At 43.3% G+C, this 142,297-nt stretch overlaps 6 protein-coding genes and 1 pseudogene across 18 annotated transcripts in view; 2 read left to right on the forward strand and 5 right to left on the reverse strand.

The window, feature by feature from the left end:
• Ubl4a (ubiquitin like 4A) overlaps positions 1-2,670 on the reverse strand; it is a 2,860-nt gene extending 190 nt beyond the window's left edge. Inside the window, exons 1-4 of the mRNA XM_038317443.1 lie at positions 2,516-2,670; positions 2,248-2,353; positions 1,797-2,005; positions 1-1,681 (exon numbers count right to left, since the gene is read on the reverse strand). The exon at positions 1-1,681 is cut by the window's left edge and continues 190 nt beyond it. Coding sequence (XP_038173371.1) covers positions 1,571-1,681; positions 1,797-2,005; positions 2,248-2,353; positions 2,516-2,563 — 474 coding nt within the window. The 5' untranslated portion in view covers positions 2,564-2,670 and the 3' untranslated portion in view covers positions 1-1,570. The remainder of the gene's footprint in view (positions 1,682-1,796; positions 2,006-2,247; positions 2,354-2,515) is intronic.
• A 135-nt stretch (positions 2,671-2,805) lies between these two features.
• Slc10a3 (solute carrier family 10 member 3) lies at positions 2,806-7,618 on the reverse strand. 3 transcript variants are annotated; one of them, XM_038316231.1, is made up of 2 exons: positions 7,604-7,618; positions 2,806-5,121 (listed from the first exon to the last, which is right to left on the reverse strand). In XM_038316231.1, the coding sequence occupies exon 2, from the start codon at positions 4,988-4,990 to the stop codon at positions 3,557-3,559; it is 1,434 nt and encodes a 477-aa protein (XP_038172159.1). In that variant the 5' UTR covers positions 4,991-5,121; positions 7,604-7,618; the 3' UTR covers positions 2,806-3,556. The 3 variants fall into 3 exon arrangements, with proteins under 3 accessions (XP_038172159.1, XP_038172157.1, XP_038172158.1); XM_038316229.1 differs by lacking the exon at positions 7,604-7,618 and adding an exon at positions 7,448-7,532; XM_038316230.1 differs by lacking the exon at positions 7,604-7,618 and adding an exon at positions 7,244-7,517.
• Positions 7,619-13,306: 5,688 nt separating this feature from the next.
• Fam3a (FAM3 metabolism regulating signaling molecule A) lies at positions 13,307-22,590 on the reverse strand. Its single transcript, XM_038316214.1, has 9 exons — positions 22,018-22,590; positions 20,050-20,163; positions 19,526-19,549; positions 16,176-16,299; positions 15,992-16,050; positions 15,556-15,606; positions 15,163-15,247; positions 14,953-15,079; positions 13,307-14,022 (listed from the first exon to the last, which is right to left on the reverse strand). Exons 1-9 carry the CDS (start codon positions 22,028-22,030, stop codon positions 13,927-13,929), a joined length of 693 nt encoding a protein of 230 aa, XP_038172142.1. The 5' UTR covers positions 22,031-22,590; the 3' UTR covers positions 13,307-13,926.
• A 69-nt stretch (positions 22,591-22,659) lies between these two features.
• Positions 22,660-108,317, forward strand: Ikbkg (inhibitor of nuclear factor kappa B kinase regulatory subunit gamma). 11 transcript variants are annotated; one of them, XM_042054375.1, is made up of 11 exons: positions 22,660-22,932; positions 85,222-85,423; positions 86,384-86,595; positions 89,297-89,415; positions 92,356-92,508; positions 93,263-93,338; positions 98,074-98,217; positions 98,519-98,661; positions 101,432-101,493; positions 101,811-101,964; positions 108,209-108,317. In XM_042054375.1, exons 2-10 carry the CDS (start codon positions 85,237-85,239, stop codon positions 101,951-101,953), a joined length of 1,239 nt encoding a protein of 412 aa, XP_041910309.1. In that variant the 5' UTR covers positions 22,660-22,932; positions 85,222-85,236; the 3' UTR covers positions 101,954-101,964; positions 108,209-108,317. The 11 variants fall into 11 exon arrangements, with proteins under 11 accessions (XP_041910309.1, XP_038172133.1, XP_038172129.1 ...); XM_038316205.2 differs by lacking the exon at positions 108,209-108,317 and adding an exon at positions 61,307-61,368 and having other exon boundaries at positions 101,811-105,767; XM_038316201.2 differs by lacking the exon at positions 108,209-108,317 and having other exon boundaries at positions 101,811-105,767.
• On the reverse strand, positions 61,373-79,975 carry G6pd (glucose-6-phosphate dehydrogenase). Its single transcript, XM_038316199.2, has 13 exons — positions 79,836-79,975; positions 79,111-79,237; positions 67,171-67,208; positions 66,966-67,074; positions 66,080-66,297; positions 64,271-64,429; positions 63,935-64,060; positions 63,580-63,673; positions 63,250-63,436; positions 62,684-62,919; positions 62,508-62,584; positions 62,311-62,403; positions 61,373-62,211 (listed from the first exon to the last, which is right to left on the reverse strand). The coding sequence occupies exons 2-13, from the start codon at positions 79,228-79,230 to the stop codon at positions 62,121-62,123; spliced, it is 1,548 nt and encodes a 515-aa protein (XP_038172127.1). The 5' UTR covers positions 79,231-79,237; positions 79,836-79,975; the 3' UTR covers positions 61,373-62,120.
• A 9,745-nt stretch (positions 108,318-118,062) lies between the features above and the next one.
• On the reverse strand, positions 118,063-119,189 carry LOC119804954 (EKC/KEOPS complex subunit LAGE3-like). Its single transcript, XM_038316730.1, has 3 exons — positions 118,852-119,189; positions 118,385-118,513; positions 118,063-118,207 (listed from the first exon to the last, which is right to left on the reverse strand). The coding sequence occupies exons 1-3, from the start codon at positions 119,187-119,189 to the stop codon at positions 118,063-118,065; spliced, it is 612 nt and encodes a 203-aa protein (XP_038172658.1).
• A 5,362-nt stretch (positions 119,190-124,551) lies between these two features.
• LOC119804517 lies at positions 124,552-126,680 on the forward strand (annotated as a pseudogene).
• Positions 126,681-142,297: the final 15,617 nt, after the last annotated feature.

Consider the following 142,297-nt stretch of genomic DNA (forward strand, 5'->3'; position numbering starts at 1 on the left):
AGGAAAAAAGCTGGTGAAATTGTTCATCCACTGCCAGTACTCCTGGGCTTTTTCAGTTTTATAAGCCAGCATGTTTCCTGTGTTGTTAAACCAATTATTGGAAACCAAAAACAGCCTAGTTTATTAATAGAGTTCATTTTGGTGAAAAGTCTCACATGCACCTTTAGTGTTAATTTTCCAAATACGTTCCCTGACTCAAAGTGAACAAGGACATTGGTAAGCTTATTATCTGAGCTGCCAGTCCATATATGTGCTCACAAGCAGGTCCCTGATGTGATATCCCAAGTCTTAGGGAGGACCAGGGTCTATCAGCTGCTCATTCCCTCAGGCCTCACTTTAGTTTATCATTCCATTATGGGGACTCAAGATTTGTCCCAGGAGGTCCTTGGGCAAGAAAGGCAAGTGTAGCCCCGACAACATTCAGAGTGGCTTCCTTGGCAAGAGTGGAGGGGCAGTAGTGTCCTGAAGGTGGCTATCTTCCAGCCTCAACTGCTCCCAGGGGATCCTCCTCAAAGGAGCTAGTACTTACAAGACCTTTAGCACCCAAGCATAGGTACAGTGAAAAGAAGAATCACTGTCTTCAGCTTACATCTCTATTTCCTCCTCAGCACCCTGAGTTTCTTCTTAAATAATGAAGGTGTGCAAAGTAAAAGCCCCTGTACACAGGTGGCAGAGGAAGCATCCGTCTCATGTTGTGAGCGAGGGCTGGGTGAGGAGACCAAGGCAGAGTCCTAGTTGTGACAATGCCTTGCTGAGTCACCTGCTGTCCCTCATGGATGAGACCCACTTCCAGGAGGAGCCAGGAGATAGGGTGGCCCCAAGAAGAGCTATGTCACGGAGGCCCAGGATACTCCATCTGTGGCCCATGTTTGGCTTCAGTTTGCTTACTGAACACAAGGTGGAACTGCAGGTGATGAGAGCAGAGACTCCTACCTTGAGCTGGCAAAGGGGGAAGGAAACTTATTCAGGTCAGATGAGTGGCCATCATTGAACAGATTCAATGGTTGGGGACCAAAGTGGCACAGAAACTTGACTCAAGTCATACAACGGAGCTGGGGAATCTTTCTGATCCTCCAGCCCCTAACCGTGTCATACATCAAGAGCACACTGGCTGCTGCAGCAGAGGGGCCCTGGATGGCTACCACTTGGCTTCCTATGGAGATTTGCCAAGGGCTATGCCAGATACACTAGAGGGCAAGTGATAGGGACTAGTGGCTTCCTGAGGGAGTTATTTGAGGGTGTATGCTGAGTGGGCTAAATGGGAATGGTAAGGCCCATCCCTCAAAACAGCACACTCATTCTCCTACAGAGGCACTTCTAAGACTGTCTAGACTTGGACTCTGGCTGTCCCAAGCAATTGCTAGGTGTCTCTACAGTGCAGCCTCAACTGTCCTGTGGGAGGCAGAAGAGAATTCAGGCCAAGTACTTTGAGTAGTGCCTAGCACCTAGCAAGAGCTGGGTACATACCAGCTATTATTATCACTATGAGCCAAACTGCGACATGAGAACACATTTAATGCAACATGCAGCTGTGGCCTGACCTGGAATTTCTCCCCCCAATCCCAGAATGCTATTTGGAGAACCCTTTTTCCATAGCCTCAGTTACTTCAGGGTGTAGAAAGCGGCTGGCCAAACGTTCGATGTCATCCAGTGTTAGGCGGCTCAGGGACCTGTCATAATCCTGAGAAGAAAAGAGCAGGTGGGTTCAGGGAGCGCCAGTTGGAAGGAGTATGCTAGAACAGGAGGGGCTGGGGCTAGAAGCATTAAGGTTGGAGGTCCAGCATTACTCTCCTCACCCTCTGTAGTTGTTCCAGGACCCTGCTGGCATCTGCTACACTGAAGTGACGGGCCAGGACTTTGGAGATCAGCTGCCAGAGGGGTGGGGGTGGGGAGTCGACCAGTCTGTGGGCAGACCCTTCTTCTAGTAGCACCTTCTCCAAAGGTTTAACGACTAGGTTGAGCTTAGAATTGGGCCCGATGTTGTAATCTGACAGTCGTTTCTCATCTGCCAAAGAGAGATTGGTGGGGTTCCTTCCTCACTGCTGTGGGGGTGGCCAGAGAGCAAGCTTGCCACAGCCAGCCAGAGTGAAGCACTGCAGCATCTGGCTATGGGGTGGTGGGGGCTCAATTACTTTTCTGAGGTCCAATGGCAGCCAGTGCCCTAATTCATTACACTGGCTTGTACATCCCGTCTCCCAGTTTCCAACTTCCTGTGGGGGTCCCTGGATGGTTTCTTTCCCTAGTTACCTGCTAGGGCCTTGCCCTTGAACAGCAGACGTTGCTGGCGTACAGGGACGTTCAGCTTATCCGAGACCAGGTGCTTCAGTGTAGACACTAGCTCGTCCTCCGGCACCTGACCGGGCCGAGGTGGAGAGGCAAGGGTTTAGCCCGAATTCCCTGGGTGACGAAGCCCTTGTGCCCCCTCCTGAGGTCAGCTCTCCCGACCTCCCCCGCCCGCCATTGGCCCCCAGCGGCAAGAGTGTGTGAGTGCAACAGCCTGCAGGGGTGACCTTACCTGTAGGCTACACTCCCGGCCCTGGAGCGCCTTCACGGTCAGCTGCATGGTGTCCACAGCCGCGTCCACTAGGGCCAATGCAAACCCCAACGGTTCCCTGCCGCGCGCCGCCGCCCCGGGCGCGCGCCGGAACCGCCCGCCGGAAGCCGTGAAAGGGGCGCGCCCGCCGCGTGGCTCCCGCCCATGTTCTTCAGTCCCGCCTCCGGGCCTTCGCGCCTGCCGGATCCTGGGGTAGAGTCTGCCTCCCTGCCCCCCACCTCAGCCTACAAGCCTTCCGTGGCTTTGGTGCGGAGAAGTAGGGGTATCCCGCCCCCCTGGGATCGAAGCGAGGAACCTACAGGGTCAGGCTTGCTTCTCTTGGAAGCTGTAACTAGAAGGACCAGGATGTCAGCTTCAGGCAAGGCCTGGGCTGTGCTAATTCCTTCGCTGCTGGTGGACCAAGTCAGTGCAGACTTGTGATGTATCTCAGATACAGAAATGATCCAGTCCTACCTGCCATAGTCCGAGGCTTTCTACTTCTTCCTTTCTAGTCTGGCTGCAAAAATATCCTGACTGAGGCCATGAAGTAGTGAACCCAGGCCTTTTATCTCCTCACTCATTATGGAACAGAGAGGTCTGCCCTGTTGGAGAGGGCTAATAGAGAAAAGCTTTTGTAGATCTGGGGATACAGCTCAAAGGTACAACACTTGTCTACCATGTGCAAAATAGGGAGCGAGGAGAGAGTAGGCTCTGCAGGATCACCAAGCCTGTTCACCATCCTGACCCATACCAGCCCAGACACACTTCTTATCCCCATTCATAGGCTCCAAGGGACAAAGACTGGAATGGACCCAAGCTTGCTTTTGTCTTTTATTGAAATATATTTCTAACTCAGCATGGCCTCTTTGGCACTGAAAGCTGAAAAAAAAAGTAACAAGAAAAATAAGCCTGGATTTGTCTGAATGCATAGAGCATGAGAACTAAAGGCCTTTGGTACACAAGAACTGTGGGGAGAGTGGATGGAGTATGGGAACTGGGGTTAGAAAATTTCAGCCTGGGTCCTCAGGGAACAGGAAACAAGCTGCTGTAGATGAACTGGCCAATAACCAAAGCCAGCATCTCGGAGGTACCACTCAGTGCTACAATAAAGGGGGCCTGAGAAGCATAGTCTGCTTGAAGGCGGCGCAGAGACAGCTGCAGCATGGCTAAGGCTAGCAGGCTGTTTTGCACCCCTACCTCAATGCTGACTGTACGCCTTTGGGCCACTGGCAGCTTCAGGCACATGGCCAGGCTGTAGCCCACCAAGAGGCCAACCAGGGGCACTGTGAAGCCCACCAGTACGATGGGTAACCTGACTCCCACTAAGATGAAGACCCCCATGTGGTAGGCCAGGAATAGGCCACCTAGGAGAAGTACAAAGCTGAAGGGCTTGATGACCTGTAGCAGCAGCTCTGAGAACTTGGGGAGCTTTGACTTGATCACCACACCTGCTGCTATGGGGATGGCGATGAACAGGAGGGTCCCCAGTATCTTGGAGATGGGCACGTGGAGTGTTTCATGGATGCTGAGAAGACGGCTGTAGACAGCTGATGAGAGTGGCAGGAAACCCGTGGCAGCTACTGTTGAGATGAAAGTCATGGAGATGGCCAGGGTGACATCTCCTCCAAGGAGGAGACTGAAAAGATAACTCCCCCCACCACCAGGTGATGAGCAGGTAATGATGAGGCCCAGAGCCAAGGCCTTGGGTAGCATGAAGACTTTGGCCATCAGGAAAGCATAGAAGGGCATGACCAGAAACTGGCCCAAGAGGCCCAACAGCATGGGTTGGGGGCTCTGTAGAAGCTCCTTCAAAACTTCAAGTTCCACTTTGCACCCAAATGAACACTTGTTGACAAAGATAAGAGGCAGGAGCAGGTACAGAATTGGGTTCTCTGAGAAGTGGCCCAAGTTGGGGTTGAGGGTAGAAGGGATATCTTCAGCAGGTGACACCCTGATGCAGAAATCTTTTCGTTCTTCAATCAGCAAGGGTGGGGCCTCATGGAAGTCCATGAGCTGGAGGTGGAGTGGGGCCAGCCCAGCCAGACCTGAGTGGATGCTCACCACAAAGCCACCCCCACTGCCCCAAGTTATGGCACTCACATTCTTGATGGTTAGTATCTCTGTGTCCAGGGATATAACCCTCAGTGTGGGGCTGAGGCCTGTCCCATTGGCATGTCCCGAGTATTGGCTAGAGATCACAATGATACCCTCACTCTTTTCAGGGAACTCAAACTCTGTCACTGAGCCATCCCCAATGCTCAAATAATGACCACCGGTCAGTGGCACAGTGTGGCCCAGAGCAGTGCTGAGGTTGGCATTGGCCATCACTTGGGCCCCCCATGGCAGGCTGATGAGCAGCAGGGCAGCTCCGAGCATACCTACGAGACTTGTACAACCACCCTGTCCTCCCAGGCTAGGCAACTGTTGGGAGCTACCTCTGCTTCTCCTGACCACCATGGCACTTCTCAAAGGATCGTGGCTCCTTTTGTCTTAGAGGAACACTCTTGCTTGTGCTATTGGAATATCCTGAGAAGGGTCCATGGGAAGGTCCTGGTCCTTTGTGGTCTTCTCTGATATCACCGCTTTCTCTGAAAAGAGAAGGGGCGAAAAAAAAAAATGGCTTATGAGAGGAGAAACTGCAAGCTCAGGAGCATGGGGCTCTCAGAGAACCTTTTACTTCTAGTTTGGGGATAGTACTGGTCCTTGCAGCCATCTCCTCCAGCACAGCTGCCTCAAGCTTCTCAGCCCTCAAGAGAGGTCACCTACATATAGAAAACCCCACTCAGTCTGCCAATTCTCTGGACTTGCCTACTATGGTGACCTTTTAGAGATGTTCTAGTATTGAGGGTTTTAGGAGAGCAATCTCTAACCCTGTCACCACTAGTCTACTCCACACTATCAAGATGCCATAATAGCACTGTACGAATGAACTAAACTGCTTCCTAGAGGGGCTAGGTACTGTGGCTCACTGCTGTCATCCTAGCACTTGGGAAGTGGAGGCAAGACAATCAGTTCAAGATCACCTTTCAGTTACAGAGCCAGTTCCAGGGCAGCTTGGAGGACTTGATACTCCGTTTCCAAACAAAGCAAATCAAATAAAAAAAATGGCTTCCTGGAGAACAAAACGTGCCAATGGGAGATGGGCATGGTGGTTTACACCTTTAATCCCAGCACTCAGGAGGCAGAGGCAGGCAGATCTCTGTGAGTTTGAGGCCAACCTGGTCTACAATCGACTCTCAGGATTACACAGAGAAACCCTGTCTCCAAAAATGAAGAAAAAAAAGGGTGCTGATGGGAACATTGCCTTGTACCAGATCCAGGTTCTAAAATAGAATAGAGGAATCTGAATGTCATTTGCCAGCTACAAAGTGGTGACAAAGTGACATGGGCAGTATGTGACTTACTGAACCAATGTCTGCAGGGGGTGATGTTTGCTACTGACATGGAGTTGGGTAAACCATTGCTGTGGCTACATGTCCTGTCCTACCTGCCCTCCTATGCTAATGAGATGGGAGTCCTTGTGAGAAGCACATCTCTACTTCTCAAGGAAGTTACAGTAGTACTGGGTTAGATATTCTCAAGGTAACCTCTTGTTAAAGCTCCCCAGATTCAGAATTTGAACTCTCATAGCTACTTCTATATCCGAAAAACCTCTGCTCAGAGACTTCTGGCATACATTTCCCTTCCAGGGTCTCTATATGTAGTCCTGGTTGGCCTGCAACTCACTATGTACACTAGGCTGGCCTTAAACACACAGAGATCTGCCTGTCTCTGTCTCTAAGTGCTGGAATTAAAAGGTGTAGGTTACCACATTCAGCTCTACCATATACTTTGAATTCACCATGTAGAGTGGGCTGGAAGTCAAAGATCTAACTGCCTCTGCGTCCCAAAATGATGTATGCTATGACTATGTCTTATTACCATTGATTAATAAAGAAGCTACTTTGGCCTATGGCAGGACAGAATATAGCCAGGCTGGGAGAATATAGAGAGTTTCTATGTGATTATTTGGGTCTGAGTGGCTGGGAAACGAAAAGAGCAGTCTCTGATTACACCCAAATGTTGGGATAAAAGTGTGAGCCACCTACTAGAAATTTAAACTTACAGTGGAACCTGAGTATTTCTAAAGGTTGAGTAACTTGGGGTGAATGGAGGGGTCTGCCTCTTTCCATTTCTCAACTAGATAGTTATCACCCTAGTATTACCTGCTAGAACTGGGGCAACTAGATGGCAGTGGACACAGCAGGTTTTACATTATGGCTTGCCAGGTGCCTTTAAGTTCTCTGGATCCTGATCAGTCTTTGGCCCCAGACCTCCATCTATATGGCCTTTGCTGAGTATGGCTCACTTACCCTGGGGGCACTGGTTCAGCCCTGTGTCTCACCGATGAAGAGGGAGGCAAAAAACCAGAGTAGGGTAACAAGTCAAGTGGAGAGGAAAAGATGTAGGCATCAGAGTGGTGTGAACCAGTTAAGGGAGAGGTTAAGGGCCATCCACCCATATCCCATCCTTCCAGTAGGAATGGTGGACCTGAGTCACTGCAAGAGGGATTTGGCCCCTATCCTACACCTCTGCTGATGGAGGGGATGGATGAGTTAGGGTAAATACACTCCAAAGCTGAGGAAGCAATCCTGTCCGGAAGCTTTTTCCACAGCAGCCAAGTGTTGGGGGTTAGGATATCTGGCAGTGATGACCAGGCCTCCTCCGCACCTGGGAGTCCGAGGGTTGTCAGGTGGTTGGAGAAGTTAGGAAGGGCTCACAACCCCGCAGTCAGTCTTGGGTTCAGGAGAGCCTTCACGTCACTCCGGCGCCCGCAAGGCCTCACGCTGGGCCTGGCCCGAGCAGGTGATCACGGACTGCGGTCGGAGCCATAAGCCACCTCCCGTCATCCCCTTCCCGGTAGAAGTCTCTCACCTGCTTCCGCGGCCACAGAGCTCCGCACAAGCGGCGTCTGGGCCAGCAGATGCGGGAGAGAGCGGCCCGCCCGGACCTCGGCCCGCCCCCACAGGCTCCGCCCCAGAGAGGCTCCACCCGCGTGCTAGGACTCCGCCCTTCTACAGAAGCCCTCACCTCCGGAAGGCGCTGGTCGGGTTCCCACAGGATGTGACGTTTCTGGGAGCGACGAACAGGCCCTACCACGTGAGACCTGACTTCCTAAGTTCGCGCTGTTCGGCGTGCCGTGCAATAGTTACATTGTGTAGTTACGTCCTGGGGGGGAAAAGTGGGTGGTGTGGTAAGGTGTAGAAAGGATGTCAGAAGATAGTAAGCAAATATTGAATTAAAGGTGATGTGGGGGTTGAAGCGATGGCTCGGTGGTTAGGAGCACTTACAACTTTTGTAGAGGACTCTTGTTCGATTCTTCATCACCCACTTAGCTCACAACCACCTGTAACTACAGTTTCGGGGATTTGATACCCGCTTCTGGCCTCTGCCCATCAATCATGCAGGTAAACAAAATTCATACACATAAAATAAAAATAAAATCTTAAAAAAGGTGATTTGTATGCAGGTGGTTCTGTTAACTGCCGTCCCAGCAAGAGCAGTCCCATATTGTGTGTTTTATAAAATTCAAATTAGTACATATATATTACAAGTTTCTATATATGTTAGGGGGTATACATGCTCTAAGGCAGCGGTTCTCAACCTGTAGGTTGCAAACCCTTTGGGGGTCAGATGATCCTTTCACAGGGGTCACCTAAGATCATCTGCATATCAGATATTTACATAACAGCAACAAAAATACAGTTATGAAGTAGCAATGAAATAACTATGGTTGAGAGTCGCCATGACATGAGGAATTGTATTAAGAGGTTGCATGCCTTGAATTTCAGCACTCGGGAGACAGAGACAGGTGGATCTCTGTGAGTTCTAAGCCAGCCTGCTCTACAGAGTGAGATCCAGGACAGTCAGGGATACACAGAGAAACATTGTCTCAGAAAAAAAAATAGTTTGCAGCATTAGGAAGGTTGAGAACTACTGCTCTAAGGGTTTGATGTGTGAATGATTACAAACAGTTGCAGCTGGGAATGGGCGCTCACACTTGTAATTCTAGCACAGAGGGAGGAGCTGAGGTATGGAGGATCAGCTTGAGGTCAGCTTAAAAAACTGGAGGCTAGTGAGATGGTTCACTGGGTAGGAGCACTTTCTATATAGTCAGGACATAAAATTTAATCCCAGTACTCTTGTAAAAATCCAAATTGCTGCATGTGCTTTTAACCCCAGTGTTGCTGTGGATGGAGACAGATGGGTTCCAGTCAGCCTAGCTAAAATGTTTTAAAGGAATAATGCAGAGAATGATAGAGGAATAGACCTCATGTTCCCCCTACCTCTCTCGCCTTAACATGGCATACACACACACACACACACACACACACACACACACACACACACACGACACATGGCTGAGGTGCCTATTCAACACATCAAAGCATAAGTGGCTCAAGGTTCCCTCTGCATCTCCCAGTCCCTGCCTGTTACAGGGCCCTCCTGGCTGGCATAACCCAACCCCTACCCTGAACTTCTCCAGCCTAAGGGGCTAGGCTGTTCTTCACTATATAATCCAACCATTTTGGTTGCCAGTTCTCTTTGTACATAAGGGCCTCCTAGCTGCCGCACCTGGTCCCTTCCCCTTTCTCTTCCCCTCCCCCTCTCTCCACATGGCACAATTCAGTCTGGACTCTCCCAGATGTCCCTGTTCCTGCTTCTGAGATACCAAATATACACACAGTGGTGTGCTTACTGATCCTCTGAGGATAAACAACCTAGCATTAGGGCTTCGAAAAAATATGACTGCTCCTAAGTATGGTAGAGGATAAGCTTTATTATTTTTTAATCTCTCTCTCTCTCTCTCTCTCTCTCACACACACACACACACACACAAATAAAAAAATAAAAAACAAAATAAAACTAATATTTTGAAGCCCTAATGCTAGGTTGTTTATCCTCAGAGGATCAGTAAGCACACCATTGCATGTATATTTGCTATCTCAGAATGTCTCAAGTGGGTTTGAGAGGTACTGCTGGAAGAAGTCAGTATTAAAGTCAGGACATGTGAGAGGGCTGGGTTTGTCATACTCTTGGGCTGAAGATCCAGTTTGGAAGGGGCAATGCGTCCATCTGAAGATGAAGTAAGTTGGCCACAGAGAGAGATGGATCAGCTGAAAGAAGCCGGGACAGAAATTTTAAGAGTTGTGTCCTTGGTGGAAATCATGTTGTTGAGTGGAACTCACCTGGGCCTGGCCACCTGAAAGCCACCAATTATTGCTATGTGCTGGAATCAGGGGAGAAAATTTGGTAAGAAGACTGGTCAGAAGATTTCTCCTTGTTATCATTAGCCATTTCAGCCTTCTCTGCAAAGCCAGAGGGAGTGTTGGGATGTCTAATATGAAGAATTTGGCAGCCTTGTTTGCAGGAAAGGGGGCAGAGAGGCAAGAAAATATTTGAAGTTTGCTGTGGGAATTAATAATTTATCTCAGAAGAGAATAAGGAAGAGCTATTTATATTAGGTAAGAACATCAAGTTCCAAAAGAGAAGTCATCTGGATCAGAGAACAGATAGAAAAAACAATAGTAAGAGTTGGGACAACATCAGTTGGGAGACCTTCTGAAATGTGCAACAGGACCACAGTAGTGACCCTGAGAGGCAGCTTATATTCCATTCTCCAGTCAGATAAGGAAGGCATCTACACAGATGTGAAAGGTGCATCCAATACTTGTAGGAAATATAATAACAACAGTTGTTTGGTTCAGCTAGCATTAGCTTGCAACACCTTGTTTTAGCTGCATCAACTGTCCCACCAACATTCTTAGAACACATGGGAGACCCTAATACAGACTTCTAGGGTAGGTACATGCTCTGATGTATATAGCCAGTTAGGTTGGTGGTAGGACAAACCCATGACCCAATCTCAACTAAGGAGAGTTAGCCTTCAAAGGTGTCCTGAAACTTTTGGGAAGTAATTTATGCAGTGCTCCCCACTATCAGCTTCCTAGCCTGTATTGGGTAAAATGGGAGATAAATTGTGTTGCCCTATCTGTGGCTCTCTTCCTATTGTGCAGCAGTGACTGCTGAACACAGGCACTTAGTTAATATTTATAAAACAACTGGGCAGAGATTGGGCCTGGAGGATAGTTAAGTTGATAAAACGCTTCCAAGCATGCGGACCTAAATTCAATCTACAAAACATGGTGGTAATGCTTGTAATTCCAATGCTGGGGAAATAAAGACAGAAGGATCCCTGTGGCTCACTGGCAAGCCAGTCTAGCTTACTTGGTGAGTTGCAGGCCAATGAGAGACTGTCTTAGAAAACAAGGTGGAGGCCAGTGGAGTGGCTCAGTGGATAAAACCACTAAGCCTGATGACCTGAGTTTGATCCCTGGGAGGACCCATATGGTAGAAGGACAGAACCCATTTTCATAAGTTGTCCTCTTGCCAATAAATACCTTCACACACGGTGACAGACACACAGACTCACAGATAAACACATACAAACAAAAAGACAATTGTCCAATTGTCTGGGAGGCACAGGAAATTCTCTGTCCTTCCAGCATCATAGTAAGCACATTCAGTGAGATTCTACTTCACCTGGGAGTAAGCTGTTAACCTAGGGAGCCTACTCATCTGGTTCCTAACCTCTAGGTGACCTTTATCTTTTTTGTACATTGACAATAATGACCAGACTTCCTAGTGTTGTGTGAGCCATGTAAGTAAGTTGTTTAAAACTATTTTTTTAATTTCTTTTTTTTTTGAGATGAGGTTTCTCTATCTTTGGCTGTCCTGGAACTCCCTCTGTAGACCAGGCTGGTCTTGAACCCACAGAGAGCCACCTGCCTATGCCTCCTCAGCATTGGGATTAAAGGCGTGCACCTACACTGCTCAGTTTATGAATAAGCTGAAACGTTCTTGATCTCCACTGGGAGCCTTTTAAGTGTAGCTGAGGCAATACTGGCTACATTGTGGAAGCAAGCGAAAGGTGTACCGGATTTTTATTATTCTTTATTCTTTGAGATTTTTGAAACTTTCCATAATAGAAGATTCAAGAGACAAATATTTTGGTGTGGGGGCGGTACTGGGGAGGCAGATATAGGTGGATAAATGGAGCTTACTGGCTAGTCTGCCGTACCTAATTCTGAGTTCCAGGCCATTTGAACAAACCAACAAATAAAAGCAGTAGAATGTGGTGGCACATGCCTTTCATCCCAGGACTTGGGGGACAGAAACAAGCAAATCATTGTGAGATCATTGCCAGGGCCACATAGTGAGACCCTTCTCAAAACAACAAAACAAGTAACTAATGCTAGGCCTGGTGGCTTCTGCTTTCAATCTCAACAGAGAAACAGACAGAGACAGAGTTTGGTACAGACTTAGAGGGCTGGGTGTTAACTGTTCTCATCACTATATCTGAGATAAGGAGCTGAGCCCTGCTGACTTTCTTGCTTGCCCCTTTTAGTCTTGGATACACAACTCTCTCTTTCCTGGCATGCCTCTCCTCCTTGGCATTCCATACTTCTAAACTAGCATATGCCTGCTACTGAATACTTTCATTCCTTTTCCTTTATCTCTCTTCACATTTACTTATTTAGTGTATGTGCATGTATGTGCCTACACATGGGTAGAGGACAACTTGCAGGAGTTGGTTCTCTCCTTCTACCATGGGTTCTGGGGAATCACCAGGTTTGGCAGCAAGTGCCTTTATCTAATTGAGCTCCTCTAGCCCCCACCCCTTTTTTTGGATGCAGTACCTCATACATGTAATCCAGGCTGTCCTGGAATTTGCTAAGTAGCCATGGTTTAATTTTAACTTTTGAACCTCCTACCGCATTCCACTTCCTAAGTGTTAGAATAGCATACTACTATACCCAGCCCTACTCTCCTTTCTTAAGGCCTGTCTGCTCTTACCATTTTTCTTGAGACACAGTACTTAACACTGATGGGATGAAGGCTTGGAAAGCAGGTTGCCACAGTAGGACTTCTAAGTTTATCACCTCTGGCATGGCCACTTCAGGGATTCCTTATGGGGTCCTCAAATTACTATGTCTTGATGTCTCCCATCTAGGAAGTTCAAGTTGTGTTTTCTCCATTTTGGAACCAGGTTGCTTCTGCACTCCTGGAGTTGATATTTTAGTGCCTGTACCAGTTTTAATTCCCATCTTTCTTCCTATAGGCTCACACTGGGCTAGTGAGAGTTGGTGAGTTTCCTTGGTTTCCAGAGTACAGAACCATCTCTCTAATCAAGGCAATGGGTGATGCCATTCTGCCTCCTATTTGAGTCACTTCTGAGCTGCAGGCTGTCGGTCCAAGCTCCAAGAGCAATATATTAGTTGATCCTCTGGGACTCAATCTGTCCCCTCCATACACAAAGGAAAACACCACCTTTTTAAAAAATATTTATTTATTTATTATGTATACAATATTCTGTCTGTGTGTATACCTGCAGGCCAGAAGAGGGCACCAGACCTCATTACAGATGGTTGTGAGCCACCATGTGGTTGCCGGGAATTGAACTCAGGACCTTTGGAAGAGCAGGCAGTGCTCTTAACCTCTGAGCCATCTCTCCAGCCCCCCCTTTTTAAAAAAAATTATTTATTATGTATACAATATTCTGTCTGTGTGTATGCCTGCAGGCCAGAAGAGGGCACCAGACCCCATTACAGATGGTTGTGAGCCACCATGTGGTTGCTGGGAATTGAACTCACGACCTTTGGAAGAGCAGGCAATGCTCTTAACCTCTGAGCCATCTTTCCAGCCCCCACAACACCACCTTTGACTCTGCACTGAGGACAACATCTGAATGCATTTTATTCCACTGAAATTGATTAGTTTATTAACAAACAGGTCATTTAGAAGATGAGCTCTCTGACAATCTGCATATTACCATATACTTTATGAGGAACTTTGATTGGACTCCAGCTACTTAGGCACGAAAAGCCAGTCATCCATTCAGGTTTGCAGAAGTGATCTGATTAAACTCTGATATGGCTTACTTAAAAAGGATCACACTGAAAACAGGGTTGGATGGCAGGGCAGTGCCTCTGGGAGGGAGAGGTTCTGGAAGATGTCCTAACCTCCCAACTGGTTGCTCCAGTGAAAGGAGCAAGCACTGAAGACCCTTGCCTCTGGGGGCACTCAAGAAATAGAAGATGACACAGGAGGGGCAGAGGAAGGGGCTGGGTGGAACTGAGTGTGGGATCAGCTTTAGGAAAACAAGGACACAGCTACCTAAGCTCCGTGACAAAGTGAAATGGCCCAGCCCTGCAGCTCTCATCACCTTGAAGTCACTTTTGAGCCCTGATGTGTTGGGGCGGGGGAGCCTCATGCCTGGGCATGGGGCAAGGCTCCCACCCTATACTGGTGCCATGCTGCCTCCTTCAGTCTGGTCCCAGGGCTCTGCTGTGCTAGCCCGCCATGCTCCTTCGAGGGATACAGCCTTCCATCTCCAGGGCCTCTGGCCAGCCCTCATATTTGTTGGTGTGCTTACTGTTCTTCACATGCTGTAGGGGTTAACAGGAAGTTATGACCTAGCCCTAAGGGGCCAATCACCAGGGTACTCTTCAATCTTGTGTCTTTCCCTTCAGGGAAAATGGGATGGCTGCAGTGGTTTATTCTCTCACAAGTGAACTGGGGATGGACCATGGGCCTGACATACACCAGGACTATGAGCTTTGTGGACTGGAGGGAGTCCATGTGGCCCTGGCTTCAGGGAAATGCTGGAAACTGCTGCCGAGTTTGTGGTGAAGGGTCTTGGAGGGCATGAGCTTGAAGTTTTTTTTTTTTTTTGTCATCCACAGCTATGGAGAAATTTGTATTTGTTGAGAGCAGGACTTGGGGGGCTACATAAGACTTTTTGCTGGGAGCCCTGTTAGGTAAGGATGATACCAGGGGCCCTCCCCTCTTTAGCAGCCCCTAGCACAACATATAACTGGTTTAGCCTAAGAGTGAACCCATGGAAGATTGAGAAAGAAGGGTGTAACATAAATTGGGAAACCAGGTTGTGACAAAGCTAGGATGGTAATGAACATCTTTTTTTTTCTTTAAATCTGAAACAGTATCTCATGTAGCCCAGGCTGGCCTCAAATTCACTATATGACCAAGGATAATCTTGAACTTCTGATTCTTTTGCATTTACCTCCACAGTGCTGGTATTACAGGTGTGTCCCCATGCCCAGTTTTATACAATGCTAAGTACTGAATGCAGGGCCTCATGTATGCTGTTCAAACACCTACCATAAATGAGCTACATCCCTGAACTGAGCATCCTGATAACATCTGTGAAAAAGATTTCTTAGTTATAATCAATGGGCATTCTGACTTTTAAAGACTCTTTAGGTTGAAATATGTATTCAGGGAAGCTTTGGTGTAAAGAGAAGGGGTGGCAAGGTTACCAGGGCTAGGGGGCAGAAGTGCCAGGTTATCTGCTGTACCTGCTCAAAGGGGCTCTTGTTTTGTACACCTTTGGCTCCCACAAACACCCAGCTGTCACGGAAGGCTAGTTCCTTGGCGTTCCTGCTGCCCAGTTCAGAAAAAAGTTTCCTGGTCTCTTCATTCATCCTGTCACACAGTAAGAAGAAATATGAACTTGGGACTGTAGCTGTACTGGGACAACACTGAAGCTAAACTTGACAGTTACTTACTTGGTAGCTGGATCATCATAGGATGCCACAAACACTAGGGTACCTTCATGCAATGGCCGGATGAACTTCAAGAGATCATTGACATCTGTTGGAGATGGGCCCACAGACAATGGAGCTTTAGGTTCCACAGAGCAGCCCTTCCCCACCAAACAATATTCTAATGAGGAAAACAATATAGGGACTGGGCAAGGGCTATTCCACATTAAGGGCTACCAGTATGAGCACAGACAAACTGGTAAAGGAGCTACGGCCATCTGGTCACAAAACATAGCCTCCAGACAGAGATCCCCTATCTCCTATATTTTGTGAACCCAAAGCTATAAGAACGCAAAGATACAGAGGGCAGGGCTTCAGGTAGAAAATATATAATAGGATGCTGTGGTGGCTACTCACCTCCAGCCCACATGTCAAAGGCTCTGGCTTCCAGGAGCTCACCACTGACCCCTGTTGCAAGAAGAGGAAGACCTGTTAAGCAAACTGTCTGGGACATGCTTACTGCTTCAGCCCCTCGCCCGGGCTCAAACATGGAAGGTGGTAGCTTTTCCAGAAGCTTCAAACTTGCCCTGTCATCCTTTCAGTCACAGAGCTACAGCCCATGGAGCCTCTGGCATGAGGCTCTATGCATCCACCACTACTGGTTATTCATTGGGTAACTTCCTTTGTAGAGCTTTTAGGTGGCATAGATTTTTTTTTTTTTACCCCAAGCCTCCCTGGGAGTACCCAGAAGCCACCTGCACCTGCATAGGGAGTGATGGAGTGGAGGGGGCAGGCCATAGCATGAATCTGCTTCTATGGTCTGAACGCTGACCCCACAACATGGAGGACTTACCATTCACCAGGGCAATGTTCAGCCCACGGCCCACATTGTCCTTGACGCTGCTCATGAGCCTAGCAGGGGGGCAGAAGATCTCTTGTGGTCATATCAGATATCTCTTCCTCATATAGCCCTTAGCCCTTGGCCCTTGCAGACCTGGCCTCAAGTTCCCCTCCCACTTCCCAGCCCATATGCTCACATCTTGTCCTCGAGGCAGATCTTGGGCCCGATGACATTGGCAGCCCCGCTGACTATGCGAAAGGCCAGGTGCTCCTCAGGACATGGCTGGGGCAGGCCGCACTTGTACTTCCTGGCCCTTGGTTCTGAGTAATGATAGCAGATGTGACCCATGTGCCTGGCCCTGGTGTCACCTAAGATCTGAGGGTGGAGGTCAGGACAAGCCATAGGGCTGAAGGAGCAGCCATAGTGCATGGAACTGGGGAAGGAGGTGGGTGGGGCTCACACCCTAAGCTGGGGATGCTTCCAAGTAGTAAGTTGGCAAGGGTGTAGGAACACCAAGAATAAAGCTTTTTTGCTACTGGTAGGAAAAGTGAATGGGGGTTGAGAGTTGGCTTGGAACCCTTATACAGCCAGAAAAAAAGCAGAGGTCCAGAAAGTCAGGGTGGAAGTTCCATGGATGAGGTACACAGTCAGACCAAAGTAGATGAGCTGAGGTAGGTGGGTGGAGCATGGGGGCTCTGCTAGCCTCTGGATTTCTTCAGGATGTGGGTGGGGATGATCTCTATAATGGCTTGAATTATGACCCTATAAAATATTCTGGAGTCTGAATTCCTAGTTACTCAGAATGTTGTCTTGCTTGGAAACAGTCTTTAAGACGGGTAAGTTATGTTCTGGTCATACTGGATTATGTTGAATCCTTAATGCAGTGTGACTGGTATCCTTAGAAGAGATAAAACCACACAGAAAGAAATGCTGTGAGATAGTACAGGCAAAAGTAAGAGTGGTGCCAGCTACAAGATGAGGCACATAGAAGGCTTCTAGGATCTGCAGAGGCACAGAAAGACCCTTACCTGGAGCTTTTAGTGGGAGCACAGCCCTACTGATACTTTCATTCCTACTCTTGGCTTCCAGAATTGTAACAAAGTAAATTTTGGTTTGTTTAAGGTGCTACTTTTCTTAGGGAAGCTTTAGGAAACTAATATACGTTTTGGTGCCAGGAATTGGAGGGTTTATATAAACAAATAACACAAATACCCAAGAATGTGGAAATGGATTTGCCACTGGGTTGAGTGGACAAAGGATGAAGAGTTTTGAGGTATAGAGTAGAAAGAGCCTATACTGCTTAAAAAAAGGAAAACAACCTGCTAATAGGAATACAGAGTGAAGCCAGATATGCTATTGCATATCTTTAATCCCACCACTGGGAAGGCTGAGGTAGGAGAATCATGATTTCAAGGCTATTCTGGGCTACATAGTAAGTCTTTGTATTAAAACAGATTTAGCAAAATGGGTAGTACACACAGTTTTGGTGCAAGCTTGGAAAAAAAGAGCAATAGAGAAAGATTCTTCTGTTGAATCTTTCACTTGCATCATCCTAAACAAAGTGTTGATAGGAACATGAATATTACAGCTCTTTTGGTGAGATCTTAGAAGGAAGTTGAAGAAGCCATTAACTGGGCGTGGGAGGAAAGGTCATTCTTGTTATAAAGTGTCAATTGTTCTGTATATTTAGCAGAGGAGACTCTCAAACAGTGGTAAAGGTATTATCTCTATAATGGGGATTTTTTTTGCTTGCTGCAGTTCATTGTAAAATGAGAGCAGACAGAAGGAGCTAGAACATGAAGATTGAAAACAAATTCTAGCACTTGGGAGATGGAGGCAGGAAGATCAAGAATTTAAGGTTACTATTGAATATATAGTGAATTTAATGATAGTCTGGGATTCATTAAGCCCTGTCACAAAAAAAGAAGGGAAGAAAGAAAATGTTAGCCTAATTATAGTCTAAAAACCGAGAAAGCGGGGCTGGAGAGATGGCTCAGAGGTTAAGAGCACTGGCTGCTCTTCCAAAGGTCCTGAGTTCAATTCCCAGCAACCACATGGTGGCTCACAACCATCTGTAATGGGGTCTGGTGCCCTCTTCTGGCCTTCAGGCATATACACAGACAGAATATTGTATACTAAATACATAACTTTAAAAAAAAAACCGAGAAAGCAGTCCAAACCTGTAATTCCAGCATTTGATAGGGTAACACAGGAGGATCACTGAGAGTTTGAGAGCTACATAGTTAAGTTCAAGTCCAGTCTGTGCTATAGAGTGAAACTCTATCCAAAAAAAATCTGAGATATTTTATGGGCTAGGAAAATAGCTCAGTGTAGAGTTCAATTTCTAGCATCATATTTTTTTTTTAAAAAAGCATCCTTTAGAGAGAACACAAAGAGGATGGCTGGCTTAGGATTTGCTAAGGAGGGGCTGAGAGATGGCTCAGAGGTTAAGAGCACTGACTGTTCTTCTGGAGGTCCTGAGTTCAAGTCCCAGCAACCACATGGTGGCTCACAACCATCTATGATGGGATCTGATGCCCTCTTCTGGCCTGCAGGAATACATGCAGGCAAATGCTGTATATATAATTAATAATTTTTTAAATATTTATTTATTTATTATGTATACAATATTCTGTCAGTGTGTATTCCTGCTGGCCAGAAGTGGGCACCAGACTTCATTACAAATGGTTGTGAGCCACCATGTGGTTGCTGGGAATTGAACTCAGGACCTTTGGAAGAGCAGGCAATGCTCTTAACCTCTGAGCCATCTCTCCAGCCCCCTAATTAATAATTTTTTAAAGGATTTGCTAAGGAAATGAAATGTGTAAGTGTGGATGTGCTCCCTCCTCTCAGAAGCCTGGATTTGAAATGGGATGATTCTCTTGTCTTAAATAACCTGGGCTCTCATGAATCCCATGAGAGGCCAGCAAACTTTGTTAGAAGTTTATACAAACAGAAACACTATCAGTCTATGAAAAGGACAGAGACAAGAAGAATATAAGGATGGAAGCAAGAAAGTAAGGAAACATGGAAGGAAAGAAAGAAGGAAGGGAGGGAGGAAGGAAAGAAAGAAGGAAGGGAGATTCTGAATATAGAGCCAGGAATGAAGAGGCCAAAGAGGGTTCAAGCCAAGAGGGTGACACTATCTCCCATTCCAAAGGATGGGGTCACTTTAGTGGATCTAGAAGCAGAGTATTTGAACACAGACATTTCTTTTTAGAACTTGAAATCTAGAAAAATTGCCTTGCCCTGCTATGTTTGGGATTTGCTTAGAACCATGAGTGCCCTACTTCCTTTCTCCAGTGTCATCCATTTAGAATGGGAGTGTTTTTTTTTTTCTTTTTTACTATGCCTGCTTCTCTAGCCTTCTGATGGTGGATAGCTTATTTACTAGGTTCACAGAACAGAAAGCTATGACAGCTAGTGGCTAGAGGGTCAGATGGACAACAGAAGGCCTGGTGGGCAGGTGGCGCAGGCAGGGGGTGTCACAAAAGGCAGTATGATATGCAGGCACAGGAGGGGACAGGGAAGGGACAGGAAGCTTACCTGCTGTAACTGAGTTCTCTGGGCCTGTGGATACAGAGGGTTGTTTCTGTTAGCATGGAGGCCTCCAGGAGCCTATATAGCAGAGCAGCCAGGATCACGGACTTGGGGCCAAATCAGGCTACACTTGGCATGTTCCCCGCTCAAGTCTCAATGATGCCCTGATGTAAAACTGCCTGCTCCAGGAAAAGGATGAATTGGAATTATAAGTAGTGCTTAGTTGACTTGGTACTAAGATGCAGAATCCCTTGTGTATGTCAGAGCCCAGCAGAAAGTCCAAGATGATCAATGTTTAGTGGAGGGCTTTCCACTCCTTACTCTCACTCTATCAATTTCTACTCAATATTGGATTGCAATTAGGGGGTGTTGCTCTCTAGGTCAGTTGGTAGGGACAACAAGGCTGCATTTGTGTTAGAAGATAGGCTGAGGGCAGCAAAAAGAAGCTATTTAAGAAGGGGATGGACAACCCAACCATCACACCCCATATTTTAACCTGTTTAGTGAGGCAAGAGGGTTCCCACACTCACTGGTAAAGAACTGCTGAATTCGAGGAAGGCCACCACCAGGACCACCCAGGAGGATGGTGACTAGGATCCAGGTGAGACCCATAGTGATGATTAGGGCCACGATGCGCAGGGGGCCTGTAGGCAGGGTAGACACAGGGCAGGTCCATCTCAGATACCAGTGAACAAACACAGCAATGACCCACTGCCTTACATGACCAGATCTCCCCTTCTACTTGGGAACAAGTTATGGCAGGATTAGAAGGTGGGGAACCCATTGCTACCCACTAGACCCAAGAAGGAGACTTGAACTCCCTTCCTCCTTGTGGAGGGAAGAAAGTGAGTTCAAATGCTGAGGTTGCTCTGTTTGGTTCTCCCCAGCAGGTTGGGAGGAACCTTTTAGAACTCAAGCTCTGAATAGGTTCCTTATCACCAAGTTCAGCATCTTGCCTCTGAAACTGTCTGTATTTCCAACTCAACCATCTGCCTCTCCTTTCCTCTTGTTCTGATGGAGGATCTATATTCCTTTTAAAGACCAGTTCTCAGGCCTGGAGAGATGGTTCAGCAGTTAAAGCACTTGACTGCTCTTCCAGAGGTTCTGAGTTCAAATCCCAGCAACCATATGATGGCTCACAACCATCTGAAATGAGATCTGGTGCCCTCTTCTGGCCTGCAGGCATACATGCAGGCAGAACACTATACATCATAAATAAATAAATAAATATTAAAAAATAAAAACCAGTTCTTCTACTTGCTTCAAGATCCATTAAGTTCTCTCCTGTCTTAGGTATGCTGTGCTAAGGCTCCTTCCTTCTTTCTATCTCACTTTCAGATTATTAAAAGGTCCTAACTTAATAAGATAAAGATGAAACAGAGCTCCTGCAAGAAAAATCTCATTTTCTGACTCCTCACCTTCCACTTCCCCACCAAATTCTTTAAAACTTTATACTCTGGCTGGGGATATAGCTATGTGATGGAGCTTTTGTCCAGTATGCATGTGACCCTGGGTTCCACCCCCAGCATACACATAAAAAGTCATCTACATTGTGATTTCTATTATCTCACCCCTCACTCTCTCCCAAAATTCTACCAATCTGGTCTTGCCACCACAACAACAAACAAATGACCTTCCAAACCAGACCATCCATGACTTTCATGTCACATTTCTGATTGCCTGTCTGCTCTTTTTCGACATCTCAGTGGGCTGCCCTAGCCATCCTGATGCAAACACTTCACTGCTAGCTTCTTGGACACCACAGTCTCTTGACCTGATTCTTTGAGACTTCTTCTTTTTTTGGTTAGGCCATCTTTGATTATTTTCTCCTTAAAAGCTATTCTTTTTCAGACTGCCTTCTCTTGTCTGCATATTCTGTTTATGAGAGATTTCATCTACCACAGTTATCAAGTTAAACACCATGTGACAATGACACTTATTTTCTGGCTCTAGTCTTGATCTGTCTTGAACCCACATCCTCCCAGTCAGTTCCTTACTACCCTTACCAGGATTTATCCATGAAGTTGCTACCTTGCCAGTTCTCAAATTCTACTCTTACCCCAGTCAGTCCCCTCCACAAACCATTTTCATCCCCACAAGGCATCTTCATCTTAGTTTTCCAGCTGACAGCAGGGCAGCCACTTGGATCATATCCAACCTCACAGGCACCTATGTCAATTCTCTTCTAAGTCCATATCTCTTTGCTTCTACTCTCCACCCCTCCCGACCCAGTCACTAGATTCTCTGGAACCTTTTCCTCACAAGTCATTTTCCAAAAAGCATCTGGTCTGTTATTTGAGTTGGGTCAATTGACTAAATATCAATCCTTGACTTATAGTTTGGGAAGCTGAAATCCTTAGAGGTGAAAGAATTTGCTCATAAAATAAGTGCTTGTGCACAGCCATCCATTAGTAACAAACCAGTGACTACCTGGGCCCGTCCAGACACAGCCACTAGGACACCTGGACTCTCTTCCGTTCGCTGTGTAAGCCACCCACCTGCCAACCTCATGTCCACTTCTCCCGCTGGGTTGGGACCTCCGGCAGGTGCACTGTTTGGGGACCGTGGGATCTGGGAGGAATGAAGCAGGAGAGTAGGTTTGGGTGGTGGGGAAGGGGCAAGTCTGTGCTGGGCGCGATCGGTGCTACAACTTGTTCCTCCAGACACCAGATTAGGCTCAGTTCTTCATGAGCGCTGGGAGAAGCACCACTGCCTAGCCAGCAGGGCCTTGGGAACCCGTCAGGGCTCACAGTCTGGCTAACAGAAGCCTCCAGGACTGGAACGTAGCAATTGTTCTCCCAGACCCGGGCCCCTCCCGTGCTAGGCCCGGGGCTCGGATCCGTCCTCTCGAGGCTGGTGACAGAGACCCGGCGGCCAAGGACGTTGCCTGGGTGAAGGGAGACGCAGACCGGATCAGGGAATTTCCCAGTGATCTCGTTCGGCCGGCGAGGTGAAGCAAACGAGTCACGTAGACAAGCTTAACAGGCGCGACAATGGCGGCCCAGGGAGGGCCACAGCCGATAGGCGCCGCTTCGCCATAGGCCCGTAGGCTGTGCTGTGGGGCCTCAGGTCCTCACGTATGCTCCACCTCCAGATCCGCCTCCTCCCTCTTCACCAGAGGCTAGGTGGGAGGTGCCTGGAGAAGCTGTTTCTCTGCTGCTTGAGCTCGGCTGAGTCTCCTAGCTTCCTAGAAAGAGCCTGAGTCATTGCTGCCAGATGAATCTCCTTCTACACTTTTTTAAAAAAATAAATTGGTACCATACCCTATAGTTCATGCTGGGGTTATAGGTGCAAACCACCATACCCAGCTCCCCGGCTGCCTCCACACATTCTCTTCGGTGGGAGATCTTCCATTTCTACATTTGGTGAGCTGAAACTCTGCTTGTGTCTTGAGATTGGAGCTCTCATGGCTGGTAAGAGGATGGACCTGGGGACACAGATAATGATGTAAGGTTGACATGTGTTCTTTAAAAACATGGGAAGTCCAGAAAGCACATATGGAGGTAAAACAAAGCCTAAATCCTAGAGGGTGAGCTGTTGGTTGCTGTCTTTCTGCTTTGTGTGTATGTGTGTATTTTTTCCCAGAGAGTGTTCTTTCTGTTTTATGTATCACTCAGTGAGGGGCTGTCTGGAACGTTACCATCCATCTTCATGCTTGAGCTTTTTGTCTCTACCATCTAGAGTGGCAGGGCAGCTGAGACAGTCCTTTCAGCTGGATTAATCTGTCTTCTCAGGCAGCAGCTGGACACAAGTAAAACAACATTCCTGTCCTTTGACCCAGTGATTTACAGGAACTCTACCCCACTTAGGTAATGCTCCAAAATATAGAAAAAGTTTACAGAAGCACTGTTTTGGTTAAACATAGCATTTTCAGCTTGGATACTGTAATCTCAGCTCTTGGGAGGTGGAGGCAGGAGGATCAAGAGTTTAAGGCATTCTCAGCCATTTATCAAGTTCGAGGTCAGCCTGAACTTCATTAGACCTTGTCTGGGAATGGAGCCAGGTGTGCTAGCTCACACCTTTAATACCAGCATTTGGAAAGTAGAGGCAGGAAGATCAGGAATTCAAGGACAGTATCAGCTAGGAGTTTGTAATCAGCCTGAACTGCATGAAAACCTATCTTCAAAAAAATTGTTGGATGGTGGTGATGGTGCACGCCTTTAATCCCAGTACTAGGGAGGCAGAGGCAGTCGGACCTCTGTGAATTCGAGGCCAGACTGGTTTATAGAGCTAGTTCCAGGACAGTCAGGGCCATACAGAGAAACCCTGTCTTGAACCCCCCACTCCAAAAAAAAGCGTCAGTGGTTAAGACTATTTTGTTCTTATTTTCAGAGGACTCAGGTTCATTTTTTTTTGTTTTTGTTTTTGTTTTTTTTTCGAGACAGGGTTTCTCTGCAGCTTTTTTAGAGCCTGTCCTGGAACTAGCTCTTGTAGACCAGGCTGGCCTCGAACTCACAGAGATCCGCCTGCCTCTGCCTCCCGAGTGCTGGGATTAAAGGTGTGCGCCACCACCGCCCGGCCCAGGTTCATTTTTACACTACCCACATAACCATCTGTAACTTCAGTTCCAGGGGATCTGATGACTTAATCTGACCTCCTCAGGCATTAGGCTTGCGTGTGGTGCACAGATGGCTCAGTGGTTAAGAGCACATAACTATTCTTACAGAATACCAGAGTTTGATTCTCAACACTCACATCAGGCTGCTCACAACTGTCTGTAACGCTAGCTTCAGGGGATCTGACACTTCTCTGACTTCCTCCTACACACACACGCACACACACACACACACACACACACACACAATAATTACAATTTTTAAAAGAAAACATTGAGTAAAGAAAAAAATAAGATAGTAATAATAACAAAATGAATATAAAACAAACCAAAAAAGAATCTAGAAAGAATATAGTAGTTTCCATATTGGCTGACAATCCTTCATAGGCACTCTCCTTACCATGGTCAAGGCCATCTGTTTTAGCAGCCTTCTGCTGTAGTCAGGGGATTGTGTTTGCTTTTGTCACTGAGTTTGGTGGCCTCATGTACTTCTGGCATCAAACCTTGGGCACAATGCCCTCCTCAGTAGGGCTCAGTAGAAGCTGCCAGCTACTAATATCCTAAAAACTGATAGGTCACCCACGTATCTACTAGATTAGTGGTGCTTAGAAAACAAGGCTTGTACCTTGCTTAGAGCAGGCAGAGGAAGTTTAAATCTCCTTGTAGGTCTAGGGTCAATTTCCTACCCTGCAGAGTCACACAAAAAGGAGCCTGTCCTGGAACTCACTCTGTAGACCAGGCTGGCCTCAAACTCCCAGAGATCTGCCTGCCTCTGCCTCCCAAGTGCTGGAACTAAAGGTGTGTGTCACCACCACCCAGTCATATATATACTTATATGTGTGTGTGTGTGTGTGTATGTATGCCAATAGAAACATGAAGAGTTTTTAAAGATTTATTTATTATGTATATAATGTTCTGCCTGCATGTATGCCTGCGTGCCAGAGGGCACCAGATCTCATTATAGATGGTTGTGAGCCATCATGTGGTTACTGGAAATTGAACTCAGGACCTCTGAAAGAGCAGCCAGTGCTCTTAACTTCTGAGCCATCTCTCCAGCCCTTGTTTTGTTTTTTGTTTTTGCAAGACAGGGTTTCTCAGCCAGGCAGTGGTGGTGCATGCCTTTAACCCCAGTACTTGGGAGGCAGAGGCAGGCAGATCTCTGTGAGTTTGAGGCTAGCCTGGTCTACAAGAGCTAGTTCCAGGACAGGCTCCAAAGCTACAGAGAAACCCTGTCTCGAAAAAAAAACCCAGAAAATGAGAGACAGGGTTTCTCTGTGTAACAGTCCTGGCTGTCCTGGAACTCGTTCAGTAGACCAGACTGGCCTCGAACTCACTGAGATCTGCCTGCCTCTGCCTCCCAAATGCTGGGATTAAAGGCGTGCACCACCATCGCTATTTTTTAAGATAGGATCTTACTCTGTAGTCCTGGCTGACCTGGAACCTGCTTTGTAGACTAAGCTGGATTTGAATCATATAGATCCACCTGTCTCTGCCTCTAAAGTGCTAGGAGTAAAGGTGAGTTCCATCAGATCAGCTTCAAGGCTGTTCTTTTTATTTGTTTAATTTTTGAGGCAAGACTTATGTGTGTAGCCCTGGCTGCCCCGAAACCCGCTATATAGACCAGGCTGGCTTTGAACAGAGATATCTGCCTGACTCTGCTTCCTGAGACCTGGGATTAAAGGCATGCGCCACCACCACCACTCAACCTCCAGGGTATTCTTGAACTGCTGATTCTCCTGCTCTACGTTCCATGTCTTGGAATTAAATCCATGACAACATACCCTGTAAGATTTTAAAATTTATTATAATGTTCTAATTCTCTTTTTTATTGTGTGTATGTATGTATGTATATATGTATGTATGTATGTATGTATGTGTGTATTTGTGTCCATGTTCTTATATGTTGAGTGTAGACATATATGTACCAGTATACATGTGTAGAGATCAAAGGACAACCTTGGGTGTTGGTCCTCAACTTCCCCCTTGTTTGAGACAGTGTCACTTTTTATTGCTGTGTATGCCTCCATAGAAGGCACAAGAGCTTCTAATCTCTGTCTCCCATCTCCCCACTGGAGTGCTGGAATTACAGGCAGGTGCTACTCTGTCCTGCTTCACATGGATTCTGGGGATAAGAACAGCATAGGAGCCCTGCAGAGGCAGGTGGATCTAGTGAATTCAAATCCACTCTGTTCTACATAGTGAGTTCCAGGACAGCCAGAGCTACATAGAGAAACCCTATCTCAAACAAAACAAAACAAAAACCTAGCAAACAAACAACCCCTCCTCCCCCTCAAAGAATGTAAGTCCTCCTGTTTGCATGACAAGTATTTTAGCCACTAAACCATCTCCCTGACCCTCTTTCTCTTCTTTCTTTTTATTTTTTATTTTTTAAATATTTTTATGGTTTATTTAACTTTTATTTTATGTGCATTGGTGTGAAGGTGTCAGATCCCCTGCAACTGGATCTTCAGACAGTTGTGAGCTGCCATGTGGATGCTGGGAATTGAATTCAGGTCCTCTGGAAGAGCAGTCAGTGCTCTTAACCACTGAGCCATTTCTCCAGCCCCCCTTCTTTCTTTTTAAAAGACAGGATCTTACTACATAGCCCAAGCTGGTCTTGAACTTGCTGCATGCCAAGGATGATTTTGAACTTTTGATCTTTCTGCCTTTACCTCCCAAGTACTGGTATTTCAAGTCTGTACCACCATGCCTGACTTATGTAGTACTCACTGGGGATGGAATCTAGGGCATCATGCATGCCAGTTAAGCACTCTACCATCTGATCTATGTAAACTGAGGTTTCTCTGCCCCCTCCACATCCTGAAGCTGCTTCTAAATAATCACTCACAGGCTCAATATTAATTACAAACTGTTTGGTCTATAGTTCAGGCTTATTACTAACTAGTTCTTACATTTAAATTAACCCATTTCTATTAATCTTTGTATTGCTACATGGCTGTGGGTTACTGGTTCTCTGACATCTTGTTTCTTGGGTGTCTGGCTTGCAATTCCCTCAGCTCTGCCCTTCTTTCTCCCTGTATTCAGTCTGGCTTCCCTGCCTAGCTATATTCCATCTTACTATAAGCCAAAGCAGCTTTTATTATGAACCAATGAGAGCAGAATATATTCATAGGGTACAGAATGGTTATCTCACATCAGAACTACATCTCTAGTCTAAATTTTACGAATTTTAAAAGTAGATTTTATTTTTTTAAACAACTGTCCTGACTCATTTTGTTGTCCACTTGACACACCTGGGAAGAAGAAACATCAATTGGTGAATTGTCTGGGTGGGATTCACATGTGAGAATGTCTGTGGAGGTATTTTATTGATTGCTGATTGATGCAGGAATACATTGTTGGCAGTGCCATCCCTGGGCAGCTAGACCTAGTTGAACTGTAGAAAAAAGGTACCTGAATGTGAGCCTGAAAACAAACTGGCAAATATCATTCCTCCATGTCCTCTGCTTCAGTTTCTGCCTTCAGATTCTTGCTTTAAGTTCCTGCCCTGACTTCTCCTTAGTGATGCATTATGATCTAGGAATTATAAAATGAAATAAGCTCTTTTATTCCCTAAGTTGCTTTTGATTATAATGTTTATCATGGTAATAGAAAATCAAACTAGAATAAGAACAATTGCAGATTAACAGCAAATTTGAGCAATAATATATGTGATTTCCCCTGTATACACATGGCCATGCATTTTTATGTCATGAATGTGCCATATATTTCCTATTGTAATTTGTAAGATACAAAGAGGAATCTAGTGATGTAGATTTTATGAGTGCCACCCATTTAGTGGTAGGACTTTTCCATGATGCATCTGTCGGAGGGTCAACCATGTTTCTGTAATAGGCACAATAAAGTCATTGGGGCAAAAAAAAGATGGTAGGAAGAATATAGAATGATCGCAGGTAGGCACTGAGGGGCTCAGTGGTAGAGTACATATAGCATGGCTAAGACTCTGGGTCCATTCCTTTGGCACCTGAACAATAAAAGGAAGGAAAAAAAAGAGTGGTTAGAAGATCCCCTAGAGCTACCTGTCCATATTTCCTGCATCCTACTTCTCTTTGTTGTTCCCCGATGACCACTGATCTGTGTTCCTCCTTAAACAGCTCTCATCACTTTGCTGATCCAGATGCTAACCCAATGAGGAAAACTGGAATTTCTGTGCTAATGGGATCCTTTTTTGTTTCTCATTTATTCTAGCTGGGACAGTACTGCACATATTTCCAGGTGGTATATTTATCAATGTGTCCGGTTGCACCGTGTAGTGTGGGTTGGTTGAAGAAAGAAGGCACTCCCAAATTTTAAGGCCTATGTGACAGCAGGAATGTCCAGCCTCTTCTGATGGACTGAATCCTGAACAGCCATACACAGGTGTTTTTATTGATCTTTACACAAAGTATTTCCTCATACCAAGATCCCCAATGTCTTTTTTTTTTGAGACAGGGTTTCTGTAGCTTTGGAGCCTGTCCTGGCACTCTCTGTAGACCAATTGGCCTCAAACTCACAGAGTTCTGCCTGCCTCTGCCTCTTCAGTGCTGGGATTAAAGGTGTGTGCAGCACCACACTCAGCATAATCTCCTAGGTGTTTTTTTTTTTTACTCCAAATACATTGACAATCAGTTTTAACCACCAGAGTCCAGTGTGGTGAGTCAAGCTTATAGATCCAGAACTCAGAAGGCTGAGATGGGGCATCACTGTGAATTCAGGCCAACCTGGGTGTGTTGGATAGTTTATGTCACTTGACACAAGCTAAAGCCATCTGAAATGAGGGAGCTTCAATTAAGAAAATTTCCTCCATAAGATTGGATTATAGGCAGGCCTATAAAGCATTTTCTTTTTTTTTTTTTTTAGATAGTTTTTTTAAAATATTTATTTATTTATTATGTATACAATATTCTGTCTGTGTGTATGCCTGTAGGCCAGAAGAGGGCACCAGACCCCATTACAGATGGTTGTGAGCCACCATGTGGTTGCTGGGAATTGAACTCAGGACCTCTGGAAGAGCAGGCAATGCTCTTAACCTCTGAGCCATCTCTCCAGCCCAAAGCATTTTCTTAAATACTTTGATGTCTGAGGGCCTGCCTAGCCCATTGTAGGTGGTTCCATCCCTGGGCTGGTGTCCCTGGTTTCTATAAGAAAGCAGGCTGAGCAAGCCAGTCAGCAGCACTCTTCTGTGACCTCTGCATCATTTCCTGCCTTGCTTGTGTTCCTGTTCTGACTTCCTTTGATGATGGACTATGATGTGGAAGTGTAAGCCAAATAAACCCTTCTCTTTCCAACTTGCTTTTTGGTCATTGTGTTTCACTGCAGTAACAGAAACCCTAAGACACTGGGCTATAGTTGCAACTTATCACAAAGAAAAACTAACAAACAAAAAGATTAACCATCAAAGGTTCCCTTAAACCTTATTTACAACACAGGTATAGTTTGCTTTATACTTTTATATACTGAATATTCATTTAGTTTAGTTTTTTTTAGTTATTGAACTCAGTGCCTTGTGCATGCTAGACAAGTATTCTACCATTGAGTATTTCTGCAGTCTTATTGATGGATTTTATTTGTAGACAGTACCACTGAGCTTCATCCTCACTCCTGTAGTAATGAGAGCGGTGGGCCGCTTCCCGCCATCCGGCTAGCTTTACCCAAAATAATTACACAGAAACTGTATTCTTTTAAACACTTCCTGGCCCATTAGTTTCAGCCTCTTATTGGCTAATCATATCTTGCTTTAACCCATATTTAGTAATCTGTGTAGCACCACGAGGTGGTGGCTTACTGGGAAAGATTCAGCATGTCTGACCTGGTGGCTGGCTTCATGGCGACTGACCCAGAGAGGAGAGGCATGGCGATCGACTAACTTCCCTTCTTCCCAGCATTCTGTTCTGTCTACTCCACCTATCTAAATTCTGCCCTATCAAAAAGCCAAGGCAGTTTCTTTATTAACCAATGAGAGTCCTCCATCATACTCCTCTTTTTACTTTTTATTTTGAGACAGTTTTACTAAGTTGCCCAGACTCTATAGGCTAGGCTGGTATTGAATTTGTAGTCATCCTTCTTAGATTGAAGGCATCTGTCACTGTGCCAAGATTCATTTAGATTTAGTCATATATTTACCATACTATTTTTCCACAGATATAAATTTTCTTCTATGCAAGATATGTATTTAAAAACTTATATTAAGCTTGGTGTGGTGGTGCATGCCTTTAATCCCAGCATTCTAGAGGCAGATGCAGTTGGATCTCTGTGTGTTTGGGGCTGACCTGGTCTACAAACAAGTACCAGGACAGCCAGGGATGTTACACAGAGTAACCCTGTCTTAAACCCCTGCAAAAGCCCCAACAATCCCCCCAAATAATATTAATTTGGTGTGTGTAAACATGCCCATAAGACATGTGAGGAGGCCAAAGGACAACTTTCAAGAGTTAGTTCTTTTCTTCCATTATGTGGGTACAGTGGATCAAACCCAGGTTATTAAGTTGCTTTGTTGTAAAATAATCTTTTTGTGCACTGTGAAGATGTGTCACTATGATTGATTTAATAAAAAGCTGAACGGCCAACAGCAAGGCAAGATTTTCAGGGCAGAGAGAATGCTAGGAAGAAGTCAGAGATGCCATTAGACACAGAGTGAACAGGATGGGCACTATAGAGATGAGGTAATAAAGCCATGAGTCAGAAAGTAAATTAATAGAAATGGGTTAATTTAAGTTGTAAGAGCTAGTTAGAAATAAGCCTAATCTATCAGCTGAGCTTTGATAATTAATAGTAAGTCTCCATGTCATTACTGGGGAGTCAACAGTCCTGACAAAGAGTCTGATTACACACCTTTACACACTACACCATATATATATATATATATATATATTAATATTTTGAGACAGTGTTTCTCTGTGTAACAGCCCTGTCTGTTCTGGAACTCACTCCATAGACCAGGCTGGCCTTGAACTCACAGAGATCTACCTGCCTCTGCCTTCTGAATTCTGGGGTTAAAGGTGTGTGCCACCATCACCTGGAGACACTAAGCCATCTTGCTGGCCACAAAATGCATTTTTTGTGATGACATGCTTGTAGGAAAATTGCTATCTTTATTTGCACTATACTCCATGTTTGAAAGATATTTTAAGAGTCCTGGAAAGTTGTCTCAGTGGTTAAGAGCACTTTATGTTCTTTCAGAGGATCCCAGTTTAGTTTCCAGCTTCTACATGATAGCTTGCAACCAACTATAACTCTAGTTCTAGAGGATCCAATGCCTTCTTCCCCTGTGGTCACTAGGTATGAACATGTACATATAAAATAAAAATAGATAATATCTTTAGGAAAAAGAAAGATATTTTAAAGATGGGTGTGGGCATACGTACACCTGATTTTTGACAAAGAAGCAAAAAATATAAAATGGTAAAATGAAAGCATATTTAACAAATGGTGCTGGCATAACTGGATATGAACATGTAGAAGAATGAAAATAGATCCATATCTTTCACCATGCACAAAACTCAAGTCCAAATGGATTAAAGCCCTCAACATAAAGCCAGCCACACTGAACCTCAAAAACGATAAAGTGGGAAATACACTTGGATGCATTGGCACAGACACTGAGAGAAACAATAAATAGGACCTTCTGAAATTGAGAAGCTCTGTAAAGCAAATGACATGGTCAACAAGACAAAATGGCAACCTATAGAATGGGAAAAGATATTCACCAACCCCACATTGGATAGAGGGCTGATCTCCAAAATATACAAAGAACTCAAGAAATTGGTCATCAAAAGAACAAATAATCTATTCATAGCAGCATTATTTGTCATAGCCAGAACCAGGAAACAACCTATATGCCCCTCAACTGAAGAATGGATAAGGAAAATGTGGTACATTTACACAATGGAGTACTGCATAGGAGAAAAAATAATGACATCTTGAAATTTGCAGGCAAATGGATCTAGAAAACATCATATTAAGTGAGGTAGCCCAGACCCAGAAAAGCAAATACCATATGTACTCACTCATAAGTGGCTTTTAGATATAAAGCAAAGAAAACCAGCCTATAATTCACAATCCCAGAGAACCTAGACAACAATGAGGACCCTAAGGGAGACGTACATGGATCTAATCTACATGGGAAGTATAAAAAGACAAGATCTCTTGAGTAAATTGGGAGCATGGGGACCATGGGAGAGGGTAGAAGAGGAGAGGGAAGAAAGGGAAGGGAACAAAGAAAAATATATAGCTCAATAAAAACAGTTAAAAAGTAAAAAAAAAAAGAAAAAAAACTCTAACCATAAAGATGTGATCCTTCTCCCATGGAATGACATAATTGTTATAAGGACTCATTACTCCCCAATGTAATCCACACATTTAGTGTAACTCTGTTCAAATTCCAGTGGAAACTTTGGGAGGCTCAAGTATTTCACCTCAAATTTATAATAAAAATGACAAAAAAGAACATCCTGCTTCACAGAAAAGTCTGTTGGATATGCTAGATCTGTAGGCCAAAGATGGATGCCCCAGCTTTGCAGATGAACGTTGGGTGACTCTCCAGACAGCCAGCTGTTTCTGTCATTTCCCACATTTTTGGAAGTCATTTGTTTGCAATTCCTGCTTACTCAGTAAATACTAACTCCTTGGTTCTCTGAAGTAGTTGAAAACTGGATAGTTATAGTTTTCCTTGTTTATGAGACTCAAAGAAACTCACTTAAGAAATGTAAAGTATATAAGGTTGATAGACATAAAAAGATAAATTAGAATAGAAAGTGAATTAGGCACAAGACTTTGGACTCACCAATATAGGATACATAATGGAGTATTTTCTCTGAATTTGTCAAATGCAAATGAACTAGACATTGTGGTGTATTTATTACCTGTATATAGTGTATATAGTTACTGTGCTTACTGTATATAATTTTCCTACTATTACTTATAGTCTTTTTTATTTTAGACAAAAAGGGGAAATGTAGGGATATTGTATTTGTGTTTTAAGAAATAAAGCTCCCCCCCAAATAAAAGGCCGGGCGGTGGTGGCACACGCCTTTAATCCCAGCACTTGGGAGGCAGAGGCAGGCAGATCTCTGAGTTCGAGGCCAGCCTGGTCTACAAGAGCTAGTTCCAGGACAGGCTCTAGAAACTACAGGGAAACCCTGTCTCGAAAAAACCAAAAAAAAAAAAAAAAAGAAAGAAAGAAAGCTTGCCTGAAGATCAGAGTGCAAAGCTAAGCCACTAGAGGCCAGGCAGTGGTGGCTCACACCTTTAATCCTAATACTTGCCTTTAATCCCAAGGGAAGTGGAGACAGGAAGGGATATGATTGGGTGGAGAGAGGAATCTAAAGTAGGAGGATATAGAGCTCTGATGCAGTCTGAGGGTGTGTGTGGAAACAGTTGCAGTCCAAGGTTGCAGCCTGAGGTGCCGTCTGAAGCAGTCTGAGTAGGCAGTCTGAGGACAGGATCACCCCTTTGGTCTGAGCATTGGTAGAGGTAAAAGGTCTCTCTAGTGTCTGGCTGCACTTTTTCTCTGATCTTTCAGCTTTTACCCCCTAATATCTGACTCTGGGTTTTTATTATTAAGACCAATTAGAATTCATGCTAGATGAAACCCTGTGTAACTCTCCTGCCTAGGTTTCCCCAACGCTGTGATTATAAGATTTAACATGAAGGCATTGCTTGTTTTTCTTTTTAGATTTTTTAAAAATTTTGTGTGTATATATGAGTGCCTACATGTATGTATGTCACATGCATGCCTAGTTCCTTAGAACATCATAAGAGGAAATTAGATCCCTAGAACTGGAATTATGAGTGATTATGGGCTACATGTATATGCAAGGAACCAAACCCTAGTCCTCTGAAAGAGCAGTATGTGCTCTTGTCCTCTGGTCCTTCTCTCCAGCCCTCTGATTAGATTTGGAGTCATAATCTTACTATGTATCTCAGGCTGCTGGCATGGGACTTACATTACTCTATACCTCAGGAGGGCCCCAGACTTGCAGCCTTCCTCCTACCTTAGCCTCCCAAGTGCACATAAACTACACCCAGGTTGTACTGTCAGCTTAAAAAGGTCCCAAACTAGGAAATATTACAGTCTTTTAGAACAATACACAGAGCATATTTTTGAAATTCCAAATATAATATTTAGGGCTAAGGATGTAGTTCAGTTGGGAGAATGTTTGCCTAGCATTCATGAATCCCTAGATTATAAAACTGAATGTAGTGGCACATGACTGTTGGGGAATATTACTTTAACTAGGCAAAGATGTGTTACATTTGTTTATGCCGCATTTGTTTAATTATGTAAACATATGTAGCTGCTTTACCTTGCCTGCCTAAGGTACCTGATTAGTCTAACAAAAAGCTGAATGGCCAATAGCTAGGTAGTAGAGACATAGGTGTGTCTGGGCTGGCAGGCAGAGAAAATAAGTAGGAGGTGGAATCTAGGCTGGAGAGAGAAGAGAGAATGAGGGAGAGAGAGAGAGAGAGAGAGAGAGAGAGAGAGAGAGAGAGAGAGAGAGAGAGAGAGAGAGAGAGAGAGAGAGACCAGGAACCAGCCAGTTAGGCAGCTGCCAGCCACCAGCAAGCGAGACATGGAGTAGGACATACAGAAAGAAAGAAAGATAAAAAGCTCTGAGGCAAAACATAGATAAAGAGAAGCAGGTTAAGTTAAGTTATAAGAGCTAGTGGAACGAGCAAGATAAGGCCAAGCATTCATAACTAATAAGAAGTCTCTGTTATGATTTGAGGGCTGGTAGTCCGAGAAAGCCTGATACCCATGACTGTGACCCCAGCATGTGTAAGGTAGACACAGAATATTCAAAAGTTCAAAGCAGAGTGGAAGAGGAGAGGTAGGAAGGAAGAAGAAAGCTAGCTACAGATTTTCAATGTTCCTTACAAAACACATGCACACACAAAAATTCTGTTCAAATTGTTTTTAATGTTACAAACATGAAATCTTATTTTGACAAAGATGAGTTTTTAGAAAATGTCAATGCTATATAATACTACAGCACTAGCTAACTTTCCTATATCCCACCCTGTTCACTCTGGACAACATACAGCAGTTTTCTAAATCCATATGCAGAACCTCACACACATTTTTGTTTCCCTAGCCAACATCTCAACAAAAGTGAAATATTTAGAGGTTGGGTCTAGAGAGATGGCTCAATGGATAAGAGCACTAACTGCTCTTCCAGAGGACCCAGGCTCAGTTCCTAGCACCCACATGGCAGCTCACAACTGTAATTCCAGTTCCAGGGAATCTGTGGTGGTTCAAATAGTTATAGCCCTCAAACTCATGTGTTTGAATGATTGCCTATAAGGAGTGACACTATTTGGAAGGATGGCCTTGTTTGAGGAAGTGTGTCACTGTGGAGGTGGTCTTTGAGGTGCCATATACTCAAGCTAAGACCAGTGTGGGGGATAGTTCACTTCCTGTTTCTTGCATAACAAGATGTAGAACTCTCACCAGGCATGGTGGTGCACGCCTTTAATCCCAGCCTTCAGGAGACAGATGCAGGCAGATCTCGTGAGTTTGAGGCCAGTCTGGTCTACACAGTGAGTTCAGAAGAGCCAGAGCTGTTACACAGAGAACACTGTCTCATAAAACCCCAAAACAAACAAACAAAAAGCTGGGGTGGGGTATAAGAGCCAAAGAGCTCCCTCAGCTAATAAAGTGCTTGTCACACAAACATGAAAACATGAGTTCAGTGCCCAGCACCCATGCACAAGTCAGGACAGTGACCATGTGTAATCTGAGTGCTGGGGATGTAAAGATAGGAGGATCCCTATAGTTCACTGACCAGCCAACCTAAGCAAATTGGCAAATCTCAGATTCAGTGAGAGACCTCATCTCAAAATATAAAATGGAGAGCTAGCAAGGTGCCTCAGCAGGTAAGAACCCAAGAATCCACATAAAGATTGAGAGAATTGGTTCTTCAAAGTTCTCTGTCTTCTACATGTTCACACATACACAAAGTTTCTTAAATTAAAATAGTGATTGAGAAAGCTACTCAAGAATTCATAGGCCCTTAGTGCAATTTTTGTTTGTTTTAAGACAGGGTCTCTTGTAACCCAAGGTCTAAAACTTGTTGTGTAGCTAAGGCAGACCTTGAACTTGCAATCCTCCTAACTCAAAGTCTCTCAAGTTCTGGGATTACAAAGGTATACCCCACATCCATCTTTTTTGATACTTTTATTTTTTATATTTATTTACTTGTTTATTATGTATACAATATTCCGTCTGTGTGTATGTCTGCAGGCCAGAAGCGGGTACCAGAACTCATTACAGATGGTTGTGAGCCATCATGTGGTTGCTGGGAATTGAACTCAGGACCTTTGGAAGAGCAGGCAATGCTCTTAACCACTGAGCCATCTCTCCAGCCCCTACTTTTATTATTTTTAAATTGTTTTTATTGAGCTATATATTTTTCTCTACTTCCCTCCCTTCCTCTCCCACCCCCTTCTACCCTCTCCTATGGTCCCCATGCTCCCAATTTACTCAGGAGATCTTGTCTTTTTTCTACTTCCCATGTAAATTAGATCCATGTATGTCTCTCTTAGGGTACTCTTTGTTGTCTATGGATTGTGAATTATAGGCTGGTTTTCTTTGCTTTATGTCTAAAAGCCACGTATGAGTGAGTACATATATTTGCCTTTCTGGGTCTGGGTTACCTCATTCAATATGATGTTCTCTAGATCCATCCACTTGCCTGCAAATTTCAAGATGTCATTTTTTTTTCTGCTGTGTAGTACTCCATTGTGTCTATGTACCACATTTTTCTTATCAATTCTTCAGTTGAGGGGCATGTAGGTTGTTTCCAGGTTCTGGCTATGACAAATAATGCTGCTATGAACATTATTATGACAAGGTTGAGCATCCTTTGGATATATACCCAAAGGTGGTATTGCTGGGTCTTGAGGAAGGTTGTTTCCTAATTTTCTGTGAAATCACCATACTGATATCCAAAGTGGCTGTACCAGCTTGCACTCCCACCAGCAATTGGAGGAGTGTTCCTTTACCCCACATCCCCTCCAGTATAAGCTGTCATCATTGTTTTTGATCTTGGCCATTCTTATAGGTGTAGGATGGAATCTCAGAGTTGTTTTGATTTGCGTTTCTCTGATGGCTAAGGATGCTGAACATTTCCTTAAAGTGTCTTTCAGTCATTTTAGAATCCCCTGTTGCGAGTTCTCTGTTTAAGTCTGTACCCCATTTTTATTGGATTATTTGTTCTTTTGATGACTGGTTTCTTGAGTTCTTTGTATATTTTGGAGTTCAGCCCTCTGTCCAATATGGGGTTGGTGAATATCTTTTCCCATTCTATAGGCTGCCATTTTGTCTTGTTGACTGTGCCCTTTGCTTTACAGAAGCTTCTCAATTTCAGGAGGTCCCATTTATTAATTGTTTCAGTGTCTGTGATACTGGGGTTATATTTAGGAAGTGGTCTCCTGTGCCAATGCATTCAAGTGTACTTCCCACTTTCTCTTCTGAAAGGTTCAGTGTGGCTGGCTTTATGTTGAGGTCTTTGATCCATTTGGACTTGAGTTTTATGAATGGTGAAAGATATGGATCTATTTTCATTCTTCTACATGTTGATATCCAGTTATGCCAGCACTATTTGTTGAATATGCTTTCTTTTTTTTCCACTTCATATTTTTTCCTTCTTTGTCAGGTGTTTGTAGCTGTGTGGACTAACATCCGGGTCTTCAGTTTGGTTCCCTTGGTCCTCCTGTCTGCTTTTGTGCCAATATCAGGCTGTTTCAGTACCTTAGCTTTGTAGTAGACTTTGAAGTCAGGGGTTGTGATGCCTCCAGATGTATCTTTCTTGTTTTGGCTATCCTGGGTTTTTTGCTTTTCCATATGAAGTTGAGTATTGTTCTCTCGAGGTCTGTGAAGAATTTTGCTGGACATTGCATTGAATCTTTAGATTGCTTTTGGTAAGATTGCCATTTTTACTATGTTAATTCTACCTACACAAGAGCATGGGAGATCCTTCCATTTTCTGGTGTCTTCTGCAATTTCTTTCTTTAAAGTTCTTGTTATACATGTCTTCCATTTGTTTTGTTAGAGTTATTACAATATATTTTAGAATCAGGATATTCTGAAGGGCTATCCTAGCTTGTCTTGGGAAAGTTTGGTATTCACTTTCTTTTCTGTCCTGTTTGTCCAATTTGGACAGTATACTGTCAGCAGTCAAGACAAGAGGATTTTCTTGCCCAGTGGATACCTTTTGCCACAAAGAAAGTAAATTCCATATGGAGTTTCTTTGATGTCCATCTTCTTCTCTGAAGTAGATTGATGTTGCCAGGAGCAGACATGTCTCATTATTATAAAAAGAGAAAAGAGCCTATGTTATTAAAACATCTTAAATGCCATATTCTGTAGATCTGGGAAGTATTTGAAGACAACCTGTCTATTTAAAATATATCTCTGTTTGACCTTGAAAACATACCTAATATGACTACAAGTTTGATTGTAATGATTACTATCATTTCTTTATATCCTAATTAGTTGGTAATAATAATTTTCAAGGACTAGAAATTTGTGTTACATTATTAAATGAGCTGTATAGGTACCATACCTTGAACAAGATTAGAAATGTATGTACAGTATGTTCTAACAGAAATAATCTTAAATTTGTATCAACATACAACAATCCATATCAATGTAAAATATTTAAAACTTGTAGTTGCTTTTTAAAAGTAGACTCAATAATCTACTTTTTATTTTATCATATTTATATCCTCCCTTTTTCCTTTTCAGAGTAGATTCAATAATTTACCCTTTTATTCTATTATATCTAATCCCTCTTTTTCTTTTCAAAACAAGAACCTTGAATCTAGTCTCCTTTGTTTAGCTTTTTTTCCTGACCATTACCAATAACAACCTGTAACTAATACCCATAAACAATGACAAATATCCATAACCCAATGAATGACTAAAACCCACCCACCCTACCTCTTGGAAATTGGGCATCATGTTCTTAAATTTACTTCCTTCTGTCTAGGGGGCAATGACATCTTTAGGGGATCCTGAAAAGAAAAATTTGGGTTGTCAAGTCCTGGGAGAGGGGGCTGGAGAGATGGCTCAGTGGTTAAGAGCACTGCCTGCTCTTCTAAAGGTCCTGAGTTCAATTCCCAGCAACCACATGGTGGCTCACAACCATCTGTAATGAGATTTGGTGCCCCCTTCTGGCCTGCATGCAGACAGAATACTGAGAATACTGTATACATAATACATAAATACTGTATATATAATAAATACATAAATGTATACATAGTAAATAAATCTTTAAAAAAAGTCCTGGGAGAGGTAGCTGTGTTATTTGTTGTTCAGTCTCTGTGTAATGGGAAAGTACAGGGCTTGTCTCAAGTCCTGGCTAGAGTAGTCTGCAAGGCTGGATCATCTCATCTAGCCAAGTTGAAATTTTTCTGAGCAGTTTGTAGTTCAAAGCTGATCTTTAGGTGGTGGTTTTCATCTTAGCAGTGTTATCTTTGTCCTGATGAAATGTTGTTGTGCTGTCCCATTCTCCTTTTGGAAACTTCACAGGTCATTGTTAGGCGTGGTCATGGTTCACTGTAGAAAACAATAGGCCTGTTGGAGGAAGGCTGCTTGTTGGTTCCCAGCTGCTCAGCCCCAAAATAATCACACAGAAACTATATTATTTAAGTCACTGCTTGGCCCATTAGCTCTAGCTTCTTATTGGCTAACTCTTACATATTAATTTAACCCATCTCCATTAATCTGTGCATCACCATGAGGTTGTGACCTACCAGCAAAGTTTCAGCGTGTCTCTCTCTGGCAGAGACTACATGGCTTCTCTCTATTCCTCCTTCTCCCAGCATTCAGTTTAGTTTTCCTCACCTACCTAAGTTCTGCCATATCAACAGGCCAAGGCAGTTTCTTTGTGTAGGAGGTCCTTCTTTCTATGTATTGCTTGTATTGGTTAATGAATAAAGAAACTGCCTTGGCCTAATAGGGCAGAACTTAGGTAGGCAGAGAAGACAGAACTGAATTCTGGGAGGAAGAAATCAGAGTCAGGAGAAATGCTATGGATCCTCTGCCTGAGATGGATGCCAGTTAGAACTTTACCTGGTAAGCCACTGCCACATGGTGATGCACAGATTACTAGAAATTGGTAAAATCAAGATATGAGATATGAGCCAATAAGAGGCTAGAGCTTATGGGCCAAGAAGTGATTTAATTAATACAATTTCTGTGTGGTTACTTAGGGTGTAAGCTAGCTAGGTGGTAGGGACGATCTAGCAGGAACTACTGCCCCATACAACAGTTTCTTTATTCATCAATGGTATTCACAGCATACAGAGGGGAATATCACATCATAGGCCAGTTTACTCTTGGCAGTTTTTTTCTGGATGATTTGTCCTTTTTCTTCATGTGTCTCATTTGCCCAGTGGTCTTCAGATTTCTTAGCTGGGTGCTATTTATTCTCCTGAAAAGACAGAAGCAAAACCCTTCCCCAACCCTAATTTTGGGGAGATTCCCTTTGGCAAGTTATATCTGATCAAATGAAAAGCATTTGTTAGTTTTATAGGTTAGTTTAGATTAAATGTCCATGCTGTTTGATGAACTATCATCTCTTCTAATTAAGAGGTGTTTCTTGTTCAAATGGAATTTTTATCAATTTTTATGGTATCCATAGCTTTTCTTCTCCCGTGGAAACAAAAGCAAAACCCCTTCTCCAAGATAACACATGTCCTAGTTTCCATTCTGAGATCAGTACATCTTTAAAGTATACAGGCTGATTTAATTCAGAAGTTTTTTTTCCTATCATTCAATGTCTCTCTGCAGCTGTCATTCCTTTCTCATTAGCATTTAGAGAATTAAAAGTTGGGGCTGGAGAGATGGCTCAGAGGTAAAGAAAGCTGACTGCTGTTCCAGAGGTCCTGAGTTCAGTTCCCAGCAGCCACATGATGGCTCACACCCATCTATAATGAGATCTGGTGCCCAGAACACTATATACATAATAAATAAATTAAAAAAAAGAAAACTCAAAGTTAATAAAGTATTATGCAATCTATTTCTGGGGGGTCTTTATTATCCTTTTCTGTTTATTTACCATATCCTTTAGAGTTCAATTTGGTCTTCCTATAACTGCGTGGCCTGTAGGATTGTGTGGTATACTTATAATATGCTTTATATTATAATAAGCAAAAAACTGTTTCATTTTCTTAGAGACATATGCTGGAACATTGTCAATCTTAATTTGGGTAGGTATTTCCATAATGGCCATGACTTCCAACAAACATGTGATTACTGAATCAGTCTTTTCCCAAACTCAAGGCAGTTGTACATTGAAAAGGTAAATAAGTATTATTGGTGTGGTGTACATATTTTAGTTTTCCAAATTCTACAAAATGGAACACATCCATCTGCCAGATTTCACTCCTTTGAGTATCCTTTGGGTTACTTCCTTTAGGTAGTGTGTTTGGTTGTATAAAGAACAAGTAGGACATTTTCCTTATAATTTCCTTGGCTTGTTGCCATGTAACTGAAAAGTCTTTTTTAAACCTTTGCTATTGTCATGATGTTTTTTATGAACTGAGGCCCCCAGCACATTTCTAATCAATAATTGATTGCTTTCTGCACTACCTTGAGGTATCTGTATCATCTGGTATAATTTAGCATTTTCAATATGCAAAACAACTCTTTTGGAATATTGCAAATCAGTAACTATGTTGAGAGGTTCCTTAAAATCTATTAGTACCATGAGAATATCATATAAGTATGACTTTTGAACAAAATCATAAGGGCTTAGATTCACTTTACTTAAATTTTCTGATTTTTAACTTGCGTTTCCTTATTTATTTGCATCAGTATAGAATGTAGGGGCTAGATATTGGTGTGTCCCGCACAATGTGAGGAAGGATCCAGTTAGTTCTATTTATAAGTTGAATTTTCTTGATTTTGGGATATTTGTTGTTAATCTCTCCAAAAATTACTGCAAGCTCTTTGCCAGGGTTTACTTTCTCCTATAATTTGTCAATTTCATCATTATTAAAAGGTACTATAATTTCTGTTGGGTCTATTCCTCCTAATTGATGAAGTCTCAATTTTCCATTTAGAATTAACTTAGAGACCTTTTCTACATACATATTAAAGACATCTTTATTTTTTAACTCTGTTTATATGGTTAAAAAGATCCATTCTAAGATAATATCTTCCCTCTGCATTAAAATTCCTGTGGGAGAATACTTAGAGGGTAATATGACCAGAATGCAGTTAAGATTCAGATCCACATGATCCACATGTGCCTTCTGTAATTTCTCTTCCAACAAAGCCAATTCTCTCTCAGCTTCAGCTGATAATTCCTTGGGGCTATGTAAGTCCTTGTCACTATCTAAGGTTATGAACAAATTTCTCAGTTCATCAGGTTTTATCCCAATAAGGGGCTGTAGATAGGAAATGTCTCCTAGCAATCTTTGAAAGTCATTGATAATGCAGACTCTAGCTCTCATAATTTGTACCTTTTGGGGTCTAAGTGTTTTGTAAACCTATTTTATTCCCTAAATAATTAATAGAATCTCCTCTTTGTATTTTTTCAGGAGCAATTTGTAATTTCCAATAAGGCAAAATTTTCTTCTCCAAATATTCTTTCTCAAGTATCTACATTTGAAACAGATGGTAAAATGTCATCATGTAATGGTAAACTCTAGATTCAGGAAATTGCTTACATTTCATTTTTAATGACTGATATATAAAATATTGGCACAGGGTGGGGCTATTTAACATTCCCTGTGGGAGATATTCTATTGATATCTCTTAGCAGGCTGAGAATTAGTGTAAGGCATTGTGAAGGCATTTTTTTCTCTGTCTTTTTCTTGTAAAGATATGGTGAAGAAACAACCCTTTAAATCAACAACTATAAGAGGCCATCCTTTAGGCAATAGAGAAGACAAAGGAATGCCAGACTGTAGAAAGCCCATTGGCTGAATCACCTTATTAACAGCTCTTAGATCTATTACCATTTTCCATTTTCTAGATTTCTTTTAACAACAAATACAGGAGAATTCCAAGGGCTGGTTGACTTTTCAATATGCTGAGCATCTAGTTGCTCCTGTACCAGCTGTTCTGAAGTCATTATTGTCACATCTGCACTCATGTCTGTAAGACCTTCAGTGACAATGTCATTTATTTGTATTTTTAATTTTGGTCTTTCTTCATTTATAGAAATTTGCCAAAATATTCACTTTATGATTTTTCCTGAATTTTTTGTTCTCTCTTCTCTAGCTATTCTGTCATGCAGAACAGTATGGTTTCTTACAATAGGCACTAGTGTAGAAAGAAGCGGCGGACTGTGTCCCGCCACCCGGCTAACTTTACCCAAAATAATTACACGGAAACTGTATTCTTTTAAAACACTGCCTGGCCCATAGTTTCAGCCTCTTATTGGCTAATTCTCACATCTTCCTTTAACCCATATTTAGTAATCCGTGTAGCACCACGAGGTGTGGCTTACCAGGAGAGATCTTAACCTGCGTCCATCTCAGAGAGGAGAATCATGGCGACTGCATATGGCAACTGCCTGAAGCGTCTCCCCACTCCTGCTACCCAGCATTCTGTTCTGTCTACTCCGCCTACCTAATTTTCTGTTCTCTTAAAGGACCAAGGCAGTATCTTTATTAAAAATGAAAGTAACACATAGACACTCCTCCATCATTTCCCCTTTTTCTGTTTAAACAGAAAAGGCTTTAACTTTAACATAGTAAAATTACATATAACAAAACAGTTATCATGCAAGAATTACACTTACAATATTTAAATCTATTTTATCTTTTATCATAACTAAGGAAAGCTATAACTATTGAACCATTCTTCAACTCCATCAAAGACTCCAGAAGGATATAAGACTACCTAAGTAAACAAGAAATATGCAACTTTCAAACTGTAGAAATGACAGAGACAACTCGCTGCCTGGACAGTCACCCAAAGTTCCTCTGTACCATAGGGGCATCATCTTCGGCCTTCAGGCCCATAGTATTTAGCAGACATTTCCATGAAGCAGGAAATTCCAAAGACAGTTCAGTCACTTTCTGCTGTGTCCTGCAGAATGTCTCGCAGACTCTTTCATGAATCAGGAACCCAGAAGGAACATCTCACCTTTAGGCAAGTTAAGCAGTCCTCTCTCTGTGGGTTCTTTATGTCCAGTTTATGCAACAGTCCAGGCAAGAGCAGTTTCTTGCCCAAATGGCTAACAAACTCCATAAGTAGCTTCTTCGATGCCCATCTTCCTCTCAAAGTAGATTGGTGCTGCCAGGAGCAGATGTGTCTCATTGTCATGAAAAACCCTAAGTTATTAAAACATTAAATGCCATATTCTGCAGTCTTTGAAAGATATGAAGAATGCCTATCTGAAATATATCTATGCACATCTAGAAAATCTAACTAACATGACTACAAGCTTGACTATTATCGATGATTATCCATTAACAACCTATATTTCCTAATTATACATTACATTTTTAAATGAACTACACAATTACAATACCTTAATCAAGATCAGAAATACATATACATATAACAAATTGACCTTAAAATCCATACCAATGCAAATTATTTATATCTATCATCTCTCCCTTTAAATGTAAAAGAACATTTATAAACAATATTCGGGAAAATGGGCACAGTTATTTCTCTCCAAACTGCTTCCTGCTGAATGGGGGCGCTGTTAATCAGATCTTTTATGATGTAACCTGTGTGCCAGGTTCCTCTCAGTCGGCAGTTGAGTGAAGTAATTTTTTGAGGGTGTTCACAGCAACCTTTCAGGAGGGCGTGGTCTATCATACCATATTGGAATAGAAGCAATCCACAGAGTCTCATCCTCTGTGAAAACAAAAGAAGAAACTCTTTTCCAAAGCATCATGTTCTTAGATCCAAATTCTGAAGTCATACCATTAAGATGTCCATTCTGGTCTAACCTGGCAGCCCATATAATGAAATGTCTCTCTGTATTTAGCTCCTTTACAGTCAAAAATTTGAAAGAAAACACAATAAAATACATAATCCAGACTCTGTGAATTTTCCATTTTTACGTGGCTTATTTTTACTCTATCACTTTACTTCTTTTAATCTATAACTATCTGTACTCTGTCTCTTTAAAGACTTTACGCTTTTTTAAGGCATTAACTTTATTTTTTATATTTTTTTCTTCTCTCTCTCAAGCATACATATGTTCATCCAACATTGTGACTCATTTAAAAGTCTTTTATGTATGAATCTGTCCTATTGTGAATCTGTAATTTTTTTACTGTCCAGACATATTTGATTTGCGCCTTTACATCGCTAAGCACTTAAGACTCTAAGCTGTGACATTCCTGGATCAAAAACAGGTACTGTGAGCTTTCCCCACCCAATCCAACATGGCGGAGCCGCTTGTGACTCTTAATCGGTTGTACCTCTGAGCTGCAGAGCCGCTGGGCTATTCTGGATGTTGGCTCCACCTCTCTCCAATTTCAAAAAGGAGGATGTACCATTTTCTGCTAGCTCTGGGGCCTCCAGGTAGGAGCCACACTCAGCACTTTAATTCTGAGACTGAGTGTGCGGCACAGAAACTCTTTTCATCCAAGTTACAGCCAAATCTGACGCGCAGAGCACCGCACAGCCTGGAAACATGGGCAGAAATCCGCCATGCTCTCCCGCTCGCCTAAGCCTGATTCTGCCATCTGCCCAGGTGCAGGCGGGGAGCAGTGAGCCATTGGCATGGTCTCAGAGCACTTTCTTTCCGATCCCAAGCAGGCACACAAACATCCAGTCCATAAAAGCCACTGAAATGCTTTAAAGCCAGAGTTTGCACTGGCGGCACAGCACCAGGAAGCCGCGTTTTAAAATGACTCAGCTTTTTCTCTGCCACTATTGCCGAAACAGGAAATCTCTCTACAGCACGTCCAGGCAAACAGCAAAAAGCTGTGTTAAACTCTCTCTCTCCTTTATTTAAAGCCCTCTCAGGTTTTTAAGTGGATTTAGTCACCACGTTGGAGCGCCAATCTGTAGAAAGAAGCGGAGGACTGTGTCTACACACTAGGTTCTTTAATTTCCCTGAGAAGGAGTTTCCTCTATGATGACAGGAATCAACTGAACCAGATTTGGCATAGGGGCTGTGAGAGGCCCCTCAAGGTGTTACCCAATGGCAAAGGATCACCTTGAATGTCCCTTTTTGATCTATATTCATTATTCCAATACCTGCCTTTCTTCTGCATAATCCTGAAGGGAGGGACATTCTGAATGGATCATTCTTAGAAAAACATTGTTTCTAGGAACACCCTGTCTACAATCCCTTTTAACACTTGACATTTCAATTTTTCCCCAAAGCTCTGAAAATCTCCTCTCCTATACAAGCATCATCATAGTAATGAGATTCAGTATTGATGCCTAATTATTTTTTTTGCATTGAGAATTAGCATTTTCAAAGGCCAGAGATGCAATTATTACTTTTCTAGCTTCTGAATTTGGTATCATTCCATTTACTACTGGTGTCAATCTTTGTATGATATCAGTGAAGGTTTCTTTTGGGCCCTGTATGACTTTAGTAAATGATTCGATCTTCTTTCCTACTTCTTCAATTCTGTCCCAAGCATTCAAAGCTGCTGCACAGCATAAAGCCAGGATGTGACCATCATATAGGGATTGCATTTTTATAGTTGCATAAGTTGGTCTTGGGAGATTTTCACACCTCTATCTCTACTCTGTTTTTCAATGGTCTTAGCTTCTTCCCACCAAGTCTTCCATTGTAATTGTGGACCAGGCTCCAAGCCTGCTGTAACCAAGTCTCTACAGTCTTGAGGGGTAATCCTATTATAAGTTGACCGTGAGTTTAACATCTGCATTTACAAAAGGTGAATGTATGCCATATGAGACTATCACTTCGTCAAATCTCCTTAAATCTAACATTGCCACAGGACTCCATTCAGCTCTCACAGAGTCTTGGGGATATCTATCATTTGGCAATTCCTATAAGGTTACTGGATATATTAACATTGTTTTTTTGAAAACCTTAGGCTGTTTCTCTTTATTCTTATAATGTAACACTAAAATTGCTTCTCCTTTAACTTCCTCTGTCTGGTTTTGAATATGTCTATGATCTGTTTTAATAAGTTTTCTAAGGCCTATAACTTGGCACTCATACCAAACACCTTTTTAAGTGATAAACCAAAAATTATCAAAATGACAAGGATTATCAAAAAGATACTTAACAGTATGTCAATTTTGGTTAAGTTGATTATCCCTTCATTTAATTGTTCCATTTTTAAATCATGTATTACATGATCATACAGAGACCTAACTTTCTCTATTGTAATTGTGTTTCCCATTTTTTTAATATCAGAAAAAAACTCTCTTTTAACTAATTCTCCCTTTAAGAATTCCTTTAAAAAAAAACCAAATCTGCTGCCAATGATGAAGATGTGAGGCTGACAGGGTGTGGTGGTTTGAATAGGAATGGCTGCATAGACTCATGTGTTTGAATGCTTGGCCCATATTGGGGGGTGGGGGGTGGGATGGCACTATCAGGAGGTGTGGCTTTGTTAGAGTAGGTGTGGCCTTATTGGAGAAAGTGTGTCACCATGGGGGTATGTTGATGGGGTTTCTGTCCTGCTCGGTTCCTGCAGTCTTTAAGTCCCAAAGAAATCATGCAGAGGTATACATTAGTTATAAACTGATTGTCCCATTAGCTCAGCCTTCTTATTAACTCTTATAACTCACATTAGCCCATTATTCTAGTATATGTTAGCCACATGGCTCAGTACCCTTTTTAGCAAGGCAGTCACATCTTGCTTCTTATGTGGTGGCCTCACAACTGCAGAGAAATGGGCTTCCTCCTTCCCAGAATTCTCCTGTTCTCATTGACCCGCCTCTACTTCCTGTCTGGTTGTCCCACCTATACTTCCTGCCTGGCTACTGGCCAATCAGTGTTTATTTAAAATATAATTGACAGAATACAGACCATTCTCCCACACCAGGGGCAGGCTTTGAGGTTTCATATATACTCAAGTTATGCCTAGTGTGGCTTAGTCTCCTGCTGCCTGCAGATCAAGATGTAGAACTTACATCTCCTTCTCTAGCACCATGTCTGCCTGCATGCCATCATGTTCCCACCATAATGATAATGGACTAAACCTCTAAAACTGTAAGCTAGCATTAATTAAATGTTTTTCTTTATAAGAGTCGCTATGGTCATGGTGTCTCATCACAGCAATAAAACCCTAACTAATATACAGGGATTCTGAAGAGAGGAGTCAGGGCCCTTTAGGTAGAGTCAAGGTCCTTTCTTATAGGTCTCTAAGAAAGAGAGGTAGTTTATAGCACTAACTGGCAGCTAGGCTCTCTGGTTTCCAGGCAGAAGTCAGCGAAGGAGGTGGGGAACAGGATGTGTGGTACACCTGGAAATATGTTAGAGATTAATAGAAAATGTCTTCATTAAGTGGCCTGTCAGTATCTGCGAGGAGGGGAAGGGCTACCACAGGGATTGGTCTGAGTTCTAACATTGCATTCTTACATCAACACCATAGTGAATTATTTTTGCTTTGTTTATATTTTTTAATTTTGTTTGTTTGAGACAGGCTCTCTCCTGTTTCTCTGTTAGCCTTAAATGTGCTATGTAGTTGAAGCTGCCCTTCAACTCATTATTCGTATTGTCAGGACTTACGAAGTGCTGAACTCACAGGCATGTGCCATACATGGCTTTCAGAGAGAGAACCCTGGTGGCTCTGTCAGAACAGGAGGGATGGCTGTTCTGGAGGTGTGACAGGTTGTCAGTTATATGCGCAGATGTGAATGCAGGGAGCTGAACTGTATGTGCCTAGGGTTAAGTCTGAAGGGTGAGATCAGATATGATGTTTTTATCCATCTTAGTAATTTTCAGGTATGGAGTAGGAGGCTAAAAACTTTGAGCACTATGCCCATGGCAGGGGACACAGAAAAGGTCTATTCAGCCTTTGCCCATCTCATGTTTGGTAAAGCCATAAGAGATAAGCTGTTAATGAGTCTCCTTAGACATAAAAAAGCAGGAGCTAAAGAGAAAAGGAGTCTTGAAGTCTTTCTACATCCCTGAACTGGTTGACAGTGGTCAGGGAGGTGGATAGAGCAGCTGACTAGGGTATATCTGGGTCGGTGGGCAAGGGTATGAATTTGGGCCAGTTGCTGGCTTGGTCCACTGCTCCTGAGAGCTCCAGAACACCAGTGAGGACTATTTGTTCAGGGAGCCTACAGGGTTCTGGTACCCTGCATAGTCATCCAAGACAGTGTGCTTAAGACTATATACTTGATGTGATATCTTGCTGTCATCAGCTTAAAATTACTAATGAATGCAGCTTGTGATCTTAGATACATAAAGTTGGATGGGACAAATTTGTAGTAATGCAGTAAGCAAGGGAAATGTTGAATCTGGGTATATCTTATATTCTGCTGAATCTGGGTATATCTTATATTCTAGGGACTCCTTCTGAATGTGGGGTTACAGGTGGCAGTGTCCCATGAATTTAGAATTTCTCAGACCCTAGGATGTACAAGTTACCTCTACAGCAGAATAAGTGGGCATTGATGCCCCTGCAGAGGCCTCAATCACATAAAGATTGCCTACTTCTGTCTCCCTAATATTAGGATAAAAGATATGTGCCACCAGGCCTGGCACCCTTTTAAAATTTTATGTGTATATTGTTTTGCCTGTGTTTATGTCTGTGTATCATGTGGGTGCAGTACCCACAGTGGCCAAAAGAGGGTGTCAGATCCCCTGGAGCTGAAGTTAATAGACAGTTGTGAGCCACCTTGAGGGTACTGAGAATTGAAACCCAACCCTTTAGAAGATCAGCCAATGTTCTTAACCAATTAAGTCATTTCTCCAGCCCCAAATTTTCATTTTTGAGGAGGGCAGAAATTTAGCCTTTTCCTTTGCAAACAATAGCTTTATTAAATATTCCATTAATATTTCATGAAATTTTCCCTTTTAAAGTGTAGAATTTGTGGTATTTGCGACATTTATGTGTTGTGAAACCACCATCTAGATCTAATTCCAGAGTATTTTCATCATCTGAAACAGAAGTTATATGCTTATTATCTCTCTGTCTCTATCAAAATATAGTTCTGGCAATGCCTTGATTTGCTTTCTGTATCTGTGACATTAAATAAACAAATAATAATTAGTTGAGTGTGGTGGTGCATGCCTTTAATCCCAGCACTCAGAAGGCAGAGGCAGATAGATCTCTGTGAATCTGAGAATGGGTTGATCTACAGAGTTCCAGGACAACAGAGAAACCGTCTCAAAAAAACAATAACAAAAGCCGGGCGGTGGTGGCGCACACCTTTAATCCCAGCACTCGGGAGGCAGAGGCAGGCGGATCTCTGTGAGTTCGAGGCCAGCCTGGTCTACAAGAGCTAGTTCCAGGACAGGCTCTAAAAAAAGCTGCAGAGAAACCCTGTCTCGAGAAACCAAAAAAAAAAAAAACAATAACAAAATAATAATAATACCATTCCAAGTGAAGAGAGAGATTGTGCACAAAAATATCTCTCTCTCATGTTTTGAGACAGTGCCTTGTGTAAGTTAGTCTAGCTTTAGAACTTGCTATGTCGTTAAGGATCACACACCCCTATCAAACTTGCTTCTCAGTTCTTCCAGGTCTTCCATTATCCTTGTGATCTCCTGTTGTAAAATATTATTTTAAGGTATGTTACATTTGTTTATGCTATGGAACATTTGTTCAATGATGCAAAGATATGTTGCATCTTTTATGTTGCATTTGTTTAACTCTGTGAAGCTGTGTTACTTTGCCTGTCTAAAGCACCTGATTGGTCTAAAAAAGAGCTGAATGGCTAATAACAAGGCAGGAGAAAGGATAGGTGGGGCTGGCAAGCAGAGAGAATAAACAGGAGAAAGAGAGAATAGGAATCAAGGCATGGGAGAAGGAGCAAGAGAACAATGAGAAGAGGATGCTAGTCACCCCCCCCCACACACACACCATACAGCCAGTCATAGGGTAAGAGTGAAAGTAAGACAAACAGAAGTGAGAAAATGAAAAAGCCTAGAGAATTTAAGTAGAGGAAAGCTGGCTAGGAACAAGTGTCAGGGACCAACCTCGACAAAAATACTTCTTGCCAGGTTAAGGTGTGGGGATTTAGAAATATAGTAAAGCATATGAAGATGTGAATGAAAATAATAAAATGGAGAAATATATAGGATAGTATTGGGAGGGAATTTTTTTCAGTGAGTACTAAAAATTCTCCCGTGTTTAATTTCTAACTGCTCAAAATACCCCTGACCCCAAAAGGTAGGAGTAAAACAAAAGACTGCATTAACATGGTACAAGGAAATGAACAGGCCAATTGAAAGTCAGGGGCTACATTCATAGTTGAACATTCTGTTGCTAGAACAAAATAAGTCACCAGGTCACGCTCATGCCCTAGACCAAAACACTCTGTAGGCAAACCACTCCCTGTGTGGAATCCCAAGTTATTTCCATAAAGGGAACTGGAACTTAGTTGGATTCTTAGACTTTTATTTGAGGTAGGAACAGATCTACTTCTTTATTCTTGGAGCATAAGGGCTGGCTGTTAGCCACAGGTGTTGACAATAACCGTGAGAGAGCAGAACTCTCAGGTCAACAGCTTGGTGGGGCCTTTGAGGTAGAAGCACAATAACCTTGTATGTTCCCACTCTCTGACCTTTGGTCAGCATGGAAATAGGCTCATACTTTCGGCCCTCCACAAATAAGCCAAGCTAAGGTCTGGCATTCTTAAGAAAGAATAACACTCTGTGTGTATTTATTTGGGAACTGGGTGATGCCCCCTCCCCAAGAACAAAAGAATAAACAGTAAAAGAACAACAACAGCCCTCTGTGGCAGCATATACCACAGACATCAACAAACAGGTCTTGGGTATCAGCTAAGGCCATTCACATCAATATGGTCTCTGGCAGCAACATGACTGACAGATACCAACATGACTTTAGGTGGCAGCATAGGCTACAGATATCTGCATGGCCTTTGGTGGTAACATGGGCCATGAGTATCAACATGGCTCCCAACTGCAGCAGGACCACGTACTCAGCATGGCTCACGGCATGCACCTGCTTAAAAACATATTTTATTATATTTTATCTACCTATCATCTATCTTGTGATGTGTGTGTGTGTGTGATGTGTGATGTATGTGTGTGTGTATGTGTGTGTGTGTGTGTGTGTGTGTATGCACTTGAGTGCCACCACACTCATGTGGAGGTCTGAGGGCAACATGTAGGAGTTAGTTCTTTCTAACATGTAAGGCTCATAAATTGAATTCAGGTCCTCAAACTTGGCAGTAGGCACATCTTTATCTGCTGAGCCCTTTCACTGGCTCTGTTCTTGTTTTTGTAACAGGTTCTCACTATAGCCCTGGCTGGCCTAGAACTCTCTGTGTAGACCAGGCTAGTTTCAAACTTGCATTAATTCTCCTGCTTTGACCCCCAGAGTGATGGAATTACGGGTGTGCCTGGTACTTTAAAAAATAATTATTTTTAATTTATGTGCATTGGTTTTAGTGATTTATTTTATGTACATTGGTGTTTTGACTGCATGTGTGTCTGTGTGAGGTTATCAGACCCCCTGGAAGTGGAGCTACACAGTTGTGAGCTGTCATATGGATGCTGGGAACTGAACCTGGTCATCTGGAAGAACATCAGTGCGCTTAACTGCTGAACCATCTCTCCAGTCCCACCTGGTACTCTTCTTAGTTTTAGAAACAATCTTTTCTAGCCAGGCTTATAATAATAGCTACTTAGGTGGCTAAGGTGGGAGGATAACAAGTTTAGTGCCAGCCTGGGCAATTTAATGAGATCATGTGTAGAAGAAAAAAGTAAGGAGGGGGCTGGATATGGTGGCACAATTCTTTAATCCCAGCACTTGAGAGGCAGAGGCCAGGTGAATTTCTGTGAATTTCAGGACAGTTGGAGCTATATAGCAAAACACAAAATAAAAAGGGCTAAGCATGTTATCCTTGGTTCAATAGACAGTCCAACAAACAACAGGCACCAAAACCATTATTTTTTCTATGTTTAATGACATTTCACCTCTATTTAAAAACATTTTTTTGAGACAAGGTTGGCCTGGAATTTGCTATGTAGACCAGGCTGTCCTTGAACTGACAGAGATCTGTGTGACTTTGGTTCTTTAGTGCTGGGATTAAAGGCATTAAAGACCAAACCCAGGTCTCACTAATTTTGTTTGTTTTTTGAGACAGGGTTTCTCTGTGTAACCTTGGCTGTTCTGGAACTATGTAGACCAGGTTGGTCTCAAACTCACATAGATTTGCCTGTCTCTGCCTCCCAAGTGTGGGGATTAAAGGTATAAACCACCACCACCCTCTCTTGATTTTTTAACCAGAGGGCTAGCCTTTTATTTTTTTCAGTGCCAGGGATCTAACCCAGAGTCATTGGCATGCTAGGTAAATTTTAGTTAAGTTCTAAGCCACTCTTAGTTTTTTAAAATTCTTTTTGAATTTTATTTTATGAATTGATTTGTTGTGTGGGTGTGTACAGGCCTGCACATGCCAGAGTGCATGCAGAGATTAGAGGGAGTTGTTTTTTTCCCCTTCCATCTGGGTTTCAGAGATCAAATTTGGGTTATTGGTCTTGGCAAGATGTACCTATAGCCACTGAGCCATCTTACTGGCTCTGTCCTCAGTGTTTTGAGACAAGGTCTTGAATGTAGTTCAGGCTGACCTTGTCCTGTTGATCTTGTTGTCTCTGCCTCCGTAGTGCCAAGATTACTGGTTTAAAACACTGCACTCAGATGGTTATTTTGTTCATTTCTTTTTGTTTTCAGATAGGTTGTTTCTCTACTGTAGCCTAGGTTAATTTAGAATTTACTATGTAATCTAGGCTGGACTAGAACTTTGTTAATCCCCAGAAATCAGTCTCCTGAGTGATGAGATTGCAGGTCTGAGTCACCATGGCTGATTCTTCAGCTGGGCACTTAAAAATTTTTATTGTGTGCATGTATGATATGTGTATATGTGGGTGTTTGTGTGTTATAATATACATGTGAAGGTAAGAATACAACTTTTGTGGAATCAGTGGTTTCCTTCTGTTTTTCATGATGAGTTCCAGATATTGAAATCAGGTAACTGTGCTTGTGCTGTGCTCTCAGGCCTGCATTTGATTCAAGTGACTTTACCTGATGAGCCAGCTAATTTTACTTTGTATGAGATTCTGAAACGTTTATACCCTGGCTAGGAACTGTTGCTTATCTTATTTTAGAAGTTCTTGGGGGGACATTCTGATAGGATTGAAGGCCATGAATAACAGACTCCTCCAGTGCAGGCTCCTTGGCCCTCTACTTATGTTCTCAGTACCACATATCCACATTTACACAGAATGAAGGAAACAAGCTACTTACAAGCCCTTGTACTTTTTTTTATTGTTTTGAGACTGGGTTTCATGAAGCCCGAGTCCTCCCAACCAAAACAACCAACCAACCAACCAACCAACCAAAACCCTCCAAAAAAAAAACAAACAAGAAAAACCTGGGCATGGTACCACACTCAAGAGCAATTAGTTCTCAACCTTTCTAATGCTGTGACCCTTCAATACAGTTGCTCATGTTGTGGTGACCTCCAACCATAAAGTTATTTTTGTTACTACTTTGTAACTATAATTTTGTGTATATATATGTTGTGACCCACATGTCCAGAACCATAGCTCAAGCCTGGTAGGGGGATCAGAGAAGTTCAAGGACATCTTCTATTACAAAGCAAGTTTGAGGCCAGCCTGGCTATATGAAATCCTGTTTCAAAAATAACTACAACAAAATAAAACAAACTACACTGAGAATATGCAGTTAAAAAACCAAACAATCATTAAATAAAAGCCTCTACTATGTTTTTCAAGAAACATTTTTTTTCTAGTCTTGGGTGTCCTGGCACTCACTCTGTAGACCAGACTGGCCTTAAACTCACAGAGATCTGCCTGCCTCTGCTTCCTGAGTGCTGAGATTAAAGGTGTGTGGCACCACTGCCTGGCTACTTTTATTTATTTATTTAAAATGAAATTTTTTCAATACATGGTTTCTCCATGTACCTTTGGAGCCTGGTTTGGAGCCTGGCCTGGAACTAGCTCTGTAGTCCAGGCTGACCTTGAATTCATTGAGATCATTCTCTCCAGTATAGGGACCAGGACCTTGAATTTCACTTGAATGTCATCATTTGGACCTTAATTTCTGATTTGTGTGTCTACATGGAGCTGAGGTGGCCTTTGCTGTCTGCTGAGTTTCACTGTCATGCCCCTGAAGTAGAATAAGTTAGAAAAGACAAATTATTAGATATTGATTTATTTAGCGATTTACTTAAAGCACTTCTTGTAATGCCTATTTGCCAAACATGACTTCACTTGCTACCTGGAAGAGAATGACCTGGATAAATAGCTGAAACCAATGTGTCATTGCCCTTAACAAACTGCTGACTGCCACAAAGGCTTCTGTAAATTCTGCTTGCTTGCCTATCCCACCTTGTGGTTTTAGAGTATAAAACGAGAATATAAATTAGACCCAGCATTGAAGCCTTTCAGGAGCTATCCTGGCTTTATTCTACTGATATCTCTCTTCTACTCTCATTGGTGACAGTGTGCTTATTCCAGAAAAATTCCTGCAACACCCTCATCGTACCTCTCATTTCTGGAGTGCTGTTGGCCTATTGTGTGTTTGTTCCTCAGTAGAGACTCGCATCTGCATGATTAGCTGAATGTCCTCATCTCTCTCTTGTGCCTCTCTGTGTTAGGACCCAGGAGCCTAGGTGAAAGGCAACTAACTACATCTGGGCCTTCATGCACTACCGTAGTCTGCTCGTCCAGAGACAGACAGTGTTGTAGCCCCCTATTCTAGTGCAGCTACAAACACCTAAGGTGACAGTTGACTGTCCCACCTAGAAGGCATACAGAGATTCTATGTTAGTTGAACTCCCCAGATTAGGCCATGAATTTCAGCACCAATGCTGGCATCAGAACTAAGGTAATATACTGGAAAAATTGCTTAGTGTTTAGGTGTGCTTGCTGATTTTGCAAAGGACCTGAGTTTGGTTCTCAGCAACCATATCAGGCAGCTCATAGCTCCAGGGCATTTGACACCCTCTTCTGACCTCCATGTGCACATACAGATACATACACATAAATAAAAAAAATATATATTTAAAAATAACTAAGGTGATGGATGACTCTCTTCAGCATATCTGTCATTTTTCCTATGTAGGCTTCCATAGCTGAGATGACCCTAAATTCATGGGAATCTCAAACCTCCCATCAATGGACTGTGCTCACTTGGTCCCTCATGATTGTGCTTCCGTGTAGACATTCAGAGGTGAAGTGACCTGTGAATATGTTTACTGAGGATCACATGGCTCTTACCCATTGTAGGTTCATGGAGCTTACAGCTGAATGTTCTCATCAGGACTCTCATCTCTGTCCCTCATATAATACCAAGAGGTAAGGTAACAGCAGAGTGTCCTCACTAGAGCAGCCTTGGCTTCTGTTCCAATGCGTGCGTGCATGTGTGCGTGCGTGCGTGTGTGATCTGATTGGTCTCCTCAGTCCTTCCTCCTGCTCACTCACAGTCACTTTCATGTCCCTTCTGTACTTTAGACTCCCTGTGCTGCCCCTTTATAGGAACCTCTGCTTCAGAGATGCTATGCCAGCAGATTCCGTACATCTCTTGCAGTCTGCTCTGCTACATCTCTGCAGTCTATAAAAGTTGGAGTGCAATCTAAGGGTTTGCAACAGTACTTCTAAGCACAAAGGGCCTCTGGATGGTCAGGACCATCTTCTTGTGTCATTGTCTGCTTTCCCTTTCCCCAAGCTTTAATACCATCCTCAGGCAAACATTAGGCAAAACCCAGCACTACCCATCAAAGTGGTTGAGGATTTAAAGCGCTCTTTCCCAGGAGCAGGCATGGGGCTGGTGCCCTTTGGTGTTATGTGGAGGAAGGTGTAGGGGAATCTTTAGGGAAATCTGGGCAAGATTCTGCCATTTTGGGGTTGACAGACTTTATTTACATCACCACTAGCCTTTTGTAAATCCTTGTCCACTCATTGTAGTCACATGGCTGCTGTACCAGGAGTCAAGAGAAAGCTTCTCTGTATCATGGGGTTAAAGAGAAACTGTGGTTCTTTGTCTAAGCATGGTGGTCAGAATGATAATCATGAGAGTCATAGAAATGACTGGAGGTGGTATTGAGGTTTCACTTGCACTTTGTGCCCTGTCTCCAAGAAGGTATTCTTGCTATATCTACTTGCTTTCTCATGGGCTGTGTAGTAAAAGTGGTGAGGCTAGGCTGGAAAGCCTCTATAGCTCAGCTTATCTTGCAGCTTTGAGCCTCTAAGGACAATGGGGGCAGCTTTGACTTGCTGGTAGACACATTTGCACTGTATGTACTGTTGCTCTCAGACCCAACCTCAATGGCACCATCAGCTCACCCATCTCAGCCTTTGCTGTGATTTCTGTTCCAGAAGACCATAGGCACCAGAAGGATGTAGGATGGAAGCCCTCCCTGTGCTAAAGTCTGGCCTCTAGCCCTGTCCATGTAGTCCTGCTGCCTGCTCTGGAGGATCTTGGCTAGAAGTGTAACTGTCATACCTGCAAAGAATGAAAATATTCTATAGGCTAACCATGTGCACACCCTTAATCCCAGCACTTTGAAGCAGAGGCAGGTGGATCTCTGTGAGTTTGAGGCCAGCCTGGTCTATATAGCAAGTTTCAGGATAGCGACGGCTACACCATGAGACCTCCCCCGTCACGTGTGTGTGTGTGTGTGTGTGAGAGAGAGAGACAGAGACAGAGAGAGACAGAGAGAGAGATTCTAAAGAGACATTTGTGTCCCCTCTTTTGGCTACTAGACTGAAACAAGGCACCCAGGGAATAGGAATTTCCCCCAGGAATCTCATGCTGGGAAAAAAAGGGTAAATTCCAGTGTCAGCCAGCGGGAGATCTTGTCTCCAGAGAAAGCTTGTCAGACAACCTTGCAGGATGAGACTGAAACCCAGACAATGATGATGCATCAGTAATGAGTGGAATCACACCTTGGCCGAGATTGCTTATGTGTGCCTTCAATTTAAACATTAACCTCATGTCAGGACCCTAAATATGGACTTTGCAAGGAGGTCACTAGATCTGTTTGTCCCTCTTTTCAGTGTGGCCACATTGAATAAACCTTTTTCATTATTAACTTGGCTTTTTAAATTGACTTACTGAGATGGATGCTTGAGCCTGTCTTATTAGGGCTGCCAGGGGCACAGGCTCTGACTCTAAGGTAAATAACAAGAAGGACTTTTAAGAGTTTGTGATTTGTTGCTGGATAATGGTGACATATGTCTTTAATCCCAGCATTCAGGAGGGCAGAGGCAGGAGGATCTCTGTTGTAATATGGAGCTGTGGGCCGGCTTCCCACCGCCCGGCTCTCAGCTGCCGGCTAGCTTACCCAAAATAATTACACGGACACTGTATTCTTTTAAACATTGCCTGGCCCATAGTTTCCAACCTCTTACTCACATCTTGACTAACCCATACCTAATAATCTGTGTAACACCACGAGTGGTGTCTTACCGGGAAATATTCAGCATGTCTGACCTGGTGGCTGGCTTCATCGCATCTAGCTCAGAGAGGAGAGGTATGGCATCTGCCTCACTTAGGAGAGGCGTGACATCTGACTGAGCCATCTACCTCACTTCCTTCTTCCTGTTCTGTCTACTCCACTCACCTAAGGGCTGGCCAAGGCAGTTTATTAGCCAATGAGAGTCCTCCATCACTCTGTGAGTTTGAGGCTAGCCTGGTCTACAAAGTGAGTTCCAGGACAGCCAGGGCTGTTACACAGAGGAACCCTGTCTCAAAAAACCAAAGGAAAAAAAGTCTGATTTGTCTCTCCTATCAAGTATCTTTCCCCACTATTTGGTGTGTAGGTGAAGCTTCTCCTCTCACAATTTGGAGGTACCATTTTTACTTAAAGCAGGGAATGCAATTAACACTCCAGTGTGGGGGTAGGTAGAGGTGCTGCTGTGACAAACTTAGAAGGGCCCACATCTCCTTTGCCTTTGTGTGAATTAGCCTATCATGTCAGATTGTGATGTTGAACTCCCAGCAATGGGATGAGATGTGGTCACTGCCTATATCAGGGTTAAAAGACAGAGGACATGTGTGTTCTCTAGTCCAACTTGGGTTCTGCCACACTCTTTTTTCAAAAAGAAATTATTTGTTGAGATTGTACGGCACCAAGATTACTCATCTCAACAGTGCCATATGCCACCCTAGTGAACAGGCAAGAACAAACTTGCCAATGTTCAAGTTTCTCTTGCCTTTATCTATTTTTTTTTCTTGCAGGCTTCTTGGAAGGGGCCTCAGCTCATCCTTTAGGTCTGAGGCCCTGCCTGCCATCCTCACCCTAACCCTAACTGTATTATCATCCTGGATAGGAAAGCAGGGTATCTAGTTCTCAAAAGCAGGCTAGTGAGAGGTCTTGAAGGTTCAAACAAGCAGCTCTGGATAGCTGGCGATAGAGACACATGCCTGTAGTCTCAGCTACTTGGGAAGCTGAGGCAGGATTGCTTGAGCTCAGACTGCTTAATATAGCAAGAACTCTGTCTGAAAACAAAGTTGCCTTTCCAATTGGGGGACAGAGGGGTCAAGCCCAAGTTGTCTTTTTTTCTTTTTAATTAGCCTCCTTCTGCGTGCTTGAGGGCCTCCTAGTCCTGAAACAGTAGGTCTTGCATGGCCTAGATGTTTTTAGCTCTCTGCCAGGATAACCTGTACCTCAACTGCCCATTTTCTGGGCCACTGGTTTGTTTACTGTATAGATCCTCTGCCCTCTGATAATTGGTCCTGTCACCCTTATTAGAACTAAGGCCATGAGTATAAGGGTAATGGTGGTGGTGCTTCCTACTATATCCCCAGGACTCAACTTAGAGCAGGGCTCAACATGTTGCCATGCTCAGGGCCATTGTCTTTGTTGGGAGCATAGGTGGTATGTTGAACCAAATTGCTGCTTACCAGACAAAAGGGTACCTGTAGGTGTAGTTAGCTGATATCATACCAGAGTAAGATGGGCATACATCCTAATGTGACACATACCCTAAGAGGCAAAAGCTAGACAGTCACAAACCAGGAATTTCTGGAATCCTCTGAAGTTGATAAATAGAAGGGTCTTCCCTAGAGCCTCCCAAGGGAGCACTGCCTCATACTTTGATTTTGGGTTTCTGGCATCCAGCAGGGTGACACTGAACTTCCACTTTTGGAAGCACCTTATGGTTATTGGAGGAAGGTAACTGGCAGATCAGACAAGCTCAGATTTCTGGTTCTTTAGCTGCTGCTTAGGTCAGAAGACTGGGTAGAGTAACACTTCTATTCCCTTTTCCTTTCTTTCAATGTCACTCATAAAACTTATAAATTCATCAACTCTCTTTCCTAAATATTGGGTGTGGCAGGGACAGGGTGTGGGTAAAGCTAGCTATTTTGCTGATATACATGAATGATAAAGTGGGAGAGGTATTTATGTAGAAGGTAAAAAGCAAGGGTGATTTGCCCTTGTACTTCAGGCTAGTCTCAATGAGAAACACCCATGGAGTGGTACCAAGTGATGGAAGGAAACATATATAAGGGAGAAGTTAGAAAGACTGAAGGTCAGACCCAGGCTCCTGCCTGAACCACTATGGGACACCTCAGAAGTAATGATGACGAGAGGCAGAAAAGGAGGGGAAGCATGGAGCAGGTGTTGGGGTAGAAATTCAGAGGGTAACATGGTGTGATTGCCTAATCTTGGTCATCAACTCGACTACATCTGTAATGAACTAAATCCAAGAAGTTGGGTATATTGCTGAGAGATTTTTCTTGGTTAGATTATTTGAGGTGGAAGACCCACTCAAAATCTAGATCATTTGTGGTCAGAAAACCCACCCTAAATCTGGTCATATCTCCTGGTGGCACTCCACATAGAAGGACATGGACAAAGGAAACTTGATTTTTGCCTGCCTGCCCTCACTCTTGCTGGCAAGTTAATCTTTCTTATTTACAAGCCACTTCTTTGCTGGTTTTAGAACCCACTTCTTTAGGATTCCAACCTAGACTGAAAACTGGGACTCCAGCATGAGATTGGGGCTGTTGAGATATCCAGTCTCACAGACTGAACAGCTATGGGATCCTTGGCCTTTCTATCAGAAAACAGCATTGTTGGACTACTTGGACTGCAACTTGTAAGCAACTCAAATACATCTATTTTAATCGGTTCTGTTCCTTTATAGAACCCTAATGAGTCTATCCTTCATGGTCCTGGATGGTGGAGCAGAAATGACAAAGGGGACAGGTAAAACTGTTTGAGGATTTAATGGCAAGGTTGGGGTAGGGAAATCCTAGCTGCTACTTCTGCCTTCCTTTGGTGAGAAGGCTGCCTGTGGGTGGGATGAGGACGACCATGGGGTATGGAGTTGGTTAGGGGATATCTAGGGCCCCGAAATATTGCTAGGCAGTATGAGGTCTCTTCCAGCTGTTAAGGAGGAATGTTAAGTGGCACTGAAGCTGATGCGACCATGGGCAGATCCTCTCACACGGGTATTCTTGACCACTTCCTTCGAGTTTTGAGGAGTTTGCCCATAGACACTAGGGAGTGTGGTATTGTCATTATCCCTCTGAGGCTCAAGGGTCTTCCCCCATTGTTCCTAACTCCTATCTTGAGGAGTCTAGGAACAGACTGATAGACTGTTCTTCCTTTTGCAGGGGCTGAAGTAAGGGGAGGAGGTGATTTAGGTCTTGTGGAGAGACACGTGGCTCAGATAGGGCCAATGGTGGCCCTGAAAGCATTACAGTGAGTTTTGAACACTTGGTAGTTGAGGAATGTAGCTGGGCTCGGTGGTGGTGGCAGTGGCAGCAGCAGTGATGGCGGTGGCAGGGGCAGCAGCAACATAGGATAGAGAGTGGTGGCCTGAGCCCAGGGACTGGAATGTTTGGCTAAGGTCTATGGTCCCAAAGTCCTTCCAGTATAGGGCTAGGTGATAGGAAGGACAGACACAGAGGGGTGGTCAAAAGGGGCAGAGTGCGGATGGTGTACGTTCCCAAGGCTCAGAGCTTATGAGGGTTCACCCACTTGTAGGTGCCCTCATACTGGAAGCCCACTCTCTTCATCAGCTCATCTGCCTCTGTGGGGCCGCGGCTGGGAGGCAAAGGGAAACATGAGTGACCCTTGTCCTTGCTAATTCCCACTGTCCTGCTTCATTTGGCTTGGCTCCTTTAGCTCCCATCCTTCCCTTACCTGCCATAAACATAGGGAATGGGCTGGGGCTTCTCTCGATCAATCTTGTGCAGCAGTGGTGTGAAGATACGCCAGGCTTCCCTGAGTTCATCACTGAAGGGATACAGTGTATGATGGAGCAGAGACACATAGGGAGGGAGGGAGAAGTCCACCTCTCTTGCCTGAGTGTATTAGTCTTTGGGGATGGGTTTCCTCACCTGCGGACAAAGTGCATCTGACTCCCACAGAAGACATCCAGGATGAGGCGTTCATAGGCATCAGGGAGCTTCACATTCTGCAGGGTTGGGGAAGGGGGAATGTTGCTGATGCCACTGTATTTGGCCACCCATGGCCTCCCTTAGGGCCTTGCCCAGATGGTCCTCCCTGTGGGAACCTTGTATCTGTTGCCATAGGTCAAGTCCAGCTCTGATTCCTCAGGGTTGAAGAACATGCCAGGCTTCTTGGTCATCATCTTGGTGTATACAGCCTCATTGGGCTGCACACGGATCACCAGCTCGTTACGCTTGCACTGCTGGTGGAAGATGTCGCCTGCCACATCGCGGAACTGCAGTCTCACCTCAGCCTTACGCTCATTCAGAGCTTTGCCACAGCGCAGGATGAAGGGTACCCCTACAGGGCAGGGCTGGCCTCAGGGACTGGCTTTCCTACAGTCTTGTGCTGTGCTGTGTGTGTGTGTGTGTGTGTGTGTGTGTGTGTGTGTATGAGGGGGGGGAGAGAGAGAGAGGGGGAGAGAGAGGGAGAGGGGCAGATCACTGTGCCTGTGCACATGTGTGAATATGTATATGAGGGATAAGTATGACTAGGGTAGTGTTCCACTTGTGCCAGCCCTCCTCTCCAGCATCCCTTACCACTTATCACCATGTATCTGACCATGCTAGTAAGTGTATCTTTGAGGGTATATCAAGCCCCACTTTTCTGGGTCCTAGAGGTGTCACCTACCATCCCACCGCTCGTTCTCCACATAGAGGACAGCTGCTGCAAAGGTGGCAGTGGTGGACCCACGGGGTACTGTGGGATCATCTAAGTACCCATTGGTCGCTTCTCCTTCTCCATTGGGGTTCCCCACATACTGGCCAAGGACAACATTGTTGGTCTCCACCTCTGAGATACATTTCAACACTTTGACCTGGGGGACAAACCAATGCAGAATGGGCCCCTCAGTTACAGGGAGGGTGTAGGGAAACGGACATGAGCCCAGTTCCTTGTCATAGAGTGGCTTGCCATGGGATATAGCTGCTGGGGACCTGGTGGACATGCCTCTCTACCTACCTTCTCATCACGGACATCATCAGAATCTGTGGAGGCAGGCTTTTCCATGGCTACCAGACACAACATCTGTAGGAGGTGGTTCTGCATAACATCCCTAGTATCAGAAGAAGCAGATACTCTGGTCAAGTGCCACTTCCAGCATGGGAACAAACAGATGACCAAGTTCTAGCGGCACTAGGGTTACTAAACAAGGCTTTCTAGTGAAAAGCTGGGAAACCTTGCTTCTTTATCTGTAGTGTCTTCCATGTCTAAGGCAAGGAAGTAGACACTGACCTTGAGGTTTAGCTGACTGGGTTGAATACTAGCCCTTAGGGTATGAGGTTTAACTGAGTTAGGGTGGGATATGGGTTCTTACCTGATGATCCCAAATTCATCAAAGTAGCCTCCACGACCCTCAGTACCAAAGGGCTCTTTAAATGTGAGTATCACACAGGCAATGTTGTCTCGGTTCCAGATAGGACCAAAGATCCTGTTGGCAAATCTGTAGGAGGTACAGGAGAAAGGCTAGCATGGGAGACATTATGGAAGAGCCCATCTACCCTTGGGATTCTACAGTATAGTAGTTGCATCTGAGCCAAGCTAGAGTCTAGTACCCTGGCCGGCATCTTCGAAGAATCTGTTTTTGGGGCAGGTGGGGTTCCTCACATTGCCACCCTTGCCCTGGTCCTTTTCCACCCTGTCCCCTTTGCACCTCAGCACCATGAGGTTCTGGACCATCTCCTTGCCCAGGTAGTGGTCAATGCGGTAGATCTGGTCCTCACGGAACAGAGAGGAGATGTGGTTCGACAGCTGGTTGGAGCTCTGCAGGTCTCTCCCGAAGGGCTTCTCCACTATGATGCGGTTCCAGCCTCTGCCAGGAGCCCCCAGTCATGTTATTTCCCAAACTTTCCCCCAGGAATGGGTCCAGGGCCATGTCACTCTGACCCTTACCCCAGGGAGCAGGGCTTTCATCCACATTGTATTCTCAGGTGACCCAGGGAAGCTCTGCTGACTGCTACTGATTCTTACCCTGCACAGACAGTGTCTTAGAAGCCTTCCTGCCAACATGCTGAGGACTGGGTCAGTTTATGGGTTACCTTGGTGCTAGTGTAGCACAACTGGCACATTCTTGGGTGGCTTTGTTTCTACTCTTTCTCCATGTTAGATCCTCAGGGGGTCAGATGTAGCCCAGCAGCCAACAGAAAAGTAGGCAGGTAGGACATCAAGGACACAGCTTCCTTACTAGTTTTACTTTAATTAGTTTGGGATAGGATCTCATGTATCTAAGGTTAGCTGAGAACTTGCTATGAAGTCAAGGATGACCTTAGACTCCTGATTCTCCTGCCTCCATTTACTAAGAGCTGGGATCACAGGCATGTGCCATTATGTCTGGCTGCCCTCATTGGTCTTATTTATTTATTTATTTATTTATTTATTTTCTGTATACAAGTACTCTGTCTTCATGTACTATCTGCAAGCCAGAAGAGGGCATCAGATCTCATTACAGATGTAGGCCACCACATGGCTGCTGGGAATTGAACTCAGGATCTCTGAAAGAGCAATCAGTGCTTTTAACCACTGAGTCTCTTTCTAGCCACTGGTTTTATATTCTTGAGATGAAGTCATGCAGTGTTACTTATGTTGGCTTGACTCTTGGGTAGTCCTGCATCATCCCTTGAGTACCTGGGACTACAGTCATGGCTCAGTGCAACTGACTTCTATTGGTTTTATTTGTTTTTTAAAGTAACTTTTTTTTCTTTTTGAGACAGGCTCTTGCTATAAAGACTAGGCTAACTTTAAATTCACTATGTAATTCATGCCAGCCTTGACTACATAGTGATCCTCCTGTATCCTGACTACTTGGATTACAAGTGTGCACCAGTATACCTTCTTTAAATTTTTGTGTTGTTCTTTGAGACAGTCTCACTCCAAATTTCAGGTTAGTCTTGAACAACAAGTACTCCTCTTGCCTAAGTCTCCACAGTGCTGGGATTATAATGTGTGAGTCACCTTGCCCAGATTTTCATTGATTTTAAAAGAACAGGTTCTTTTCTTTGCAGCTCATAACAGAGCACTAAAGTTGTTTTCTAAATTCAAAATCAGGAGCAAGAGAAAGACGGTATTCAGTTTGCAGTGGTCTGTTGGGGATTCTGAAACACACACACACACACACACACACACACACACACACACACACACACACACACACACGGGGGGGGGGGGGAGAGGGGGAGAAATGCCTCATAGTAGCTGTTCTGTGGAGCAACACTGTCATCTAGTGGTCATGGTGGGAACTGTTGCTAGAAGCTGCTCAGTTATAAGTATATGTGGTAATAAAAGGCTGTTAGAAAAATCCAGTACTTATAGTTTGTTCCTTTTTTTGGAATGCTAATCCATCTAAACAACAAACAGGAGGCATTCAGCTTTTCAGCTTGCCTAGACTGGCTTGACCTGGGGACTGTTCAGAGTAGCAGAAGCAAAAGCAAACAGACAGAAACAGGGAGAGAAAGATAGGCCTTACGTCTGACTCATGCAGGTCTCTTGAATGTTCTTGGTGACAGCTTCATAGACTGTGGGGGGCAAGGCCAGGTAGAATAAGCGGTTGGCCTGCATCCCCTGGGGCAGGGCATTCATATGGCTATTGAGGTGCTTGTAGGAGGCTGGATCATCATACTGGCCAGCCACATAAGAGTTACGGGAAAAGAACTCCTCCAGCTTGGATTTTTCCTCTGGGGTGGCCTGGGAGAGATAGACAGACAAATGTCAGCTCTGCTTCTCTCAGAGTCTACACTTGTTCTGCCCTAAAGGAGTGAAGCATCTCATTTTTCTACAATGTCTTACTCCACAGCTAAGTTGGGTTTCCCTTGAGTCATCTGTCCTGACTCCACAAGTACAAGAGTTTCCTTCATCCATCTTGCTAACTTTGTACACCCATGGGGAAGAGGTTGAGGCATACAGCAGGAATACTACTGTATGCTGGTGGTACAAATCACTGGTATAGTTTACATATCCTCAGGGTCCTCATGCCTAGAACTGAAATCTGATTTCAGGAAACTATGACCTGAGAGAAAAGAATGTTGGAAGGATGTCTCTTCAAAATCATCAACAGCAAACCATAGGTGCTGAGAAAATGCCAACATGGCACATTTACAAGGGGGAAGAGGTACTTGGAAGAGTCCTACAGCTGCTGGCATGACCCAGTGTGGCAGCAGAGGACAGCAGGATGGGTCATAGTGGAACTGGGAAACAGATCTTGAGTGTTCTGGGTGGCCCTGTTTCTCAGTCAGTCAAGTGAGAAGTGGGAAAGGAAGTTTTGCTTATGATGGGAATGGGACATGTCTCCTCACGGGCTGCCTTGAGCTAGTCTTGCTGTGGGTTAGGCTCTGGTATACTCCAATGTCACTCACTTTAAAGAAGGGCTCACTCTGCTTGCGGATGTCATCCACTGTGAGATGGGAGCGGGCATAGCCCACAATGAAGGTGTTTTCGGGTAGAAGGCCATCCCGGAACAGCCACCTGAGGGTACAACAAGATTGTTATCAGGCTGGGTAGGGAAGGGCAAGGCCTGTCTCTAGTAGATGTTTTTTGGGCATAGTATAGAGATATACCTACCAGATGGTGGGATAGATCTTCTTCTTGGCCAGGTCACCCTGCAGCAGAGGAAACGTGGTCAGAAAGAGCTGACATGACCTTGATCATTCCGTACCACTGATGATCTGGGTCCTCATTTAGGGTTACCACTCAGCTACAAATATATTTACTATGCCCCCATATATCATCAGAGGGACTCAGAGAGTCAAGCCTGCCCCAGCCTTGCAGCAATACAGGTGAATAGATGAGTCTGCTGGTTTCAAAATGAAAACCCAGACATTGAGTTCATTAGAACTTAAGGATGATAAAGGCAGCACATTCAACAAAAATAAAACCTGTGAGATATGACAGAAGTCACATTAGCATAAAAGAGGCTACAAAGTAATTAGATGAAAAGTTAGAAAAATGACAGCAAGCCGGGCTTGATGATGCAGTGAGGTCTTCTCAATATAAAGGCCAGATTTGATGGCATACAACTTTCCAACATATAGGGAGAAATTGTTCCAAAAGTCCTCCTCCAAATCAGAATTTTAAAACAATAAAAAAATTTATAAGGAGAGCTGTGAATGAAAACATCACAGCAGCTGTGGTTGCTTGTACAATATTTGTACAAGATCAAGCCAGTCATCATGCCAATATGGAGTGTGTGTGTGTGTGTGTGTGTGTGTGTGTGTGTGTGTGTGTGGTGGGGAGGGTTCATAAGCTCCTGCCCCTAGGTTAGGATCTACTGGCAGCTGATGGTTGCTGGGGAGTTTAATTTTTCTTCATGGGTGTGGCTTCTGGTTGCTTAAGGAGTGGATGATGAAGCACTAATTGCATTTAGTGGGTTATAAAAAAAGAAAAGTTGGGAGGGTGAGGAGGAAGGGGGTCCAGAAGGAGTTAGAGGGAGAATGGAGGGTGGATATGCTTTAAATATTTTGTATACATGTATGAAATTCTCAAAAAATAAGTTAAGAACTATTAAAAAACCAAACCAAAGTAAAACCAATTTCCCCAAACACCAAATCAAACAACAACAAACACAAAACAAACAAACAAAAAAGAAAAAACTGGGCTTGGTGGCATAGGTCTGTAATCCTGGTACTTGTGTGGTTGGAGCAGGAGGATCAGGACTTCAAAGCTAGCCTGAGGTATATACCGTAAGACCCTATCCCTGTCTCAAAAAACAAAAACCAAAACAACAACACAACCAACAAAAATACAAACCAAACCACCACAATAAAACCAACCAAAACCTTATAATTTAGAATGATAGAGAATTATTGTTATTGTTATTATTAATTTTGGTTTTTCGAGACAGGGTTTCTCTGTGTAACAACCCGGGCTGTCCTGGAACTTACTCTGTAGACCAGGCTGACCTTAAACTCACAGTGTCACCACTGCCCGACTTTATTATTTTTTGAGACAGGGTTTTACCCAGGTAGTTCTTCCCCCAAATCAGGGTTTCTTTGTGTAGCCCTGGCTGTCCTGTAGACCAGGCTGGCCTTGGATTCAGAAATTTCCCAGTGCTGGGATTAAAGATAGGTGCCACCTTGCCCTGTCCTATTGGTCTTAAATTTAGTATGTAGTCCTGGCTAGCCTCAAACTCCAGACAATCCTCTTGTTTCAGCCTTTTTTGTACTGGGATTACAAACATGTGCCACCATGCTCAGCAAGAGGGAGAAATGGGGTGCTGGAGAGATGGCTCAGTGGTTAAAAGCACTGCCTGCTCTCTTCCAAAGGTCCTGAGATCAATTCCCATCAACCACATGGTGGGTGGTTCACAACCACCTGTAATGAGATCTGGTGCCCTCTTCTGGCCTGCAGGCATGCATGCAGGGCAGACCACTGTATACTTAATAAATAAATTTTAAAAAAAGAGGGAGAAATGTCTGGAAAAAAATTCAACCTACCATATAATGGAGAAAAGGCAATGATTACAAAGACAACCCCTGACCTGGATATCATTGCCAGTGGCTTCTATCAGAATCAAGGAAGTGAGAATTTGAGTCTGAGGCAAATTTCCCGAGGACAAAAGAAACGGGGAGTATTCCTAAAGCTAAGTTGAGAACCTTAGTTCTACAACTTGATGACAAAGTCAGATTTTTTTTTGAGACAGGGTCTCTCTACATAGCCCTGGCTGTCCTGGAACTCACTATGTAGACTAGGACTCAAGTAAATCTGGATCCCTAGAACCTATGTGAAAAGCTGGGCAGGGAAGTGCACATCTGTGACCCTAGAGCTGAGGGGTGGGGACAGCAGATTCTTGAAGCTTATTTGCCAGATAGCCAAGCAGATATTTGAGTTTGAGGCCAGCCTGATCTACAGAGTGAGTTCCAGGACAGCCAGAGCTATTACACAGAGAAACTCTGTTTCACACAAACAAACAAACAAACAAACAACCCCACCCCAAAACCCCCAAACCAAAGCAAACAACAAAAAGCCCCCCCCCCCCGAAAGAAATTAAATGAAAAATTGTAAAAAGTCATTGTGTGTTCATGTGTGTGTTTGTAGTGCTGGTAATTAAACTCAGGGACTCAATCATGCTAGACAAGTACTCAACTACTGAGTTATAGTCCCTATCTTGGCTAGTTTTTATGTCAACGACACAAGCTAGAGTCATTAGAAAAGAGGGAGCAGGGAACCTTAATTGAGAACATGCCTCCATAAGATCAGTCTATAGGTAAGCCTGTGGGACATTTTCTTTGTGATTGATGTAAAGGGCCCAGCCCATTGTGGGTAGGGCCACCTCTGGGCTAGTGGTTCGGAGATCAGGCAGAGCAAGCCAGTAAGCAGCACCCCATTCATAGCCTCTGTATCAGTTCCTGCCTCCAGGTTTCTATCCTGTGTGAGCTCCTGTCCTGACTTCCTTCAGTGATGGACTATGATATGGAAGTGTAAATAAACCCTTTCCTCCCCAGCTTGCTTTTGGTCATGGTGGTTTATCACAGCAATAGTAACTCTAACTAGGATAGTCCTAGATCTTCAATTTTTTTTTTTTGAGATAGGCTTCTACTGCTTAGCCCTGGTTGACCTTGCTATGTAGAACAGGCTGGCCTCAATTTCACAGAAATTTACCTGCCTCTACCTCCAGGGCGTAAAGGCATGTACCACCATGCCTGCCTAAAATATTTCTTGAGACAAGGTCTCAATAACTTACTCAGGTTGGCCTGGAAGTTACTCTGTAGTCCATGTTGGATTTGAATGCCATCTCAGAGTTCTGAGTAGCTGGGATTTGAGGTCTGTACAATTAGGCCTTCGGAGAAATCTTTACCTATTTTTGTGTATTGATTTTTAAACTATAGCAACTCTGTTAAGTTCAACAAATGCAGATAAAGGGGTCTAGAAAAAATTCTATTTAAAATATATTTTTATCAAAGAGGGAAGGGGATCGCTTTAATCTGATTTTGGAAATCTATCAAACACCCTAAGAACACCATACACGATGGGGTATTGGTTACTTTTCTTGTTGGTCTGACAAAATATATGACAGAAAGTAACGAGGGATAAAGAGTTCATTCAGGCTCACAGTTTGAGGGTCCAGTCAGTCTGTCATGTCAGGGAAGACATGGTGATGGGGTGTGAAGTACTTTGTGTCAATAGTCAAGAAAGAAGCAAAGAGATGAATCTGGACAGTCGCTCACCTTCCCTTGTTTTCCTTTTCAGTCAGGGATACCAACCAATAGGGTGCGCCATGAACATTCATGGTAGGTCTCCCTTCCTCAGTTAAATCTTTCTGTAAACATGATTATCTGGGTGTCTATAAGGAGAATCTAAATGCCTGATATTGCTTCTTCAGTTAGTCTCTAACTAGAAGCCCTTGCTAGTATCATAAGACAAGTAAATGAAAATGGCATAAGGTTTGGAAAAAAGACAAAAACCTGTCATTATTAGATGATAGCTATTTACTTAAAAATACCTCAAATCAACCTACAGTGTAATTATTAGAGCTAATGAGGGTTTAGCCAAGTTGCTAGATTAAAAAAAGTGATAGGAGTAGGTAGTGATTTCTTAGGATATAAAGTAATAATCATAAGCCAGCATTGTACTGCAGCCTATAATCATAGTGGAGGTAGGAGGAGGATAAGGACTTCAGATTTATCCTTAGATACTTGCGCTCAAGGTTTGCACATAGAGAAGGGAGAGATGAGAGGAGAGAGTGATGAAAATATGAAGGGCATGTGTAAAATTCTAGGTTCAGTCTCCAGTATTATAAAACAAAAAAAAAAGAAGGAAGAAAGAGAAATAGGTAGGCAAGCCTGGCATTACAGCCTCAGTGGTAGGGCATGTGTTTAGCATGTGCAGGGCCCAGAGTATAATCCCTAGCACCAAAAAGACAAGATGCAGCCTTAGAGATAGTATTTAATGAACTTATCTGTATTCAGAATATCTAAATAGCTCCTATGACACACTATAAAACAATCTAACTAAAATGGGTAAAAGGTTTGGCCAGATATTTCACCAGAAAGAAAATAAATGGCCACTAAATAATACATGGAAAGTGTTCAAGATCATCAGGTGACGGTGACAGAAAATAGAAATTGAACAAGACACCTCTTCATACTCATTAGAATGGTTGTAATCCAAATGATAATAGTTGGATACGTTGGTACATACTTACAAGAGTCAGGAGGAACTTCATGAGTAAAAGGCTAGCCCGGGCAACATAGTTCCAGGCAAACCTGAGCTACATGGGACCCTCGTGTCAAATAGAACTCCCTCCCCTGCAAAACCAAACTGTTGGTATGGAACTCACAGACTGTGGGTAGAAATGTGTAATAGTTCAATTTAAAACATTTTGGCAGCCTATTATCAAGTGAAGCACCTACACCTATCTTATGACCCACCATTACTCTACTAAGTGTTACTCTAGAGAAAAAAGCAGGCAGCCAGACACCCAAAGATCTGTGCATGAATGGTCATGGCAACTTTAATTTAAAATAGCCTGGACCCAGGTGGTGGTGGTGCACACCTTTAATCCCAGCACTCGAAAGACAAAGGCAGGTGAATCTCTATGAGTTTGAGGCCATCCCGGTCTACAGATTGAGTTCCAGTACAGCCAGTGTTACACAGAGAAACCCTGTCTCAAACAACAACAACAAAGGAGTCCAGAGATGCTCAAATCAACCAGCACACAGTTGGAAAAAACTGTATATCTGTATTCAGCTACTCAGGAATGAGCTACCATTCCAAACAGTGTTGGTAAATCTCAAATACATTATGCTAGACCACAGAATCTAGACAAAAAAAACTAGCTAGCAAGGGTACCCAAGAATTGTGTGGGGAGACAGAAATGTTCTAGATTAGGCCATTACCAGCACAGCTACCATTTATGCATTATAATGTGTACTCAGAAAAGAGGGTGAAAATTGAGCAATGACTACAAAGTGGGGAATTTGGGAGACTTCTTGGGTACAGATTTTTACTGAAGGTTTTGAAACAGGATCTGGCTATGTAATCTTAATTTGGGACTTGCTAAGTGGCCCAGACTGGCCTTAAACACAAAGCAATCCTTTTGTCTCAGTCTCCTAAGTGCTGTGATTACAGGTGAGTGCCAGTACACCTGGCTTTATTTACTTAAAATTGATTGTTGTTGAGAATGGGTTTCATGTATCCTAGGCTAGCCTGAAACTCATTATGTAGCCAAGGCTGGCCTTGAACTCCTAGTCCTCCTGCTTTCACCTCTCTAGAATTATAGGAGTATACCACCATATGTTTTATATTGTTTTAAGCAAGAGCTTTGTTATGTAGCTCAGGCTAGTCTTGAACATCTTCCTTGAAGTGAATCTCCTGCTTCAGCCTCCTAAGTGGTAGGACTTCAGATGATAATTCTGTTTCTTTTTAAATTTAAATAATTACTTTATTTTTATTCTGTGCATGTGTGGTGGCATGTGCACATTAGTACAGGCACTTATAGAAGGCAGAAGAGGGCACAGGATCCCCTGGACTGGGAATTATAGGGAGTTGTTAACTGCCTGTTGTGGGTGCTAGGAACCAAACTTGGGTTTGAGCAAAAGAAGCAAGTACACTTAACCAATGAGCTATCTTTGCAGCCTATTTCTTAATGTGGGAGAAATTTACAAGGGTGTGCCAAGTTTGTGAAATGTTGCCCAGCTGCACCCTTAAGGTCTGTGTTCTTTTGGTTGTATATTTTAATAAATATTACAATCATCTTGGGGTAAAAATAGAGTTCAGTGGTAAAGTATTTAGCAAGCATGAGGTAGTGGGTTTGATCCCTAGCACTGCAAAACTAACAAATCAAACAGCACCCCACAAAAAACCACTATAAATTTTAATAGATACAAGTTAACTCCTTTTATTTACTAACATTAAGCAGCTGGCACAATAAGCAATTTAAAGCAATACCATTGCAGAAGTTAATATTATAAAGAACCTAGAAATAAGTTCAATAGAATACATGTGTGGGTTTACAGAGAAAATGATCCAATTGTATTAAAGATGACTTATTTAAGACCCCATGTTCCTCTCTAAGTCAACATGCACACCCAGTTCAATCTCCTATCATAAACAGCCCAACATGCTTTCATTTTGTACCCTGCCAAACAAGGTATAAAAAGGAAGGGCTGAAATGGATACCAAGCTCTTGAAGAATAGAGTAGGGCATCTGCCCTTTCATCTCAAACCCTATAATTAGGAACATGGGATGTGTGCAAACCCACACTACACAGGGTACTGCTACTACACTTGGAGAGGTGAGTAAGTGGCACCAGGAGTGATGCACTGGTCCCATCTGTATCCCAACTCACTCTACAGAAAAAGCAACACTGAGTGTTAAGGACCTGAATATTTATGCAGAAGTAATTTGTTGAAACTTTTATTACAGTTTATTATTATTTTATTTATCCAATTAAAATTTCAAAACACCACTCTATCTAACAAGGTATCTTGGCGCTAATTTCCCAGATGTTTGGTATGAGTTTCAGATGGAGTTGGTCTAAGTTTAAACAAGCTATTGCAGAATGCAGCCAGAACAATACTCCTTATCTGGGCCCACTGTTACCTGGAAAGATGCGGGGCTCCATGGACCAGGGACCTTCAGAAAGTGAAGTGAACTGCTGACCCCTTTAGTACAATAACCAATAGGAAAGTTCCTGCCAACACAAGTGAACTAGTATACTGCAGAGCCCATGCTGACTAGTTTTTTAAGATGAAGAGGTAGGGCTGGAGAGGTGGCTTGGTAGTTAAAAGCACTGGCTATGCTTTCAGAGGATCCTGGTTTGATTTCTAGGACCCATATGGTGGCTCACAACCATCTGTCACTCCAGTTTCAGGGGATCTCATGCCCTCTTTTGACCTCTGACTGCACCAGGCATGCAAGTTGTACAGACATACATGCAGGCAATATACCCATATACATAAAATAAATAACATAAAATCAAAACATTAAAGAGGTAATACAACTTTAGATACAAACTTCAAAAATGACTGAGCCAGATATAGTAGTATATACCTGTAATCCCAGTATTTGGGAGGAGAATAACTGAGACAGGAGAATAACAAGTTCAAGGCCAGCCTGGGAAACTCAGTGAGCCTGTTTTAAAAAATGGGGGCAGAGGCTTGTGGGAGAGGCTGAGGCTGAGTGGTAGACTTGCTTAGCATGAAAGAAGCCTTGAGGTATTTCCCGAGTAATGTATTAACAAACAAGAGATTGAGCCATGTGGCTGCATTGATGAATTCATTTCTATAGGAAATTGCAATTCTGGATAGGAATGGTTAATGTTTGTCTTTAGAGGTTTGCTGAGTGACAGGTCTATGGAAGCGAGTGTGTGCAGGTCATTTCCAGGTTCTACTGGGTTCCCAAAACTTCCACAAGGGGCGGTTACCAAACTTTGGCAACCTGTATTGGCCTGAGGGAGCAATTCCCTCCACTTAGTGCCCACATCTCCTAAGTGCTCAGGATTAAAGTCCTGAGCACTGTGGAGTGGGTTCATATGATACCTGCTATCTTTCCTATGAACTTCTGGGAGTCAGAGCCCAGTGGCCACCTTCTAGCCCTATGCTCTACGATGACTATCTTTAGGAAAATGTCTAAGACTTGTTGCCAGCTGGGCTCATACTGCTCTAGAGACTCCTCATCTGTCATTCCCTCATGTGATACCTAGCCTGGCCACCTGAATGTCCTACTTACTGTCCCCCAAGTCACTTTGCTGGACAAAGCTTTTACCCTGTTGTGCTAGATGGCTGCTCTTACAGGTCCCACAAAGGTCAGCTTAGACAAGCCTCATTCTGGGCCAGGATCTCCCCTGAGGATGGTTCTTGGTTCCTTAGAGTACCCTCAATGCCTGCCCCTGGCATCTCCCATCAGTGGGATGTAGGTTACTGCTCATGTTCAGAGGACTTTGTCCTGGCCTCACACACTCCAGAAAGAGCTGACTTGCTGGAAACTAGACACTGAAAGAAACAATGAGAACCCTGGCTTTCAAACCTCTCCTAGCAGACAGTGTTTGCTCATGATCAAATCCCAACAGACTGGGAGGAATCAGGACAGACTCCAGCCAATGTATTGGTGGTAAGGGACAGGTTTGCTGAGTCACAGTTGCCCCACACCCAGAGCTGTTTGTTCTTGTTCCTTTTGGGATTAACCAGACATAGAACCTGCTCTCCTTGTTTTAGTTCAGTTCCTGCAACCGGCAGCTTGCCTGGCTTCAAGTCACTCAAGGGAGGTGAGGTAGGACTAAGGACAGTGGGGCTGGGGGGGGCAGCCATTCTTCTCAGGGATAGGGGTGACCTTGCCTTTCCTGCTGGCTTCATGATTCTTACTGAACTCATCTTAAATAAGGGACATGAGAAGAACTAAAATCTAAACTTACCATGTGTGGGAGTGGGGGCAATTAGAGGTAGCTGGAAGTCTCTCATCTTTGCCACCCCCTCACATTGCCCAAGGATCATGGCAGGGGAAGGAGACACCTAGGACGTGTGGTGACTTAGGATAATTAGAGCATGATTAAGATCTCCAGCCAGATGAGGGCAAAGAGACCTGAGTACCAACTGACCTGTGATCAGCTGAGGTTTGACCTCTTGTTTTATAAACCCAAATCACAGGCAAGGGTTGTTGGGAATGAGGGACCCCTCTAGCTTCCCAAGGTGGAGTTCTGGGCTGGATCTCCAAGGAGATCAGCTGGCTTCCAGTTGGAATGAAACAGGGGGAAATGTGAGGTAGGTTTTGGCTGAAAAAAAAATCTAACAAAAGGCCTTCTTCCTATACTCTGGGGCCCCATGAGTCACCAGGCTTTTGAGAGAATGCCAAGGTCATCATGACACAGCAAGAATATTACCAGCCCAAGGGAGAAGTCAGTTCTGAAATGACTCAAGAAAAGGGATGGGCTTGGAATGTCAGGTCACACCACACAGGCTTGTCAGCAGGATGGACCCTGACTACTCACAGTCTATGGCTGTCACATGGTCTAGGTGGGGAAACTGATATATAAAGATGAACCCTGTAGTGAGGCCATCTGCCCATGTGGACTCCCGAGGCCTACTCCTTTTCTCTGCATAAGGGGAAAGAATCCCTTTCTAGTCTCACCAAGGTCCTACTGGCTGGGGGAGATGCCCTTTTAGGTCCACAGTTTCTTCCCCCTATTGATCCATAAGGACAGGGTTTACTGGAGTGGGACGGTAAGGATTCCTGTTTCCTTCCTTGTTTGGGTGGGGTCTTGAAAAGAGGAGTAGCTACAATAAGGCAGCATAAGAATGCCCCTAGGTAGGAAGCTAGGTACATGGGTAAAGACTGGGTAAGGAAGGGGAGAAAGAAGGGGCAGAGGAAAACTACGTGGGCTCAACTTGCCCTAGTGTGTTCCAGTGTCCTAGGGTTGGGCCTGCCAGCCACTGGATTTCTTTTAGTCTCGAAATCACACTGAGCTTATTCCCAATTTAGAGGACAATGGTCCTCTTATCCTCAACTTGGGACCTCTGTATTGCAGGGGCCTTAGTACATAAGAGCCCATTTGTGACTTCTGCCACATACAGCTCCCTAAAACCCTGTTGGTTTGCTTGTTCCTAAAATACAGTGTCCCCACAAGGAGGATAGGGACTGAGGCTGTTGTGCATTGCAGGAGACACTTGATTGCTACATTGAATGAATGGAGAACTTGCAGGTCTCCTAGATCAGCTAGCACCTTGCCTGCCTCGTTCATTCAGAATCAGGCAGGAAATACTCTGGAGGCTGTCACAGCACAGGGTTTGTCGGTCTCAGTCCCTCTGAGAGGAACAGAGAGAAACGATGCTCTTCAGCAAACCTCTCTTTCTTCCCCCACTCCCTTCTGCTGGAGCTAGCACTTCCCATTTCTACTCTGGAAGCCTTAGTTCTCACTCCCAGAGCAGAGGAGAGTAAAGGGGAACCATACTGATTGCAGTGAAATGAAGTTGCTCAACTTCAGGCTAAAACTCACATTATCAGCCTCCGATAAAGCTGGCCCTTGTTTGTTAGATGAAAACTACCAAGGCTCAGAAAAATGTAGACATTTGTTCCAGGTCACACAAGCTATTAATGAGGTGTCTAAGAGTTCAGGTCCTGCAGCTGTAAACCATCTTTGCTGTTTGGGTTATTGTTTTTTTTTGTTGTTGTTTGGGTTATTGTTGTTGCAAGCTTATGAAAGCATGGGTGGGGCAGGGGAAGTCATCCTTAGTTACTTTCTCTTCCAGATGGCCCTTTAGATCGAAGGCCCTAACAGAGTCGTATATACTAAGGTTTGTGGTTGATACATGCAGCATTGCTCTTTTAAGGGTACTAGGTTGCAGCCAGGACTGAGGGTAGGACTGCTGTACTGTGTGTTCCGACTGGGTACCTCTCTTGGGTCTTAAGAGTTACAGGGAGTCAGGAGACAGTGCCTTGGGTGTTTTTCCCTTGCCCTTTCAGGAGCAGAGCCTTTCTCCTCTGCTTCTGCATTCCTTTTCTAAGTTTTCCCACTCCCAGTTTTGCTCAGAAATACCAGGTTGTCAGAGAACAGGTTTGGCAAAGGGGGTGGCATGTTCTGATTTCCTTTTTTTGGTGGTACTGGAATTGAACTTAGGGCCTCATGCTTAAGAGGTCAGTACTTTACCACTGAGCTACAGCCCTAGCCCTTAGTGGGTGGTAATGCTATGTATGAACAAATAACCATAGAGTTCCTCCAGCATTCAGGGGCCCAGAGCATGGAAGGTTCTGAGCCAGTGGCTACCTTCTCAAGAACACACCAGTTCTGATGAAGTTCTTGCTCAAGATTACACAATAAGTTAATAGTGAAGATGGTCATACGAGGGTGAGCTGATTCCAGAGTTAAAAATCAAGCAACTGAGTTTACCTTTGCCATCAAACTCTGGTCACTGAACATGCCCTCCCGCCACATAGCACATAGAGGGTGCCCCCACCTGTCCCAGTCTCACTGGGTACCATCAATACCACCCCTCTGACTGGGCTTCTGTTCTTCAGGTTATCCTAACAGAGCACAATGGTAGTTGTTCCAGTTGGACAACTGGAAACCAGGTGGAATTAACAGAAATCTGAAGTAGGCTTTGGAAGATGTGGCAAAGAGGAGGTGTTTGTCTCTAGGGAGCTTAATTCAGTAGAGAGAAAAGAGGCAGAGGCAGGACCTCAGATCCTTTCACTGAAATTGAATGTAACATTTGTCAAATTACAGATTTGAAAAAAAATATACTGAAGAGCATTCTCTAATTGCACCTCAGTGTTTTTTCCATCCAGGAGGAAGAAGTTCAGCTAGATGGTGCTTTATAACTTGGATGCCCCAAGTCTGGTCCACATTCAATTGCTGAGCATAGATTTCTGAAACGCCTTGCAAGTGAGAAATTGAACACAAGTACATGATATATAGCAGGTACTGCTGTGATGATCAAGACACACAGGTGGGAACATATGCCATAAAGTTCAAACTAGTAGAACCTGTGTGGCCCCTTAGCAGTCAGCTGGGAAAGTTGAGGTACATATTTGATTTTTTTTTTAGACTCAGGGTCTAAGGGGAGACTCACCGATGCACCCATGATGATAAATATGTGTGTATCAGCTTGGTGGAAAGCATCACCCTGGTACAACTCTTCCCTCAGGATCCCACACACCTGGGTCCGGCTCAGGGCCACCTGCTCTGCCATGATGTTTCTGGTGGAAGAAAGGCTCATTGATAATGCAGGAGAACAGAAGAGCATTGACAACTTAACCTTATCCAAGGGTCCTATGTGTTCTCACCAGGGTAGTGACTGATTACTGACTGAAACTACTGACTGGGAATGCTGAGTGTGCTCGCAAATGCAGAGTCAGAAACTGCCGCCTCTGGGCTTCAGTCATACTCTCATATGTTGTCTTCTCTGGGGGCTGTACATTACGAAATCACTATAAGCATTAATGTAATTCAGTTAGTACATCCACTCTGGGAAGCGAAATAAAATCCGGCCAGAGCATCGCACTGTGTCTGGGGCCATCACACTCTGTCAGAAACACCACAATGAACTGAGCTTGTTTGTGCAGATGATGGAGTTCAGCTCCAGCTCTCTCCTAGCCAAGCTAGGTGATCCCGGAAAGCCCCTTCTCTTCTAAAAGTATAGTTCTTATGGGCCCAATGCGGGGAAGTGTGGGGTACAAAGGGATAGGTTAAGATCTCGTAGATTTTCTTCCATATCCAAGCATGACAAATAGCGCGAATCAAAGGGACACGCGGCGCACATCCCTCCACCGGTGTGCCATCAGACCACCCCTTTACCTGCGTTTAGTTGATGCTGCCAAACAGGTTCACAGTTCTGGAGTGCACAGCTCGTTTCCGGGGGCTGCGCTTTGCTGGCCCATTTAACGCAGGAGGGCGGGTGCTTTGGCTTAGCTGACCCGCCTCAGGAGAGGCAGAAGGGGAGGAGCTTCCGACTACTCCATCGGTGAGGGAGGGAAGAGGAGCAGAAGTAAATGCGCACGCAGCCCTTGCAAGCCTTAACCTGTTGGCAGTCCTTGCTTTCCCTGCTCCGCGATAGCAATGCCTTGCTGGCATAGGTGCAGCTCCGCACAGTTTTCCTGGGTCCCCATTGCCACCCCAGGCACACTGTATGGTCTGTTTTTTCGGTGGACCCTCGTGTCCCTGCGCCCTCCAGTATGACCCCATTTCCGCTAGCAGCATAGCCACGCCTCCCCTTGTGATCGGTTTGGCTTCCTTTCGCAGCTTCTTGTAGGCTTTTTCCGCCGTAGGGACTCGGTGATAAGAGAGCCCAGTGAACAGACTTAAACTAAGATGTTTTAGTGTGGATGCGACGCCTTGAAAATGGAGTGGGAGTGGGGGCGAGTGTGGGTGTGGTGGTGCACTCCTTTAGTCCCAAGCACTCGGGAAGCAGAGGCAGGTAGATCGCTGTGAGTTCAGAGGCCAGCCTGGACAGCTAGGAGAGAAACCATGTCTCAAAAAAGAAAGTGTTTGCGTGGAGGTGATGTTTATCAGTGATGAGCGTTTCGCTGTTCAGATGGCCAACGCAGGCTAGAGCTTCGAAGCTTCTCTTCGGAGCAAGATGCAGCACTATTTTAGCTTCGCAGCTACAGTTAATCTTCACGGTTTCGAGTCTGTTTTACTTCCGGATCCCACACTTACGACAACGGAAGCCGGAAGCGGGAGTTTCCACAGCCGACAAAGGAAGGGTGAGCGCTTAACTACGACTTTCTGGGAGCTCCGATTCAGTCTGAGAGGTCGGATCCCGCTGTTCCCGCCCTCTTCACTTCTGGCTGACTCTGCTGACAGGTGCGGTCCTCTTCTCCAAAGACAGGGCTCCATTGGTGGCCGTTCCGCAGCTTCCGAGGCTCCTGAGTCCCCACCCCACCCCCCTTGGGCCCAGTTTGTTCTGTCGCATGCTTTCGCATGCTTTTAGAGCATTGGTTCAGGAGTGCTGATTCGCGACCCAGCTTCCCTCTGCTGCAGCTGTCGCCTAAAGGCTTCGGAGACATTTTTCTGTTGATCAAACTTAGTTTTCTGAAACAATATCTCGCGATGTGGGCCAGGCAGACCTCAAACTCAAGATTCTCCTCCCTCAGCCTTTTCGACTGCCGGAGTAATAGGCGCCACTAGGCCAAGCTGTTTATAAAACTTGAGTGCATTTGAAGTCTTTAAAAAGTTTTCAAGTGTATCTTGACAGCTAAATATCTTATGCACCTCTGCTCACTTTGCAAATGATTAGTAATTTATTGGCCTGTTCTCACACCATTGATCTGATCTGAGAATGACTGTGTTGTCTTGGTATTTCTTAGAAAAAAGGAAGGACCGGAAGCAGAAGCAGAGAGAGTCAGGGAGGAATAGTTGGTGGAGAGGAAGGAAAGAAGGGAAATTAGGTAGTATAGGGCCTTGTAGGCTGTTGTACAGACTTTGTTTTTTGCACTGGGAGAAATGGGAACTCTGATAGGGTTCTTAGTAGAAGGGAGAAGTAGTCTGAGTTATCTTTGAGGTAACTGGCCCCAGTGGGGTCAGTTGATTGTAAAGGGCAAGGGAAGAAGCAAAACATTGTGATTTGTAAAAAGATTGTTGCAGTCATCCATGGGAAAGATGATAGTACTGTCAGCCTTTTATTATTGAAAACTGTAAAAATGTATAAAAGTAAGTTTCATGTACACATTTCTTTAGCTGTCTCTATCAACTCATAGCTAACTTTAATTCACACCCCTTTACAGTCTTCTACCATGATTATTTTCTTCTTTAGAAAATATGTTATTTTATGTGTATGGGTGTGTTGGCTGTGAGTATGTATGTGTACTTCATGCTTGCTGAGTATGTATGTGTACTACATGATTGTCTGGTGCTAAAGGAGGTCAGAAGAAGGTGTCAGGTCCCGTTGGATTGGGGTTACAGATGTTTGTGAGCCACCATGTGGGTGCTGGGAACTGTCCTCCGCAGCAACAGCAAGTGCTCTTAACCACTGAGTCATCATCTCTCCTGCCCCACCCATTATGATTTTCAGTAACAGCTTTCTTGAGACATAATTTGCATGCTGCACCATTCACGTTTAAAAAAATATTCATTTACTGTTATTGTGTGTGTGTGTGTGGGTGGGTATGTGTGGGTGGGGGTGGGAGTGGGGGTGGGGGAGGTAGCATAGGTGCCATGGCCTGAATGTGTAGAGGTCAGAGGACAACGTTGTTGAGCCAACTCTCTCCTTCTACCTTTACATGTGTTCTCAGATCTCTAGGCTTGCATAACAAGGGCATTTATCCACTGAGATATCTCACTTGCCCATAATTCAAAATTTTTAGAGATAGAGTCTCATGAAGATCCCATTCTTTTGAGTTCTAACCCTCCTGCTTTTAATTCCCAAGTGCTGGGATTATAGAAGTATACCACCACACCTGGCTACAATTCACATATTTAAGGTGTATAATTCAGTGGTTTTTAGTGGATTCATGGGAGTGTGCTAACATCACTAATTGCAGAACATCGTCATCACCCCCAAAAGAAATCCTAAGAAACCCCAATCCACCTAATCTAAATAACCACTAAACTACTTTCTGTCTGGATTTACATGTTTTTGAATATTTATTATGAGTGGAAGTACATACAGTATTTAGTGTTTGGTAACATTTCTTTCTCTTAGCAGTTCTTTAGAGCATGTGTTATTGTTTTGGCATGTGACTGTACTAGATTTTGCTTATTTATCAGTTGATGGACATTTGGATTGTTTCCTCTCTGGCTGCTTTGAGTAATGCTACTGCTGTGATCATTTATAGGACTTGTGTTTTCATTTCTTTTGGATATATCCTTAGGCATCTCCCTTTTATTATGCAGTGAATTTCAGACATGTGAATATTCCATTATGCATCTCTTTCAGAAAGGACTCTAAATAAACATAACTACAATACTATGATCACACTTAAAATACTTAATGTTATAGAGGTTCTTCGTGAATTTGTTATGATGAGGGAGGGAGAAGAAAAGGAACAGAGAAACTATTAGAACAAACAAGCAAACAAAAGCACAGAAATACTCAAGCTTTTTGTTCTGATAATTGGGGGATGGATTCGTTTTCAGCTGATAGTAAGGGAAGTTGTGGGTAGAAGTGGATTTGGGAGACTCACTTTTTTGGGTAGTGCTGGTGAATGTTTGGCAGTGCTTTATTGCTGAGCTACACCTCTAGCCCTGAGAAATTAATTTTGAGACTACCTCTTTGTGTGTGTGTGTGTGTGTGTGTGTGTGTGTGTGTGTGTATTTATGCATGTGCGCATGCCTAGGAGACCAGAAGAGTACATTAGATCCCTGGAGCTTGAGTTATAGATGGTTATGAGCTGCCCAACATGGGTACTGGGAAGTAAACTTGGCTCCTCTGGAAGAGCATTGAGCATTCCTAACAGCCCCAAGTATTTTGATATGTGAGTCTGGAATTCAGGAGTGAGAACTGTTTGCGATATTATCAACATTAAAATTTGGGTTAAAACCATGAGACTGGGTAGAATTGCTGCGGGGGTGAATGTAGTTAGGAAAAAGGTCCCCAGGCACCTCAACATGAACGAATGGGAACTCAGTGAAAGGGCCTCAGCAGGATCATCCTTTGAGGGAGTGAGAGACATCAGAAGAGGCTTTTCTGGAAGCTGAAGGAAGAAAGAAGGTGAAGAAGAGGGAAGGGTCAGCTGGGTGAGCTCAGGCAAATGGATCTATGGGTATCAACACTTTTAGTGTAAATAGCCAAGATTCTTCAAGTGTTACAGGCATCCTCCCTTACTGAAGGCCCACTTCTGGAAGCTTGCATTGAGATTATACTCTTCCTGATAGTCAATCAGGCAGGATTTAGAAAGTGTCCAGGTAAACTCTGCCCTGCATGTCCTCCATTTGACTTACAAGCCAACCTAAACAGATCAGGGGTCATGTGTCTCACACTGACACCCCAAGTTCCACTTTCAAATTTCTTAGCATACAGAAGACACCAGAGTTCTCTTCTATCCCCAGGTACAGTATTGTCTCTTGAAGTCTCTCTTACCAAGTGTTTGAGTTTCCTGTGAGTCCTGTAAGAAATGACCACAGGCCTCGTAGCATAAAACAACAGAAATTTGATATCTCACAGTTCTGGAGGCCTGGAGAATAAAACCAGAGGGTCAACAAAGCCACACTCCATCTGCAAATTGTACAAGAGCATCCTTCCTGTGTCTTTTAGCTGCTGGTGCTGCTGGTAGCTCAGTTCTTCCTTAGTTTGTGGTTATATCAGTCTAGTCTTAGCTTCTGTCTTCCCATGCCTGTTTCCCTGTATGTTTTCCTTCTCTCTTCTGTCTCTTTTGTGTGTATGTGAGGAGCTGGGAATTGAACCCAGGGCCTTGTTTATGCTAGGTAAGTGCTCTACCACTGAACTACATTTCCAGTCCTGTCTCATCTGTCTTTCAGAAGGGTACTTGTTATTGGGGTGATGGCCCACCCATGTAACTTATGATGATCTCAATTTGAGGGCCCTAATTTTTGTGAGACTGGTTCTTACTACTATGTAGATCAGGCTGGCCTCGAACTTAGAGAGATTTGCCTGACTCTGCCCCTTAAGTGCTGGGATTTAAGGTGTGGACTACCATTCCTGACTTGAGATCCTTAATTTAACCACATCTGTAAAGATACTTTTTTTCCAAGTAAAGTCACATTTGTAGGGAAAGAGAACACGCTATTAAGTCATGGTGGGTAGGGGAAAAAGTGGGCTATAGGGATCAGTAGGAGTAGGTTTGATCTTTCTTGGGATACAGCAAGCATTTAGGTGGTAGGGGATATAGTTTTCCTTTGGGAGAGAAGGTAAGGGAGTGTGGTCTGCTTTTGAAAGGGTGTGGTCAGCTTCAGTGAGAGGACATGTTTGAGTTGCAGGGATTAGGACATGGATATAGGAGCCATTCTACTACATTAAGTGAGGGTCCAGGACTCTCTGCTTCTACTTGAAGGTATATGGAGGAGATAGGATTCCCAGTACACTGTCCTTTCCTTCCACAAATAACTCTCTCTCTCTTTGGAATGGGAATATTTGCTACATCTTAGACCCAGACTCCTCTTTTATATTGTATCTGGTTCCACCAGATAAAATGTCCAGACTTTTGCTGTGAATTAAAGTCTAGGGCTTCTGTATAGGTTGACAGAATTCTGCTCTGTGTCATGCACTCCTACTGTCTTTTTCTAGATACTGTTTTGTTGGATGAGCAGGCACCTCTGGAAGAATCAGTTGAGTGAGATGGTGCAGCCCAGTGGTGGCCCAGCAGGGGACCAGGACATGCAGGGTGAAGAATCTTCTCTGGGAAAGCCGGCAATGTTACATCTGCCTTCAGAGCAGGGTACTCCTGAGACCCTCCAGCGCTGCCTGGAAGAGAACCAAGAGCTCCGAGGTGAAGGTTGCAGTGTGAGGGAGGCATGGAGTAAAATAGTCAGGAGTGGCCTGGCACACTAAGGACAAAACTTATTTTCATCTGCACCTCATTATTGGTAGGCTATGAGGCCATAATTTGCTTAAGAACCAGCCATCTTAGCCATCTTCCTGCTTGTTTTCAGGTGGGGTTCTCTGTGAAGATTCACATATAGGAAATAATGTGGTTCAGGGCCAGCACCAGGAAAGGGGAAGGAGACGGGAAAGGGACAAGCTGAGAAGCCATGGTGGGTGGGGGGAAATGTGGGCTATAGGGATCAATGGGAGTAGGTTTGATCTTTCTCAGGACACAGCAAGCTTTAAGGAGGGAGAGAATATGGTTTTCCTTGGGAGAGAGAGGGTTTTGTTCTAAGATGTAGTGTGGCCTGCTCTTGGAAGGGCATGGTCAGCTCTGTTGAGAAGAGGTCTTTGAGCATGTCTCCCGCACAGGCAGCCTGTCTCCTTTCTCATGTCACCCTCATTTTTGCAAGGTGGTTGTTAACTGTTATTGAATATGCAGCTGAAGACGATGAAACTCAGAGATATTACTAACTTGTTCTGTCTGCACCTTCTGGACTCCCAGGCAGTAGCCAGAAGCTACACAGTGAGATTTGCCTTGGGGACTGTCTCCCTACCTTCCCAAGTCTGCAGGCATGTTTAACATCCTCTGATCTTGAAGACAGATGCAGGCCTGGGAGACTGGAACTGAGTGCTCCAGGGTAGGGCTACCTCCAACTGACCAGAATATAAATGAAGCACTTAAAAAGAAAGCTGCATTTAATGTATCCCAAGTGAGGATGGTGTGTTTAGTAATGCATTGCAGACACTTGGGAGCATATCATCAGTGGAATTGATTTGACTTCTTTGAGAAAGGCGACCCAGTATTATGGGAGTGCCTGGCTGTCAGGACCCACATCTCCTTTGCTGTCTTCCCTGTCCCCAGATGCCATCCGGCAGAGCAATCAGATGCTAAGAGAATGCTGTGAGGAGCTGCTGCATTTTCAGGTCAGCCAGCGGGAGGAGAAGGAGTTCCTCATGTGCAAATTCCAGGAAGCCAGGAAGCTGGTAGAGAGACTGAGCTTGGAGAAGCTTGACCTGCAGAGACAGAGGGAACAGGCCTTAAAGGATTTAGAGCACCTGAAGAAATGCCAGCAGGTAACTGGTGGGTGGGCAGGCCCTTCTGCCTCACTTGTGTTTGAAGACTGTAATAACATGCATATTTTCATAGGAGGCATGTTGTTGGAGGTTCCCCCAGGACCTCTTTTGGCTTGATTGCTAGGGGCACTTTCAGAACCAAGAGAAGCCATCACACTCATTGTTAGTTTATTACATTGAAAGGGTTCACATTAAAATTATCCAAGGCACAAGGAGAGGACAGATGTGAGCTTCTTAGGGAGCAGTGCTTTTGCTGTGAGCAGTGGGGGCAGTGTACATGGAGCAATGTCACCCAGGAAGCATGCCTATGTCTTGGGTTTATATTGGGCTCACTTATGAAGGCATGGAGTGGTTGGGTACCTGACCCAGCTTGCTCAGGTCCTAGCCACCCTGAAGTCCAACTGGCACCATACCATGTTTCTAAGGCCCTTACTTATACCCTGCCATCAGCCCAGACAGCCTAGTAGAATCCTAGACCCTTGTTAAACCAAGGCATTCTCATCAGGCAGGATTTCCCAGGGGGCTCAGAGATGATCCTCAGGAGCCTTTGGAGAAGTATATGGTTCCAGCCCTTTAAGTTGGCCCTTGTATTGCATTGTCCCTAAAGGATGGTGTGCTTAGTGTGGGATGACAGGGTATTTTGGGGGCCTTTTGGACCGGCAGATTTCAGGACCCCAGTGACAGTAGTTGAGCAGGGATTATGTCATCTGGCGGGGTAATCCTAGAAGAAAGGTTAGGGAAGACCTGCCATAGTTAGGTTTTATAATATAGGGCTAAGGTCACAGTGCTGCTGGACGTGCCTGGTCAAAGCATTTGGTTTCTATCTAGGGAGACAGCAGCAAGGTACCACATACTTGGGGCTTCGATAACAGATTGTCCCCAGTTTTGGAGGTTAGAGGTCTAAGATGGAGGTATGGGTAGGTTCCTCACAAGGGCTATTCCAGGTACTTCTCCAAGTTATTATCAGTGTTGGCAATCCTTGGTGCGCCCCAGCTCTCTTGTCACATGGCCTTTTCTTTCTGTCTCTTCTCTTAAAATTTTTATTACATTTTATTTTGTGTAGTGTGTGTGTCTGTGCAAGCACTCACACATGTGGGCATGTGTATGTCATGCTGTGCACATGTAGGTCAGAGGACAACTTGCAGGAATCAGTTTTCTTTCTACCATGTATGTCCCAGGGATTGAACGCAGGTTGTCAGGCTTCATGGCAGGCATCTTTACCTGCTGAGACGTGCTGAGCTGTCTCAAAACCCTCCTCTCCTTTTATAAGGATACCAATGTGAAACATAAAGGTGGACAGTTGTTAAAGTCATGGAAACAGTTTTTTTTTTTCAATAGCTGATGTCAGTGGGAGGGAAAAGGCTACCTGAGCTCTGGTGATCTGCAGAGGTGACTGGGTATTTTTATTTTCTTTTAAGATTTATTTTTATTGATATGTTTGGATGTTTATGTCTGTCTGTATATGTAATGTGTGCAGATGCCCCTTGGAGGCCAGAAGGGAGCGTCAAATCCCCTTGAACTGGAATTCCAGGTAGCTGTAAGCTACTAGATGGTCATGGTGCTAGGAACTAAATTCTGATCTTCTAAAAAGCAGCAAGTACTCTTCTTAACCACTAAGTCATCTCTCTACCTAATGACTGGGAATTTTAAAATAAGAATAGGGACCAGAGTGTGGTTCAGTACATGTACTTTGCATGTGTAAGGCCTGGAATTCAGTTTCCAGAACTTCAAAAAATAAGACAAAGACAGAAATAGAGATAGAAAGAAAATGAAGGATTTGGGTAGGAGAAGGTGCTCAAGTGAATGACAAAGGGTATTAGTGTCAATGTAATGAGGCCAATGTATTTACAGTCTTGTACAATCAAATGTAGGATTTTACTATACCATGAGACCGGGAGTCTGAGTCTTATCCTTTCTGATGATTTCATTTCAAAGGAGTGGCATTCAGGTTTTTGAGACAGGGTTAGGGCCATAGGAAATACATGGACTTTGAGAGGGATAGAGGAAGGAGTCATGATTGGTAGTACTTATTAGCCTTCCAGCCTGTGCAGTGTTGGCCAGAATAGTCAGTTTCTTTAACAGCTCTTAGTATTTGCAAGTAGGAACTAAGAAGGGGCCTGGGACATTCCAGGAATGTGATCTTAAGCTGTTTGAAGATATATTAAGGTTTGGTCAACCTTAAAGTTTGGCTGAGCTGAGTATGGTTTAATCTCAGCACACAGGACAGATTGTGGGAGTTGAGTCTCTCATTCTACCATGTGGGTTTTAAAGATCAAAATCAGGTCATGGGCCTTGGTGGCAAGTACCTTTACCCGATGAGTCTTCTTGCTGATTCAGCTCTTAGTATTTAAAAAAAATTCAGTATTTTCTCTCATTTTTTTGATGAGACTTCTTACCTGTTGTGTATATAGACTAGGTTGTTAATTTTTGTGGCTGTCTTTGAGTCTGGTCTCCTTTTACAGAGTTTCAAAGAGACCGAGAAAGGTTCACTACCAGCTGAAAGTCTAGGTTGGTGACTTGGGGAGAACAGATAGCTATTGGGCTAATGAGGCTCCAATATACCTAGGTTTATAGGTACTAAGGGGCCCGAGAATCCCTTAGTACATCAGCTGCTTGCAGACTGCCTCAGGTCTTGTGGATGCTAAAAATGGGCATCGTGGGAGAAAGTAGTACTGATAGGAAATGACCTTTTTTCTTGCAGCAGATGGCTGAGGACAAGGCCTCTGTGAAAGCCCAGGTGACATCATTACTGGGAGAACTCCAGGAAAGCCAGAGTTGCTTGGAGGCTGCCACCAAAGAACGGCAAACTTTAGAGGGAAGGTGAGTGGGGACGGGAAGCTAGCCCAGGAGGCCCTTTCCAGGATTTTGAATGAGGCAAATGTAGGAGCCCCTAGGAGTTCCTCTGATTTCCTGGGGCCCTCAGGGTGGCCCTGGTCCAACATCTATGAATCTAGTTCCACTTTTGTTTCCAGTATCTGATCCTTTACTGGGTGTCTTAGTTAGGGTTTCTATTGCTGTGAAGAGACACCATGACCATGGAAACTCTTATAAGGAAAACATTTAATTGGAGCTTGCTTACATTCAGAGGTTTAGTCCATTATCATCATGGCAGGAAGCGTGGCAGCATGCAGGCAGACATGGTGCTGGAGAAGGAACTAAGACTTCTACATCTGGATTCTCAGGCAGCAGGAAGAGATAATGAGCCACTGGGTCTGACTTGAGCTTCTAACACCTCAAAAGCCCACTCCAGTAACATACTTTCTCCAACAAGGCCACACCTACTCCAACAAGGCCATATGTCCTAATCTTTTCAAATAATGCTGCTCCATATGAGCCTATGAAGGCTATTTTCATTCAAACCATTACATTCAGCATCAGTTTATTCTTTAGGAACCATTGCAGGGCCCCCTAAGACTACATGCAAAATCTCACTAATCAGACTGAAGTTTATCATGGGAAAGGCATGCAACGGGATTCTACCAAGGCAGAAAGTCCTAGATGAAAAAGACTGAATACATTTTACCCCTATGAACAGCACGGAGCCCCCATGAGCTATTTTTAACTAGGGACTGTGAACCCCATGTTTCTGTTGAGAGTTGATCACATTGTCAGAAAAGAGTGTTTGATTGACTTTGCCAAGTAGTGGCTTTAGGTCTTGCCAAGGGGATTGGGTTGCCACGTGAGACCATGTCACAGATATGGGCATTTTTGTGCCTATCTTACTGCCTTGTTGCTGTCCTCCAGATAGTTGGTGAAGGGTAGCCTTGGCCTTTTCAGTACAGTAGGTAGTCATTATGTTTGTGAACCAACCTGTGGAAGGGAGGAGAGTTCGACTTGGGCTCAGAGACCACTGGTCGTGGTGGCTAGGGGATGGACAATGAGCAAAAGCCGAAGGGGAGCAGGTCCAGTAGTCTAGATTTGCCTTGGCAAAGTTGGGGTGACCTGCGGTCAGAGGCTACCTCAGAGGCCCATGGACATGCCCATTATTGCCTTTGTAATGGACACATAGGGAGGTACCAGGGTGATGAGGCTAGTGCTTGGGGTCTGGGGTTTAAGGGAAGCTGTGGGGTACTGTGGACCAGGATCAGAAGATGTAGGGACTATGGGTGATATAGGTGAGACAACTTAAAGCTTTTACAGTGAGGGAGAGATGAATTCTCTTGAGACTTTGATGCCATCTTCTGTTCCATGAGGCTGTATAGCCCAGGTATGGAAGTTGAGCCTCCAATGAGGGTGCCTGGGACTCCAAACAGTCTCTTGACATCCCTTTACCAGACTGTTTTGGCATCTTCCCAGTGACTCCTCCCACCTGGTCCCAGCAGCAGCTAAGGGTGCAGGTACCTAAATCCCCTTCCTAGTCTATCTCCTTGCCAACTGCATGTGATTGTCTGTTAGGCATAAGAAGCAAACACATGTCAGGAGATGTTTCTTTTTATTTATTATATGTGTCTTTTACATCATGTATCTTGATCCCATTTATTTCCCTGTTCCTTTTGATCCTCCCTCCTCTCCTGCACCCCCAAATAAAACAACATTTAAGAGAAAAAAGGAAAAAAATTAAAAAGGGAAAGAATTAAAAATTTCATCATGGAAGCTGCAGTGTGACACAGTGAATCACACACCGTAAATCCCTTTGTTCATATATTGTTATTTGCAAGTGTTCATTGCAAAGAGTCATTGGTCTGGTTTGAGGCCTTTGGTTTCCACTACACTATCAATACTGGGCCCTCACAGGGACTCCTCTTGGATATCCGGTTGTCACCCTGTGCTGTGGAGATCCTGCAGCATTGGGTCTCTGGGTCAGGTCCCTTCACGTGCTCCAGCAGATCATAGATGGGGTGGATGTTGGGGTGAGCCAACTCATAATCCTGGATCTGGGCCTGGGCAGTTGTAGGGTTGGTCAGCTTGCCAGTTCTCCCTTGTCCTCACCACCAGGGTAAGTTCTCCAGCATTGCCCCTGCTAATTCACCTCTTTCAGCAATGAGCAAGGGTGGGGCCAGTTTTCTTGTTTTCATGCCCTCAGGGTCAGCTCTCCCACACTGACACTCTTAGGGCCAGCTCTTGTTTTGCCAGGGGCCTCTCTCCTGAGTACTGCAGCTGGTGAGGGGTGGGAACAGCTTTTCCTCTCTTAAGACCCCAGGGTCAGCTCCTTCACACTTCTCAGGTGTTAATGGGCCGGAGGTGGGGCTACCACATGCCAAATGAGGAATGAGGGCAGCTCTCCATTGCTCATAACATCAGGGTTGGGTCACTCTCACCTTCAGCCACTGGGCATCTCTTCTGTGCTGCCTAGGTAAGGGGCAGGGACCATTAACTTAAGTGCTACAGCTGGTAAGGGGGAGGGTCAGCTCTCTTGTCTGTTGGAGGTGGTAAGGGACAAAGGGTAAAGGGGGGCATCTTTCACTCTCCCACATCACCACACGACAGGCAAGTAGTGGGGACAGCTCTCCCATGCTTACAACTTTGGGGCTGTCTCACCCACACCTCTGCCAACAAGGTTGGATCTATTGTGTTACCCAGGTGAGGTATAGGGCCTGCTCTCTTAAGTGTTGTTACTGGTGAGGGGCAGGGACAGCTTTCACACTCTTAATGACTTCAGGGCCATTTCCAGGAGCTGCTTCTTTTTTTCTGGGTGCCATAGTTCTTTTACTTTGCCACCAGAATTAGTTCTCAGCCTCTGGCTATTCAGGACCTGACGACCCCTTCCCCAGGCTGCCTTGTTCCAGCCACCTCAGTGTGTTCTTTTTTGTTGTATGTCAGGATGCGAGCAGTTAGTGAGCAGGTTAGACAGCTGGAGAGTGAACGGGAGGTGCTGCAGCAGCAGCACAGCGTGCAGGTGGACCAGCTGCGCATGCAGAACCAGAGTGTGGAGGCTGCCCTGCGAATGGAGCGTCAGGCTGCTTCAGAGGAGAAGTGAGTGGCTGGGAGGGTTGGAACCAAGAGATCTCAGAGCACCCATGGTGCTTTCTGTCTTCTGGGGAGTCCTGGTAGGGATTGGCTGTGTTTAGAAGAGCTGACTTTCTCCCTTTGCCTTGCTAATGAAAGAGTCAACTATTATATGTAAACAGAAATATTTTCCAGTCATATTCATAGTTTACTATATGTCTACACAGGTTTTTTTTCACCACAGTTGAAGTATGCTCTTGGTGTAAGGAAAGCAAGGAATCATGGTGCCTCAAGCTGGCCCTAAAGACTCATCTGGGCCCACAATCTGTGCACAGGCTCTAAACATGCTATTGGCATCTGGTTCAGCTTCCATTTGAGTTTTCTTTAATTTAGAACAATTTCCCTGCCTCTTTGTTTTGTACAGAGTGCAGCCAAGTGCTGTTTTATTATAAACATTTCACCTACTTATCTTCTTTTTGGTGCTAGAAATGGAGCGTTGGACCTCAAGCACACTAGCCAAAGGTTCTACTCCTGAGTTGTACCCTAGCCCTTGTTAGAAACATCACAAGATGTTGGCTTTAAGGAAAACATGAACTATGTAGCAGCCAAATCAGTTACAGTGTATTCTTGTACTCAGCAAAGACAACCTTAGAGTTGATGACCTCAGGAGCCCACATGTAATCCAGGAAGCCCACATTTCAGGTCTTTTATGGGACAAAAAGAAAGAGGGGGAAGCTGTACCAGGCAAGCTGTTTCTCTAGTGACAGCTCCTTTTGTACAGGAGGAAGCTGGCTCAGTTGCAGGCAGCCTATCACCAGCTCTTCCAAGATTATGACAGTCACATCAAGAGCAGCAAGGTGAGTGGAGAACACAAGCTAGTAAGTATTGCTGCCCTGGACTGTCCAGGGAAAGATTTTTCCCTTCTTTCCCCATGTACTTGAAAGGGGAGCAATGGGACCTTTGAGATGTAGCTCATCTAACTTTTGGAAGGGACTCTCAAATTGCCTGACACCTTCATTAGGGTTGCAGCTCTGACAGTTTAGAGATGGCTACAAGGAGATGGGATGCATCCATAGGACCTTCAAATACTCAGTTTATAGAACAAGGATGCTTTTCTGCATGGTCATTCCTTCATGCTCAGAGCCAGGGGGAAGTCTCAGAAACATTTCTTTTTCTCTTAAAACATTTTTTATACTTATTTATTTTATGTATAGAAATGCTTGCTTGCATATATGTATGTGCACTAAGTGTGTGCTTGGTACCTTTGGAAGACAGAAAAGAATGATGGATTCCTTGGAACTGGAGTTACAGATGGTTGTGAACACCTTGTGGGTTCTGGGAACTGAACCTGGGTCCTCTCCAACAGCAACAAGTGTTCTTGACTGCTGAGCCGTCTTTCCAGCCTCTTCTTTCATTCCCCAGAAACATTTCCAGGGTGATTTGGAGCTCTTTTGTAGTTTATCTTCATCAGTCCTAAGCTGGACACAATTTCTAGTGTTCACTTTGTACGTATGCATATGTACTAATGTATGTAGAATTCGGAGGACGACATTGGTGTTATTCCTTAGGAGGTATACATGTTCAGCTCTTTTTCTTACATTGGTTCTGGGGCTTGAATTCTGAACTGACTGAACTATCTCCATAGCATGTTCTTTTTTTAGTTTTTTAATGACAGGGTCTTGTATAACCCAGGCTGGACTTGAACTCTTAAGTGGCTGAGACTGGCCTTGAACTCCTGATTCTCTTGCCTCCATCTTCCATGTGCTGAGATAACAAGTGTGTGCCACCATGACTAGTTTTCTAGTGGTCACATTTTCCCCCACAATAAAGTTTATTATTTGTTCTTTTTCTCCTAAATAGAATGGATAATGTTGATAATTCTTTACATCCTAGTGCTCATATAAGACATTTTAACAAGGTTATCAAAAGCTCACATATTGATGCTGGCTGTGATGGCACACACCTTTAATCCCAGCACTGAGGAGGCTGAGGCAAACAGATCTCTGTGCATTTGAGGTTAGCCTGCTCCACCAAGTTCCAGGATAGTCAGGGCTATAGAAAGAGGTCCTGTCTCAAAACAAAACAACCCTCCTCCACAAGCAACCCCACAGTTGAATTAACAACTCCAGAGAGCAGTGGGAAGCAAAATGATATTAACAGATTAGAGAAACTGCTTTCTGAAAGCATTTCTGACTCTCAGTACATTTCTTAGAATTGTTTACCATAAAGATCTGTGCAGTTCTAGTTCAGTGCAGCCACGCAAGATGAAGTGTCTGAAGAGGGATTCACAAAAATGGGAGTATATCTGTTTTTCCATGAATAAAATGAGGAGAATTAGATGGAGAGGCAGTTGAACAAAATGAAACCCCATGATATGTGTGTGTGTGTGTGTGTGTGTGTGTGTATGTGTATTACAACTGTATAAAAAATAATTCTTATAGTTGTAGAGTTTAGTTAAACAAAATTTTGTATTTTTATATATTTTATTATAACATAGGCAGTTGTGGTTAAAACAGTCATTAAAATCTGACCTGTCCCTAAACATGCATTTAAAATTTTAGACTATGAACTGGGTGTTTCCACTGCCATAATGATTACTACATCTCCATGAAAACATTTTTTCATCTATAGTTACAACTATGAATTTTTTTTTACCTTCTGTGAAAAGGTGAGCTCTTCTAGCCCTTAAATATGGCCTTAATTCAGAAAGTGTATGAACAACTTTTGAAAGACACTATAGTATTGCACAAGTAGATTAAAAATATTTGAATACTATTATTCCTAGCAAATACATTAAGGGAGGCCTAAATAATAAAAGCATGAAGACCTCTCTTCATAAAAAAATTATTATGAAATGAGTTAACAGATATTAATTTAAAAATAAAAACCTATGTTTTCTTATTTGTCTAAAATTTAAATAATTACTTTAATAATAGAAGTCAAATGAGAAAAAAACTTGAAATCTAACACAAAATTGTGCATAGTTACTCAAAGTTAGTGGTCACATTTTAAGAAAGACATTGTCATCCATAATGTACCCAGAGATTTATAAGGATTAAACATAAAACTAGGTCACATGATGAAGAACTATAAATAGCTGCTTAAGGGATTAGAAAGATGGTTTAATGGTTAAGAGCACTTTTTTTTTTTAGAAGACCCAAGTTCAGTTCCCAGCACCTACATTAGGTGGCTAATAGCCACCTGCAACTCCAGCTGTGGGGGATTGATACTATCTCTGACTTCTTTGGGTACCTTCACACATGTGGCACACATACACACATATGTAAATTAAGAATGTTTTTAAACATTATTTTTCATCTATTTTCATCTATTTTACATTGTGGCCACAGACTCCCTTTTATCCTCCCCACCCAGGCCTTCTCCTATCTCTCCCTCCCATTCCCAACTCCCTTCTCTTCTGTCTCCGTCCGGGAAAGGACAGGTCTCCCATGAGTATCAATAAAACATGGCATATCAAGTTGCAGAAAGACTAAGTACCTCCCCATGTATTAAAGCTGGGCAAGACAATGCAGTATGAGGAGTAGGGTTCTAAAAGCTGGTAAGAGAGTCGGAGACAGCCCCTATTCCTACTGTTAGGAGTCCCACAAGAGGACCAAGCTATCTCGGTCAGTCCCATGTAGGCTCCCTGTTTGTCAGTTTAGTCTCTGTGAGCCCCTGTGAACCCAGTTTAGTTGATTGTGTGAGCCTTCCTGTGATGTCCTTAACCCCTCTGGCTCTTAATACTCTTTCTTCCCCTTCTGCAGGATTCTTGAACTCCACCTAATATTTGGCTGTGGGTCAGTTGCTGGATGACACCTCTCCGATGACTATTGGGCCAGACACCAATCTGTTTACAGGAGATAGCCAGTTCAGGCTACTTATTCACTATTGCTAGGAATCTAAGCTGGGATCCTCCCTGTAGACTCCTGGGAGATTCCCCTGCTCCAGGCTTCCACCTGACTCCCAAATGCTTCCACAGCAGTCCCTCTCAGTACTCTTTCTCCGTGCCCCTTCCAACCTGATCACTCATGTTCCCATCTCCACCTATCCTCAGTTCACTCACGAAATCTCTTGCCGGGGAGATTTGGGTTGTAGCATGAATTCTAATTGGTCTTAATAAATAAACCCAGAGTCAGATATTAGGTAATTATTATAATAATTAATTATATATTATATATTATATTGTTATTATTATTATTATTATTATTATTATTAGCTGAGAGATCAGGGAAGCAGTGTAGCCAGCTACTAGAGAGACCTTTTCCTTTTACCAATGCTCAGACCAAAGGGTCAATCCTGTCCTCAGACTGTCTCTTCAGACTGCCTGTTTTCACCAAACCTGAGTCTCCTCCTGCCTTGTATTCCTCTCTCTGCCCAGCCATATCAGTCCTGTCTCCACTTCCCTAAGGCTAGAATTAAAGGTGTGGGATCCCAAGAGCTAGGATTTCCTTTGTGTGAGTTCTGTTTGTCTTTTAGACAGAATCAGTCTTGTGTTGTTCAGGGTGGCCTTGAACTCACAGAGATCCCTCTGCTTCTATCTTCTGAGTCCTGGGATTAAAGGTGTGTGCCACCACTCCCTGGCCTCTAGTGGCAAGCTCTGTTTGTTAAAACATAAATAACATATCACTGCACTGGGTGTCCCCCATGAACTCTCCTTGTTACCTAGTCTCTCTGGGTCTGTGGATTGCAACATAGTTATCCTTTATTCTATAGCTAATATGCACTTAGGAGTGAGTACATAATATATTGTCTTTCTCCGTCTGGGTTATTACACAAAATACAAACAGAAGGAACATTGCCAGGATTCTTTCAATGAGGCCACGGTCACCCTAATATTCAAACTACACTAAAATTCAAGAAAGAAAGAGAATTGCAGACCTGTTTCACTTACGAATATTGATGCAAAAATACTCAATACTGGCAAACCAAATCCAAGAACACATCAAAAAGATCATCCACTGTGACTGAGAAAATCTTTTACAAATGGCTGCTTAATCTCTGGAGGGAATTATTGTTTGAGAGCATGGGTGCATATGTATTTTGTGTGTGTGTGTGTGTGTGTGTGTGTGTGTGTGTGTGAGAGAGAGAGAGAGAGAGAGAGAGAGAGAGAGAAGCAGACCTTTGACCAAGTGGCAGAGTGGAAGAAGCAGTGGGTTGCAGCCTTTTTGCAGCCTTGCCTGGTGTATGGTGGGCCTGCAGTATGTAGAGGGTTACTGCATAGTACTTACTTTGGAGTGGGAAGCCTTAGAAGAGAGGATGGCTCCTGTCCTTGAAGAGTTAAGAGGAAGGCTGTCTAGCTGGAAATTCTCTGAAGGGATGACGCAGAGTAGGAGGCAGTGCTTTGTATATCCTCGGAGTTCTTATCAGTCCTAAGATCTTTGTGCATCCTAAGAAAGACCTCAGCATTTCTTCTGTATTAAAGGGCCACAGCAGGATGCAGCCTTCTCCCTGCACACATTGAGATTTTGTCCCGAAGTCCAAAGGACTGGCTTTGCTCCAGCTTTTCTTTCTTAGTTCTCAGAACAGTGGCCATTCAGGGAAGTAGTTTGGCCCCACTGTGGGCCAAGAGACTCTGCCTTTTGTCCTTTCTAGGGCATGCAGCTAGAAGATCTGAGGCAACAGCTCCAGCAAGCTGAGGAGGCCCTGGTAGCCAAACAGGAATTGATTGATAAGCTGAAAGAAGAGGCTGAGCAGCACAAGATTGTGATGGAGACTGTGCCAGTCCTGAAGGCCCAGGTGAGAGCTCTGCTCCTGCCTGCTTGTCACATAAGTGGCCTACTGTCCTAGGCAATGGGGTCTGGTGTACCCCTTTAGCATCATTTTTGGTGGTCTCTTTTAGTCTTCTTGAGTTCTTTGCACCTCCTTTGAGTCCTTGACCTCTTGGTGCTCTTGGGATCACAGGCTTTCATATCTGTTCCTGGTGTACTATCATGTGATCTTTGGGGACAGGACAAGACTCTGTTCCTCTGGGGGCATGGCATAGAATGCTTGATAGGCAGCTGATGGATGATTGGCATACCTTTGTTCTATTTGCCAGGCGGATATCTACAAGGCTGACTTTCAAGCTGAGAGGCATGCCCGGGAAAAGCTGGTGGAGAAGAAGGAGCTTTTGCAGGAGCAGCTGGAGCAGCTGCAGCGCGAGTTCAGCAAACTGAAGGCTGGCTGCCATGAGTCAGCTAGGTGGGCTTCTAAGAGTGTAGACAGGAGCACAGCCACACACAGAGCAGGCATATACTAGCAGCAACCAGAAGTAGCTACAGGAAGTTGATGGCTCTTGGTGTTTGTGTTAAGTTCCCTGTACCTCTTGTTGCTCTCCCCGTGTCCTGTCCTTTCAACAGTGACCTTTCCCATTTGTCCAGTTAGAAACTTCACTGAAATGCATGTATTGAGAGGTATCTAAGGCTGGAGTTTTTGTGGGGATATATTAGGTTTCATAGTGTCTTAATTTGGTTTCTATTGCTGTAATAAACACCATGAGCAAAAACAACTTGGGGAGGAAAGGGTTTATTTCAGTTTATAGTTTATAATCCATCATGGAAAGAAGTCAGGGCTGGAATCTGGAGGCAGAAACTGAAGCATAGGTCACAGGGGAATGCTATTTACTGGCTTGCTCAGCTTGCTTTCTTATATAACCCAGGCCCAGAAGTCTAGGGGTTGCACTACCCACCGTAGGCTGGGCATCCTACATCAATTATTAATCAAGAAATAGCCCCCACAAACTTACCTACAATTTATTGGAGACAGTTCCTTAATTGTGATTCTCTTTTTCCAGTTTGTGTTAAGTTGTCAAAAGCCAACCAGCACAATTAACCCCTTGTCAACTTGACATACAAACACACCACTATTAAATCATAACCTTTCCTTTCTTGTTTGTTCCCCAATTCATGTTAAAGATCACAATATAAAACATAAATTTAGAATAGGCGTGGTGATATGTGCCTTTAATCACAGCACTTGGGAGGCAGATGAAACTTTGAGTTTGAGGCCAGCGTGGTCTACAGAGTGAGTTTCAGGACAGCCAGGGCTGTTACACAGAGAAACTATGTCTCAATAACTAAAAATCAACCAAAAAACCCCCATAACTGTAAAAGTCCCACAGTCTTTAAAACATTCCACCACTCACTAAAAAAAATCAAATGTCTCTGTAAACGTCTAAATGGGGCTTCTATAAAATAATAAGTTATATATTTTCTTACTCTAAGAATGAAGAGCCATGGCACAGTCACAATCAAATAAAAAAGCAATGCCAAAATTCAACAGTGTAAATGCAATGCTTGATGTCTACGACACATACTCATGATCCTCTGAGCTCCAAAGGGCTTGGGCAGCTATACCTCTCTGGCTTTGCCATTTATAGTACACATAGCTTGTCTCATAAGCTCAGGATGGCTTTACTCCACAGCTTTTGCTGTCCTTGTCTCATGGTACTGGCATCTTCAATATGCTGGGGTCTCCACTGCTCTGAGGATGCACCTTCACCAATAGCTTCTCCTGACCTCTTAAGTAGTGCCAAGCCTCAGCTACTTTCCATGACCCCTTCATTTTACCGTGTTTGACTGATAGCATGAGATACAGCCTTGGCCACATCTGGACCAGAGCTTCATTGTCCTGACCCTGAGGAGATACTCACTAGTTAGAGTCTAGAAGATTTCACCTCAGTCATGCTGGTCTTTTTTTTTTTTTTTTATCATAGCTGCTTTATCAGCTTCAGTTAACCAGCATCAAGTATACCAGGAGAGGTTTTACTTCAGTGCTTCTGGTTTCTTGTTTATCCCTCCCGATTCTTCAGCACCAGTTGACCAGAACTATAGATTCTTAATTAAAAATACCACATATATGGCCATAATAGAATCTTTGCTTCCCTCTGAAACTTTACAAGCTAGGCCTTCATCATCTGCATTGCTCTTAGTATTCTTATCTTCCTGGGTCCCAAAGAACAGCCCATAAAGTTCTAACTACTTAATGGCATTTCCAGCCCAAAGTTCCAAAGTTCTTTCACAGTCTTCCAGAAAACAACATGGCCAGCTCTGTCTTAGCAGTTCCCCAAGAGCCTGGTACTAATGTCTGTCTTAGTTTGGTTACTGTTGCTGTGATAAACACATGATTAAAAACAACTTGGAGAGGAAAGAGTTTATTTTAGCTTATAGTTGTAGTTAGTCATGGGGAAGTCAGGGCAGGAAGTTGGGGAACTGAAGCAGAAATCATGGAGGAACTGCTTTTTGGCTTGTTCTTCAGGCTTGCCTCCAGGTCAGTCTAATGGGGACATTTACTCAGTTGAGGTTTTCTTTTATCAGATACTTTAGTTTGAGTCAAATTGATTAAAAAAATAAATAAAAGAACCTAACCAGTACAAATAGTATTCCCTCAAATTTTTCTCTACCTAAAACCTCAGAATCTGACCTCATTTGGAAATAGTATCTTTGCATATATAATTAGTTAATATGAGGTCACATCAGGTTAATTAATTGGCTGTAGTCCTTATAGAAACATCACATTAAGATACAGAAGGCAGCCCCAAGAAGGCCAGGGCCAACACTGGGATTCTGCTACTAGTCAAGAAATGCCAAGGAGTCATTTAACTACCACCAGCTAGAGGAGAGCATGGTACTTCTCTGCCCAGTTCTCTGACATGTTGATTTAGGGCATCTGGCTTGCATCGAGTACATTTTTGTTATTTTAAGCCACTAGGTATGTGGTAGTTTGTAGTAATATTCTGAGGAAACTGATAGGGGGAACCCAGGAGTAATTGTTAATAAGTACAAAGTTTCCTTTGGGAGATGAAAAGATTCTAAAATTATGTAGATGGTTGGACATGCTAAATATAGTAAAAACAAGTGAACAATACAGATTAAATTGGTGAATTTTATGGTATATGAATTATATCTCAATGAAGGTGTTTATTCATTAAAAAACCCTGCAGGCATTGATTGAATGGTTTTTGTTTTCAAAGGATTGAGGATATGAGGAAGCGGCATGTAGAGACTTCTCAGCCCCCTTTACTCCCTGCACCAGGTGAGTGAACAGGTTGTAGTTGGTGGAGGAGATGGACAGGAAGGGCAGAATATTGTGCTGAGGGAAAGCATGCATTAACTTCCCTGCTGCTCTCATTTGGGGAGCTCTTGTTGGTTACCCCCATCAGTAGCCTACACCAACCACCTTGAGGCAAAAGGAGGAATGTGGTGGTAGAGATGGCTCCCAGCCACACATATAGTCAAATATGGTGGGATCAGTAAGTTTCAGTACCTTGTTAGCCTCTCCTTCCCTTTGAGGTCTACCCAGTCTGTTCATGAAGCCTACCCAGCTGGCCTCTGTTCTTTTTTTTTTCTCAGCTCACCACTCCTTTCATCTGACCTTACCCAACCAGCGGAGAAGCCCTCCTGAGGAACCACCTGACTTCTGTTGTCCCAAGTGCCAGTATCAGGCTCCTGATATGGACACTCTACAGATACATGTCATGGAGTGCATAGAGTAGAAGCAGCAGATGTAAGGCCACTTGTAATACCATGTCCTGAACTATGCAACTTACGCTTTCCTGTTTCACCTGCATAGTCCACAGTTAAGGGCTTGATGTCAAAGAGCTGGCCCTAGGACCTAGCAGGACCCTTGCTTTAGCTCTTTGGTCTGCTAGTTCCCCACTAGGGTAGACAGCCCTAGTCAGGAATTTTTTTCCGTTTTTTTCTATGTGCCTGAGCCACTTGCCTCTGGTAGCTTCTTCCTCCCTCTTTTTCCATTCTCCTAGGGGGTCTAGAATGGAGGCCAGAGGCTCTCAGGGAGCACCCTTTCTCTAAGCAGGACTGGGTGCAGCTCTTCCTCCCTCCAGCTGGTACCTTTCTTGCCCTGAGCTGCAGGCTGTCCTCCCAGGGCATGTGGCACATAAGGCCATAACATGTGTTGCCTCTGATGGACATTTGGGAAGTATTCTCTTTTGCTACTGTAAGTAACAGTGCAGTGAAAGTACTTGTGCACTGATCTGTGTGTACCTTTAAGACATATGCTTAGATGTAGCATTGGAGCCTTGCCTTGGAGCAGGTTGGTGGACCTTTGTGTTTCTGCCATCTGCTAGACATGCTGTTTTTTACTAAAGAGTATGCCAAAGTGTCTTTTTCTGGGGTATATGGGCCTTTTTAAATTCCACTCATGTAACTTGGATTTTCATATTTTCTATCCGTTTTCCTGTTGCATCATTGCCATTTGTTCTTGGGCTTTGGGAAGCTTTTTGATCATCAGTCAGGTTAGCTCTTGTCTATCACAGAAATTGCACACCTTGTTCCATTTTGGTTGTGTTACTGTTTTGGGGCCTAGAAGCTGTTTATGTACTCACACCCATGCTTTCCTCCATATTTTGGCTTTGGAGTTATGGCTGCTTTGTGGTCTGACAGAAGACTATTTCACATACATGTTTTTCTTATTCCAGCACCAGTGTGCTCTTGTCTTTGTGAAGCACATTCTTGTCTTATGTGAATGGTGGTTTCCATAGTTCATCACACTCCAGGAGTTTGTGATGGCGTGTTCTCCACCAGCTGAAATGTTCCGTCTTGGGAACCATTTAGTAGTGACTGGCAGATTGTGAACAAGGGAGCTCTTCACTTGTTTTGCAAGGCTGTAGACATTTTCTGGAACCTTACAGTTATTGGTATTAGCCTTGCAATTCTAGTAAAGAAAAGGAAGTTGGAGTTGAGAAAGCAATAGATGCGCCTTGCTGACTCCTCAGATCTGAAACTCTTCCTGCCCTCCTGAATGCTTTCATAGTTCTGAGTGGGATCTGTAAATCCATCCCTGTCTGGGGCTTTTTTTTCCCACAGGACTCCTTGTCTATTACGGGTGAGAAGGCTGAGTAGAATCAGGATTTAAAAACTAATCCTGAGCTGGGTTCTTCCTCAGAATTCTCAGGGGGTGGGGAGCAAGTTTTCCATTTTCTAATTCCCAGGTATTTATTAGACAGATCTTTGGGAATATGTTAAAGGAACAGACATGTTCTTTGCTCATGAGGCCTTCATTTAAATACCTAATCTAATTTTCCTTCAGAAGTGCTATTGGTTTGGTTTGATTCAGTTCAGTTTTGTGGTGGTATATGGCTTTCCTATAGCTGTTCTAAAAATTCTCAGAGACTTGAAGTGGCAACAAAAAAAATCAGTCTTTCATGTCTGGAAGTCAGATGTTAAGTTTCTTCTGAGAATCAATTCCAGGTTTTCTCCTTGCTCTTGGTTTCTGGCAGTCCTTGGTGTTGCTTGGCTTATAGACCTATCACTGCAATCTCTGGTTCTCATTCCTCATGGTCTCCTCCTCTACTTCTGTATTGTAGATGTGGAGTTTGTCTGGTAACTAAGGATCTCCAGCTCAAGACCCTTACTTCACTATACCTACCAAGACCCTTTTCCAAAATAAAGTCATGTTCTCAAGTTCTGGGAGTTTGGACTTACACAACCCAGGGTAGGGATATCATCAGAACCTGAGTAAATGCAGCCCAAAGACATGTGCCTTTAAGCCTTGCAATTCTGCTGGAGAGACTTGGTCTCTAGGGTGATGGTGACCACTAGGCTTCAGAATTTGGAGAAGGTCAGGCCTTTATAGATGCTGTGCTCCTAGCAGGGCCAGAGAAAGACAGGTAGGCTCTAGCGGGAGAGAGCTGTTGGACTGTCTCCAGTGGCTGTATGGGGTTCACGCTTCTTGGATAAATAGAGATACATAGGTACATTTCTGACCAGCACTTTATCCTGAAAGGGACTCAGAAAGCAGGTGTGACCCAGGTTTCACAGCAGGATCAGCCGGGAGCTTGAAACATTCTGGTTTGGGCTTTATGGTCTGGTCAAGCCAAAATCTGAGGGTGGCCCAGGTGCTGGTTGGGACCAAATACCCTTCTTAGAAGGTCGGAGCCCTTGACACTTCCTTGCACTGAAGTATGGTGTATGATTAACTACACATGAGATATCAAGGATTTCAGATTATACCATCTTCCCTGACATGGGACATGCTTCTTTCTTTTCTGAAATTACTTAACTAGACCTAGAAAAACTGGTTGTTGTTTTTTTTTTCTCTCAAGGGAATTAGCCTACTTGCTTTTATGAGCTGTGCCCCTGGCAGACAGCTTCTAGATTCAGACAGCTAGAAACATGTCTTTCCCAGAAGTCCCGTTACTGTTACTTATGCTCTCTTCCTGTTGGCTTATGACCAAGAGAAATCCAGAGAGTCAGTAAGAGACAGTGCAGAGTACTTTACCCACTGTAGTAACAAATGATAAGGTGCAGCTTATAAGTAGAGATGATGTCAAAATAGGAACAATTGCAGTCCTGTGTGTAATGCTCTCAGGCATGGTGAGACCTTGCAGCATTTCCTCTTTCAAGGGGTGGGTGTTTGGTGAGATGTAGCAAGCACTTTGGGAAACATCCTCAGCCCTCTTTACCTGACAGCTTGGTCCTCACAGTGACTACTTAATTGGAGTGGCTCTCATGGTACCATGTTTGTCACCACCAAAGGCTGTGATGAAATAGGCTATGTATCTGATGACACAGGCCTACATAGCCAGCATTTTGAACATTTTGTTACATGGAACACTCTGAAGTATGATATAAAAAGGCCAGAGGATTAAAAAAAATAATGTGAAATAAAGAAGACCTGCAAGCATGCATACCGTCCTCAGTTGGTGGATATAGGGGTAGAATTGCCAGAAACAAAGTTTTTCTTTTGTGCTATTTCTATGCCTTTAATTCTCATGCATTATATAGGAAGTAGCTGTAACACATGGATTTGAGGTTTCCTCTGCCTGACTGAGAAAAACTCATTGTTGACACAACAGAGTGGTGCAAGGGGCAAAATCAACTAACATGGGGCCTGGATTTCCTGTGGGTGCAGCAACAAAGTACCACACGTTGGGAGCTTAGGCAACAGAGATTTCCTGTCCCTCCTGTTCAGAGGGCAGGGGTCTGAGATAAGTGTGGGCAGAGTGGGTTCCTCATAAGAGATAACCCATTCCAGGCCTCTTTCCCACTGTGTAGCAGGTCCCAGCAATTCTTAGTGCTCTCTGCTTGGACCTGCAACTATGGCTCTGCCACTTTTGTCACATGGTCACCTTATGTGTTTCCTTTTTTATAAGCATATCAATGTCAAACAAAGGTAAATATTTGGTAACATGAAAACATTTTGTTCAGTATCTAGTGATTATATTGTGAATTCTAATTGGTCTTAATAATAAAAACCCAGAGTAAGATATTAGGGGGTGAAAACTGAAAGATCAGAGAAGCAGAGCAGCCAGCCACTAGTTCTCACCTCTATGAAATCCTCAGACTGAATGCTCTGAGCTCCTGTTTCCTCCCAGTTTATATTCCTCTCTGGGACAGCGATATCACTTCCTGTCTCCATCTCCCTAGTGCTGGAATTAAAGCCGTGAGATTTCAAGTGCTGGGATCAAAGGTGTGAGCTCTGTTTCTTTTATACTGGTTCACCTCACGTAGCCCAGTGTGGCCTTGAACTCCTGATCTTCCTGCTTAGACCTCCCAAGTGCTGGGATCAAAGGTATGTGCCAGCACTGCCTGGCCTCTGTGGTTAACTAGGTGGCTAGCACCACCCTCTGATCTCCAGGCAAACTTTATTTGTTAGAGCACAGACAAAATATTATAAGTGACAGTGATGGAAAGAGCCAATCTGCAGAGATGGTCAGAACATCCTGAGTGTTTTAGGTTTGGAGCTGTGGTCAACATCATGGATATGGAGGACAGAGGAAGAGGCATCTAATGACCACTGGGCTTTTGGCTTTTCACACCTGGGTACCTGGGCCATCTGTCTACCACTGGGAAGACTAGGGAAAGGGATGCCAGAGTTTTGAGAAAGAAACAGTTCAGTGTTCAATTCTGATCCAGCCAGGCTCAGTGTGAGATGTCCTGAGTCCCTTCATCTTGCCTTGATTTGTTAGGGTGGTTTCACATTAAAACTGCAGGCTTTTCATTTATCCATTGCTTATTGGCAACCAGCCTGATCTGGTAAATCTGTTTACATTTTGCTTAATGTCCTTCATTGATTTTCTGTTTCTTCGGGTCTAAACTCCATTCTCAGCCTTGTGTTGCTCTAACTTCATGTCATCTTCCCTAAAGGCCCAACCCTTCCACGCTGGCCTTTTTTCTTTTCCTCAAACCCACTAGTACTTCTGTGTTTTAAGGTCTTTGCCTCTGTTGTCTCCTTTGCTTAGAAGGCTCTGTCCTCTAATCTGTACAGTTGATTTTTTTTGTTATTCAGATCTAAGTGTAAACAAAAGTTCTTTCATCTGAAGTCTTCATCCTAAATCACATTACCTTCAACCTAATCACATTACTCACATCAAAAAAACTGACCTTTTGTATTCTGTTGTCTCTTCTCTCCCACTAGAGGGAGACAGAAGCCTTGTCAACTCAATTTAGTAACACTATACAGGAGCTCATCACAGGGATACTCTGTGTTTACTGATGGCTGAACTTATCTGACATGACATCAGGATTCCCCTGCTAATATTTTCAGAGATATCACCTATCACCACAATTGGTGAATTATAGAAGTTACTATATTAATGTACTAGGAATGATAGTACAGAAATCTTATTTTAGAACTATAGTAACTATAGCTTTTTATTTTGGTGCTGAGGATGGAACTTGGGCTCTTGCACATGCTAAGCATGCACACCACCTCTGAGCTACAGTCTCAGTTTATCAGCTTTTCTCTATATCTCCCTACTCTTCTCTCTGATAGTCCCATTCTGTAGCTCTGTCTAACTTGGAATTTATTATGTAATTCAGATTGGTCTTGAACTTGCAGCCATTCTTTTGCCTCAGCCTCTCCAGTGCTAGGATTCCAAATATGTTCCACTATGCCTGACTAACATTTTTCATTTTATTCAAAATTTGAATGGGTATCTAGATGTAGAGGTACACACAATTCTGGCACTTGAGAGGAAGTGACAGGGAGAGTACCAGGAGTTTGAGGCCAGCTTGGGCTACAAAGCAAGAGTTGGTTTCAGATAAGAAAAACAGAATTTGGGAGGATGGATCATGTGAGCTTCATAATGTATAAAGGAAACCGATTCTGAGGTCATATGGACAAATTCCAGTCTGAACTTTAATGAAATTCCTGAGCCTTTGCTTTCTTATCTGTAAAATTGCAAATCAATTTTAGTTTAGACCCAAGTCTAGATTTTCCATTAGGTTCTGAGTGCTGGTAAGAAAGTCAGTTAGACCTGTCTGGTAGAGCATGCACTTGAAATTGAAGCAGGATGCTAATGAGTTCCAGGCTAGCTTAGGCTACATAGCAAGATTCTCTCTCAATACAAACAAAAAGTCAGTTGGTGAATTCCTGGAGATGAGTGGGGTGTAGAGAGAGTGATAGTTTGTAGGTACATAGTTCTTTGGGGGGTGGGGTGGGGATGTTCTGAAATTGGTCACTGTGATTCTCATGCACTTCTGAATATGCTGCAAACCATTAAAATTGTACACTTCAGATGAGTTACATGTTGTATATGGATTAGACCACAATAAAACTGGCATTTAAAATGTTATTTAAGTTTTTTGCAGTTTCCCAGAAACTTTTGTAACAATGCAGATGAAGATACAGAAAGAGTTGAATATTTGCATTTGAAGCAGTTTGACAAGTGACCTATTGATGGATTCTTGGTGTTGTTCCACTAACTAGAAAGGCAGAACTGGAGGTGGGGCATGTGTGATTGCTTTGTCTCATGAAATAAAATGATCACACCATGTCCTTTCTTCAGAGTCCTAGGGTTGGAACTAACTGAAGACTAGCAGCTGCCTCTAACCAGCATGGACTGGCGGGCTGACCAACAGGTGGACACTGCTGCTTCATCAGACGAACAGAATTAGGTGGGCAAGTTTGGTAGATACTTGCCAGTGAGGAAGCAGAGACCTCTAGGCATCACAGCTTTTTCAAGATTCCATTGGTGTCAGGTGTCCCAGGATCGGGACTGAGGATGAAATTTGATTTGTTAGTCTGGCAGAGCCATGGTAGACACATGTCTATCAGACCTAGAAATAACCCCATATTCAGGGGTTGCTGGCAGCTGGAGTGAAGGGCTGTGTGTCTACCCTAGCAAGCACTGCAAAGCAGTCACTGCACAGAGAAAGTCGAAATTAAACAGCAGCAGCAGCTAATCCCATAAAACTAACCTCACAATGCGATGAGATGCTCACAAACAGAAGTTTCTATAATGTAGGCTTACGGCCAAAGAAAAGAGGCCCAGTTAGATGGCTCAATGAGTAAAGGTGCTTGCTGCCAAACCTGACTACCTGAGTTTAATCCTCAGGACACATGGTAGAAGGAGGACTCTGATTTCTATGTATACCCTTCCACCTCCCCCCATTAATAAATGTAACATAAATATTTTTAAAATTGTTTTTTTTGTTTTTTTTTTTTGTTTTTTTTTTATTTTTCTCATTTTTTATTCAAGATTTCCATCTCCTCCCCTCCTCCTCCCCTCCTCCTCCCCCTTCCCTCCCCTCCCTTTCACCCATACCCCCACTCCACCCCTTTCTTTTCTTACCCCTCCCCTTCTTTCCTTCCCCATGATCCCCATGATCCCCATGATCCCCATGATCCTAATTTACTCAGGAGATCTTGTCTTTTTCTACTTTCCTTGTAGATTAGATCCATGTACATCTCTCTTAGGGTCCTCTTTTTGTTGTCTAGGTTCTCTGGGGCTGTGAATTGTAGGCTGGTTTTTCTTTGCTTTATGTCTAAAAGCCACTTATGGGTGAGTACATATTATATTTGTCTTGGGTCTGGGTTACCTCACTCAATATGTTTTATAGATCCATCCATTTGCCTGCAAATTTCAAGATATCATTATTATTATTATTATTATTATTATTATTATTATTGCTGTGTAGTACTCCATTGTGTAAATTACACATTTTCCTTATCCATTCTTCAGTCGAGGGGCATTTAGGTTGTTTCCAGGTTCTGGCTATGACAAACAATGCTGCCATGAACATAGTTGAGCACATGTCTTTGTGGTACGATTGATCATCCTTTGGGTATATACCCAAAAGTGGTATTACTGGGTCTTGAGGAAGGTTGTTTCCTAATTTTTTGAGAAATCACCATACTGATTTCCTAAGTGGCTGTACCAGTTTACACTCCCATGAGCAATGGAAAAGTGTTCCCATTACCCCACATCTTCTCCAGTGTGAGTTGTCATCAGTGTTTTTGACCTCGGCTATTCTTACAGGTGTAAGAGTTGTTTTGATTTGCATTTCTCTGATGGCTAAGGATGTTGACCACTTTCTTAAGTGTCTTTCAGCCATTTTAGATTCCTCTGTTGAGAGTTCTCTGAGTCTGTACCCAATTTTTTATTGTATTATTTGTTCTTTTGATGACCAATTTCTTGAGGTCTTTGTATATTTTGGAGATAAGCCCTCTGTCTGATGTTGGGTTGGTAAAGATCTTTTCCTATGCTGTAGGCTGTTGTTTTTTCTTGTTGACCATGTCCTTTGCTTTACAGAGACTTCTCAGTTTCAGGAGGTCCCATTTATTAATTGTTTCTTTCAGTATTTGTGCTACTGAGGTTATATTTAGGAAGTGGTCTCCTGTGCCCATGCATTGAAGGGTACTTCTCACTTTCTCTTCTATGAGGTTCAGTGTAGCTGGCTTTATGTTGAGTTTTTTGATCCACTTGGGCTTGAGTTTTGTGCATGGTGATAGATATGGGTCTGTTTTCTTTCTTCTACATGTTGATATCCAGTTATGCCAGCACCATTTGTTGAATATGCTTTCTTTTTTCAATTTTATATTTTTTGCTTCTTGGTTAAAAATCAGGTGTTCGTAGGTGTGTGGACTGATATTCAGTTATTTGATTAGGTCCTATTGGTCCTCCTGTTTGTTTTTATGCCAATACCAGGCTGTTTTCAGTATTGTAGCTCTGAAGTAGAGTTTGAAGTCAGGGATTGTGATGCTTCCAGAAGTTTCTTTATTGTACAGGATTGTTTTGGCTATCCTGGGTCGTTTGCTGTTTCATGTGAAGTTGAGTATTGTTCTCTTGAGGTCTGTGAAGAATTTTGCTGGGATTTTGATGGGCATCGCATTGAATCTGTAGATTGCTTTTGGTAAGATTGCCATTTTTACTATGTTATTTATACCTACCCAAGTGCATGAGAGATTTTTCCATTTTCTGGTGTCTTCTTCAATTTCTTTCTTCAAAGATTTAAAGTTATTGCCATACAGGTCTTCTACTTGTTTGGTTAGAGTTACTCCAAGATACTCTATATTATTTGTGGCTATTGAAGGGTGATGTTTCTCTGATTTCTTTCTCAGCCCATTTATCATCTAAGTACAGGAGGGCTACTGATTTCTTTTTTTTTTTTGAGTTAATCTTGTATCCTGCTACATTACTGGAAGTGTTTATGAGTTGTAGAAGTTCCGTGGTAGAATTTTGGGGGTCACTTATGTAAACTATCATATCATCATCAAATATTGAGAGTTTGACTTCTGCTTTTCTGATTTGTATCCCCTTGATTTCCTTTTGTTGTCTTATTGCTCTAGCTAGAATCTCAAGTACTATATTGAATAGATATGGAGAGAGTGGACAACCTTGTCTTGTTCCTGATTTCAGTGGGATTGTGTTGAGTTTTTCTCCATTTAGTTTGATGTTGGCTGTTGGCTTGTTGTATATTGCCTTTATTATGTTTAGGTATGTTCCTTGTATCCCTGCTTTTTCCAAGACCTTTATCATGAAGGGATGTTATATTTTGTCTAAGGCTTTTTCAACATCTAATGAAGTGATCATTTTTTTCAGTTTGTTTCTATGGTGGATTACGTTGATGGTTATCCCTGCATCTCTAGGATGAAACTGACTTAATTGTGGTGGATGATGGTTCTGAAGTGTTCTTGAATTCGATTTGCCAGTATTTTATTTAGTATTTTTGCATCAATGTTCATGAGTGAGATTGGTCTGTAATTCTTTTTCTTAGTAATGTCTTTCTGTGGTTTGGGTATTAGGGTAATTGTAGCCTCATAAAAAGAGTTTGGCAATGTTCCTTCTGTTTCTGTTGTGTGGAACAATTTGAGGAGTATTGGTATTAGTTTTTCTTTGAAAATCTTTTAGAATTCTTCACTGGAACCATCTGGTCCTGGGCTTTTTTTGGTTGGGAGACTTTTGATGACTGTTTCTATTTCTTTAGCCATTATAGGTCTATTTAATTTGCTTATCTGGTCTTTATTTAATTTTGTTAAGTGGTATTTATCCAGAAAATTGTCCATTTCCTTTAAGGTTTTTCAATTTTGTGGAGTACAGGTTTTCAAAGTATGACCTGATGATTCTCTGGATTTTCTCTGTGTCTCTTGTTATGTCCCCCTTTTCATTCTGATTTTGTTAATTTGTATATTCTCTCTATGCCTTTTGGTTAGTTTGGATAAAGGTTTGTCTATTTTGTTGATTTTTCTCAAAGAACCAACTCTTCGTCTCATTGATTCTTTGTATTTTCTTTGTTTCTGTTTTGTTGATTTCAGTTCTCGATTTGATTATTTCCTAACCATCTACTCCTCCTTGGTGAGTTTGATTCTTATTGTTTTTAGAGTTTTCAGGTGTTCTGTTAACTCACTAATGTGGATTTTTTCCAGCTTCTTTATGTAGGCATTTGGTGCTATGAACTTTCCTCTTAACACTGCTTTTATTGTGTCCCATAAATTTGGGTATGTTATGTGGTGATTTTCATTGAAATTTAGGAAGTCTTTATTTTCTTCCTTTATTTCTTCCTTGACCCATTGGTGATTCAGGTGAGCATGTTTTAATTTCCATGTGTTTTTGGGTTTTCTGAAATTGTTACTGTTGAATTCTAATTTTAAGCCATGGTGATCTGATAAGATACATGGGGTTATTCCAGGTTTTTTTTTTGGTATCTTTTGAGGTTTGCTTTGTTACCTAGTATGTGGTCAATTTTTAAGAAGGTTCCATGAGGTGCTGAGAAGAAGGTATGTTCTTTTATGTTTGGATGGAGTGTTCTATAGATGCTTGTTAAGTTCATTTGAGTCATAACATCTGTTAGTTCCTTGTCCAGTGGTGAGAATGGAGTGTCGAAGTCCCCCACTATTAGTGTGGAGTTTAATGTATGATTTAAGCTTTAGAAGTGTTTCTTTTACATATGAGGGTGCCTTTATATTTGGGGCATACATGTTCAGTATTGAGATTTCCTCTTGATGAATTTTTCCTGTGATTAATATGAAATGTCCTTTTTTTGATTGATTTTAGCTTGAAGTCTATTTTGTTAGATATTAGGATACCTACACCCACATGTTTCTTAGGTCCATTTGATTGGAAAAATTTTTCCCAACTCTTTACTCTGAGGTGTCTGTCTTTGAGGTTGAGATGTGTTTCTTGTATACAACAGAAGGATGGATTCTGTTTTTGTGTTCAATCTGTTAGCCTGTGCCTTTTTATAGGTAAGTTGAGTCCATTTATATTAAAGGATATTAATGATCAGTGATTGTTATCTCCTGTGATTTTAGTTTTCATTATTGGTGATGTTATTGTGTGTGTTTTTCCCTTCTTTGGGATTTGGTGCTATGAGATCATCTATAATCTGTGTTTTTGTGGATGTAGCTAACTTCCTTGGGTTGGAGTTTTCCTTCTAGTACTTTGTGTAGGGTTGGGTTTGTGGCTAGGTATTGGTTAAATCTGGTTCTGTTATGGAATATCTTGTTTTGTCCGTCTATGGTGATTGAAAGTTTTGCTGGGTTTAATAGTCTGGGCTGACATCCATGGTCTCTTAATGTATGCATAACACTTGACTAGGACCTTCTGGCTTTCATTGTTTTGATTGAGAAGTCAGGTGTAGTTATGATAGGTCTTCCTTTATTTGTTACTTGGCCTTTTTTCCTTTGAAGTTCTGAATATTCTTTCTTTATTTTATATGCTCAGTGTTTTAATTATTATGTGGTGAGAGGACTTTTTTTTTTTGATCCAGTCTATTTGGTGTTCTGTATGCTTTTTGTATCTTCAATGCATATGTTTTTTTTTAGGTTGGGAAAGTTTTCTTCTATGATTTTGTTAAATGCATTTTCTGTGCTTTTGAGTTGGACTTCTTCTTCTATCCCTATTATTCTTATGTTTGGTCTTTCCATGGTGTCCCATATTTCCTGGATATTTTGTGTTAAGTTTTTGTTAGATTTAATGTTTTCTTTGACTGATGTGTCTATTTCTTGTATTGCATCTTCAGTGCTTGAGATTCTCTCTTCCCTCTCTGGTATTGTGCTGTTCATGCTTGCATCTGTGGTCCCAGATCATTTTCCCATAATTTCTGTTTCCAGAATTTCCTCAGTTTATGTTTTCTTTATTATCCCTATTTTGGTTTTCAAGTCTTGAATTGTTTCTTTCATCTGTTTGATTGTTTTTTCTGGTTTTCTTTAAGGGATTTGTTGATTTCTTCCATTTTTTTGTTTGTCTTTTTCTCCATTTCTTTGAGGGAATTTTTCATTTTCTCTTGAAGGGCCTCAAACATTCTCCTAAAGTTATTTTTAGGTAATTTTCTTCTGCTTCATCTATATTGGGGTGTTCAAGTCTTGTTGCTATAGAGCCACTAAATTTTTGTTGGTGTTGTTTTGCTCGTTGTGGTGTTGAGTGTGTTCTTACCTTGTCTACCCATCTTTTCCTATGATTGGTGTAGTTGGTGCTGTGTCTCTGGTAATCCATCTTCCAGGTGCCAGTGGATCCAAGGCTCAGATGGTTGTTCTGCATGGTTCAGTCAGGGCCACAGTTCCAGTCATCCTGGATGTTACTTGGTTTTCCTGGAGTTTCTTGGCGCTCCTGGCATTTGCTCTGCAATCCTGGAGGTAGTTCGTTCCTGCTTCCACCGAGGTCACTGGCTTGGGCCTTGTCCTGTGGAGGTGGCTGGCTGGCTGAGGCCTAGTCCCTTGGAGATGGCTGACTTGGGCCTGCTTCTGTGTAGATTACTGGCTCAGGCCTGCTCATGTGGAGTTCACTGGGTTGGGCCTGCTCAAATGGAGGTTGCTGGCTCAGGCTTGTTCTCGCGAGATTGCTGGCTTGGGCCTGTTCTTGCAGATGTACCTGGCTTGGGCCTGTTCCCACAGAGGTTTCTGTCTAAGGCCTGCTGCCTTGGCAGTCACTTCCTGGTACTGGCTCCTGTGGAGGTTGCTTGCTTGGGCCTGCTCCTTCAGAGGTCGCTGGTTCGGGGCTGCTCCAGTGGAGGTCCCTGGCTGGGTCCCACAGAGGTCTCTGGCTCAGGCCTGCTCCCTTGGCGGTTGCTCCCTCATACCTGCTCTGGCAGAGGTCACTGACTCGGGCGTAACATAAATCTTTTAAAAGTTAAAAGGGGCTGGAGAGATGACTCAGTGCTTAAGAGCACTGACTGTTCTTTAAGAGGACCCACATGGCAGCTCATAACTGTCTGTAACTCCAGCTCTAGGAATCTAATACCCCTCACATAGACATACATGCAGTTAAAACACCAATGCACAAAATTAAAAATAAAAAAGTTAAAAGAGTCTGATGATTGCTGGGCAGTGGTGGCGCACACCTTTAATTCCAGCACTTGGGAGGCAGAGGCAGGTGGATCTCTGTGAGTTCGAGGCCAGCCTGGTCTATACAAGAGCTATTTCCAGGACAGGCTCCAAAGCCACAGAGAAACCCTGTCTCGAAATACAAAAAAAAAAAAAAAAAAAAAAAAAGAGTCTGATGATGGAATTTAGTGGTAGGGCACTTGTGTGCACTTGGTTTCTGTCTTAAGTATTGCAAAAATATTTGAAGAAAAAAGTTTGGAGACTTGTAAGGAATAAGATACTAAAGAAAGTAATTGTAAACACAAAGCAAAAACTTTTGAGTTTGAAATATTAACATAAACTTGATTTATTTTTCTTTTGGAAAAAAAGTTTTTTTCTCATCTTAAAATGGCCTCAAAACAAGAATAACAATAGCAGGTGGCACCAAATATATATATACTCTCTGTGTGTATGCATAACAGGTCAAAGGTAAACTTGAGGCGCTGACTTTCATCTTGTGGGTCCTGGAGATCAAACTCAGGTTGTCAGGCTCAGTGGGATGCACCTTTATCCATCGAGCCATCGAGCCATCTTTCTGGCTCAGTATAGAATATATATAAATTCAAATAAGTACAGTTTATCATAGCACCATTAAAAAAAAACAAAAACAGATTTTTTGGGGAAACTTTCCCACTGAAAGGAATCAGGGCCTCTTGGAGAAATGACTTATTTCAGTCATGAGACAGGATCTATTCAAGGTAAACTTGAGACTTTTAAAAAAATGACCTTTTATGTGTGCACATAGGCACAACATGGCATGTGTGTGGACGTCAGAATACAATGTGTGTGGAGTTTGTTCTCTCTCATTATGTACTTGTTAGGGATTGAACTCAGGTCATTGGTGTTGGAGACAAGTGCCTTTACCTACTGAGCTGTCTTGTCAACCCAAACCAGAGACATTTTTAAAAATTATTTAGTGTGTGTGTGTGTGTGTGTTAGGCTTGCATGGCAAGCACCTTTACCTGCTAAGTCATCTCACTGGACCAAATCTGAGACACCTTATAAAAGCAAATAAGAGAGGCTGGGGAGATGGCTCAGTGGGTAAGAATACTTGCTACATAAGCATGTAGATCTGAGTTTGGATCCTTATCACCCATGGGAAAAGCTTAGTATGGCTACATTTGTCTTGAACCCCAGCACTATGGAAGGCTGAGATGTGATTAGTTGGGGTTTGCTGACTGCCAATCTATCTCCAGTTTCAGTAAGAGACTCTGTCTCAACAGAATAAGGAGAAGATGATAGAGCAGGACACCTGGCATCTTCCTCTGACCTTTGATTCTGTGAAGAACCTCCACCCATGTGCACATACACTAATTTAACATAAGACACATAAAAAACTATAAAAGATCTTGGACATTTGCAAGGAAGACAACTGCCACTTGAAGTCATCATGGGATATGAATATGGGATGATTAGTAAAAATAGCAACTCTGCAGACTTTCCTGCCAGTCTCTCCTACCTCTATCCCTTATGCTCTGCTTCCCAAAGCCATTATGTTTGTGAGCCTCAGGGGAGAGCAGGGACATTGGGAAAAGAGTTGGACTGGTATGAAGATTGGTTTCTTGCTGGGCACAGCACTGTCCTGCCTGAGAAAGATTTTGAGGATTCACAGATCTATGAGAAAGGGCATACTCAGTGAGAATGTCAGTGTCTTGCTGGCCTGATGGATTCTAAAGATTGATTCCATAGTAAATATATGTATGGAAAGGGGCCCAAATGTAGAAAAAGTAAGAAAACTTGCTCTAAATATTTGTGTGATTGAAAGAAGAGTTCAGGATGGGTTACAATGTCACAATGGGCTGAGTTCCATCACCATTGTCTAGAGCAGGTGTTCTCAGGATGTGAGTTGAGACAGCTTTGTGGTGCTGGGGCCACATGACCCTTTTCACAGGGGTCATGTATCAGATATTCTGCATATCTGATATTTATACTAAAATTCATGAAAGTAGCAAAATTACAGTTAAGTAGCAACGAAAATAATTTTATGGTTGGGGGTCATCACAACTTGAACTGTATTAAAGTGTTGCAGAATTAGGGAAGTTGAGAATAGCTGCTCTAGAGGATTGCTGAACACTGTGTGGGGGCCATTGTAGCTATGTAGAGTCACAGTGATTGTAAGGAATTTATATCTGAGCTAGAGTAAAAGGTAATTATACTATCTGGGTATTAGTGCATTAATGGGGAGATTTCACAGCTGAAGATACCAATGAGGGGCTCTGAGCTGTGGAAGATTATGTTTTGTAACATTCTAAGAGAAGGGAGTTTATTTGAGAATTGATAGGTTCCATGGTTAGGGCAGAGAAAGCACAAGATGAGCCAAAGCATATTGTCTCAGAAATATAAGGATGCTCCCAAAGAATAACTGAGACACATTTAGCTTCAGTAGAGAAAAAGTCAAAATTACTGCCAGCAGAAACAAAAGTAGGCATATAACTACTATTATGGTGTCTCCATTAGGGCAACCCTAGAGTGCACACTAGAGATCAGAGGTGAAAAAGCTTTATGGAAGAGAACTGAGAAGAATGTCAGAATACATGTGATATGAAAATAAAAGAAGGGATACAGGAAATGATATGGTTAAAGTGGGAATAGCTGTGAAAAAAAGGGAGAAAAGGGAAAAGACCAATAAAAAATTAAGTATATATGAAAATGCCACAAGGAAATAAGCTACATTGCATGCTAAAATAAAAAAATCAGACCAATTAAATACTCAAAGAATATATTTAAGTAATTCACTTTTCCTTCCATCTCCTAACTTTCCTTAAATTTCTTTGTACTACTCAAACATTTAAATTCCAGAACTTCTCCTCCACAGAAGCACACAGATGAGAAAACCTGGCAGTTTCTGCCATAGTCAAAAGTAAAGTCAGATGAAAAATATTTGCTAAATTCTATTTTGTCCAGTAACATTTAAATTGCTTTTCCTTCAGCAACCGGGAAATAATCCAACCGTGTGACTAATACGTGCCACACAGTATTGAAACAGTGAACTTTTAAGGGCAAAATAACAATTACTCAAAAGATGAAACCCCCATGACTTTTCTTTTATCTGGTAACATGTTAGGATTCACGACTTCTTCCTCGTCCTCGTTTGACAACAGCCACAAACTCCAGGCGCTGAATGTTTCTCATCACCAGGGAGAGCTGGTCAAGGAAAGTGTTGATGGAAATTCTGAAGAGGATGGGGTCTTCAGTAGTCCACCTACTAAAATTGAGAGAAACAGACACTATCAGGGAAATGATGAGGGATCTGTTCAGGTCCACCATACCACGTCTTCCCACTCACATTAAATCTACCAGTGTCTCCATTAGTACACCCCTAGAGTACACACTGCCTCCCAACCCTGAGGCCACCCCTACTCCAGGCTTTTGGAATACCGACACAGACAAGACAGTGGCATTCACTGTGAACTCCTGCTGAACCATCACTTGCTGGCGCTGGGCATTGGCGACCAGGGACCTGCGGGCCATGTCTGCCTCCACTGCAGACCTGAAAGGTACTGTTACAGAGCTGGGAGGAGATAAGGTTTAAGGCACCAGCCACCACTTAAACTTTCCCTTTGCCTAGATACACTTCCTAGGCCTGCCTGGCAATGAGCCCTCTCACCACCAGAGTCCAGTCACCTTCCCATTCCCCAGTGATTCGGGTCTTTTTCTACACCCTTCAGTCTGCTAAGGCAAGGAGTCTCCTTGTCCTGTCAGGATGTCAACTGGCGCACTGGACTACCCACACCACATCTGTGGCCTTTCCCTAGTCAGCTGTGCACCGTGTCCCCAAGGCCTTCCATGGAAGTTTTAGCCTCCCTATGATCTAGTAGCCCCTGGCAAGAGTCTCTTAGGGAAGGATACAACTCCAGGAGTCGACTTGCAGTTGTTGATGCAGTATCTCCGCTGGGTCCAGGGAGAAGTGGTGGCTGTTCACTGTGGGGAACAACAGCTGCCTCTTCAGCAGCTACACCCGACCCTACAGGGCTCCCTGGGCTGGGACTGCCTGCAGCAGCCTGGCTACCAGGAGCAGCCGGGCTACTGGAATCTTGTGGGCCAGTCTGAGGGAAGGTGCCACAGTCACCTTCGGTCGCCGAACTTTGAGAGCTAGGTTGTGCTTCGGGAGCTTGAGGACTCTGTTGTCCATCTTCGCCTTTTTCAGCCCCTGATCTCCCATCTAGGCCCTCATTAGGGTCCTGCATGACTACTTTGGCTTTCCCCCGTGCCACTAACACAACCCTACCGCTCTCACTCGGCCGAGAAAAGGAAGTTCTTGTGCCAAGTTCAGCGGGCTTATACAGGGAACAGCACGTGAAGCCAAGTGCGCATGTGCAAACAAGATCTCGCGAGGATTGGTTCCCGCTAAAGTAGCATTCTGTTCAGACGGGGAGGGGGCATGGGGGGTATGGCGGGTGGGGGAGGGGCGTCGCTGAGAGCTCAAAAAGTACAGCTCTCTCACACGGTACCTTCCCCCGGGACTTGTACTAATGGGACCCTCCAATAAAGGTTTCGTCCAAGTTGCGCCACCCATGAGTGGCACTGATCCCAACAAGCCTGAAGCTTCGGGAAGCTCAGTTCGACAACAGGAATGGGTAAGTAGTGCTGCCTGGGTAGTCACAGAACCTGCTCAAGCTGACTGACCAGTGTCCACACCCTGACATCTTAGGAGCCGCACAACTGCCCCGCCCAAATGGTTCTGCCTGGACTCACAACACCCTCATACACAATTCAGTGCTCTTCAGCTGGGCATGGCCTAGTGATATTGATTAATGTGACTGAAAGAGTCAGTTCGATAACTGTTCCACAAGCAGGATGGGCTTATAGAAACCATTGGTCACAGCAGCAGCCTCTGTTTGGAGCCCAGCATACAAACTCACCCCTTTGTCACGTGGAAGAGATGTATTTTATACTCTCAGTGAAGCCATGAGTGCTTTCAGGGGTAGAGCTGCTCTTGTGTTTTCCATTTTTTGTTTTGTTTGTTTTGTTTTGTTTTGTGTGTGTGTGTGGGGGGATTCTGCCCAGTTGTGTTTCCTGCTTAGATGAATTCAGGTGGTGAGAGGACTGTGAATTCCTCTTGGGTGTAGAAAGAGGGTGAGCAACCATACATGTTGAAGACCAAGATGCTGTTGCAGTTGGAGATGAAGGATGAGGATACTCTGGAGTCACAGTCATTGGTGGCCCTGTTGGTGATGGAGAGGTAGGAGCCACAGGCGATGTACTCCTACCTGACTCATAGATGCCTCATACCTGTGGCCTTAGTAAGATGTCTTGACAGACTCTGGAGGATCCAGGGCACTAGGATACAGAGAACATCCTTTGTCAGGCCTGTCTGGACATACTGGATGATGGTTTGGTCTACAGGCTGTATTGGTGCCTTGGGCACACAGCCAGAGCACTAGGAAGCATAATTTTTCCCTATGTATCCTATTCAGTCTAGCCAAGTAAGTTGGGATGTTTGTGTAGCGTGTGGCTTATTGATAGCATAGGGGAGTATATCCAGGGAAACAATGAGAAAGGAGACAGCTGGGGACTTGGTCTATTGGAGGTGAGTGGTTCCAAATTTGGAACAGAGGTCCAAGGGTAGCCTGGGCAAGGAGTGGAGGAGGGTGGTGATGGTGGAGGTGGTGGACAGAGACCTCAGGGTGTGATACAGAAATTTGAGTAATAAAGTCAGTGTTCATGGTGCCTTAAGCATCCTTCACTAGAGTCTTCATGTTACCTTTCCCTTCACTCACGGAGTCAGAGATGGCCCTTCCAGTGTCTGGTCCCTCAGGATCACCCACTCCAAGGTACAGTCCAGAAAGAATCCACAGTGTATGACATTGTACTGATTATGTGAGTAAAGAATAGGTTCTTGGTGGGCCATGTTTGCTTGCTAGCAGAGGGAAGAATGGTGGCAAGTGGGCACAGCTCCTCAAATGTGTTGCCATGGATACGACAAATACATTTCACTGTCTGGAGCTGGTCTCAGTGTGCTGTACAACTGCAAACAGCACCATGGTACATATATCAGGCTAGCGGGCTGCTTCTCAGCCACATACTGACAAGTATGGTATATGAGAATAGATTTCAGGGGAGAAATTTCAGCTTCACCATTGAGTCACTTCCCTGTGAATTTTCAAGAATTACGTTAATTCATAAAATTTTCTTCTTCTTTTGCTATCTAGTCTGTAACTTGACTAGAACCATCATTGCCTTGAATTCTTTTTTTCCCTCTTTTTCTTAATTTTTTAAATTAATTATTTGTAAATTTCAATAATGCCACCCTGATCACATTTACCTCCCAGTCCTCTCAGGTCCACCTCCACCTCTGTGACCTCCCCCAAAACAAAAGAAGAAAAAAAAAAGGAAAAAAAATACAAAGTCCAAGCTGTGTTACCCATATACTCACTGGAGCATGGGCAAATTCCCCGTGGCCAGTCTCTTAAAAATAACCGACTCCAGTACAAGCAGTAGGGATAAATTCCAGTGCCACTGCCTGTGTCCCCCACAGTCTGCCCAGCCATACAATGTGTTAACCACATTCAAAGGGTCTAGTTTGGTCCTATTGCTGGTTCGTTCCCTGTCTGGCTGGAGTTGGTGAGCTCCCATTTAGCTCAGGTAAACTGTTTCAGTACTGGCTTTTTGGAATCCATTCTCTTTGGATGGATACCTTGCTCAGCCCTAGATATAGTAGGGAGGGGGCCTTCCCAAAGCAGTGTGCCTTACCCCTCTCTGAGGAGTGGATGAGGGGTGGGTTGGGGAGAAGGTGGAGGAATGGGAGGAGAGGGAGGGAGTGGGAACTGGGTTTGTTATGTAAAATGAAAAAAAGATAGTTTGTTTTCTTTTTAAAAATTAAAAACGAAAAGAAAAAAACAACAACTTCTTCCCCTACCCCACCCATGCCGGACACCATCAACTGTGAAGAGCTACACTTCAGCATTCTTATCACAGTTTTAAAGTTCCCATCTAGACTGTTTCTTTTCTTTGTGGAGCAGGGAGAGGTTGACATAGAAGTCTTCTATGTCATTCATTCTCAACTGTGAGACTGCTGTCATCGACACCACTGCAAAAGAAGCTTCCTTAACCTTTATAGTCAGCAGCGGCACAGATCATGGACTTTCATGTGGTTTTCTAATTACAGCATGGACCACTGAGTCACGAGTCTATAGTTTCACCATTCTCCTCATGTGCATGCAGCTCTGTTCTGCCATCTTTCCTTCCAATTTCATGAATTCACTTTTTTAAAAAGCATCTTCCCATGGGACCTGCCTTTCTCTGTTTTTTTCCCCCCTGGGGACCACTGTGGCCTTTGCAGACTCCCTCACCACCAACCACCTCATATCCCCTCAAACTCCATGGATCTCCCAGGCTCCTCGGAGCTGCTCCATGGCAGCAGGTGCTGACTTTGATCTCAGCCCTTGCTTCGGGTTTTCATCCACGATGGTGGTGACATGGGCCTGGGTCTGGTCGGCAGCATTGGCTTTTACACATGCTCCAGTAGCTTGTAGATGGAGAAGATGGAGTTAGATATTGGGGTGGACTCAACTCGAAGCGCTGGATATCTGGGGCCCAGATTTTGTTAGACAGGTTCTTACCATGATGGCATTGGCTTGTGCTTATAAAACTTGCAGTGTAAGAACAGCATGGCATCATAATCTTACTGCCTCTGTCACTTCAAGTGCTGGGATTGAACGCATGATCTACCCACACCTGGCTTGCTCTTTTATACCAAGTGCCATGACATAAGAAGATAATGTGTTCATTATCAAGCCCATCATTACCGCATTAAAGATATAAACTATTTGTATTAAGGCACTGAGATTCTAAAGAAAAAAAACTATTCACAAACATGTACTGGAATAGATGGCAAAAACAATTACAATGTAATTGTGAACTTGTCATACTTTTATTTTTTTCCCTTGTATAAATACTGATTCATTGAAATCGATAGAAGTCTTTGCCTGATGTTCATCTGGATTCCTCTATGCTGTTTTGATTAGACCAACCAAACCTCCCATAGTTTCACCGACTGGATGGAATCCAATAAAAATGAAGCAATCTGCTTCCTAGACCTCTGGCTTGAGGTCCTGTAGCATTCATCTGTTCTGACTCATTCAGTGAACCAGACCATTATTCAAGATGTCCACATAGACCTGGCAAAGGATGATCTCACGATATTGGAAGAACATCTGCATAATGGTCAGAGAGGTTGATATGTTTTTGAGCCCTAGGTGGCCCTGTCATCTGAGGGTCTTGCTTCTTGGGAACCTGAATTCCAGGGCTGCCTGGACCACCAAGGTGTCTTGGCCTTCATCCCAGAGTGCATAAGCCCATGTGCTCAGGTCCTTTCATAGGGAAATGCACATTCTGAGTGCGACCACATAGCAGGAAATAAGCTGATTAGAAACCCAGTTCTACCTTCTCCATACCGCCCTGCCCTTCAGGACATATAGTTTCTTAAAAATAATTGTGATTTGTGGCCATGTCTTCCTAATACTTCTCTGCTTTGGGTACTTCTGTACTGAAATGTATCAGAGGCCACTGTCCTGGATGGTAGTTCTTTCAAGTGAGTCCCCTGGATCATGAGCACAGTGATGGTATCCAGAGTGAAATCCATATATGTGACTAACCTACTGACTGCTTCTTGGACACCCCAATTATGGGAAAGGGGTACATGCCCTCTTAGCCCATGCCATTGCATCCCCAACACAGGGTCCAGCTTTAGGAAGATGATTACGGGGATGCAGTGAAGATCTGTCTCTGATCTCGGCCAGCACTAATGTCTTTCAGTCACAGTTATCAGTGTCATTAAGGGATGCCCCTCTGGTGAGGGATATAGGGATGCATTGTGTACAAGGGTATTCTGGATTCAGGAGGAAAGTTTGGCTCAGGAGAGACATCTCTCAGGGTCCCCCAACAACTACGGGTATGCCAGACACAGGACTGGATCTGCTTGCTGAGGCCAACTTGCAGCACCCATGCACTACCGGTGCCACAGAGAGCTTCATAAGCCTAGGGCTTTCTGTGTGCCAAGGAAGCAGTGACACTCGAGGATGGAGAAGAATCTACACTGAAAGGTTTCATCAGTACAAGCCACCTAGAGGAAGAGCCCAGTTAGGAAGCAGGAATTCTGCCTGGGGGGAGGGGGGGAGGGGGAAAGCAGACACACCCACAAGAGCCAGGCAGTAGCTCAAGCAGGAGCCACCCTAGCAAGAACTTGCTTGCAGGGAGCAGGAGATATTGGTGTCTTCCCCTCCACACTCCCCCCCCACCCCCATCTACCAAAAGACAGGCAGTAGCTCAGCAGGAGCCAACCCTCGAGGGAACTTGGTTACGGCTGAGTTGTTGGTGTCCCGCCCCCAGACACACCCACCGAGAGCCAAGCAGTAGCTCATCTCGGCGATGTGCGAGCACAGTGGGCCTCACGTGGTGTGCTCGGCGGGGCTCATAACCGTCACCTCATCTCCGTAGCTGAGCCTGAGTGGTGCCATGGATTGAGCCAGGGGAGCTGAGTGGAAAGTCAGAATCGCCATGCAGGATCCTGGCGAGGCCTCAGGTGGTTAGAATCAGGGGTTGAAGAAGATGAGGATGGACAGCAGAGACCTCGAGCTTCCGAATATCCAGGCTAGCTCTCAGAGTTCGGCCGCAGAGGGTGACCAAGACGAGGTCCCTCGTGAGAGTGGCCACCAAGATGCCAGTAGCCAGTCTGTTTCCAGGCAGGTCCTGTCCAGGGAGCCCTTTAGGGTTAGGTGTGGCAGCCGAAGAGGCAGCTGTCGTTCCCCAAGACGAGCTGCCACCACTTCTCCCTGGACCCAGTGGAGATGTTGCAACAACTGCAAGTCGACCTCCTGGAGTTGTATCCTTTCCTGGGAGACCCTTGGCCAGGGCTATGGGAAGATAGGAAGGATGAAACGTGAAACGAAGTCTTTCGGGTGGGTGAGCAGGAAGGTTGACAGCAGGGGAAGGAAGAGTCAGAGTGGTACACTCTGGACAGTAAGTCCAAGAAGAAACGTCATGCTGGCAGGACAGGGAGTTGCCTAAGCCCGAGAAGACTTCATAATGTGGAAGAAAACCTGAACCGTTGGGGAGGCGGGAGGTGGATGACACTTGTTTAGCATCGTCAGAAAGAAGATTCTGGGGCAGTCTTGGTCTTGGGTTGCACATGGGAGCAGTGTCAGACAGGCCTCAGAAGTATACCAGGCCACATAGCAATAGGAAACCTAATAGTGGATGATACCTTAACCATCGCCCCCTTCCAGCTCTGTAAGAGTGCCTTTCAGGTCTGCTGTAGAGGCAGACATGGCCCGCAGGATCCTGGTCGCCAATGCCCAGCGCCAGCTACTAATGGTTCCACAGGAGTACACCGTGAATGACAGTACCTTGGTTGTGTCAGTTTTCCCAAAGCCTGGAGTAGGGGTGGCTTCGGGGTTGGGAGGCAGTGTGCGCTCTAGGGGTGTCCTAATGGAGAGACACCGGTGGGTTAGATGTAAGTGGGAAGGCATGGTGTGAGGGACCTGAACAGATCCCTCATTTCCCTGATGGTGTTTCTTTCTCTCACATTTAGTAGGTGGACAACTGACGACACCAGTCTCTTCCAGATTTCCATCAATAGCTTCCTGGACCAGCTCTCCCTGGTGATGAGAAATATTCGGCACTTCCAGTTTGTGGCTGTTGTCAAACGAGGAAGAGGAAGGATTCATCACACCTAAACTTCCTCCCCCTAAAAGACAGGACAAAGGCATTTCGTGTTTTTTGGTAATTGATACCTTGCCTTCAAATTTCAATGTTTAGATGCGATTTCCCCTTTATCAGTCCCATGCTTGGCTTGTTTCCCTTTTGCTTAAGGAAAGGGTGCTTAAATGTTTGTTGCTGAACAAAATAAAACCAACATATTGTGGTTTAGATGTTTTTGGTTAGGTTTTGGTCTGACATTACTTTTGGCTATGGCAGAAGCCTCCAGTTATCTCATCTGTGTACTTGGTTGGAAGGAAAGTTCTGAAATTTAAAATTTCTCACAGTACAAGTCAGGGAAAGATATTTTAGTAAATGGAAAGAAAATGGCATATTAAAGTCAGTTACTTATTCAGCAACACAATATGGTATTCTTTGAAGTAAGATTTTTTTTTTGTCTAGATATGATAAAGAGCGTTGCTAGCATGCCAGAGTCCCTGAGTTCAACCCCCAAAGTACTACCAAAAAAAGGGTGTGTGTGTGTGTGTGTGTGTGTGTGTGTGTTCTATAGAACTAAGTATATAAAGGCAATAAAGACATTTTTAGGTTTATCCTTTAATATTTTTTCCTGGAATATTTCTCTTATGGAATACTAGCTTTTCCATTTCCTCACACTTTTCAGGAAAAATTTATGTTAAAAACATCCTATATACAGATTAGTAAATGTTTAGGCTTATCCACTTTTTCCTATATAATAAATAATTTAGTTCATGAAAAATTACTTCCTTAAGGTATATTAGAAGAGGCAGATTTCCTGAATTAAACATTTATATAGTCAAGTATTAAATTTCTCCACGTATACTACTCGACCCTTTTCTAATATGGGCCTTACACTCACCAAATCTCGGTCTTCAGACTCTCTTTCATGACCACTGGGTTGATCGTTTTCATACAGAAGTGAAAAACTGATTTAGTTTGAGAGGACAAGAAAGAAACACCAGAGCAGGATATTTGAGGCTCCAGGCCTTCTTTCAGATTAGTGCAGAGCGACATCGAGACAACTGGTTGTGCTTGTTAAGTAGTGGCTAGCTGTGTACAAGCAGCCTGCATGCGAGAATCTTGCTAAACTCACTCATTAGTTCTTGTGACTGTTTATATATACGTACGTATGTGTGTGTATGTATGTTTGTATATGTATGTATATGTATGTGTAGTAAAGGCAATTTTATTTCTTTCTGATCTGATACTGTTTCTTGATTGATTGTTTTCTTTCTTCACTCTGTCTTGGATGTTCCCAGTCCTTCTGTCTATCCCTGGTATGTGTTGGGTGGGGGTCAGGTCTCTCCGAGAGCCATTCCTACTGCCTCCTGAATGATGAGGTTTTGTATGCAGGTGGACAGGCACGGCCACAGGCTCCTGGCTCGATTGGGTTGGGCAGTTACCTGTGATCTTGTGAGGACTGTGTGTGGGGTGACCCATTCCTGGTCTCCGGTAGTTTTCTCATGTGCTGGGCTTGCAGGTCTCTAGCTGAGCCCTCTGGGAGAGGCAGTGCTCTGTCCCTCGGCAGCTGCCTCGACTTAGTCTCAAGGGCTGCAGCTGCCCAGATTCTCACAACCATCTCTTCAGCTCTGGGTGTCTCCTGGGGTCTACTGACAGTTTCTCCCTCCAGGAGGATGGGCACCAGATGTTGTGCGATTTCCAATTGGCATTAATACTAAAATCCCAGAGTCAGGCATTAGGGGGTGAAATCTGAAAGCTCAGAGAAACAGAGCCGCCAGCCACTAGTGCTTACTCCAAACAAAATCCTCAGACAGAATGGGGTATTTTGTCTCTTTAAGTCCTCAGGCTGAATGCCATGCCCTACTGTCTCCTCCCACCTTGAATTCCCCTGTCAGCCCAGCCATATCCCTTCCTGTCTCCATTTCCCTAGTGCTGCTGGGGTTAAAGGCCTGTGATCTCCAAGTACTAGAATTAAAGGTGTGAGCCACCACTACCTGGTTCTATGTCTCAGAGACTGGATCAATTTCGTGTAGCCCAGGGTGGCCTTCAACTCACAGAGGTGTGTGTGTGTGTGTGTGTGTGTGTGTGTGTGTGTGTTCTATAGAACTAAGTATATAAAGGCAATAAAGACATTTTTAGGTTTATCCTTTAATATTTTTTCCTGGAATATTTCTCTTATGGAATACTAGCTTTTCCATTTCCTCACACTTTGCCTCCCCTCTACCTCCCGAGTGCTGGGATTAAAGGTGTGTACCACCACTTTTGGGTCTCTATGGCTAACTAGTGAAACTCTCCACACTCTGATCCTCAGGCAAGCTTTATTTGTTAGAGCACAAGCAAAATATCACCACACTCATCTACTCTGTGTCTGGACTTCCATTGATCAGTGTCCGTCTCAGCCCCATTTCCTGTGCCTTTAGTGTCCTGCACCCCGTATACTTTGAGGCTTCTGTCTTGTGGGTGGGTAGATCCAGCTCCTGGTCGGCCATGTGTGTGAACAGTGCCTACTTGCAGTCTTGGAAGGATCTGACACTGGCCTTAGCAACTGACCTGAAGCAGCTGGGGCTGGAGAGGAGGGATGTCTACTGACTCAGTATTGGTGCTATTGGCCGAATTAAGAGTCTCTTCCTCCCTTCCTTCCCTTCTCTTTCCCTCACGGTCATTTAATGACCTCCCTTATATCGTTTTGATGCTCAGCCCCCCATCATGATCCCGCTGCAGTTCCCCTATATTTTGATTTTGAGAGAGATTCACCCTTTAGGTAAAAATTGCCCTTTCTCCTATTGGCTTAGCTTTGTTAATGTCACAAAGGTAACATTCAAACCATGTCAGTCACCCAAAGTCTCATTTGCAATGTTGAAGCAACCAAAATTTGTCTAAGGCCTAAGGTAACTGACATACCATTTTCAAAGGGCAGGAACTTTTCAAAACTATCTTACCCTGTTCTTGGCAGGATTTGACAGTCCTGTTTTATCCATTTACGGATACTATGTCTCTTTGTCAGTGGTTGAGGCTATGGGCATTTCTTTGCCACAAGGCCAGTTCTGCCAAGAAGACAACAAGCTCCAGGTGGAGTGTCTTGGTGCTCATCATTGTCTCGGGAATAGATCAGTGTTGCCAGGAGTGATTGTGTCTTACTACCATGGAACTCGAAGTTAGATTAAATGTCATTTTCCACAGCTCTTTGAAGAGGTAGTTGAAGATTATCTATACTGAATATAATCTCTATGTAGCTAAAGAACCTGATTAGTCTAATTATAATATGACAAACAGATGACTATTGAGCTATAATTCTCAATACCTATCTAACTTAAAGACTAAGACAATAAACAACTGTGCAATAAATGAGGGACAATGACCTTCAAATGTAAACAATGTATAAATATCTTGATCAGAGGTGATAGTAATGTATACTGCAATATGGTGAATATATATCAATACATAAACAATGTTTTTTAAACAGAGGTAGAAGCATACCTGGTACAATATTCAATAAATTTAACTTTGTATCCCATATACAAGAATCTATGCCAATGGATATTATCTCTAAACAATAACTCACAAATACCAATCTATTATTCCATCACTCCAATTCCCCCCTTTTTTTCTAAAAAGATCCCTGAGCTTATAAAATTTCTCCCCCCAACCCTCAACCGTATATACTAATTATAATCAACCCCTAATGATGTCCCTTAAACCCGAGGACAAACTGTGCTGGGAGAGGGGGCTGGGGCAGGGGTCACTGTCTCTAGAATTACTTCCAGCTGTCATGGGGGCGATGTTCTTTTGGGGGGGATCCTGTGAAAGTAAAAGATGGTTAAATTTCAAGATTAATGCCTGGTAAGACTGTAATAGTCTCTGAGTATTTTGTGGAGGTCTGGGCCAGGATGTTGTTAAAAGATGTGCACCATTCAGCTAACCAAGTTGGAACCGTCTGTGCCAGCTGGTACCCGAAAAAAGTCTTGTAGTAGCGCTATCAGTATCATGACGTCATATCAACCAGGTGGAGTTGTTGTTATGGTGTCCCATCTTCTTCCTGGAAACTTCAACAACTACTGCAGGAAAATTATTGTTCATTGTGGGAAACTTAAAAATTAATCCTATAGACATATACAGACATACATTATATTCAATGAAAAGGTATGATAGATATATTCAATGTAAGGTATGATAGATATGAAGAAAAATAAAGATGCTTCTAAATTCTTTTTTTTTCCTTTTTTGTCCCATATCATGGCTCTTGACATGAGACAGAAAACTTTGGTTTTTTTTTTCACTTAACAACAGGCTTGGAAATTAAAGAGGGACTGAGCCAGGTGTCCAACTCCAAAACCAGCTCCTATATATTTTATAAATATAAATACATTTATATATCTATATATATGTATATATATATTATATAATATATATTATAGTATGTGTTGAATATTTTCACTCATGAAAACCTATTTTGATTTTCTTATTGATCCTTATTGGGCTGTAAATTGTTTTCATCTGTCAGTATTCAAACATCCAGGGTCCCTTGAATTTTTTGAAGATGAGTGTTTTCTTGTGGCGATAAGAAACAGAACCCTGGCCGGGGGTGGAGGTGGTGCGCACGCCTTTAATCCCAGCATATGGGAGGCAGAGGCAGGCGGGATCTCTGCGTTCGAGGCCAGCCTGGTCTACAAGAGCAGTTCCGGGACAGGCTCTAGAAACTACAGGGAAAACCCTGTCTCGAAAACAAAAAAAAACAAAAAACAAAAAAAAAAAACAAACAAACAAAAAGAACAGAACCCTGCCCCCCATCCTATGTTTTTCTTACCACCTGTATGATTATCACCACTGTGGATGGCTATCATTTCTCCTTTCCAAGAGCGTTTCTCCTCTTCAAACTGAACCTTTATTAATTTTTGATGGTATCCACAATTTTTCTTCTCCTGTGGAAACAAGAGCAAAACCCCCTTCCCCAATGCAGCACATCTCCTGGCTTCATTGTGAGATCAGCATATCCTTGGAATAAACCGGTTTATTAATTTAGCAGACTTTTCCATTATCCAATGTCTTCTGCTGCCATGTCCCTTCTCATTAGCGTTAGAAAATTTAAGGTTAATAAAGCATTGTGTAATCTATTTGGGGGGCCATTTTCACCCCTTTTTGTTTGTTTAACATATCCTTTATAGTTTGATTTGATCTTTTTATAACTGCTTGACCGTAGGATTGTGTGGTATTAAACCTGTAACATGTTTTAATATTATAATAGGCAAAAAACCGTTTATTTTTCTTAGAGACATAAGCTGGACCCTTATCTTTTTTTATTTGTGCAGGGTATACCCATGGTGGTCATAACTTCTAGTACAAGTGTGATTGCTTGAATCAAACCTTTTCTTGAGCTTAAAGCAGTGCCACTGAAAACCTGATAAGTGTCAATGGTGTGGTTGTACATATTTTTAATTTGCCAAATTTTGCACAAGTGGAACACATCCAATCTGTCAGATTTTCTTTCTTTGAGTACCCTTTGAGTTAGTCCCTGCAGGTAGTGGTGTTTGGTTATAGAAAGAGCAAGTAGGGCATCTCTTTATAATCTCCTTAGCTTGCTTGCCACATTATAGAAAACTCTTTTTAAACATTTGCTATTGACGTGATTTTTTTATGAAATTCAGAAGCCTGCAGCACACTTCCAATCAATAAATTGATCAATTTTTGCATTACCTTGTGCTAGAGGACCTGGCAGACCAGTATGGTGATTGGATGTGGTGTTATATACCATAGGGCAAAGCCTATTCCTGATCATGTCTTGCACCTGGATAAACAATGAGTCAGTTCTGTATCATCTGGAATAAATTTAGCAGTTTCAATATGCAAGATAATTCTTTCTGCATATTGCAAGTCAGTAACTATATTAAGAGGTTCTTTAAATCCTTAACACCATAAGAACGGCAAATAATTCTGCTTCTGGACAGTATAAAATGTACAGGCTCCAGTTATTGAAGCATCACGTACAACTCGAGGAAGAATCCAAGAAGTTCTCTTTATAAGGTTAAGTCTATCACTTTTGGGATAGTTGCTATTAATTTCTCCCAAATAATTAGCACAAGCTCTTTGCATGGTTCATTGTCTTTCCCCTAACCTTTTTATTTCACGGTTAGTGAAAGGCACTATAATTTCTGATGGGTCTATACCTGTAATTGACGAAGTCTCAATTTTACTTTTTCATGATAATTTAGAGACTTTTCCACATAAGTTTTTAATTTTTACTTGGTTTATGTGGTTAAAAAAAGATCCATTCTAAATAATATCTTCCCTCTGCGTTAAAATTCCCATAGGAGAAATTCAGGAAGGCAATATGACTAGAATGCACCTAAGATTTGGATTTACCCTATCCACATGTGCCTTCTGTAATTTTTCCCTCAACCCATTGTCAGTTCCTTTTCTGCTTCAGCTGTTAATTCTCTGGGACTATTCAAATCTCTGTCACCACCTAAGGTTTTGTTTTAAATAACTTATTAGATCAGGTGTTATCTCAACAGCTAGTCGTAGGCTGCAGATTTTCTCCTAACAATCTTTGAAAGTCTATTAAGATTCCATAACCGATCTCTCTAATTTTGTGTCTTTTGTGTCCTAATTTTTTGTAAACCTATTTTATAACCTAGATAATTGACAGAATCATCCTCTCTGTATTTTTTAGGAGCAATCTGCAATCTCATTAGGTAAAGCTATCTTTACTTCTTAAAACAGTCTTTCTAATGTATCTATGTTTGAATCAGATAGCAAAATATCATCCATGTAATGGTAAATTATTAGAATTAAGAAATCACTTATGTATTATTTTTAATGGTTGACTTACAAAATATTGACACAGGGAGGACTATTGAGCATTTCTGTGGGCTGATTCGTCCTCTGGTAGCTCCTAGTAGGCTGAGAATTATTATAAGTAGGCACTGTGAAAGCAAACTTTTCTCTATCTTTGTTTTGTAAAGGTATAGTGATGAAACAATCCTTTAAATCAATAAACTATAATGAGGCCATTGCTTTGGTAACAGAGAGGGCAGAGGATTCCAGATTGCAGAGGGCCCATAGGTTGAATAGCCTTGTTGATAGCTCTAGGATCTGTCACCATTCTCCATTTACCAGATTTTTTTCTTAACAACAATACAGGAGAATTCCAAGGGCTGGTAGATTCTTCTATCTGTCGAGCATCTAATTGCTCTTGTACAACTGTTCTAAAGCCTGCAACTTTTCTTCAGCTAAGGGCCATTGCTTAACCCATATTGGTTTCTCAGTCAACCATTTTAAAAGGCAGGGCTGTTGGTACATCCAAAGTGGTTATCAATTGCTTTGTGTTCTTGTTACAGCCCTGAATGGCGTGGAGTTCATTGTCTGTAATATCTGTAGTATTTTTCCTCAGAACATAAGCTTTAGGGGCTGGCAGGAATGTTAATCTGGGTATTCCATTGCTGCAATAGGTCACGACCCCATAAATTCACTGCAATATTGGTATATATGGCCTAAGTTTTCCTATTTGCCCTTCTGTCCCTATGCATTCAACCCATCTCATGCTTTGTCTTAATTGAGATAGGGTTCCAATTCCTAGGAACTGAACATCTACCTCCTGAAGAGGCCAATTCTGATGCCAGATTCTGGAGTAATGATACTTACATCCGCACCCATGTCTAATAAGCCTTCAATAAAAATGCCATTTATACACACTCTTAGCTTAGGTCTTTGTTTATTATAGAAGTCCTATTGTCAAACCATACTTTTAAGAAAACAAAGTAAACCCTAGAAATAAGAATAGCAAAGTAGGAGGGACGTCATATACATCTTGTAAGAACTCACACATGGTGAAGTGAAAAAGGCTATTGAAACCTTGAACGGCTAGATTGATATTTTGTCCGTTTTAAATCAGTAAATGTCATCTGTGGTTTAATCAGCTGGAGTAGGTGCAATAACCGTTGCCTGCCAGTAGGTGTCGTGGTGTCTTGAATTCACGTGCTTGATTTAGATCTGAATTTAGGTGGGAAAACTGAAAAATATACTCAAATCAAGAAGTTTTTTGGTATAAATCACAGACCGTGTGCTCTGTAAAGGTCTTTGGCTGTTCAATAGCCACACTAGACAGGTCTCCCACTCTGGTGGTGATTGGACACAAAGCCTGCGGCCCGGGATGGCGGCAGCAGCAGCAGCTGTGGCTGAGTTCGCCCGCGGGTGCAGCTGGGTCTGTGGCCACAGAAGTGCCCTGGGAAAGTGCCAAGGGAATGCCTTTGCCCACCAGTGGCAGAGCTGGCTGGTGTGTGCATTAGGCAGCGAGGGTACACGAACAGTGGCATGGGGCACTGAGGGAAGATGAGGGGGGGGGGTGCGTGGGGACCTGGCTATGGGGCTCGGAGTTGGGTGTTGAGCTCTGCCAGTCTATGCCCAATTGAAAGCGGCATGGCCTCGGCTGACCAGAGCTACTGAGACTCTATGGCCCACGAATCAGGGCAACCAATGTAGCGAGTTAGCTTCAATATGGTAAATAACCAGGCCAGCTTAATAATAACAATTATTCCTGCTGCAGGGGTGTCTTTGTTACACATGTCCCTGCCTCTCCCAAGCCCTGCCCTAGTGTATGCAAGGTCCTGGCTCAGGAACAGTTCCCTGCTCCTGCACAAGGCCATCCACCCAGAGGGGTGAGAGGCTGCCCCACCAAGCAGGCCTGAAGATTCCCACAAGGGAGTGTGGGCACCTTCAGCTTGTGCTGCAAGGTCTGTTGTGTTCTACTGGACCCCGCCCTGCCCCATGTTCGCCCCTTTTGTCCGCAGTGTCCTTGGGCTACCAGGCATCCCGATTCAGTGCTGAGGAGTTTCCATCCAGACGGTGCGGAGGAGTTCCATGCAGTCAGGAACAGTTCCTACTCCTGCACTGAAGAGATCCACCCAGAGACAGTCACAGCAAGATTGGACCAAGACACCAAGTCTCTCCTGGCTGCATTGAAGGAAGAGATGGGCAGGTGCCAATGCAAGAATTCCCTCCAACAACCTGAAAGGCAACATGACAACACCAGAATCCAGGGATCCCGGAACAACAAGAATTGAACACCCTACTCCAGAAGAAATAGAAGAAATCGACTTTAAACAGTACTTTATGAAAATAATAGAGGACCTTAAACAGGAGGTAAAAAACTGCCATAAAGAAATGAGGATGACAACAAAAAGGTAGAGGAAATGAATAAATCTCTCAAAGATACCCAAGAAAAACAAGAAAAAGCCAATCCAACAGGTAACAGAAAACAGTCAAGACCTGAAAAATGAAATGGAGGTAATGAAGAAAACACAATCCGAGGGAAGGCTGGAAATGGAAATTCTGAGTAAACGAACAGAAACTACAGAGACCAGTATTACCAAAAGAATGCAAGAGATAGAAGAAAGAATCTCAGACTCTGAAGATACTATGGAGGAAATAAACTCACTGATTAAAGAACAAAACGAATCCAAAAAATTCTTAACACAAAACATCCAGGAAATCTGGGACACCGTGAATAAGACCAAACTTAAGAATAATAGGGATTAAAAGAAGGAGAATAATCACAACTCAAAGGCCCAGAAAATATATTCACAAAATTATAGAAGAAAACTTCCCCAAACTAAAGAAGGATGTTCCTATGAAGGTACAAGAAGCCTACAGAACACCAAATAGACTGGATCAAAAGAAAGCATCCCCACGCCATATAATAATCAAAACACAAAACATACAGAATAAAGAACAGATATTAAGAGCTGCAAAGGAAAAAGGTTCAAGTAACATATAAAGGGACAACCTATCAGAATTAAACCCTGACTTCTCAATGGAAACCATGAAAGCAAGAAGGTCTTGGATAGATGTGCTACAGACACTAATGGAACATGGATGCAAGCCCAGACTACTATACCCAGCAAGCTTGCATTCACCATCGACTGGAGAAAACAAGCTATTCCAGGACCAAAACAGATTTTTAAACAATACGTAGCCACAAATCCAGCCTTGCAGAAAGTAATAGAAGGAAAATCACAAACAAAGGGTCCATAAGGCCCACAATAACACTCAGACATCTAGCGACCCATCACCAGAACCAACTCGAAGAAAGGAAACACACAAACTCTACTACAAAATAATACCAGAGTTAACAACCACTGGTCATTAATGTCACTTAATCTCAATGGACCTCAATTCACCTATAAAAATGACACAGGCTAAGAGATTGGATAAGAAAACAGGATCCAACATCTGCTGTTTACACGAACATACCTCAACCCAAAGACAGACATCTACTCAGAGTAAAGGGTTGGAAAAGGTTTATCAAGCAAATGGACCTAAGAAACAAGCGGGTGTGGCCATACTAATTTCTAACAAAGTTGACTTCAAAACTAAAATTAATCAGAAGAGATGGAGAGGGACATTTTCTACCTCATAACAGGAACAATTCATCAGAATGAAGTCTCAGTCCTGAATATCTCTGCCCCTAATATAAAAGCACCCACTTATGTAAAAGAACAATACTAGAACTCAAGGCAGCCATCAAACCACACCAAACTAATAGTAGGAGACTTCAACACTTCTCTCTCACCAATGGACAGGTCAATGAGGACAGAAACCTAACAGAGAAATAAGAGAATTAATGGAGGTAATGAATCAAATGGACTTAACAGACATCTATAGAACATTCCACCCCAAATAGGAAAGAATATACCTTCTTCTCTGCAGCTCATGGAATGTAGTGATGAGCTGTGGCCGTGTTCCCGCCGCCCTGCCTCCTGGCTGCTGGCTAGCTTATGCCCAGAAAAAACAACACACAAACTGTATTCATTTTAAACACTGCCTGGCCCATTAGTTTCAGCCTCTAACTCACATCTTGATTAACCCATATCTAATAATCTGTGTAGCACCATGACAGTGGTGCCTTATCGGGAAGATTCTAGCATACGTCCATCTTGGGCCGGAGCTTTCATCGTGTCTCTCTCAGAGAGGAGAGGGATGGTATCTGTCTCACTTAGGAGAGGCGTGGCATCTGACTGAGCCATCTACCTCACTCCTTCTTCCTGTTCTGTCTACTCCACTCACCTAAGGGCTGGCCAAACAGTTTCTTTATTAACGAATGAGATCAACCACAAACAGAAGACTCTCCCACATCAACGGAACCTCTCAAAAATTGACCACATTACTCGGTAACAAGCAAACTTCCACAGTTACAAAAAATATTAGTAACCACCTGTGTCTTATTGGATCACCATGGATTTAAAGTTAGAATTCAACAATGCTACCCCCAGAAAGCCTACAAACTCATGGAACTGAACAGTCAACTATGAACCACACCCTGGGTCAAGAAAGAATAAAAAAAGAAATTAAAGTCTTCCTTGAATTCAACAAAAATAAGGTAAACATACTCTTGTAGATGGAGCGGCAGGGCTGTGTCCCGCCACCCGGCTAGCTTTACCCAAAATAATTACACAGAAAACTGTATTCATTTAAATACGTCTGGCCCCCTGGCCAGTATCTGTAGCTTCTTGTTGGTTGATTCTCATATCTGCTTTAACCCATATTTAGTTAATTTATATAGCATCACGAGGGGTGGCTTACCAGGAGAGGTCTTAACCTGCGTCCTCTCGAGAGGAGAAGCATGGTGACTGCTATGGCAACTGCCTGACGGACTCCTCACTGTCTTCTACCCAGCATTCTGTTTTGTTTACTCCACCTACCTAATTTTTTGTCCCTGTTTTGGGCCAAGCAGTTTCTTTATTAATAAACAATGAAAATCCTCCATCATTTCCCCTTTTTCTGTTAAACAAAAAAGGCTTTAACTTTAACATAGTAAATTACATGTAACAAAACAGTTATCAAGCAAGAATTACAGTTACATATTTAGATCCTATTTTATCTTTTATCATAATAAGGGAAAGCTATAACTATTTATTCTTAACTCCATCAAAGACTCCAGAAGGATATAATACTTACCTAAGTAAACAAGTCATATGCAACTTTTAAACTCTAGAAAGGACAGAGGACAACTCTCTGCTTGGACAGTCACCTAAAGTTCCTCTGTACCGTTGGGGCATCCCATCTTTGGCCTTCAGGCCCCATACTGTCCAGCAGACATTTCCATGAAGCAGGAAATTCCAAAGACAGTTTAGTCAATTTTTGCTGTGTCCTGTAGAACGTCTCGCAGACTCTTTCACGAAATTAGGAACCCCAAAAGACCATCTCACCTTTAGGCAAGTTCAGCAGTCCTCTCTCTGTGGGTTCTTTGTGTCCAGTTTATGCAACAGTCCAGGGAAGAGCAGTTCTTGCCCAAATGGCTATTCAAACTCCATAAGGAGCTTCTTCGATGCCCATCTTCCTCTTGAAGTAGATTGGTGCTGCCAGGAGCAGACGTGTCTCATTGTCATGAAAAGCCCTAAGTTATTAAAAATCTTAAATGTCATGTTCTGTAGTCTTTGAAATATATGAAGAATGCGTATCTGAAATATATCTATGTACATCTAGAAAATCTAACATGACTATAAGTTTTACTATTGAAAGATATGAAGAATGCCTATTTAACTAAAGTATATCTCTATATATCTAGAAAATCTAACATGACTACATAAGCTTGACTATTATCGATGATCATCCATTAACAACCTATATTTCCTAATTATACATTACATTTTAAAATGAACTACAAAATCACAATAGCTTAATCAAGATCAGAAAGACATATAAATATAACAAAATTGACCTTAAATTCCATACCAATGTAAATTATATCTATATAATAAATTATTCATATCTATATCATATCCCCCCTTTAAAAGTAAAGAACATTTATAAACAATATTGGGAATATGGGTTGCAGTTATTTCTCTCCAAACTGCTCCTGCTGAATGGGGGCGCTGTTATTTAGATCTTCATTGTTGTAACCTGTGTGTCAGGTTTATCTCAGTCGGCAGTTGAGTGAAGTAATTTTTTGAGGGTGTTCACAGCAACCTTTCAGGAGGGCGTGGTCTATCATACCATATTGGGATAGAAGCAATCCACAGGGTCTCATCCTCTGTGAAAACAAAAGAAGAAATTCTTTTCAAAGCATCATGTTTTTAGATCCAAATTTTGAAGTCATACCATTAAGATGTCCATTCTGGTCTAGCCTGGCAGCCCATATAATGAAATGTCTCTCTGTACTTAGCTCCTTTACAGTCAAAAATTTTAAAGAAAACACAATAAAATACATAATCCCAGACTCTCTGTAAATTTTCCATTTTTTACGTGGCTTATTTTTACTCTATCATTTTACTTTTATTTTGTCTCTTAAAGACTTTACCCTTCTTTTTAAAGGCATTAACTTTATCCACTATATTTTTTTTCTCAAGCCTATGTACATTTATCCAACATTGTGACTCATTTAAAAGTCTTTTTTTGTCTGAATCTGTCCCTATTGTGAATCTGTAATTCTTTACTATCCAGGAGCACTTTTTAAAATGTTAAGCACTTTTTAAAACTTAAGTTGTGTCATGTAGAGGTAATACAATACCGCCTGTTTCCAGCCCAGTCTAAACCTTAACTGCGCTGTTATCATGGTTAATTACGATAGATCCTGCCTGAGATCAGCACAGTTCAGCATGGCAGAGCCAGAGCTGCTCCTGCCGAGCTGCTCCTGCCTCAGTCATTTGGTGCCCCTGAGCCGCACACAGTTCCAGGCACACAGCAGTCCACATTGGAGCTGCACTCAGCAGTTTAATTATGAGACTGAGCGTGCAGCACAGAAACTCTTTTCATCCAAGTTACAGCCAAATCTGACACGCAGAGCACCGCGCAGCCTGGAAACATCTCTCTGTATGGTGGCAGAAATCCGCCATGCTCTCCTGCCTCACCTAAGCCTGATTCCTCCATCTGCCCAGGTGCAGGCAGGAGCAGTGAGCCATTGGCATGGTCTCAGTGTACTTTCTTTCCGATCCTGAGTGGCACACAAACATCCAGTCCATAAAAGCCACTGAAATGCTTTAAAGCCAGATTTTGTGCTGGCAGCACAGCACAGGAAGCTGGTTTTTAAAACCGCCAGGTTTTTTTTCTGTTATGGTGGCTGAGTCAGGGAAATTTCTCTGTGGCACGCCAGCAAACAGCAAAAAGCTGTGTTAAAGTCTGTCTCTCCTTTATTTAAAGCCCTTTCAGGTTTTTAAGTGGATTTAGCCCCACGTTGGAGCGCCAATCTGTAGATGGAGGGGCGGGGCTTGTGTCCCGCCACCAGGCTAGCTTTACCCAAATAATTACACAGAAACTGTATTCTATTTACATACTGTCTGGCCCCTGGCCAGTTATCTGTAGTTTCTTATTGGTTGATTCTCATATCTTGCTTTAACCCCATATTTAGTAATTTTATATAGCATCACGAGGGGTGGCTTACCAGGAGAGATCTTAACCTGCATCCATCTCAGAGAGGAGAAGCATGGCGACTGCCTATGGCAACTGCCTGAAGCGACTCCTCACTGTCTTCTACCCAGCATTCTGTTTTGTTTACTCCACCTACCTAATTTTTTGTCCATTGGGCCAAGCAGTTTCTTTATAATAAAACAATAAAAATCCTCCATCAATAATACTCAAACCTTTGGGACACTATGAAAGCAGTGCTAAGAGGAAAGTTCAGAGCACTAAGTGCCCACTTAAAGAAAACAGAGAAAGCACACATTAGAGACTTAACAGCACACCTGAAAGCTCTAGAAAAAAAGAAGCAGGTTCACCTAGGAGGAGTAGAAGACTGGAAATAATCAAACTGAGGGCTGCTGAAATTAACAAAATAGAAACACAGGAAACAATCCAAAGAATCAATGAAACAAAAAGCTGGTTCTTGGAGAAAATCAACAAGATTGACAAACCCCTAGCCAAACTAATCAAATGGCAGAGAAAGGACACACAAATTAATAAGATCAGAAATGAAAAGCGGGACATAACCACAGACACAGAGGACACTCAGAGATCATTAGATTCTTACTACAAAAGCCTGTATGCCACAAAATTGGAAATGTAAAAGAATGGACATTTTTTTAGATAAGTACCATATATCAAAGTTTTTAAACCAGGACCAGGGTGAACAATCTGAATAGACCTGTTACTCCCAAAGATTTAGAAACTGTCATCAAAAACCTCCCTACTAAAAAAGCCCAGGACCAGACGGTTTCAATGCAGAATTCTACAGAACTTCCAAGAAGACATAATACCTATACTCCTAATGTATTTCATAATATAGAAACAGAAGAGTCATTGGCAAATTCCTTTTATGAAGCTACCAGTTACCCTTGATACCCAAAACCACACAAAGACTCAACCAAGAAAGAGAATTACAGGCCAATCTCACTCATGAACATCGATGCAAAAATTCTCAATAAAATATTGGCAAACTGAATCCAAGAAACACATTAGAAAATTATCCATTAAAATCAAGTAGGCTTCATCCCAGAGATGCAGGGCTGGTTTCAACATACGAAATCTATCAATGTAATCCATCACATAAATAAACTGAAAGAAAAAACCATATGATCATTTCATTAGATGCTGAAAAAGTATTTGAAATATTCAACATCCCTTTATGATAAAGGTCTTGGAGAGATTAGGGATAACAAGGGTCATACCTAAATATAATAAAAGCTATTTACAGCAAGCTGGCAGCTAACATCAATTAAATGGAGAGGAAACTCAAGGCCATCCCACTAAAATCAGGAACACGACAAGGCTGTCTACTCTCTCCATATCTCTTCAATATAGTGCTTGAAGTTCTAGCAATATAGCAATAAGACAACATAAGGGGATCAAGGGGATTTGAATTGGAAAAAAGAAGTTAAACTTTCGTTATTTGCAGATGATATGATAGTGTCCATAAGCGACCCACAAAACTCTACCAAAGAAATCCTACAGCTGATAAACACCTTTAGTAACGTGGCAGGATACAAGATCAACTCCAGAATATCAGTTGCTCTCCTATACACAAAGGATAAGGAAGCAGAGAGGGAAGTCAGATAAGCATCACCTTTCACGATAACCACAAATAGCATAAAATATCTTGGGGTAACTCTAACCAAGGAAGTGAAAGATCTATTTGACAAGAACTTTAATTCTCTGAAGAAAGAAATTGAAGAGTACACCAGAAAATGGAAGGATCTCCCTTGCTCTTGGATTGGAAGGATCAAAATAATAAAAATGGCAATTCTACCATAGGCAATCTATAGATTCAATACAATCCCAATCAAGGTCCCATCAAAATTCTTCACAGATCTTGAGAGAATAATAATCAACTTTATATGGAAAAACAAAAAAATCCAGGATAGCCAAAACAATCTTATACAATAAAGGAACTTCTGGAGGCATTACCATCCCTGACTTCACACTCTATTACAGAGCTACAGTAATGAAAACAGCTTGGTATTGGCATAAAAACAGAGAAGTCGACCAATGGAATCAAATAGAAGATCCGGATTTTAACCGAGAAACCTATGAACACCTGATTTTCGATAAAGGAGCTAAAAGTACACAATGGAAGAAAGACGGCATCTTCAACAAATGGTTGCTGGCATAACTGGATATCAACCTGTAGAAGAATGAAAGTAGATCTATATCTATCACCATGCACAAAACTCAAGCCCAAATGGATTTAAAGACCTCAATATTAATCTGAACACACTGAACCTGACAGAAGAGA

This window comes from Arvicola amphibius, chromosome X, assembly GCF_903992535.2.
Source record: "Arvicola amphibius chromosome X, mArvAmp1.2, whole genome shotgun sequence".
Classification (NCBI taxonomy): Eukaryota; Metazoa; Chordata; class Mammalia; order Rodentia; family Cricetidae; genus Arvicola; species Arvicola amphibius.

What these genes read in the sequence shown, in the direction of transcription:
- Slc10a3 (XM_038316231.1), bottom strand. Translation starts at nt 4,990, where the DNA reads ATGGTGGTCAGGAGAAGCAGAGGTAGCTCCCAACAGTTGCCTAGCCTG.
- Ikbkg (XM_042054375.1), top strand. Translation starts at nt 85,237, where the DNA reads ATGAGCAGGCACCTCTGGAAGAATCAGTTGAGTGAGATGGTGCAGCCC. An exon ending in CAGGCTGCTTCAGAGGAGAA is followed by an intron (nt 92,509 to 93,262) that starts GTGAGTGGCTGG and finishes CCTTTTGTACAG; the next exon opens with GAGGAAGCTGGCTCAGTTGC. An exon ending in GTCACATCAAGAGCAGCAAG is followed by an intron (nt 93,339 to 98,073) that starts GTGAGTGGAGAA and finishes TGTCCTTTCTAG; the next exon opens with GGCATGCAGCTAGAAGATCT.
- Fam3a (XM_038316214.1), bottom strand. An exon ending in GAACATTGCCCTGGTGAATG is followed by an intron (nt 15,607 to 15,991) that starts GTAAGTCCTCCA and finishes TTCTTGCAACAG; the next exon opens with GGGTCAGTGGTGAGCTCCTG. An exon ending in CTTTGACATGTGGGCTGGAG is followed by an intron (nt 15,248 to 15,555) that starts GTGAGTAGCCAC and finishes CATCTCCAACAG; the next exon opens with ATGTCAATGATCTCTTGAAG.
- G6pd (XM_038316199.2), bottom strand. Translation starts at nt 79,230, where the DNA reads ATGGCAGAGCAGGTGGCCCTGAGCCGGACCCAGGTGTGTGGGATCCTG. An exon ending in CCTATGGCAACAGATACAAG is followed by an intron (nt 62,585 to 62,683) that starts GTTCCCACAGGG and finishes CCAACCCTGCAG; the next exon opens with AATGTGAAGCTCCCTGATGC. An exon ending in CAGATGCACTTTGTCCGCAG is followed by an intron (nt 62,404 to 62,507) that starts GTGAGGAAACCC and finishes GTATCCCTTCAG; the next exon opens with TGATGAACTCAGGGAAGCCT.
- LOC119804954 (XM_038316730.1), bottom strand. Translation starts at nt 119,189, where the DNA reads ATGCAGGACCCTAATGAGGGCCTAGATGGGAGATCAGGGGCTGAAAAA. An exon ending in GCAAGTCGACTCCTGGAGTT is followed by an intron (nt 118,514 to 118,851) that starts GTATCCTTCCCT and finishes ATCTCCTCCCAG; the next exon opens with CTCTGTAACAGTACCTTTCA. An exon ending in AATGCCACTGTCTTGTCTGT is followed by an intron (nt 118,208 to 118,384) that starts GTCGGTATTCCA and finishes TCTCAATTTTAG; the next exon opens with TAGGTGGACTACTGAAGACC.